Source organism: Oncorhynchus clarkii, chromosome 33, assembly GCF_045791955.1.
Source record: "Oncorhynchus clarkii lewisi isolate Uvic-CL-2024 chromosome 33, UVic_Ocla_1.0, whole genome shotgun sequence".
NCBI lineage: Eukaryota > Metazoa > Chordata > Actinopteri > Salmoniformes > Salmonidae > Oncorhynchus > Oncorhynchus clarkii.
In genome coordinates, this window is record NC_092179.1 from 31,514,317 (window position 1) to 31,650,922 (window position 136,606).

The 136,606-nt window shown below is 45.0% G+C and overlaps 5 protein-coding genes, 1 long non-coding RNA gene and 11 other non-coding genes across 17 annotated transcripts; all 17 read left to right on the top strand.

The window, feature by feature from the left end:
• The first annotated feature begins 26,582 nt into the window (after nucleotides 1-26,582).
• LOC139393138 (transmembrane protein 19-like) lies at nucleotides 26,583-57,450 on the top strand. Its single transcript, XM_071141504.1, has 8 exons — nucleotides 26,583-26,967; nucleotides 27,359-27,509; nucleotides 28,605-28,718; nucleotides 37,285-37,422; nucleotides 37,761-37,837; nucleotides 37,968-38,145; nucleotides 53,690-53,899; nucleotides 55,795-57,450. Exons 2-8 carry the CDS (start codon nucleotides 27,380-27,382, stop codon nucleotides 55,953-55,955), a joined length of 1,008 nt encoding a protein of 335 aa, XP_070997605.1. The 5' UTR covers nucleotides 26,583-26,967; nucleotides 27,359-27,379; the 3' UTR covers nucleotides 55,956-57,450.
• Nucleotides 29,517-30,751, top strand: LOC139393042 (12-(S)-hydroxy-5,8,10,14-eicosatetraenoic acid receptor-like). Its single transcript, XM_071141368.1, has one exon. It carries the CDS (start codon nucleotides 29,555-29,557, stop codon nucleotides 30,512-30,514), a length of 960 nt encoding a protein of 319 aa, XP_070997469.1. The 5' UTR covers nucleotides 29,517-29,554; the 3' UTR covers nucleotides 30,515-30,751.
• On the top strand, nucleotides 41,188-41,260 carry trnak-cuu (transfer RNA lysine (anticodon CUU)). The gene has a single exon. It is a non-coding gene; the product is annotated as a tRNA-Lys (tRNA).
• On the top strand, nucleotides 41,587-41,659 carry trnak-cuu (transfer RNA lysine (anticodon CUU)). The gene has a single exon. It is a non-coding gene; the product is annotated as a tRNA-Lys (tRNA).
• On the top strand, nucleotides 42,167-42,239 carry trnak-cuu (transfer RNA lysine (anticodon CUU)). Its single transcript has one exon. It is a non-coding gene; the product is annotated as a tRNA-Lys (tRNA).
• Nucleotides 43,625-43,697, top strand: trnak-cuu (transfer RNA lysine (anticodon CUU)). The gene has a single exon. It is a non-coding gene; the product is annotated as a tRNA-Lys (tRNA).
• Nucleotides 46,105-46,177, top strand: trnak-cuu (transfer RNA lysine (anticodon CUU)). The gene has a single exon. It is a non-coding gene; the product is annotated as a tRNA-Lys (tRNA).
• trnak-cuu (transfer RNA lysine (anticodon CUU)) lies at nucleotides 47,252-47,324 on the top strand. The gene has a single exon. It is a non-coding gene; the product is annotated as a tRNA-Lys (tRNA).
• Nucleotides 48,584-48,656, top strand: trnak-cuu (transfer RNA lysine (anticodon CUU)). The gene has a single exon. It is a non-coding gene; the product is annotated as a tRNA-Lys (tRNA).
• On the top strand, nucleotides 50,869-50,941 carry trnak-cuu (transfer RNA lysine (anticodon CUU)). Its single transcript has one exon. It is a non-coding gene; the product is annotated as a tRNA-Lys (tRNA).
• On the top strand, nucleotides 52,795-52,867 carry trnak-cuu (transfer RNA lysine (anticodon CUU)). The gene has a single exon. It is a non-coding gene; the product is annotated as a tRNA-Lys (tRNA).
• trnak-cuu (transfer RNA lysine (anticodon CUU)) lies at nucleotides 53,447-53,519 on the top strand. The gene has a single exon. It is a non-coding gene; the product is annotated as a tRNA-Lys (tRNA).
• A 273-nt stretch (nucleotides 57,451-57,723) lies between the features above and the next one.
• trnak-cuu (transfer RNA lysine (anticodon CUU)) lies at nucleotides 57,724-57,796 on the top strand. Its single transcript has one exon. It is a non-coding gene; the product is annotated as a tRNA-Lys (tRNA).
• An 844-nt stretch (nucleotides 57,797-58,640) lies between these two features.
• On the top strand, nucleotides 58,641-62,940 carry LOC139393289 (uncharacterized). Its single transcript, XR_011629764.1, has 3 exons — nucleotides 58,641-58,667; nucleotides 62,068-62,145; nucleotides 62,321-62,940. It is a non-coding gene; the product is annotated as an uncharacterized lncRNA (long non-coding RNA).
• Nucleotides 62,941-63,924: 984 nt separating this feature from the next.
• On the top strand, nucleotides 63,925-99,333 carry LOC139393243 (ras-related protein Rab-21). Its single transcript, XM_071141717.1, has 7 exons — nucleotides 63,925-64,296; nucleotides 90,110-90,169; nucleotides 92,635-92,742; nucleotides 93,054-93,117; nucleotides 97,922-97,976; nucleotides 98,275-98,363; nucleotides 98,835-99,333. Exons 1-7 carry the CDS (start codon nucleotides 64,156-64,158, stop codon nucleotides 98,975-98,977), a joined length of 660 nt encoding a protein of 219 aa, XP_070997818.1. The 5' UTR covers nucleotides 63,925-64,155; the 3' UTR covers nucleotides 98,978-99,333.
• A 6,023-nt stretch (nucleotides 99,334-105,356) lies between these two features.
• LOC139393047 (complement C1q-like protein 2) lies at nucleotides 105,357-106,513 on the top strand. Its single transcript, XM_071141376.1, has one exon. The coding sequence runs from the start codon at nucleotides 105,434-105,436 to the stop codon at nucleotides 106,070-106,072; it is 639 nt and encodes a 212-aa protein (XP_070997477.1). The 5' UTR covers nucleotides 105,357-105,433; the 3' UTR covers nucleotides 106,073-106,513.
• Nucleotides 106,514-114,964: 8,451 nt separating this feature from the next.
• LOC139393181 (TBC1 domain family member 15-like) lies at nucleotides 114,965-121,602 on the top strand. Its single transcript, XM_071141597.1, has 5 exons — nucleotides 114,965-115,030; nucleotides 115,700-115,798; nucleotides 115,893-115,964; nucleotides 119,183-119,342; nucleotides 121,231-121,602. Exons 1-5 carry the CDS (start codon nucleotides 115,007-115,009, stop codon nucleotides 121,530-121,532), a joined length of 657 nt encoding a protein of 218 aa, XP_070997698.1. The 5' UTR covers nucleotides 114,965-115,006; the 3' UTR covers nucleotides 121,533-121,602.
• Nucleotides 121,603-136,606: the final 15,004 nt, after the last annotated feature.

The window sequence follows — 136,606 nt, forward strand, 5'->3', positions numbered from 1 at the left end:
GATGGTAGAGACAGCTGACAACAGACAATAAACAGACACAAGCCTACAACTCAAACCCCAACGTCTGTACCATTAACAAATATGGGGTCCCATTCGGGTTTCCCTGATCTAGGATTTGCGCTTTCACCGAAGGACAGACTCCTGATCTTCAGACAGGAAGCCTTCATCACTTCAATAGTCTTCAATATAACGTGGACAGAGCAGGACAGCATGAAAGTGAAAAAGAAAAAAAAATGAACTAAGGTCGTGAGTAGAAGCTGGGATGCTCAAGGTTCAAAAAGGGTGTACGTTACATTTGGTAATCAATGTCTATCTTTAATACTCGCTGTGGCGAAACAGTGGTGTGGTTCTCCTGTCTCAGTTGAGAAGAGTGTGTTGAGGTCAGAAGGGGTTCAAATCCCAAGAAGGATCACAGACACTACAAAACATATTCAGTCTCTGAACTGGAAGTCATGTTGGATTAAGTAGCACACATTATGGTATTATCTTCCATACTCGCTAGAGGAAAACATTAAGGGGGCAGTCACTACTCTTTACAAAGATAATGGGACTTATCTTTACGGCCCCAGTGGTTAGCTTTCCTTTTGTTCACATGGGTTCTCAGAGAGCTGGGCGGCAGTGTCAGAGATGGAAGAGAGCCGGGACCTCTCCGTGTGTACAATGCATAGGGTTTATCATGCTGCACATCTGGAGAGCAGATGAGAAGAGGGAAAAGGAGAGAGAGAGAGGGGGAGGGAGGGAGGGGAGAAAAGAAGAAGGAGAGAGAGAGAGAGAGAGAGAGAGAGAGAGAGAGAGAGAGAGAGAGAGTGAGAGAGGCGGGGGAGAAAAGAAGGGGAGAGAGAGAGAGAGAAAGAGAGAGAGAGAGAGAAAAGGAGAGAAAAGGAGAGGAGAGAAAGGAGGTAAAGAAAGAGAGTGAGAATAAGAGAGAGAGAGAGAGATGACAGTCAAAGGGGGATCCATAGTGTTTAATTTGGTTCAGCCTGTGAAGCTGAGGAGGGCACATCAAACTTGGTTGACTGTCAACATTACAAAGTAGCCTGACCGCCCAAGGAGACAGGGACATCAATATTGTGTGAGAAGTTAACCGAGTAACACTTGAGCAAATCTGTGCGGTGAGCATGTGGGTAATCAGTGTGTGTGTGTGTAAAACCAGCCTTCTATCAACAATGAATCCTCTCCAAGGTCTTGTCAGATGGAACGTGAGCACTTTTCTATACAGAGAGACAGAGCTATCTGAAGAGACAAGAAACAAACAACAGACGGATTTGATTGGATTCAACAATTATATTTTTAAAATCGGATTACACAATTTCGAAGAAGGGACTGAAAAAGGCTCTTAATTAAAAAAATGCTGTGCTATCTTTTTCATTCTCCCCACTAGAACTGAGACGTAAATGTTTCAAGTCCTTGATTGTGCTTAGAGGTTAAACCCGTTTGTTAATACAGAGAGATAAATGTTGAGACATAGAAACCATAGATATGACTGAACTTGTCACGCCTGCTCCTGCTCTCCCTCTCTGGCGCTCGAGGGCCCTTCATTACGCACACCTGTCACCATCATTACACGCATCAGCGCTCATTGGACTCACCTGGACTCTTTCACATTTTCATTGCCTTCCCTATATCTGTCTGTTTCATCCCCGTCAGCAGGGTTGTCGTTTACGTTTCTCCTGTATTCTGTTCCTGTCTGTTTCTCCTGTCCAGACGCTGTCTGTATTCTGTTCCTGTCTGTTTCTCCTGTTCAGACGCTGTCTGTATTCTGTTCCTGTCTGTTTCTCCTGTCCAGACGCTGTCTGTATTCTGTTCCTGTCTGTTCCTGTCCAGACGCTGTCTGTATTCTGTTCCTGTCTGTTTCTCCTGTCCAGACGCTGTCTGTATTCTGTTCCTGTCTGTTCCTGTCCAGACGCTGTCTGTATTCTGTTCCTGTCTGTTTCTCCTGTCCAGACGCTGTCTGTATTCTGTTCCTGTCCGTTTCTCCTGTCCAGACGCTGTCTGTATTCTGTTCCTGTCCGTTTCTCCTGTCCAGACGCTGTCTGTATTCTGTTCCTGTCCGTTTCTCCTGTCCAGACGCTGTCTGTATTCTGTTCCTGTCTGTTTCTCCTGTCCAGACGCTGTCTGTATTCTGTTCCTGTCCGTTTCTCCTGTCCAGACGCTGTCCGTATTCTGTTCCTGTCCAGACGCTGTCTGTATTCTGTTCCTGTTCGTTTCTCCTGTCCAGACGCTGTCTGTATTCTGTTCCTGTCTGTATTCTGTCCCTGTCCAGACGCTGTCTGTATTCTGTTCCTGTCTGTTTCTCCTGTCCAGACGCTGTCTGTATTCTGTTCCTGTCTGTTTCTCTTGTCCAGACGCTGTCTGTATTCTGTTCCTGTCCGTTTCTCCTGTCCAGACGCTGTCTGTATTCTGTTCCTGTCCGTTTCTCCTGTCCAGACGCTGTCTGTATTCTGTTCCTGTCCGTTTCTCCTGTCCAGACACTGTCTGTATTATGTTCCTGTCTGTGTCCTCTGTCCAGACGCTGTCTGTATTCTGTTCCTGTCCGTTTCTCCTGTCCAGACGCTGTCTGTATTCTGTTCCTGTCCGTTTCTCCTGTCCAGACGCTGTCTGTATTCTGTTCCTGTCTGTTTCTCCTGTCCAGACGCTGTCTGTATTCTGTTCCTGTCTGTTTCTCCTGTCCAGACGCTGTCTGTATTCTGTTCCTGTCCATTTCTCCTGTCCAGACGCTGTCTGTATTCTGTTCCTGTCCGTTTCTCCTGTCCAGACGCTGTCTGTATTCTGTTCCTGTCCGTTTCTCCTGTCCAGACGCTGTCTGTATTCTGTTCCTGTCTGTGTCCTCTGTCCAGACGCTGTCTGTATTCTGTTCCTGTCCGTTTCTCCTGTCCAGACGCTGTCTGTATTCTGTTCCTGTCCGTTTCTCCTGTCCAGACGCTGTCTGTATTCTGTTCCTGTCTGTATTCTGTCCCTGTCCAGACGCTGTCTGTATTCTGTTCCTGTCCGTTTCTCCTGTCCAGACGCTGTCTGTATTCTGTTCCTGTCTGTTTCTCCTGTCCAGACGCTGTCTGTATTCTGTCCCTGTCTGTTTCTCCTGTCCAGACGCTGTCTGTATTCTGTCCCTGTCCATGTTTATTAAATGTTCCCTCCCTGTACCTGCTTCTCGTCTCCAGCGTCGATCCTTACAGAACTAAAGAAGTACTCCACCTAGACACCTCCATGTTTCCCTGCCCTAGGACAGAGATATGACTGAAGTAAAGACATACTCCTCCTTGACACCATGTTTCACTGCCCTAGGACAGAGATATGACTGAAGTAAAGAGATGCTCCTCCTAGCCACCTCCATGCTTCACTGCCCTAAGACAGAGATATGACTGAACTAAAGAGGAACAACAGCTCCTAGCCACCTCCACGCTTCACTGCCCTAAGACAGAGAGCTATGATAGAACTAAAGAGGAACACCAGCTCCTAGCCACCTCCACGCTTCACTGCCCTAAGACAGAGAGCTATGACAGAACTAAAGAGGAACACCAGCTCCTAGCCACCTCCACGCATCACTGCCCTAAGACAGAGAGCTATGATAGAACTAAAGAGGAACACCAGCTCCTAGCCACCTCCACGCTTCACTGCCCTAAGACAGAGATATGACTGAACTAAGGAGGAACAACAGCTCCTAGCCACCTCCACGCTTCACTGCCCTAAGACAGAGAGCTATGACAGAACTAAAGAGGAACACCAGCTCCTAGCCACCTCCACGCTTCACTGCCCTAAGACAGAGAGCTATGACAGAACTAAAGAGGAACACCAGCTCCTAGCCACCTCCATGCTTCACTGCCCTAAGACAGAGATGGTGCTAGAGCTGAGTTAGAGGTATCAGGTGTAGGGCTTAGTGTGGTGGACACAGCGGCTGCCTCCTTCAGTGTCAGTCTAAAGCAGTATCTGAGGCATCTGGGAGCAATGTTCCCCCCAACATTTTGGGTCTTGTGAGCGGAAACTTGAACATTGTGAGAATGTTCTGCATACTCCGGCGCGTTTACAGTGAACACTGAGGCTGTACGCTTACAGTTGTAGACAGTAGCCAATAGGCTATTGCGGCTATTTGAGCATAATGTTGGCCTACCAACAAAAGCAGTGGAGCAAATCCCATAAAATGCTCACATTGAAATAGCTTTTGATTTCTATGATATAGCCCACAGTAGTCTGTGTGTGGTGTTCAATGCAGGTCTACATTACATGAGACTTTAAAAACGTTTTTACATTATGAAGAGCTTGACGGTTCATTTGTGTTGTTTTACTTGGTCTGTAACACCATGGGCCAAATAGGTGACTGTACATCATTGCATTGTGTTGTATGATGCAAGAAACTACTTTACAAAATACTATGTATTATTATTACCATACAGAGACTTAGACAATGTAGGCTACCCCTCTGCATACTGGCTTATTTGCATATTCAAGACTGTCTCAAAATTCAACACTGCCCCTTTAATTAAGACATTTTTTTTACCTGACGGGGTTTTCAATGACAGCTTGAAATGTAACCTAACAGGTCTTGTAGGAAGCGGTAACTCCCCATTGCTGAGCTATACTTATCTATAACTGCGCTAATAACTTTCTAACTGGCAAAGAATATCACCCAATGTGCACACGTGCGGCACTGCGCATTGATCTGAAAAGCGCACTCACTCGCCAGTGATTGAAAGACCGCTCGTGGGCCCGAATTCTACTCGGTTGCGCTCTGGCTCTGACTACAACAAAATCACAGACTCAGTCTTGCAAAGTTAGATTTGTTTTGATATGTTGCATTGAAAAGGAGCTGATATAATTTTGATTCGATCACAGAAAAAACGTTGATCTAGATAGTGGAAACTAATTGGCGAACTCAGTGACGTTCAATCACTTGCATTTCTACTGCGTGGTAGTCCTGGAGGGAACATTGTCTGGGAGTGTCTCCTCCCTCCTGAGACATTATCACTCAGTGTGACCTCCCCTCATCTTCTCCCTCCTCAGACTATATAACTCAGTGTGGCTTCCTCTCATCTCCTCCCTGCTCAGACGTTATCACTCATCAGCTCCTCTTGCCACAGGGCACCATCTATCAGACTGTTCAGCCATCATTTATCTTCCTTCAGAGAGCTTACACCGCCTCATTGCTCCGCTACTCACCGCTGTGTGTGTGTGTGTGTGTGTGTGTGTGTGTGTGTGTGTGTGTGTGTGTATAGAAAACAGCATCAAGCTCTGAATGATCTGTTCAGACCCCAGTCCTCTGAATGATCTGTTCAGACCCCAGTCCTCTGAATGATCTGTTCAGACCCCAGTCCTCTGAATGATCTGTTCAGACCCCAGTCCTCTGAATGATCTGTTCAGACCCCAGTCCTCTGAATGATCTGTTCAGACCCCAGTCCTCTGAATGATCTGTTCAGACCCCAGTCCTATCTTCCTACAGGTTATGGAGAATGATCTCTTTTAGTATTTCTCCAGTAGGTTTCCTGAAGGACAAAGCCTCCACTTCTATGTTCAAGATAGTAAACACTACAGTAAATACTACAGTATACTACAGTCTGCAAAAACACTACAGTAAATACTACAGTATACTACAGTCTGCAAAAACACTACATTAATTACTATAGTATACTACAGTCTGCAAAAACACTACAGTAAATACTACAGTATACTACAGTCTGCAAAAACACTACAGTAAATACTACAGTATACTACAGTCTACAAAAACACTACAGTAAATACTACAGTATACTACAGTCTGCAAAAACACTACAGTAAATACTACAGTATACTACAGTCTGCAAAAACACTACAGTAAATACTACAGTATACTACAGTCTGCAAAAACACTACAGTAAATACTACAGTATACTACAGTCTGCAAAAACACTACAGTAAATACTACAGTATACTACAGTCTGCAAAAACACTACAGTAAATACTACAGTATACTACAGTCTGCAAAAACACTACAGTAAATACTACAGTATACTACAGTCTGCAAAAACACTACAGTAAATACTACAGTATACTACAGTCTGCAAAAACACTACAGTAAATACTACAGTATACTACAGTCTGCAAAAACACTACAGTAAATACTACAGTATACTACAGTCTGCAAAAACACTACAGTAAATACTACAGTATACTACAGTCTGCAAAAACACTACAGTAAATACTACAGTATACTACAGTCTGCAAAAACACTACAGTAAATACTACAGTATACTACAGTCTGCAAAAACACTACAGTAAATACTACAGTATACTACAGTCTGCAAAAACACTACATTAATTACTACAGTATACTACAATCTGCAAAAACACTACATTAATTACTATAGTATATGCTACAGTTTTCTTTTACTACAGTACTTATACTATAAACTGGAAATACTGCAGTATAATATAGTAAATACTACAGTGTAATATAGTAAATACTACAGTAAAAACTACAGTATAATACGGTATAATACAGTAAATACTACAATAAATACTATAGTATTCACTGTAGTGTTTTTACAGACTTTAGTCATTAAAGTCAGCAAAAACACTACAATGAATACTATAGTATTTATACCATAGTACTCAATAGTATGTTTTCATGTGGGTATTCAGCCCCACTCACATAAATCCCCTGTGGACGCCTCATGAAGAACCTTAGACAGATTATCATTAGTCTGTTTACGCTGACAACTGTTGGAGCTGCGTTCAAGTGGCCCGTCTGATCCATCACTAGAAAAGTCAGCTCGTTTGATAAATGCTCTTTGTTTCCAAAGCTAGACGGTCTTGTCTCTACGTCTCTGCGTTTCTGCGTTATTTAAAAATCTAATTGATTCCAAGGATTCCTTCCTGGCGAACAACAGAGTTTATTTAAGGAGGTGGACGCTAACGTGATTCACTCTGTAAGTGTCATCTAACGGTCGGAATATTGTTTTAACAACCCTGTTTTCCCCAAGCATTCATTCCTCCACGTTTTCCCCTCAACTGATTCAGCCTGACTTCACCTGACGAGTCAACGCCATGACTAACGCTATAATGAGCCATACATACAGCCATGACTAATGGTTTTCTTTCATCTTTCATTCCTCTAATCTAGGTAATGTTCCGTTGCCAGAGAAGGGGCTGTCTCCTCGGCAACCATCACTGATGGAACTCTCAACGATCTCTCAACACTCCGTGAGGAGGGCGAGCGTAAAGTTAGGAACGAGAAAACAGTCATTTAATAGGATTTCTATGAGAGAAGAGAACATTCTAGAACACAATAATGCCATTCTTCTTCATTATTGCTCAACTGCTTTTAACATTAGATGATGTCTTGATTGAGCGAGAAAATAAAAAAACTATTTCCAGAAAAGTAACAAACATCCTGGTCCTGTAGCCTTGTTGTCTAATGTGCTCTGGGTTATATATCCTGTGTGTGTGTGTGTGTGTGTGTGTGTGCGCGTGTGTGTGTACGTGTGAATGGAGTCATAGATTAGATACTAGGTTCAAGTGGTCAGAGGGCATCCGGGGTTTGAGTTGGTCACTACTCTGAGGTAATGGCTCAGTTTCGTGCCGGGGAAGTAGAAACCTGACCACAGTAACACACACAACAGAAACAGTTATTATCCCTCCCATGAAATCAACAGTCAACGTCATCGGTGAGATTTATTCACTCAATACCTTCTTTGTTCAAATCCAAGTCAAATTCGGAGGTAGGAACAATTTCTCGTAAAAAAAATTGAATGACTTAATATAGGTCGATAAAATATATTTCTAGGTCGATATGTTATAATACCTTTGGGTGGTCATAAAAGAGGGGGATGGTTAGGGGGGGATGACCTGAGGTTTGTCTCTGATTCCTCCAGTCTAGACATTCTACAGTGACTGCTGAGGATTGAAGAGCTTAGCATCAGAAACATACAGTACCTATAGAATCCAGGACGTCTGTGGAGATGAGGTGATCCCCATGTTCATAACCAGCTGTTATAGCGTAACCACTGACTGATCACTGCACAGTGGAAACCAAGCAGGCATGATGCCTTGACGGTGTGTTCACCATGCTGTGGCAGAGGGTGTGGCTTAACGCCATGTCACATCATTAATAACTCACAGATCTGACTAAGTAAATAACATTAGGGGAGAGTGGGGTAAATTGAGCCAAAGGGGTAAATTGAGCCAAAGGGGTAAATTGAGCCAAAGGGGTAAATTGAGCCAAAGGGGTAAATTGAGCCACCCTTGTTTCTAGGAAACCATACACACAATGTATAATTTGACCAAATATTTAAGAAGAGGTCATCATTTCATGGAGTCTGGGAAAGAAGAAACCACATTGTAAAAAATGGCAAGTAAGATAGGTCCAGAAAACAGATTTTTCCCCAAGTCAAACAAATGTATTGTAGTAGAGGTTTCATAATGCTGGTATCTAAAACAAAGTAGATCATTTTACGATTGTTCTATACATCAGTTGGGGTCTGTTACGCACGCCTCTATGAAGAGGGAACGCAACACCCTGCTACAACTAAACTCTCTGTGAAGTGAAAAAGGTATGGACTGTAGGTGCGAGTAAGGATGACAACAGGCAGAATGTGGTACCGTTTTACAAGGACTTTATTCCTGTACACGGTAATATGGGGAAAAGGGCTGGACGGAACCAAAGCAAAGAAAGTAAATCTCAAAGCCCCCCCCCTCTCCTATCTTACCTGCCTACCCACTACTTACCTAATTTAGCACCACCTGGTGCCCTAACCAAAATACAGGGAGTGGTCCACCCAGGTCTTACCTAGTGTGCCTAGACAGTGAATATACTACGGGTATATGTATGCCCGCGGGCCTCTTGCCTAAGCACTCCCAAGGTGCCTTCCCCTTCTCCCCTGGGAACAAATGAAACAGAATATTAAACAATTTTACAAACAAACTGAGAAACAGAGGACATCAAATAACCATCATATCTAATGTTGATGAAGTTCGCCCCTCATCATGAGCTGTGAGCTCTGAGCAACAAACTCACAGAACATACCCACTCTCAGCAATGAACTCCCAGCAAAATCAACCTCTAGCAAAAACTCTCTCAGCAATCCCTACCTCCAAAATCTCTCTCTCCTGAACAGAACACTCTTTTATATAGCTTCAGAATGAATGTAACTGGAGACAGCTGTGTCTTGACGAGGGGGCGGGGTCAGCTCTCCAATTAGCCCTGGAGTCGACCAATCAGCTGCTTGAGGGATTTCAGGAAGCCATTTCCTGAAATAAAACACATGAAAATACAAAAACTACAACACATAATCTGGGGAACGTAACAGGGTCTATATCAACTTCAACATGAGGTCCTAAACCTGACATGAAAGTGCATCCTTGTAGCTGTGTGGGTTAATATAGTCAAAATGTTTGCCTTGAGGTAAGTTGAGCCAATGACCTTGAGGTAAGTTGAGCCAATGGCCATGGGGTAAGTTGAGCCAATGGCCATGGGGTAAGTTGAGCCAATGACCTTGAGGTAAGTTGAGCCAATGGCCATGGGGTAAGTTGAGCCAATGGCCATGGGGTAAGTTGAGCCAATGGCCATGGGGTAAATTGAGCCAATGGCCATGGGGTAAGTTGAGCCAATGGCCATGGGGTAAGTTGAGCCAATGGTCATGGGGTAAGTTGAGCCAATGGCCATGGGGTAAGTTGAGCCAATGGCCATGGGGTAAGTTGAGCCAATGACCTTGAGGTAAGTTGAGCCAATGGTCATGGGGTAAGTTGAGCCAATGGCCATGGGGTAAGTTGAGCCAATGACCTTGAGGTAAGTTGAGCCAATGGCCATGGGGTAAGTTGAGCCAATGGCCATGGGGTAAGTTGAGCCAATGGCCATGGGGTAAATTGAGCCAATGGTCATGGGGTAAGTTGAGCCAATGGCCATGGGGTAAGTTGAGCCAATGGCCATGGGGTAAGTTGAGCCAATGGCCATGGGGTAAGTTGAGCCAATGGCCATGGGGTAAGTTGAGCCAATGGTCATGGGGTAAATTGAGCCGATGGCCATGGGGTAAGTTGAGCCGATGGTCATGGGGTAAGTTGAGCCAATGGCCATGGGGTAAGTTGAGCCAATGGTCATGGGGTAAGTTGAGCCAATGGCCATGGGGTAAGTTGAAACCAATGGTCATGGGGTAAGTTGAGCCAATGGCCATGGGGTAAGTTGAGCCAATGGTCATGGGGTAAGTTGAGCCAATGGCCATGGGGTAAGTTGAGCCAATGGTCATGGGGTAAGTTGAGCCAATGGCCATGGGGTAAATTGAGCCAATGGCCATGAGGTAAGTTGAGCCAATGGTCATGGGGTAAGTTGAGCCAATGGCCATGGGGTAAGTTGAGCCAATGGCCATGGGGTAAGTTGAGCCGATGGCCTTGAGGTAAGTTGAGCCAATGGTCATGGGGTAAATTGAGCCAATGGCCATGGGGTAAATTGTACCAATGGCCATGGGGTAAGTTGAGCCAATGGCCATGGGGTAAGTTGAGCCAATGGTCATGGGGTAAGTTGAGCCAATGGCCATGGGGTAAATTGAGCCAATGGTCATGGGGTAAATTGAGCCAATGGCCATGGGGTAAATTGAGCCAATGGCCATGGGGTAAGTTGAGCCAATGGTCATGGGGTAAGTTGAGCCAAATGGCCATGGGGTAAGTTGAGCCAATGGCCATGGGGTAAGTTGAGCCAATGGCCTTGAGGTAAGTTGAGCCAATGGTCATGGGGTAAATTGAGCCAATGGTCATGGGGTAAATTGAGCCAATGGCCATGGGGTAAATTGAGCCAATGGCCATGGGGTAAATTGAGCCAATGGCCATGGGGTAAGTTGAGCCAATGGTCATGGGGTAAGTTGAGCCAATGGCCATGGGGTAAGTTGAGCCAATGGTCATGGGGTAAGTTGAGCCAATGGCCATGGGGTAAGTTGAGCCAATGGCCATGGGGTAAGTTGAGCCAATGGCCATGGGGTAAGTTGAGCCAATGGCCATGGGGTAAGTTGAGCCAATGGCCATGGGGTAAGTTGAGCCAATGGCCATGGGGCAAGTTGAGCCAATGGCCATGGGGCAAGTTGAGCCAATGGCCATGGGGTAAGTTGAGCCAATGGCCATGGGGTAAGTTGAGCCAATGGCCATGGGGTAAGTTGAGCCAATGGTCATGGGGTAAATTGAGCCAATGGTCATGGGGTAAATTGAGCCAATGGCCATGGGGTAAATTGAGCCAATGGTCATGGGGTAAGTTGAGCCAATGGCCATGGGGTAAATTGAGCCAATGGCCATGGGGTAAGTTGAGCCAATGGCCATGGGGTAAATTGAGCCAATGGCCATGGGGTAAGTTGAGACAATGGTCATGGGGTAAATTGAGCCAATGGTCATGGGGTAAATTGAGCCAATGGCCATGGGGTAAATTGAGCCAATGGTCATGGGGTAAATTGAGCCAATGGCCATGGGGTAAGTTGAGCCAATGGCCATGGGGTAAGTTGAGCCAATGGCCATGGGGTAAGTTGAGCCAATGGCCATGGGGTAAATTGAGCCAATGGCCATGGGGTAAGTTGAGCCAATGGTCATGGGGTAAATTGAGCCAATGGTCATGGGGTAAATTGAGCCAATGGTCATGGGGTAAATTGAGCCAATGGCCATGGGGTAAATTGAGCCAATGGTCATGGGGTAAGTTGAGCCAATGGCCATGGGGTAAATTGAGCCAATGGTCATGGGGTAAGTTGAGCCAATGGCCATGGGGTAAATTGAGCCAATGGCCATGGGGTAAGTTGAGCCAATGGTCATGGGGTAAATTGAGCCAATGGTCATGGGGTAAATTGAGCCAATGGCCATGGGGTAAATTGAGCCAATGGTCATGGGGTAAATTGAGCCAATGGCCATGGGGTAAGTTGAGCCAATGGTCATGGGGTAAATTGAGCCAATGGTCATGGGGTAAATTGAGCCAATGGTCATGGGGTAAATTGAGCCAATGGCCATGGGGTAAATTGAGCCAATGGTCATGGGGTAAATTGAGCCAATGGCCATGGGGTAAATTGAGCCAATGGTCATGGGGTAAGTTGAGCCAATGGCCATGGGGTAAATTGAGCCAATGGCCATGGGGTAAATTGAACCAATGGCCATGGGGTAAGTTGAGCCAATGGCCGTGGGGTAAATTGAGCCAATGGCCGTCGTTCAAGTTGAGCAAATTGAAGGGTTTTCTTCCCAGGCGTAATGCAAGGCATTATCACCGGTTTATGAGGTAACAACAGGGCCTGTGTTAAAATCACAAAGGGTTTGTTAGGTGTTAAAAGATGCTTAAAAATACAAAAAAAAGTGATTGTGATGAATTGTGTTTGAGAAATAAAAATAGACATGATTTTAAAGACGTAGTGGTAATATTTCATTCAGTACAGACATTTGCAGGCGGCTTAACTTACCCTGTCCTGCAGACAAGCTACGTTTTCAAAGCTGTTGTGTTTACATGAATTCAGATTATTTCCAGGGATATAGAACATCTTGGAATATATGTAGAGATCTTTGTTAAAAATAATATTATATTCCCCTTTGACAGCGTGATGCTGATTGTAAAAAAAAGAGCTCAACTTACCCCACTCTCCCCTACCTCAACAAGGGGGGGAGATTCTAAAGATAGCCCAGTGACTGAATATATCCACGATCATTTCTTTGTCCCCGTGGTAGGTCATAAAGACAGACATTGTTGTTTCTGCTTTGAGGTTGAATGGGCATATATGATATATCCTTATCCGCTCTCCTATTGGCCTACATTCACTCGTTCATTCTGCAGAAGAAAAACAAACTGTGGTAATCGCATCCTCGGGAAGGCCATTGTTAACCTGATGACCTCATCCTGTGACCTCATAGCTCAGCTCAGAGTTCTAAAGGTTCTCTGAAGTCCTTGAATCCCAGGCATCACATCCCAAATGACACCCTGTTCCCTAAATAGTGGACTACTTTTGAACAGAGCCCTATGGGATTCTGTATGGGCCATGGTCAAAAGTAGTGCACTATGTAGGGAATAGGGTGCCTTTTGGGATGTACCCTGGATTTCCTTTCCTTTCCGACAGTAATGTGGCTCATTGTTGTTACGTTTGATAAATCACCCAGAGATCAGAGGACAGCTAATTGGGAGGTTTTCTGTGCCTGAAGGGGCGATTCTCTTAGGCCAGTTTTGAAGGAACGTTCCCTAGTTCTTCCATGTTGTTATATTGCTCATCTGTGTGTGTGTGTGTGTGTGTGTGTGTGTGTGTGTGTGTGTGTGTGTGTGCTTGCATGCGTGCGTGCGTGTGTTTGTGTGTGTGTGACCTCCGAGAGAGAGCAGCGCACCACCCTGCACCTCCACCCTTTGAACCTCTGCTCTGCCCTGGGTTGGGTTGCCTCTAAGTCCGGGCTCTGCTTCCGGGCCCCAGGGTGAAACTGAGGGATAGAGGGATAGATTGGGTTAACAAGGCCAGGCAATGTTTGTGTTTCTGTGCTCTATTCACCCATTGTGATTTCTGACTGAATGGACCAGAAGACCTGGACTTAAGTGGTGTGGTTGGGTAGTCTATCTCTTTCTCCTGCAGGGGTAGAGTTACCTCACTGAAATTGGAGGCCATTCAGAGTGTGAGACAGGAAGTGGTAGTGATATGCTTGTGTCATTCCTGCACACTGACAAACCTGTTCAAATGTCCCGGTGACCTTCTACCCTTCCAGTTGTGGAGAAGAGAGCTGGGAACTATAGCCTTCAGTCCTCCTACTGGACACAGGAAGTACTGTAGCCTTCAGTCCTCCTACTGGACACATGAAGTACTGTAGCCTTCAGTCCTCCTCCTGGACACATGAAGTACTGTAACCTTCAGTCCTCCTCCTGGACACATGAAGTACTGTAACCTTCAGTCCTCCTCCTGGACACATGAAGTACTGTAACCTTCAGTCCTCCTACTAGACACATGAAGTACTGTAGCCTTCAGTCCTCCTACTAGACACATGAAGTACTGTAACCTTCAGTCCTCCTCCTGGACACATGAAGTACTGTAACCTTCAGTCCTCCTACTAGACACATGAAGTACTGTAGTCTTCAGTCCTCCTACTAGACACATGAAGTACTGTAACCTTCAGTCCTCCTCCTGGACACATGAAGTACTGTAACCTTCAGTCCTCCTACTAAACACATTAAGTACTGTAACCTTCAGTCCTCCTCCTGGACACAGGAAGTACTGTAACCTTCAGTCCTCCTCCTGGACACATGAAGTACTGTAATCTTCAGTCCTCCTACTTAACACATTAAGTACTGTAACCTTCAGTCCTCCTCCTGGACACAGGAAGTACTGTAACCTTCAGTCCTCCTACTAGACACATGAAGTACTGTAGCCTTCAGTCCTCCTACTGGACACATGAAGTACTGTAACCTTCAGTCCTCCTACTAGACACATGAAGTACTGTAACCTTCAGTCCTCCTACTAGACACATGAAGTACTGTAGCCTTCAGTCCTCCTACTAGACACATGAAGTACTGTAACCTTCAGTCCTCCTACTGGACACATGAAGTACTGTAGCCTTCAGTCCTCCTCCTGGACACATGAAGTACTGTAACCTTCAATCCTCCTACTGGACACAGGAAGTACTGTAGCCTTCAGTCCTCCTACTGGACACAGGAAGTACTGTAACCTTCAATCCTCCTACTGGACACATGAAGTACTGTAGCCTTCAGTCCTCCTCCTAGACACATGAAGTACTGTAGTCTTCAGTCCTCCTACTAGACACATGAAGTACTGTAACCTTCAGTCCTCCTCCTGGACACATGAAGTACTGTAACCTTCAGTCCTCTCAGACTGTCTGGATTCTCAGGGTTTCTTCTCCCTCCAACTCAATCCCTTTACTCTACCTCTATCTCCTGCTCCCTATTTCTGTCACACACACACACACACACACACACACAAACACACAAACACACAAACACACACACACACACACACACACACACACACAAACACACACACACACACACACACACACACACACACACACACACACACACACACACACACACACAGACACAAACTGAGAGGTTACGATTTGGTTCCAAACTGAAAGCGTCTGTCATAAATCAGAGAGAGGCTCTTTACACCAAGCTGGCAGAGAAGAGGTGAACTTCTTGGGAAATCAATCAGTAATCAGTCCCAAATGGTACTGTGTTCCCTATATAGTCCATAAGGTTCTGGTCTAAAGTAGTGCACTATGTAGGGAATAGGGTGGACTCTGGTCTATAGTAGTGCACTATGTAGGGAATAGGGTGGACTCTGGTCTATAGTAGTGCACTATGTAGGGAATAGGGTGGACTCTGGTCTATAGTAGTGCACTATGTAGGGAATAGGGTGGACTCTGGTCTAAAGTAGTGCACTATGTAGGGAATAGGGTGGACTCTGGTCTATAGTAGTGCACTATGTAGGGAATAGGGTGGACTCTGGTCTATAGTAGTGCACTATGTAGGGAATAGGGTGGACTCTGGTCTAAAGTAGTGCACTATGTAGGGAATAGGGTGGACTCTGGTCTATAGTAGTGCACTATGTAGGGAATAGGGTGTCATTTGGGGAGCAGACAGACAGTGAACACACAACCATTGTCTTTAACTATCTGGCACAGAGACAACAGATCGCTTCGGCAAAATATAAATCAATAAAAGAAGGAGAGAGAAACCTTTAAGTTAATCAGTTCATCCTGGATTCAGACACAGAGTCTCTCTCTCTCTCTGTTTGCTGGAAGAAACAGAGGACAAGCTAAAACACGTAGCGTCTGAATGATCTTAACTATCCTCCTCCTGCAAGAACAGGAGTCACTGATCTGATCTGTCCTCCTGCTGCAAGAACAGGAGTCACTGATCTGATCTGTCCTCTTCCTGCAAGAACAGGAGTCACTGATCTTAACTGTCCTCCTCCTGCAAGAACAGGAGTCCCTGATCTGATCTGTCCTCCTCCTGCAAGAACAGGAGTCACTGATCTTAACTGTCCTCCTCCTGCAAGAACAGGAGTCCCTGATCTGATCTGTCCTCCTCCTGCAAGAACAGGAGTCACTGATCTTAACTGTCCTCCTCCTGCAAGAACAGGAGTCCCTGATCTGATCTGTCCTCTTCCTGCAAGAACAGGAGTCCCTGATCTGATCTGTCCTCCTCCTGCAAGAACAGGAGTCACTGATCTGATATGTCCTCCTCCTGCAAGAACAGGAGTCACTGATCTGATATGTCCTCCTCCTGTAAGAACACGAGTCACTGATCTGATCTGTCCTCCTCCTGCAAGAACAGGAGTCACTGATCTGATCTACCCTCCTCCTGAACGAGCAGGGGTCACTGAGCAGATACACACACACACACACACACACACACACACACACACACACACACACACACACACACACACACACACACACTGGAGAAAAGCCTTTAGATGATCCAATCACAGTCTCACAGGAGAACTGTTGAAGAAATATGTCTGTGAGTGAACACCGTTTGAAACAGGTATTTCTCTGGAGTGTAACAGTAAGCCGTGAGGCCACGCTACAGTATATGAAGTGTCAGTAAACATCCAATACCCACCTCCCTGGACCCCCTCCCCTCACTCAAGTCTCTCAGCACAATGTCAGGTAAAGGTTTTGATAGAAAAAGGTCAAAGTGGACTGTTTCCTGTATACTGTAATTCTATATAAAGGAGGGCTGTCAGACTTAACCAGGTTCACTTTTTGTCATTTCAGTGCACAATAAAAACGTTGTTAATCGCATTGTTTGACATTTTCATGTAGGAGTGATTGTGGGCCAGGCAGTGTCAACAGCACGGACGGACGGACGGACGGACGGACAGACGGACAGACGGACGGACAGACGGACGGACGGACGGACAGACGGACAGACGGACAGACGGACAGACGGACAGACGGACGGCCAGACAGACGGACGGACGGACGGACGGACGGACGGACGGACAGACAGACAGGGAAACATTGTGGTCTGTACACCACAAGAGCTTCTGCCACATTTGGTTTCTGAAAAGTAGTGTTAGAAATGCCAGCCTTGCTGGTGAAGAGCTGACAGACAGACGAGCCACGTGTCAGACCACAGGGAGACCAGTCTTTTTCTCTCTCTCCCTCTCTCTCTCTCTCTCTCCCTCTCTCTCTCTCCCTCTCTCTCTCTCTCTCTCTCTCCCTCTCTCTCCCCCCTCTCTCTCTCTCCCCCTATCTTCTAACTCCCTCTCTTTCTTTTTTATTGTTGTTTATTTTGTTGAATTTTACCCCGTTTTCTCCCCAATTTCGTGGTATCCAATTGTTTTTAGTAGCTACTATCTTCTCATCGCTACAACTCCCGTACGGGCTCGGGAGAGACGAAGGTTGAAAGTCATGCGTCCTCCGATACACAACCCAACCAAGCCGCACTGCTTCTTAACACAGCGCGCATCCAACCCGGAAGCCAGCCGCACCATTGTGTCGGAGGAAACACTGTGCACCTGGCAACCTTGGCTAGTGTGCACTGCGCCCCGCCCGCCACAGGAGTCGCTGGTGCGCGATGAGACAAGGTTATCCCTACTCTCTCTCCCTGTCTTCTACCTACCTCCCTCTCTGTCTGACTCTCCTTCTCTCTACCCCCCTCTCTCTCTTTACCCCCCGCTCTCTCTCTCTCTCTACACCCCCCGCTCTCTCTCTCTCTACACCCCTCCCCCCCTCTCTCTCGCTCTTCCCCCCCCTCTCTGTCTCTTTCTCTCTCTCTACACCCCCCCTCTCTCTCTCTCTACCCCCCCTCTCTCTCTCTCTCTCTACCCCCCCTCTCTCTCTCTCTCTCTCTACACCCCCCCCCCCCTCTCTCTCTCTACACCCCCATCTCTCTCTCTCTCTCTCTCTCCCTCTCTCTCTCTACACCCCCCCCTTCTCTCTCTCTACCCTACCTCTCTCTCTCTACACCCCCCCCCCCTCTCTCTTTCTCTCTACCTTCCCCCCTGTCTCTCTCTCTCTCTCTCTCTCTCTACACCCCCCATCTCTCTGAGACACGACCACATGATACAGCATCCAAGCTGGCAGCACTGCCAGGCCATCATCTCTCACATTGGGCACAGGGGGAAACAGAAAACTGGAGAGTTGGAGTTTCCATGCTTCCAATGTCTTTCCATGACTAACGTTCCAAATGGCACCCTATTCCCTATATAGAGCCCTATGAACCATGGTCGAAAGTAGTGCACTAAATAGTGAGTAGGGTGCAATTTGGGACATAAGCCCATGTTTTCGTTAAATTACTACAGTATCAGTCAACTGACCACTGTGAGGACGATCAGCTGTCCGTCCTGTCTCCCTGTAGCGCTGTCTTCGGCGTCTCACAGTACGGACATTGCAATTCATTGCCCTGGCCACATCTTCAGTCCTCATGCCTCCTTGCAGCATGCCTAAGGCACGTTCAGGCAGATGAGCAGGGACCCTGGGCATCTTTCTTTTGGTGTTTTTCAGAGTCAGTGGAAAGGCCTAAGTTTTCATAAGTTTTCATTTTGCCTACCGCCCGAAAGCTGTTGGTTTCTTAACGACCGTTCCACAGGTGCATGTTCATTCATTGTTTATGGTTCATTGAACAAGCAGGGAAACATTGTTTAAACCCTTTACAATAAAGATCTGTGAAGTTATTTGGATTTTTACGAATTATCTTTAAAAGACAGGGTCCTGATTAAGGGACGTTTCTATTTTGCTGAGTTTATGTGGCTCTTCTGAGTGGTTCTGTTCTCTTCTGGGTATTGGAAACACACCAATACCCATTGGGTTGATTGGTTGACTGGTTTATTCTGTTAATGTTCCAAGAACTGCCATAGGCTAAGCACAGGACCAAATATTTATTGACCATGGAATCCAAAAGATCCATCTCATGGTTGGTAAATTATGTCCTAGTTTTTCTGTGTATTTCATCTCTCTCTTCTTCTCTCCGTCTATCTTTGAAGTATGCATGCACACACCAACACACACACACACATGCACACACACACACACACACACACACACACACACACACACACACACACACACACACACACACACACACACACACACACACACACACACACACACACACACATGCACACACCAACACACACACATACACCACACATGCACACACACACACACACACACACACACACACACACACACACACACACACACACACACACACACACACATGCACACACCAACACACACACATACACCACACATACACACACCAACACACACACATACACTACACATACACACACACACATACACTACACATACACTACACATACACACACCAACACACACACATACACTACACATACACACACATAAACAAGCACTGCCGCCCCACCGTCCACACACAACTACTGGGAAGCAACAACAAAAAACTTGCTCCCCAAGAGAAGTGCATTATGGGCATGATGATCTGGGACAGTAAAGGGAATTACAGGCCATTCTTTCCCCAAGCAGGCTGAACATCATGACATCACCTAGTTCTGGGAACAGAGGTCTATGTATCCACCCATAGAGATGCAACTGTGTTCTATGTTATACAATCTAACTAGTGTTCTGTGTTCATTATGAATGACATGTCTTCATCCCTCCGTCCTCCACTATACCATGAGACAGACATGTCTTCATACCCCACCATACCATGAGACAGACATGTCTTCATACCCCACCATACCATGAGACAGACATGTCTTCATCACCTCATACCCCACTATACCATGAGACAGACTATCTTCATCACCTCATACCCCACTATACCATGAGACAGACATGTCTTCATCACCTCATACCCCACTATACCATGAGACAGACATGTCTTCATCCCTTCGTCCCCCACTATACCATGAGACAGACATGTCTTCATCACCTCATACACCACTATACCATGAGACAGACATGTTTTCATCACCTCATACCCCACTATACCATGAGACAGACATGTCTTCATCACCTCATACCCCACTATACCATGAGACAGACATGTCTTCATCACCTCATACCCCACTATACCATGAGACAGACATGTCTTCATCCCTTCGTCCCCCACTATACCATGAGACAGACATGTCTTCATCACCTCATACCCCACTATACCATGAGACAGACATGTCTTCATCACCTCATACACCACTATACCATGAGACAGACATGTCTTCATCACCTCATACCCCACTATACCATGAGACAGACATGTCTTCATCACCTCATACCCCACTATACCATGAGACAGACATGTCTTCATCACCTCATACCCCACTATACCATGAGACAGGCATGTCTTCATCCCTTCGTCCCCCACTATACCATGAGACAGACATGTCTTCATCCCTTCGTCCCCCACTATACCGTGAGACAGACATGTCTTCATCACCTCATACCCCACTATACCATGAGACAGACATGTCTTCATCCCTTCGTCCCCCACTATACCATGAGACAGACATGTCTTCATCACCTCATACCCCACTATACCATGAGACAGACATGTCTTCATCACCTCATACCCCACTATACCATGAGACAGACATGTCTTCATCCCTTCGTCCCCCACTATACCATGAGACAGACATCCCTTCGTCCCCCACTATACCATGAGACAGACATGTCTTCATCCCTTTGTCCCCCACTATACCATGAGACAGACATCCCTTCGTCCCCCACTATACCATGAGACAGACATGTCTTCATCACCTCATACCCCACTATACCATGAGACAGACATCCCTTCGTCCCCCACTATACCATGAGACAGACATGTCTTCATACCCCACTATACCATGAGACAGGCATGTCTTCATCACCTCATACCCCACTATACCATGAGACAGACATGTCTTCATACCCCACTATACCATGAGACAGACCTGTCTTCATCACCTCATACCCCACTATACCATGAGACAGACATGTCTTCATCACCTCATACCCCACTATACCATGAGACAGACATGTCTTCATACCCCACTATACCATGAGACAGACATGTCTTCATCACCTCATACCCCACTATACCATGAGACAGACATGTCTTCATCACCTCATACCCCACTATACCATGAGACAGACATGTCTTCATCCCTTCGTCCCCCACTATACCATGAGACAGACATGTCTTCATCACCTCATACCCCACTATACCATGAGACAGACATGTCTTCATCACCTCATACACCACTATACCATGAGACAGACATGTCTTCATCACCTCATACCCCACTATACCATGAGACAGACATGTCTTCATCACCTCATACCCCACTATACCATGAGACAGACATGTCTTCATCACCTCATACCCCACTATACCATGAGACAGGCATGTCTTCATCACCTCATACCCCACTATACCATGAGACAGGCATGTCTTCATCCCTTCGTCCCCCACTATACCGTGAGACAGACATGTCTTCATCCCTTCGTCCCCCACTATACCGTGAGACAGACATGTCTTCATCACCTCATACCCCACTATACCGTGAGACAGACATGTCTTCATCCCTTCGTCCCCCACTATACCATGAGACAGACATGTCTTCATCACCTCATACCCCACTATACCATGAGACAGACTATCTTCATCACCTCATACCCCACTATACCGTGAGACAGACATGTCTTCATCCCTTCGTCCCCCACTATACCGTGAGACAGACATGTCTTCATCTCTGGAAAAGAGAAACAGTTGAGTTTGATATCATTCAACCTCTCCAGGGTATGTGGGACGCTAGCGTCCCATCTGGCCAACATCCAGTCAGAATGGAGTCCTAAGTCAATGGATACTGTAATGGCATTGAATAGAAAACTACAAAACCTACAACAACAAAGAAGACTTCCTGAATGGATTTTTCTCCGGTTTGCGCCTGCCAAATCAGTTCTGTTATACTCACAGACGCTATTTTAACAGTTTTGGGAACGTTAGAGTGTTTTCTATCTAAAATCTACCAGTTATATGCATATCATATCTTCTGGGCCTGAGTAGCAGGCGGTTTAATTTGGGCATGCTTTTCATCCAAAATTCTGATTGCTGCCCCCCTACCCTAGAGAGAATAAAAGCTTACAAACAGGGTTGTCAAAGTTTTTTAAATCATTTGTTAAGATGTATTTTTTTATACATTAAACATCAATTATCTAAAACGTGTAAACTCAAAAAAAATATCAGAATCAGATATGTTGTAGCTTAGTCACTATTTTACATCATCTGAGGTTTTTGTGTTGGGCCCACCATCAGTTGAGACACAACATGCTCTTTGAATACAGGGTGGGTGTCATGTTTTGGCTGATAAATGTACTAAAATAGGAATCAAATTGAAATGTCAACTTTCAAATGGTACCACAAAGATGGTTGGAGGTCCCCACATAAGAGAATGGTACCACAAAGATGGTTGGAGGTCCACACATCAGAGAATGGTACCACAAAGATGGTTGGAGGTCCACACATCAGAGAATGGTACCACAAAGATGGTTGGAAGTCCACACATCAGAGAATGGTACCACAAAGATGGTTGGAGGTCCACACATCAGAGAATGGTACCACAAAGATGGTTGGAGGTCCACACATCAGAGAATGGTACCACAAAGATGGTTGGAGGTCCACACCAGAGAATGTTGACTCGGTGTCCACATCACTAAGGAATTATCATGGTCCACACACACCAACACAGTCGTGAAGAAGGAACGACAATATCTCTTATATCTCTTCTCTCAGCTACCTCACAGCAAGCGGTACCGATGCACCAAGCCTGGAACCAACAGGACCCTGAACAGCTTCTACCCCCCAAGCCATAAGGCTGATAAATAGCTAATTAAATAGTTAACCAAATAGCTACCTGGATGATCTGCATTGACCTCTTTTCACAGACACTGCTGTAACCATTTATTATCTTATTAAATGATTATTTTTTATTTTATGTATTTATTACATTGTGTATTTATTCCTTGTGTTATAATGTTTATATTATTTTTCCTCTGCATTGTTGAGAAAGGGCCTGTTAGTAAGCTCATCTGTCTACACCTGTTGTTTACGAAGCATGTGACCAATGACATTTGAGTTGACTTGGCAATGGACAAATGTATTCAAATGTATTGACCCTCCTGCAGTCCCTTCGCTGTGGATCAGGCATGTTCCCTCCTCTGCTTCCTGAAGTCAACAATCAACTATTTTGTTTTGCTGACATTGAGGGAGAGGTTGTTGTCCGGACACCACAATGCCAGTTCACTTACCTCCTCCGACGCTGACTCGTCGTTGTTGGTTCAGGCCTACATCAGGCCTACAACCGTGGTGTCGGCAGAAAACTTAATGATGGAATTGGTGTGGTGCAAAGCCACACAGTCGTGGGTGAACAGGGAGTACAGCAGAGGACTGAGGACACACCCCTGGGGTGTGGAGGATGACTTGTTGCCAATCCTCACAGCCTGTGGTCTGCCCGTCAGGAAGTCCAGGATCCAGTTGCAGAGGGTAGTGTCCTGACCCAGGGCTCTGAGCTTGGTGCCGAGCTTGGAGGAACAACAGTGTTGAGCGCTGAACTGTAGTCAATGAACAGCATTCTCACATAGGTGTTCCATCACAACACGTTATTTGGTTATTATACAACGGTTGGGTCTACGGTTGGGTCTAAATCCTGAATGCTGGATGTTAAAATGCCTATTTACTCTGTTCCATCTGACTGCGCGATCCACTGTCTCATCGGCCCAGCCAGGCAATTTATAAACTTGATCTCCACTATAAAAAAGCATCTAGACATTATTTCACATGTCTGTTAGACTAACATGTCGTTTTTAACAGCGTCGATTTGAATAAATCTCTCTGACATTTGCAACAAAAAGAAAATCTATATTCAAATTCGATCTCCACCAGTCCCATTGTAATGAACGTGTCGGGGACGAGAGACAGGCAGCGTTTCTCAGCCAGTCAAAATCATGAATCAGTTGGCATCGTTTTGATGGATTTAATATGCTAAAAAAAAAATGTACATTGAAAAAAGGTCAAACAAAACGAAGTGCCGCTAGTTTGCAGACTTTCCTCGACGAACTACCACCCCGGTGTCAATATATCCTCCAAACACCAGCTTCTCGGGCATTATCACCTAAATGCCAACTGCTTGAGAGTGCTTAGTCATTATGAGTATAATGTGTGTTAGACCGAATACATGGGTTAAAATCTGGTTTGAGTGGATTCATGGATCATGGATTGATGTGATTTAAAGTGGGGTGAGGTCCCCCTCTACTGGCCGGATATTGTAACTACAGGTCTACTCCTGAAATAGTCCTCTACTGTCTCGGCCCTGCCTGTGGTTTTGTTGGGTGTTTTGTAACTCTGATAGGCCTATTCATTAATCATTCTCGGTCCAGCCTTGGGGTTTATCGAGGGTTTTTGAAACTTTGATAGACCTATTACTTAATTAGTATGTCCAGCCTGGGGCTTTATCAGGGGGATTTGCAAACCTGATAGGCCTAATTCCTTAATTCATGCTTCTGAATGTTGCATGAATTTCCCCCACATATGTCCCATAGATCAGACGTGGTTATTACTCTGACGTAGATACGATCTAAACGACCCTGGGTTTATAAGCGCGGAAATCGATCCCGCTGCACGGGCATGCTTTTGCGGCACAGTCGATAGCGCGCCGGACCTCGGGCTCGATGGTCGAGGGTTCGAGACCTGCTCCCTGCCTGTTTCATTACAGTATATAAATATAACGTATGTCTTTCAGTTCGTCTTTCTAGAAGGCATTGAAAATAATAATTGGAACGAATAAATCTTTTTAACTACATACTTCTGAGATAATGTCCGTGTGGTTGAACTGTTGGAACCAACACACCACTGTGAAGCCGTGTTTCCTGATATTACAGGAAAACAGCTATTAAGTTTCCTGGTATTATCGGGCTCAATCAAAGAGTCCTCAGTCAGTGGCTGGGGCTTCTTGATATCACGTCATACTACAAATTATTTGACATGCTTTTTGATTCAGGGTGAATCCAAGTCCGCTTTAAAAAGTCACTATGACTGTTTGATTTCAGAAGGTAGTGATAGAGGATTTTCGACCAGCAGACAATTTCGTTATATTTGGGTAGGTAACAAGGGCTTTTAATCATAATGCTTTATAGTGTACACACTATTGTACTTTGATGGTAAACTATTGGTGGTGAGTTTGTTTGTAAAGAGTGTTATGTTTAGCTAATATTTTAACAGAAAACCACTCTGCTCCTCAGAACTTGATCGTTTTATGAAATTGCAGTGATAGCCAATGCCTGCTAATGACTACTCTTATATTGACACACAGGTGAATTAATTGTACATAAGTATATTAAACATGTAAATTAGCTAGTAGCTTAGCTAATACCACTTCCTCGGATTCGATCCACATCTGGCGCGAACTCGGGACCTCAGCCTTGTTCCATTAAAAGACGGTCATGTTACCTTGGGACAGCTAGCTAATGAGGCGATGCAGTGACACCTCGGCTAAGGAGTAAGTTTCACACATCTCCATGTGCTACGCTAGCCACTATAATAAAACACGCCAAGGCTTACACTCTTTATAAAATGTCAGGGGCCTCATTTATCAATATTGCTAGAAACTATTCTAAAATACTACGTATGAACGGAATGTAGAATGTTCCTACGCATAGAAAAAGTGTGATTTGTTACACTTTTTCTATTTAAAATAAATAAACAAATCACACTTTTTCTATGCGTAGGAACATTCTACATTCCGTTCATAAATAGTATTTTAGAATAGTTTCTAGCAATATTGATAAATGAGGCCTCCTATATATATATATATTATATTAATAAATTATTAATTATGTATTAATTAACCTTTATTTAACTAGGCAAGTCAGTTAAGAATAAATTATTTGGGGAACGATATCTGATAAACCAATCTGTACTTTCTGTAAAAAGTACCACCGGTCTCTAAAAACGCGCTCTGCGAAATGCAGTGTGCGCCAGATAATGTAACAGCCCATGATCAGCCATCTCTCATGTGATTTCCATTATCTCAGTCTTTTATAGTATTTCTACAATGGTTTAACTTTAACACTTGCCTCTAATTTAACAAATTACTGTACATTATATGGATTAGTATCAAAACAAATGCACTGATGTGGTCAAATTATATATAGCCTGTCAATATGTGTTGCATGAATTCACAATTGAAATACAATTCAATCGAAAAATTATTTAATTATTACTCGGAACAGTTTCACACATTTTCAACATATATTTTCCACACGCTTGACAAACAGTTCCCTTATTCCAACACTTGACACTGTGCCTACGCATGTTTATGGCTGTGCGTAAATTTACTCAGTCACGCTCAAGCAAACGTTCATATTGATTAATCTCACAATTTGCGTGGAATTTATCCCACGCGTGGTTTATGCACAGATTTGGTTGATACACGAGGCCCCTGAAATTAATGATGTTTAAATGTATGTAAGTAATACATGGATATCCTAATAGTGAAAAAAAATCACATAAACGCTGAATAATATATTTGCTTTTGTATTTATTACTCAAACGTATTGATGGATTTGTGTTTGGTGAAATATTTATTTTTGTGAAATATGAAGTTTTAATCTGACAGATTAGCGGAAGTACGCATGTATTTCTTTAAATCCACATCCGGTTCTCAGTCAACAATGAAAGTGAACTGCTGGGGAAATCATACGGGAATGTGGTATTTCATTATGTATTACGTTTTTTTAGGGAGTTGAGAAAATTGGTTAGGATTTCGACTTTCCCTGTCTTTGGTCCACACTCCAGTCCAGTTGGTGGCGGTAATGCACCTTAAAGTTGGTTTCCAACCGCCATATAAAATCCACAGAAGATGAACAACGAGTCCTATGTTTTGAAATCTGACTCCGCTACAGGACTGTGACAGCTGTGAATCGGTTCATCTCGCTAAGTTATCTTATAGGGAGGGACAAGTTACATTAGCTAGTTGTATTGGCACTTCCCCACAATGGAAGAAGCAGGATACAAAGCCATGGCTTCGGCTACTTCAGGTGCAACCTTTACCCTATTTTCTTTAGCCCACTTTCCGACTTATTAGCTTGCTAGCTAGCTGCTAGTTCCACACCAGTAGACAGCTAACGTTAGCTAGCTAGTTGACTAGCGACTTATGACGCTGTCCGGTCAGTCTTACGTTTTTAGGAGTAATGGCCTGGTCCTACCTAGCCTGGGCAGCTGTTAGTGGGTTTATGATAGAGATCCATAAAGCCCACCAGCCGCTGCCCAGACTAGCCTGGTCCGAGGTCTGCCTGGTGTGTCAATGTGCCCACAGGAGTTGGCAAGACAGTACAGACAGACCTTGGACCAGGCTACTAACTGTCCCCTGTAAGCCATCTGTCATAATAACTAAACAAGTGCTCAAGGTAACGTCGATGACTTCCACAGGTTCTATTCACTTCTTCCACAATGATTTTTGAGGATGAGATACAAATGAAAGAATACCTCAAGATGATGACTGATATGATCGTGTTGTGTGCCACCCTGGCCATCTCCCTCTTCTTCTGGATCATTTCCATCACAGCCAGCACATATTTTGGTAAGAGACACTTGCGTGCGTGGACATGCTCACACACACACACACACCTTGTCAGTTATGTCCAGTGTTTTCCCTACCGTTGTGGGTTATAAAAAGCTTGTTAACCCTTTAAAATAGTAATAAATGTTCTGCATAAATGTCATCAGATCTTCATCGAAGTCCTACTCCTAATAATAGATCAAGTTCATCTGATTTAAACGAATAACACAAAAACAACTGTACTTTTGAATTTCTTTATGGAGAAAATGGATCCAACATTACGTTTCTTTGTGGGGGAAAAAAGTGTGTGAATCTCTAGACGAATGAGCTCAAAGTGGATTAAAGTAGTCAAAAGTTTAGTATTTGGTCCCATATAGAAGATGTTTCAGAACACTTCTAAATTAATCTTGATAGTGCCATGATTAAGAAAAAAATACGAATGAATCATGAATACGGATGAGTGAGAGGTGTAGAGGCTGCAAAACATGCTCACATGCTCTCACCGTTACCCATAAGAGGGGAGAACATGTTTTGTTGCAGAAATAGAGACAATGCTAAAGGGTGCAAACTTTCTCTCAACACTATATAAGCAAGATAGGCCCCCCTTCCTAGCTCTGTTGCTCCCCCCCTTCCTAGCTCTGTTGCCCCCCCTTCCTAGCTCTGTTGCTCCCCCCTTCCTAGCTCTGTTGCTCCCCCCTCCTAGCTCTGTTGCTCCCCCCTCCTAGCTCTGTTGCTCCCCCCTCCTAGCTCTGTTGCTCCCCCCTTCCTAGCTCTGTTGCTCCCCCCTTCCTAGCTCTGTTGCTCCCCCTTCCTAGCTCTGTTGCTCCCCCCTTCCTAGCTCTGTTGCTCCCCCCTCCTAGCTCTGTTGCTCCCCCCTCCCTAGCTCTGTTGCTCCCCCCTCCCTAGCTCTGTTGCTCCCCCCTCCCTAGCTCTGTTGCTCCCCCCTTCCTAGCTCTGTTGCTCCCCCCTTCCTAGCTCTGTTGCTCCCCCCATTCCAGAATATAGACAAGGAGAGATGGTTTCAGTAGTAGATGTTTGTTAAAGAGGATGAAGCACGACTTGATGAAACACTGATTATTAGCTAGAGGTATAACCTAATTCAATGCGTCATTCCAGGCACTCTCCAGCCGGTGTCTCCGTGGCGATGGTTGTTCTCCATCCTGGTTCCTCTGACTCTCACCACACGGGCCCTGAAGAAGAGGAGTCTGGACCACAGCGGAGCCCTGGGAGGTAAACAAACAATAGAACATAAATCAATGAATCAAAATAAAACCTTCCTGCTCATGAGGTATTCTATGACTTTCAGCGGAAGAACTTCCCGTGTCTTCACCTTGTAGTTCTGTGTGTTTTAATCAATCAAAACGTGTTATGACAGCCTCACCTACATGTTAATTCCCACGGATGTGTTGTGCAACCAGAGGCACGCCCCTGCACTTACTTAGGCCTACTTCATGTAGGAATTCAGCAGGGAGAATATGTAGCGAATGAAAAAGATCACTTTTATAAACAGATATTTAAGTTAACCAGTCAGTTAATTCTTATTTACAATGACGGCCTACAGGGGAACAATGGGTTAACTGCCTTGTTCAAGGGCAGAACAACAGATTTTTACCTTGTCAGCTCGGGGATTCGATCCAGCAACCTTTCGGTTACTGGCCCAACGCTCTAACTACTAGGCTCCCTGCCGCCCCAATATGACAAATATGGGGGAAAAAATAGTTGTTGTGTGTTGATGCAATGTCTTCCACTATATTCTCAATCCCTCGTGGGACCAAATGCTTATCTATTGGTCCTGTGGTGACTCGCCTACTCAGGAATGGAAGGTGCTCAACCAACAAGTCTGAACGGTTTACAACGGCTGCCTGGGGGGGGGGGGGGGGGGGGGGGAATTACTTCCAGACTGAAGTACAGTCCTTCAGTGTAACCAGGTCTGCACACGGAATAGGAGCTTCCCTTAAACAGACTCACTTGGCGTTGAGGACTCTGGAGGACTGCTTTTCCTTAAGGATTCGGACAGGATCAGGCTTTGACTGTAAAAAGGGGGACAGGTTTTGCCAGTTCATATTATGGAAGAGGATCTTCTGAATGATAACTGCACAGCAGACAATCTGCCCTTGTATACATTCTACGCCTCTGTGATGATTGTGGAGTTCACCCTGGCTCTGCCTCTTAACCTCTCCGTGCTTTACCTCTTCATCTTCAAGCTGGAGTTCTGGAAACTGAACTCCAACAACCTTTTCCTGTTCAATCTGGTGTTGGCTGACCTTCTTCTGCTGGGCTGTTTGCCAGTGAACGCCTACAATTTTCTTCGCGGAGAGCGGCAGAGTGTGGACGGAAAGATCTGCAAAGCCATGCTCTTCATGCTGTTTCTGAACCGAGGCGCCAGTATCGGCTTCCTGGCTGTGATTTCACTCGATCGCTACTTCAACGTGGTTCATCCTGGGAACAAGGACTTTGTCCTGAAAAAGTCCCCTCATATATCTGTCGTCATCTGGCTAGTACTGCTCCCTTTGACTATCCCCACCATGCTGAAGTCCGGCTGCTGTGGCAGTCATGGGGACATCACTGACACTCTGAGAGAGGTTGTGTTTTTCACCCAGATTCTCATCCCTTTCTTTGTGTTGGTGTACTGCACGGTCCGCATTGTCAACAGACTCAACAAGAAGACAGTAGGTGACCGGACCAAGCTGCGTCGAGCAGTGTTTCTGGTCACCTCTGTCATACTGGTCTTTTCTTTCTGTTTCCTGCCTTGTACCATCGCTAGAATTGTTCTGTTGATTGTCAGAGCCATGGATTTAGAGAACGCTGAGAATATAGCTGTTCAGGTCTACGATGGTTTCATAGTTTTTTCCCACATGGACTGTCTAGTGGACCCAATTGTGTACTGTTTAAGCAGCACTAAGTTCAAACACCTCTACCTGACAACGTATTGCCCCTGTCTACTGAGAAACAACGCAGAAACGGTTGAAAGAACAAACCCGACACGAACCAACTTAAATCTAAAACGCAACAACAACACACTGTAGCTAGTAGTCTAAAACACAACAACAACACACTGTAGCTAGTAGTCTAAAACGCAACAACAACACACTGTAGCTAGTAGTCTAAAACGCAGCAACAACACACTGTAGCTAGTAGTCTAAAACGCAACAACACACTGTAGCTAGTAGGTAATGATACTTGTGGGTGTGGTTGTGGTTGTGGGTGTGGTTGTGGGCGTGGCCACAGTTTTTAAAGAGTTTCTTGCAGTTATACACTTTCATGGGGCTGAGAATGTTTTTTTTATTTTTTATTTTTTTATTTTAAAGATCATTTCCTGCAATTCTACACATTTTACCATGGCTTATGTCGTATAACTAAAACTTTGTTAAAACAAGTCTATGAGGCCCCATGCCAGGACATTTTTTAAAAACATTTTAGATTCTCTCTGTGTAGTTTTTTATTTTGGTGATGGTTAGTTCTCAAAGATGATCTTATTTAAAAAGATATCGCTCCATTTATCTTTTCTACATACTTTCTATCTGGTTTTAGTCGTTATAAAGTTCACACTGAAAACGTTTTCACCATGTTGATCTGTTTTGATGTGGCGGCCCGCCGCTGCTAAATGAATATAGGGGAAGCACTGGCATGTTCAGCTTTTGTTTGCCAAATCAGACTGTGATTCAATACTGGTTTCTGTTATGATCAGTCATCGGTTTCATTCACCTGTGATATCATCATGTTACACATATCATCATGATGCTGTTACTAATTGTCTGTGTCAAATAAATATTCTCCTCAAATGATGCTCCCATAAAAATGATTGTTACTACTACTACTACCAAGACAACAACAGCTGATAGGAGCTACCCCCTCCTCCCTTGGAGAGGTAAGACCACATTATATACTACTACTACTACTACTACTACTACTACTACTACTACTACTACTACTACTACTACTACTACTAGTACTACAACAGCTGATAGGAGCTCCTCCCTTGGAGAGGTAAGACCACATTATATACTACTACTACTACTACTACTACTACTACTACTACTACTACTACCAAGACAACAACAGCTGATAGGAGCTACCCCCTCCTCCCTTGGAGAGGTAAGATCACACTACTACTACTACTACTACTACTACTACTACTACTACTACTACTACTACTAGTACTACAACAGCTGATAGGAGCTCCTCCCTTGGAGAGGTAAGACCACATTATATACTACTACTACTACTACTACTACTACTACTACTACTACTACCAAGACAACAACAGCTGATAGGAGCTACCCCCTCCTCCCTTGGAGAGGTAAGACCACATTATATACTACTACTACTACTACTACTACTACTACTACTACTACTACTACTAGTACTACAACAGCTGATAGGAGCTCCTCCCTTGGAGAGGTAAGACCACATTATATACTACTACTACTACTACTACTACTACTACTACTACTACTACTACTACTACCAAGACAACAACAGCTGATAGGAGCTACCCCCTCCTCCCTTGGAGAGGTAAGATCACACTACTACTACTACTACTACTACTACTACTACTACTACTACTACTACTAGTACTACAACAGCTGATAGGAGCTCCTCCCTTGGAGAGGTAAGACCACATTATATACTACTACTACTACTACTACTACTACCACTACTACTACTACTACTACTACTACTACTACTACCAAGACAACAACAGCTGATAGGAGCTACCCCCTCCTCCCTTGGCGAGGTAAGACCACATTAAATACTACTACTACTACTACTACTACCAAGACAACAACAGCTGATAGGAGCTACCCCCTCCTCCCTTGGAGAGGTAAGATCACACTACTACTACTACTACTACTACTACTACTACTACTACTACTACTACTACTACTACTACTACTACTACTACCACTACTACTAGTACTACAACAGCTGATAGGAGCTACCCCTTCCTCCCTTGGAGAGGTAAGATCACACTACTACTACTACTACTACTACTACTACTACTACTACTATTACTACCACTACTACTAGTACTACAACAGCTGATAGGAGCTACCCCCTCCTCCCTTGGAGAGGTAAGACCACATTACAGTTGAAGTCAGAAGTTTACATACACTTAGGTTGGAGTCATTAAAACTCGTTTTTCAACCACTCCACACATTTCTTGTTAACAAACTATAGTTTTGGCAAGTCGGTTAGGACATCTACTTTGTACATGACACAAGTCATTTTTCCAATAATTGTTTACAGACCGATTATTTCACTTATAATTCACTGTATCACAATTCCAGTGGGTCAGAAGTTTACATACACTAAGTTGACTGTGCCTTTAAACAGCTTGGAAAATTCCAGAAAATTATGTCATGGCTTTAGAAGCTTCTGATAGGCTAATTGACGTCATTTGAGTCAATTGGAGGTGTACCTGTGGATGTATTTCAAGGCCTACCTTCAAACTCAGTGCCTCTTTGCTTGATATCATGGGAACAAGCCTGGTTCATCCTTGGGAGCAATTTACAAACGCCTGAAGGTACCACGTTCATCTGTACAAACAATAGTACACAAGTTTAAACACCATGGGACCACGCAGCCATCATACTGCTCAGGAAAGAGATGCGTTCTGTCTCCTAGAGATGAACGTACTTTGTTGCGAAACGTGCAAATCAATCCCAGAACAACAGCAAAGGACCTTGTGAAGATGCTGGAGGAAGCAGATACAAAAGTATCTATATCCACAGTAAAACGAGTCCTATATCGACGTAACCTGAAAGGTCGCTCAGCAAGGAAGAAGCCACTGCTCCAAAACCTCCATAAAAAAGCCAGACTACGGTTTGCAACTCCACATGGGGACAAAGATCATACTTTTTGGAGAAATGTCTTCTGGTCTGATGAAACGAAAATACAACTGTTTGGCCATAATGACTATTGTTATGTTATGAGGGAAAATGGGGATGCTTGCAAACCGAAGAACACCATCCCAACTGTGAAGCACGGGGGTGGCAGCATCATGTTGTGGGGGTGCTTTGTTGCAGGAGGGACTGGTGCACCTCACAAAATAGATGGCATCTTGAGGGAGGAAAATTATGTGGATATATTGAAGCAACATCTCAAGATATCAGTCAGGAAGTTAAAGCTTGGTAGCAAATGGGTCTTCCAAATAGACAATGACCCCAAGCAAACTTCAAAATTATTGTCAGGATTAAATGTCAGGAATTGTGAAAAACTGAGTTTAAATGTATTTGGCTAAGGTGTATGTAAACTTCTGACTTCAACTGTATTTACTACTAGCACTACAACTACTACTAGTACTACCACTACTACTACAACTACTACTAGTACTACTACTAATACTATAACTACTACTAGTACTACCACTACTACTACTAGTACTACCACTACTACTACTACTACTAGTACTACCACTACCACTACTACTACAACTACTACTAGTACTACCACTACCACTACTACTACTACTAGTACTACCACTACCACTACTACTACAACTACTACTAGTACTACCACTAATACTATAACTACAACAGCTGATAGGAGCTACCCCCTCCTCCCTTGGAGAAGTAAGACCACATTATATACTACTACTACTAGTACTACTCTTGATGAGGTCAATTAATGAATACTTTTTATATGGTGTGAGAGTATTTGTATTAAATTCAAATTATACATACTGTACATCTCATTTTATGATATCTATATGTACTGTCTGATAATATTCAGTATCTATATATCTACTGTATAATACTATTCAGTATCTACAGTGCATTCAGAAAGTATTCAGACCCCTTGATTTTTCCAAATTTTTGTTACTTTACAGCCTTATTCTAAAATTGGTTATATAGTTTTTTCCTCAATCTACAAACACAATACCCCATAATGACATCACAATACCACAGAACCTTTACTGAGTACTAAAGCTTTGGCAGCAATAACAGCCTGAAGATTTCTTGGGTATGATGGTCCGAGCTTGTTAAAACTTTGGCAGCGATAACAGCTTAAAGACTTCTTGGGTATGATGCTCCAAGCTTGGCACACCTGTATTTGAGGAGTTTCTCCCATTCTTCTTCTCTGCAAGTGTGCCTTGAATTCTAAATAAATCCCCAACAGTGTCACCAGCAACGCACCATCACACCAACACCTCCATGCATCACGTGGAAACGACACATGTGGAGATCATCTGTTCACCTCCTCTGCGTCTCATAAAGACACGCCGGTTGGAACCAAAAATCTCAAATTTGGACTCTTCGGACCGATTTCCACCGGTCTAATGTCCATTGCTCGTGTTTCTTGGCCCAAGAAAGTCTCTTCTTATTATTGGTGTCCTTTTAGTAGTGGTTTCTTTGCAGCAATTCGACCATGAAGGCCTGATTCACACTGTTGATGTGTCTTTTACTTAAACTCTGAAGCATTTATTTGGGATGCAATTTCTGAGGCTGGTAACTCTAATGAACTTATCCTCTGCAGCAGAGGTAACTCTGGGTCTTCCTTTCCTGTGGCGGTCCTCATGAGAGCCAGTTTCATCATAGCGATTGATGTTTTTTTTGACTGCGCAGATTGACTGACCTTCATGTCTTAAAGTAATGATGGACTGTCATTTGATTGGCTCAAAGGCATTAACAAGAAAATTAATTCCAAATATTAACTTTTAACAAGGTACACCTGTTAATTGAAATGGATTCCAGGTGACTACCTCATGAAGCTGGTTGAGAGAATGCCAAGAGTGTGCAAAGCTGTCATCAAAGCAAAGTGTGGCTACTTTGAAGAATCTCAAATATAAAAACGTATTTTGATTTAACACTTTTTTTGGTTACTACATGATTCCATATGTATTATTTCATCGTCTAAAACTTGTACTGCATAATACTGTTTTATACATGCTTTGTTTGTTGATGAAACAAACAGGACAATGTTCAATGTTTCCACATTTTAATTAGTTATTTTGAATATGAAATGCCAACCAAATAAAGATTGCCATTTCAAAAGCCAAGACTGATTTGATAAAGTGAATGATTTTGCTGCATGGAAACAAAGAAACAGCAAGCAGAAACTGAGCATAAATGTTTTAAAACATCCTTAAAAATATTTAATTTAATGTTTTATCTTCCTAATTAAAAAAAAAAATGTGTTTATATATATTGATCCATCAAATCTCAAACTCACCCAACAAATTATTAGGGGAAAAAACTATTAAAGAGGTACTTTGGGATTTTGGTAATGAGGCTCTTTGATCTACTTCCCCAGAGTCAGATGACCTCCTACCATTTTTATGTCTCCGTGTCCAGTATGAGGGAAGTTACATGTAGTTTCGTGAGCCAACGCTAACTAGCATCACCCATATACTTCAAAGCAATGTGCTATCTACATCTTAACTTCCTTTATACTGGACATAATGTTATCCGAGAGTTCATCGGACTCTGGGGAAGTACATAAAGGGCCTCATTGCCAAAATCCCAAGTATCAGTTTAATTAAGAGTTTCTGTTGGGTGTTTCAATGCTATTATTCATTCTAAGATGCATTCCACACAGTTCCAGCAGCCCCAGGCGTGTGCGTGTGAGAAGAGGGGTTGCCCCTGACGTCAGTCGCACGTTAGCCAGGCCATCAGCAGTCCTCGTGATCTGGATCTGAGAGGAATTAATTAGTCACCATTCTTTTAATCAGGGTCTGTGCTGAATCACATTATTCAACTGACTAAAGCAGTTTATTCATGTACTAATTGGTACATTCCACAGCAGAATAGCCCATAAATATTTTTTGGTATAGCGGATTGTTCTGGCAATTCTCACATAGAAACTGTGAGGAATGTTCTTTTGACATTTTGTATCCCAAACTATTTTTCAAGAAAATCATGAGGGAGGTGTTTAATTTGAGGCTCTTTTTAAACCTATCCATGCCTCCTGTAAGACCCTATGACCCTTGAACCGTACATGATACAGACAACATCTTGGAGTCAATATACTCATTATAGTGTCCTCTCAAATATGGAGTACATCTAGATTCAGAAATAAATGTTATCACATTTACTTTACCCAACATAACAAAAATATGAATATTAATTCAACAATATACTCCTCAAAGTGGGTTCTCTGGTATTTTAAGATATAAACCATTTTATACATAGAAATGTGCATTATAGGTAATTGACCAATGACATGATTGCACATTCAGCAAATCACCAGCAGGGGGAGTTTCAAGAAAACAACCGTTTTCCCTCCATTCACTGTGTTGGTGTTCATAAACTGTATCATAACTTAAATCAGCAGAGAGCTCTGGTAATGTGGTGTATTTGTAGAGTATATTGTTCCAAACAATGTCTTTTAAAATTAACTAAATCAAAAAAAAGTTACTTTTCAGATATCCATATGAATATTTAATGTTGAATAATAAATGAATGTAAAAATAATTATAAAAAATAAAAAATCAAGACATAGCCATATGGCACACTATAAGGAGTATATTGACAACAAGATGTCTGTATCGTGTACAGTTCACAGATCATAGGGTCTTACAGGAGGCATATATACAGTAGGTCTAAAAAGGGCATAAAATGGCCACTTTCATCATGATTTTCTCAAACATACCGAGAGAGTAGAGGTTCTGTAGTACTGTTCTGATAAGGTAGTTTAGACCTAGTTTGTAACCCGGTCCCAGATCTGTTAGAGCCGGCTCCCGTGGTCATAACAACGGCCGAAAAGAGTTGGCTATGAACAAGTACAAACAGATCTGGGATCAGGTAAGAGTGAGTTGTATTGTTTTCGTGCTTTTGTTCCCTGTCCCCTACAGCCCTGCTGGTCGGCTTCATCCTCACCATGGCCAACATGAGTTTCTTCTCTGCCCTGCTGGCTTTCTTCATCACTTCCTCCAAGCTGACACGCTGGAAAGAAGACGTCAAGAAGAAACTAGACTCTGACTATAAAGAAGGTAATGAGTTACAGCAGCTAGGCCAGCGGCTAGGCCAGCGGCTAGGCCAGCGGCTAGGCCAGCAGCTAGGCCAAATGACTCTCAAGAGATAGTCAGGCCACACTTCAGTAAGCAACAGCCTGCTACTGGATTGCATAGTCTACCTCAGTCAGTAATATCTGGTTTAAAAAAATAAAAAATAAAACACCTGCTTATGTCATTTGTCCTTAAAGGGATAGTTCACCTGTTTTGAAGTGTATCTTATTTAACAAGGAAACCCACCCCCGGGGAAGTCAAAAGGAAGTGAAACATTTTGGAGGTGAACTATCATTTTAATGTGTGTCCCCTTTGCCCTCCAGGTGGTCAGAGGAACTGGGTGCAGGTGTTCTGTAACGGTGGTGTCCCCACAGAGCTGGCGCTGCTATATATGATCGAGGTCAATCAATCAATCAATCAATGAATTATATATTTGAATACATATAACAGCTGCCTCAGCCAAGTGAGCCGACCACACATCTATCACTCATCTGAGGTTATTTCCTTTGTGTGGTCCTGGTTCTAATCAGGTGGGTCCAGGGGAGATGCCGGTGGACTTTGGGAAGCAGTACTCAGCCTCCTGGATGTGTCTGTCTCTGCTGGGGGCCTTGGCCTGCTCTACGGGGGACACCTGGGCTTCAGAGGTGGGGCCCGTCCTCAGTCAGACCAAACCCCGCCTCATCACCTCCTGGAGAGAGGTCCCTACAGGTACACACACACACACCTGGGCATCAGAGGTGAGGCCCGCCCTCAGTCAGACCAAACCCAGGCTCATCACCTACGTAAAGGGCCATAGAGAGAGTGTGTGTGTGTGTGTGTGTGTGTGTGTGTGTGTGTGTACACACTACCGTTGAAAAGTTGGGGTTCACTTAGAAATGTTGTTTGTGTGAAAATTGTTTTTTTAAATACATTTTTTGGTCCATTTAAAATAATATCAAATTGATCAGAAATACAATGTGTAGACAGTTAATGTTGTACATTACTATTGTAGCTGGAAACGGCTGATTTTATATAACAACAACAAAAGGGAATATCAACATAGGCCCATTATCAGCAACCATCACTCCTGTGTTCCAATGGCACGTTGTGTTAGCGAATCCAAGTTTATCATTTTAAAAGGCTAATTGATCATTAGAAAACACTTTTACAATTATGTTAGCACAGCTGAAAACTGTTGTGCTGATTTTAAAGAAGCAATACAACTGGCCTTCTTTAGATTAGTTGAGTATCTGGAGCATCAGCATTTGTGGATTCAATTACAGGCTCAAAATGGCCAGAAACAAAGACCTTTCTTCTGAAACTCTTCAGTCTATTCTTGTTCTGAGAAATTAAGGCTATTCCATGAGAGAAATTGCCAAGAAACTGAAGATCTCGTACAGCGCTGTGTACTACTCCCTTCACAGAACAGCGCAAACTGGCTCTAAACAGAATAGAAAGAGGAGTGGGAGGCCCCGGTGCACAACTGAGCAAGAGGACAAGTACATTAGTGTGTCTAGTTTAAGAAACAGACGCCTCACAAGTCCTCAACTGGCAGCTTCATTAAATAGTACCCGCAAAACACCAGTCTCAACGTCAACAGCGAAGAGGCGACTCCGGGATGCTGGCCTTCTAGACAGAGTTGCAAAGAAAAAGCCATATCTCAGAATGGCCAAAGAAATAAAAGATTAAGATTGTGTTATTTTGCCAATCTTAATCTTTTATTTATTTGGCCAGTCTGAGATATGCCTATGTAGATATTCAATTTTTAAAAATCAGCCGTTCCCAGCTACTATAGTCATTTACAACATTAACCATGTCTACACTGTATTTCTGATCAATTTGATGTTATTTTAATGGACAAAAAAAAAATGTGCTTTTCTTTCAAAAACAAGGCCCTTTTCTAAGTGACCCCAAACTGTTGAAAGGTAGTGTATTTATGTCATGTATGTCAGTATGAATGCCAGTCAAAAATGTGGACACCTACTCATTCCAAGATTTTCTTTATTTTCACTTATTCTACAATGTAGAAAACAGTAAAGACAAACTATGAAATAATACACATGGAGAATCATGTAGTGTTAAACAAATGAAAATATATTTGAGGTTCTTCAAAGTAGCCACACTTTGCTTTGATGACAGCTTTGCACACGCTTGGTATTCTCTCAACCAGCTTCATGAGGTAGTCACCTGGAATGCATTTCAATTAACAGGTGTGCCTTGTTCATTTGTGGAATTTCTTTTCTTCTTAATACGTTTGAGCCAATCGGTTGTGTTGTGAAAAGGAAGATAGCCCTAGTATACAGAAGACAGCCCTAGTATACAGAAGATAGCCCTAGTATACAGAAGATAGCCCTATTTGGTATAAGACGTAGTCCATATTATGGCAGGAACAGCTCAAACAAGCAAAGAGAAACAACAGTCCATCATGACTTTAAAACAGGAAGGTCAGTCAATCTGTAAAACATCATGAACTTGAAAAGTTTCTTCCTGTGCGGTCGCAAAAACCACCAAGCGCTACGATGAAACTGGCACTCATGAGGACCACCACAGGAAAGGAAGACCCAGAGTTACCTCTGCTGCAGAGGATCAGTTCATTAGAGTTAACTGTCTCTCATGAGGACCGCCACAGGAAAGGAAGACCCAGAGTTACCTCTGCTGCAGAGGATCAGTTCATTAGAGTTAACTGTCTCTCATGAGGACCGCCACAGGAAAGGAAGACCCAGAGTTACCTCTGCTGCAGAGGATAAGTTCATTAGAGTTAACTGCACTTCAGATTGCAGCCCAAATAACTCTGCTTCACAGAGTTCAAGTAACAGACACATCTCAACATCAACTGTTCAGAGGAGACTGTGTGAATCAGGCCTTCGTGGTCGAATTGCTGCAAAGAAACCACTACTAAAGCACACCAATAATAAGAAGAGGCTTGCTTGGGCCAAGAAATACGATCAATGGACATTAGACCGATGGAAATGTGTTCTTTGGTCTGAAGGGTCTAAATTTGAGATGTTTGGTTCCAACTTCTGTGTCTTTGTGAGACGCAGAGGAGGTGAACGGAAGATCTCTGCATCTGTGGTTCCCCCCGTGAAGCATGGAGGAGGCGATGTGATGGTGCTTTGCTGGTGACACTGTCAATGATTTATTTCGAATTCAAGGCACACTTAACCAGCATGGCAACCACAGCATTCTGCAGCGATACGCCATCCCATCTGGTTTGCGCTTAGTGGGACTAACATTTTGTTTTTCAACAGGACAATGACCCAAAACACCTCCAGGCTGTGTAAGAGCTATTTGACCAAAGAGAGTGATGGAGTGCTGCATCAGATGACCTGGCCTCCACAATCATTTGACCTCAAGCCAAATGAGATGGTTTGGGATGAGTTGGACCGCAGAGTGGAAAAGAAAGAGTGGAAAAGCAGCCAACAAGCGCTCAGCATATGTGGGAACTCCTTCAAGACTGTTGGAAAATCATTCCTCATGCAACTGGTTGAGAGAATGCCAAGAGTGTGCAAAGCTATCAAGGCAAATGGTAGCTGCTTTGAAGAATATACAATATATATACTACATGATTCCATATGTGTTATTTGATCATTTGTCTTAACTATTGTTTTACAATGTAGAACATTAAGAAAACCCCTGGAATGAGTACGTGTCAACTTTAGACTGTTATTGATATAGAGAGAGAGAGTTCAGACCCTGTTAGGTCTGTCAGTGGGCAGGGTTGGGTCACGCCCTGTGAGGTCTGTATGTGGGTGGTGTTATATAGTGAGGCAAGCCCGGCTAGCTCAGTCGGTAGAGCATGAGACTCTTAATCTCAGGGTCGTGGGTTCGAGCCCCACGTTGGGCGCTAAGCTTTTGATTCGAAAGCCTGTCTTCTGATAAATGCGAGCAAATCAGATGTGTTATTTACCAACCTGGTCTGACAGTTATTACATGTTGGTGTGTTATTTACCAACCTGGTCTGACAGTTATTACATGTTGGTGTGTTATTTACCAACCTGGTCTGACAGTTATTACATGTTGGTGTGTTATTTACCAACCTGGTCTGACAGTTATTACATGTTGGTGTGTTATTTACCAACCTGGTCTGACAGTTATTACATGTTGGTGTGTTATTGACCAACCTGGTCTGACAGTTGTGTTATTTTGGGATGTTGTGGGTTGTATCTCCAAGCCCGGCTAGCTCAGTCGGTAGAGCATGAGACTCTTAATCTCAGGGTCGTGGGTTCGAGCCCCACGTTGGGCGCTGACCTTTTGATTTGGATACCATTGATTTGGATACCATTGATCCTCAGACACAGATTATAGTCCTCCACTGAAAAGCACTACCTCTGAGCAATATCAAATGGACATGTTTTTTAGACTAGGACTTCATGGGTGTCTGGGAAACCAGCCTTAGAGGTATAGTGGTTAATACACATGCAACATAGATGACCAGTATTGGTTGACTGTGTTGCTTCATCACCCTAGGGGTAAGTACTAGGGTGATGAAATAGAGGACTGCTGAAATCCAAGAGGCAAGGTTGGTTCACACCCTGAGATCTGTCAGTGAGCAAGGTTGGTTCACGCCCTGTGAGATCAGTGGGCATGGTTGGTTCAGACCCTGTGAGGTCTGTCACTGAGCAGGGTTGGTTCAGACCCTGAGGTCTGTCACTGAGCAGGGTTGGTTCAGACCCTGTGAGGTCTGTCAAGGTGCAGGGTTTGTTCAGACGCAACGAGGTCTTTATGTGGGTGGTGTTATGTAGTGCTGCAAGCCCGGCTAGCTCAGTCGGTAGAGCATGAGACTCTTAATCTCAGGGTCGTGGGTTCGAGCCCCACGTTGGGCGCTAACCTTTTGATTTAAAAGCCTGTCTTCTGATGAATGCGAGCAAATCAGATTTTATTTGTGTTTGTGTGATATGATACACAGTACCAGTCAAACGTTGACTCACCTACTCATTCAAGGGTTTATTTTTAAGAAATTTGCAACAATTTCCCCATACCTGTTTTCGCGTTGTCATCATGGGGTATTATGTGTAGATTGCTGAGGATATTTTATCTAATCCATTTGAGAATAACGCTGTAAGGCAACACATTTGGGGGAAAACCAAGGGGTCTGAATACTTTTTGAAGGCACTTGGATATAAGCAATGAGTAATGACTAAACTAATGTTTATAATGGTGTTTTTATGCTTTGTCATGGCTTTGTCCTATCACAAGTGGAGGATCAGGGTATAGGACAGGATCAAAGGTCATGTCATGCTGCCATGAAGCTTGTTAACAGGAAGTTAAAGGATTTCTGCATATTCAGGCTACGTCTGGTAGGCTCTGTCTCAACAGGGGGGGAATCATGAGACATTTTTGACCATGGCTTTCAGCCCCACACTTTGTCTAAGTCCACAAATGGAGCAAATACCCTGGTCAAAAGTAGTGCACTATATAGGGAATAGGGTGCCATTTGAGTTGCAAGACTGTATGTAGAAAGAAGGTAATTACGTTTGAGAGTTGTTACTGTCTCTAGACTAGTCATTTCCCAACCTGGTCTGACAGTTATTACATGCTGGTGTGTTATTTACCAACCTGGTCTGACAGTTATTACATGTTGGGTTGGTGTGTTATTTACCAACCTGGTCTGACAGTTATTACATGTTGGTGTGTTATTTACCAACCTGGTCTGACAGTTATTACATGTTGGGTTGGTGTGTTATTTACCAACCTGGTCTGACAGTTATTACATGTTGGTGTGTTATTTACCAACCTGGTCTGTCAGTTATTACATGTTGGTGTGTTATTTACCAACCTGGTCTGACAGTTATTACATGTTGGTGTGTTATTTACCAACCTGGTCTGACAGTTATTACATGTTCGGCTGGTGTGTTATTTACCAACCTGGTCTGACAGTTACTACATGTTGGTGTGTTATTTACCAACCTGGTCTGACAGTTATTACATGTTGGTGTGTTATTTACCAACCTGGTCTGACAGTTATTACATGTTGGTGTGTTATTTACCAACCTGGTCTGACAGTTATTACATGTTGGTGTGTTATTTACCAACCTGGTCTGACAGTTATTACATGTTGGTGTGTTATTTACCAACCTAGTCTGACAGTTATTACATGTTGGTGTGTTATTTACCAACCTGGTCTGACAGTTATTACGTGTTGGTGTGTTATTTACCAACCTGGTATAACAGTTGTGTTATTTTAGGATGTTGTGGGTTGTATCTCCAAGCCCGGCTAGCTCAGTCGGTAGAGCATGAGACTCTTAATCTCAGGGTCGTGGGTTCGAGCCCCACGTTGGGCGCTAACCTTTTTGATTTGAAAGCCTGTCTTCTGATAAATGCGAGCAAATCAGATTTGATTTGTGTTTGTGTGATATGATACACAGGACCAGTCAAACGTTGACTCACCTACTCATTCAAGGGTTTATTTTTAATACATTTACAACTATTTCTACATACCTGTTTTCGCGTTGTCATTATGGGGTATTATGTGTAGATTGTTGAGGATGTTTTAGTTAATCCATTTGAGAATAACGCTGGAAGGTAACACATTTGGGGGAAAACCAAGGGGTCTGAATACTTTTTGAAGGCACTTGGATATAAGCAATGAGTAATGACTAAACTAATGTTTATAATGGTGTTTTTATGCTTTGTAATGGCTTTGTCCTATCACAAGTGGAGGATCAGGGTATAGGACAGGATCAAAGGTCATGTCATGCTGCCATGAAGCTTGTTAACAGGAAGTTAAAGGATTTCTGCATATTCAGGCTACGTCTGGTAGGCTCTGTCTCAACAGGGGGGGGATCATGAGACATTTTTGACCATGGCTTTCAGCCCCACACTTTGTCTAAGTCCACAAATGGAAGAAATACCCTGGTCAAAAGTAGTGCACTATATAGGGAATAGGGTGGCATTTGAGTTGCACGACTGTATGTAGAAAGAAGGTAATTACGTTTGAGAGTTGTTACTGTCACTAGACTAGTTATTTCCCAACCTGGTCTGACAGTTATTACATGTTGGTGTGTTATTTACCAACCTGGTCTGACAGTTATTACTTGTTGGTGTGTTATTTACCAACCTGGTCTGTCAGTTATTACATATTGGTGTGTTATTTACCAACCTGGTCTGACAGTTATTACATGTTGGTGTGTTATTTACCAACCTGGTCTGATAGTTATTACATGTTGGTGTGTTATTTACCAACCTGGTCTGACAGTTATTACATGTTGGTGTGTTATTTACCAACCTGGTCTGACAGTTATTACATGTTCGGCTGGTGTGTTATTTACCAACCTGGTCTGACAGTTACTACATGTTGGTGTGTTATTTACCAACCTGGTCTGACAGTTATTACATGTTGGTGCGTTATTTACCAACCTGGTCTGACAGTTATTACGTGTTGGTGTGTTATTTACCAACCTGGTCTGACAGTTATTACATGCAGGGCTGGTGTGTTATTTACCAACCTGGTCTGACAGTTATTACATGTTGGTGTGTTATTTACCAACCTGGTCTGACAGTTATTACATGTTGGTGTGTTATTTACCAACCTGGTCTGACAGTTATTACATGTTGGGCTGGTGTGTTATTTACCAACCTGGTCTGACAGTTATTACATGTTGGTGTGTTATTTACCAACCTGGTCTGACAGTTATTACATGTTGGTGTGTTATTTACCAACCTGGTATAACAGTTGTGTTATTTTAGGATGTTGTGGGTTGTATCTCCAAGCCCGGCAACTCAGTCGGTAGAGCATGAGACTCTTAATCTCAGGGTCGTGGGTTCTGTTTTTTTAGACTAGGACTTCATGGGTGTCTGGGAAACCAGCCTTCGAGGTATAGTGGTTAATACACATGCAACATAGATGACCAGTATTGGTTGACTGTGTTGCTTCATCACCCTAGGGGTAAGTACTAGGGTGATGAAATAGAGGACTGTTGAAATCCAAGAGGCAAGGTTGGTTCACACCCTGAGATCTGTCAGTGAGCAAGGTTGGTTCACGCCCTGTGAGGTCTGTCAGTGGGCAGGGTTGGTTCAGACCCTGTGAGGTCTGTCAGTGGGCAGGGTTGGTTCAGACCCTGTGAGGTCTGTCAGTGGGCATGGTTGGTTCAGAGCCTGTGAGGTCTGTCACTGAGCAGGGTTGGTTCAGACCCTGTGAGGTCTGTCACTGAGCAGGGTTGGTTCAGACCCTGAGGTCTGTCACTGAGCAGGGTTGGTTCAGACCCTGTGAGGTCTGTCAAGGTGCAGGGTTTGTTCAGACCCTGTGAGGTCTGTCACTGAGCAGGGTTGGTTCAGACCCTGCGAGGTCTGTCACTGAGCAGGGTTGGTTCAGACCCTGTGAGGTCTGTCACTGAGCAGGGTTGGTTCAGACCCTGTGAGGTCTGTCACTGAGCAGGGTTGGTTCAGACCCTGTGAGGTCTGTCAAGGTGCAGGGTTGGTTCAGACCCTGTGAGGTCTGTCAGTGGGCAGGGTTGGTTCAGACCCTGTGAGGTCTGTCAGTGTGCATGGTTGGTTCAGAACCTGTGAGGTCTGTCACTGAGCAGGGTTGGTTCAGACCCTGTGAGGTCTGTCACTGAGCAGGGTTGGTTCAGACCCTGTGAGGTCTGTCACTGAGCAGGGTTGGTTCAGACCCTGTGAGGTCTGTCAAGGTGCAGGGTTTGTTCAGACCCAACGAGGTCTTTATGTGGGTGGTGTTAAATAGTGATGCAAGCCCGGCTAGCTCAGTCGGTAGAGCATGAGACTCTTAATCTCAGGGTCGTGGGTTCGAGCCCCACGTTGGGCGCTGATCTTTTGATTTGGATACCATTGATCCTCAGAGGCTTGGGGCTCGTTTCCTGGACACAGATTATAGTCCTCCACTGAAAAGCACTACCTCTGAACAATATCAAATGGACATGTTTTTTTAGACTAGGACTTCATGGGTGTCTGGGAAACCAGCCTTCGAGGTATAGTGGTTAATACACATGCAACATAGATGACCAGTATTGGTTGACTGTGTTGCTTCATCACCCTAGGGGTAAGTACTAGGGTGATGAAATAGAGGACTGTTGAAATCCAAGAGGCAAGGTTGGTTCACACCCTGAGATCTGTCAGTGAGCAAGGTTGGTTCACGCCCTGTGAGGTCTGTCAGTGGGCAGGGTTGGTTCAGACCCTGTGAGGTCTGTCAATGGGCAGGGTTGGTTCAGACCCTGTGAGGTCTGTCAGTGGGCAGGGTTGGTTCAGACCCTGTGAGGTCTGTCAGTGGGCATGGTTGGTTCAGAGCCTGTGAGGTCTGTCACTGAGCAGGGTTGGTTCAGACCCTGTGAGGTCTGTCACTGAGCAGGGTTGGTTCAGACCCTGAGGTCTGTCACTGAGCAGGGTTGGTTCAGACCCTGTGAGGTCTGTCAAGGTGCAGGGTTTGTTCAGACCCTGTGAGGTCTGTCACTGAGCAGGGTTGGTTCAGACCCTGCGAGGTCTGTCACTGAGCAGGGTTGGTTCAGACCCTGTGAGGTCTGTCACTGAGCAGGGTTGGTTCAGACCCTGTGAGGTCTGTCACTGAGCAGGGTTGGTTCAGACCCTGTGAGGTCTGTCAAGGTGCAGGGTTGGTTCAGACCCTGTGAGGTCTGTCAGTGGGCAGGGTTGGTTCAGACCCTGTGAGGTCTGTCAGTGTGCATGGTTGGTTCAGAGCCTGTGAGGTCTGTCACTGAGCAGGGTTGGTTCAGACCCTGTGAGGTCTGTCACTGAGCAGGGTTGGTTCAGACCCTGTGAGGTCTGTCACTGAGCAGGGTTGGTTCAGACCCTGTGAGGTCTGTCAAGGTGCAGGGTTTGTTCAGACCCAACGAGGTCTTTATGTGGGTGGTGTTAAATAGTGATGCAAGCCCGGCTAGCTCAGTCGGTAGAGCATGAGACTCTTAATCTCAGGGTCGTGGGTTCGAGCCCCACGTTGGGCGCTGATCTTTTGATTTGGATACCATTGATCCTCAGAGGCTTGGGGCTCGTTTCCTGGACACAGATTATAGTCCTCCACTGAAAAGCACTACCTCTGAACAATATCAAATGGACATGTTTTTTTAGACTAGGACTTCATGGGTGTCTGGGAAACCAGCCTTCGAGGTATAGTGGTTAATACACATGCAACATAGATGACCAGTATTGGTTGACTGTGTTGCTTCATCACCCTAGGGGTAAGTACTAGGGTGATGAAATAGAGGACTGTTGAAATCCAAGAGGCAAGGTTGGTTCACACCCTGAGATCTGTCAGTGAGCAAGGTTGGTTCACGCCCTGTGAGGTCTGTCAGTGGGCAGGGTTGGTTCAGACCCTGTGAGGTCTGTCAATGGGCAGGGTTGGTTCAGACCCTGTGAGGTCTGTCAGTGGGCAGGGTTGGTTCAGACCCTGTGAGGTCTGTCAGTGGGCATGGTTGGTTCAGAGCCTGTGAGGTCTGTCACTGAGCAGGGTTGGTTCAGACCCTGTGAGGTCTGTCACTGAGCAGGGTTGGTTCAGACCCTGAGGTCTGTCACTGAGCAGGGTTGGTTCAGACCCTGTGAGGTCTGTCAAGGTGCAGGGTTTGTTCAGACCCTGTGAGGTCTGTCACTGAGCAGGGTTGGTTCAGACCCTGCGAGGTCTGTCACTGAGCAGGGTTGGTTCAGACCCTGTGAGGTCTGTCACTGAGCAGGGTTGGTTCAGACCCTGTGAGGTCTGTCACTGAGCAGGGTTGGTTCAGACCCTGTGAGGTCTGTCAAGGTGCAGGGTTGGTTCAGACCCTGTGAGGTCTGTCAGTGGGCAGGGTTGGTTCAGACCCTGTGAGGTCTGTCAGTGTGCATGGTTGGTTCAGAGCCTGTGAGGTCTGTCACTGAGCAGGGTTGGTTCAGACCCTGTGAGGTCTGTCACTGAGCAGGGTTGGTTCAGACCCTGTGAGGTCTGTCACTGAGCAGGGTTGGTTCAGACCCTGTGAGGTCTGTCACTGAGCAGGGTTGGTTCAGACCCTGTGAGGTCTGTCAAGGTGCAGGGTTGGTTCAGACCCTGTGAGGTCTGTCACTGAGCAGGGTTGGTTCAGACCCTGTGAGGTCTGTCACTGAGCAGGGTTGGTTCAGACCCTGTGAGGTCTGTCAAGGTGCAGGGTTGGTTCAGACCCTGTGAGGTCTGTCAAGGTGCAGGGTTTGTTCAGACCCAACGAGGTCTTTATGTGGGTGGTGTTAAATAGTGATGCAAGCCCGGCTAGCTCAGTCGGTAGAGCATGAGACTCTTAATCTCAGGGTCGTGGGTTCGAGCCCCACGTTGGGCGCTAACCTTTTTGATTTGAAAGCCTGTCTTCTGATAAATGCGAGCAAATCAGATTTGATTTGTGTTTGTGTGATATGATACACAGTACCAGTCAAACGTTGACTCACCTACTCATTCAAGGGTTTATTTTTAATACATTTACTACATACCTGTTTTCGCGTTGTCATTATGGGGTATTATGTGTAGATTTCTGAGGATGTTTTATCTAATCCATTTGAGAATAACGCTGTAAGGTAACACATTTGGGGGAAAACCAAGGGGTCTGAATACTTTTTGAAGGCACTTGGATATAAGCAATGAGTAATGACTAAACTAATGTTTATAATGGTGTTTTTATGCTTTGTAATGGCTTTGTCCTATCACAAGTGGAGGATCAGGGTATAGGACAGGATCAAAGGTCATGTCAGGCTGCCATGAAGCTTGTTAACAGGAAGTTAAAGGATTTCTGCATATTCAGGCTGCGTCTGGTAGGCTCTGTCTCTCAACAGGGGGGATCATGAGACATTTTGGACCGTGGCTTTCAGCCCCACACTTTGTCTAAGTCCCAATGGAACAAATACCCTGGTCAAAAGTAGTGCCCTATATAGGGAATAGGGTGCCATTTGAGTTGCACGACTGTATGTAGAAAGAAGGTAATTACGTTTGAGAGTTGTTACTGTCTCTAGACTAGTCATTTCCCAACCTGGTCTGACAGTTATTACATGTTGGTGTGTTATTTACCAACCTGGTCTGACAGTTATTACATGCTGGTGTGTTATTTACCAACCTGGTCTGACAGTTATTACATGTTGGTGTGTTATTTACCAACCTGGTCTGACAGTTATTACATGTTGGTGTGTTATTTACCAACCTGGTCTGACAGTTATTACATGTTGGTGTGTTATTTACCAACCTGGTCTGACAGTTATTACATGTTGGTGTGTTATTTACCAACCTGGTCTGACAGTTATTACATGTTCGGCTGGTGTGTTATTTACCAACCTGGTCTGACAGTTATTACATGTTTGTGTGTTATTTACCAACCTGGTCTGATAGTTATTACATGTTGGTGTGTTATTTACCAACCTGGTCTGACAGTTATTACATGTTGGGCTGTGGTTATTTACCAACCTGGTCTGACAGTTATTACATGTTGGGCTGGGGTTATTTACCAACCTGGTCTGACAGTTCTTACATGTTGGGCTGGTGTGTTATTTACCAACCTGGTCTGACAGTTATTACATGTTGGGCTGGGGTTATTTACCAACCTGGTCTGACAGTTCTTACATGTTGGGCTGGTGTGTTATTTACCAACCTGGTCTGATAGTTATTACATGTTGGTGTGTTATTTACCAACCTGGTCTGACAGTTATTACATGTTTGTGTGTTATTTACCAACCTGGTCTGACAGTTATTACATGTTTGTGTGTTATTTACCAACCTGGTCTGATAGTTATTACATGTTGGTGTGTTATTTACCAACCTGGTCTGACAGTTATTACATGTTGGGCTGTGGTTATTTACCAACCTGGTCTGACAGTTATTACATGTTGGGCTGGGGTTATTTACCAACCTGGTCTGACAGTTCTTACATGTTGGGCTGGTGTGTTATTTACCAACCTGGTCTGACAGTTATTACATGTTGGGCTGGTGTGTTATTTACCAACCTGGTCTGACAGTTATTACATGTTGGTGTGTTATTTACCAACCTGGTCTGACAGTTATTACATGTTGGTGTGTTATTTACCAACCTGGTCTGACAGTTATTACATGTTGGTGTGTTATTTACCAACCTGGTCTGACAGTTATTACATGTTGGGCTGTGGTTATTTACCAACCTGGTCTGACAGTTATTACATGTTGGGCTGGGGTTATTTACCAACCTGGTCTGACAGTTATTACATGTTGGGCTGGTGTGTTATTTACCAACCTGGTCTGACAGTTATTACATGTTGGTGTGTTATTTACCAACCTGGTCTGACAGTTATTACATGTTGGTGTGTTATTTACCAACCTGGTCTGACAGTTATTACATGCTGGTGTGTTATTTACCAACCTGGTCTGACAGTTATTACATGTTGGGCTGGTGTTATTTACCAACCTGGTCTGACAGTTATTACATGTTGGTGTGTTATTTACCAACCTGGTCTGACAGTTATTACATGTTGGTGTGTTATTTACCAACCTGGTCTGACAGTTGTGTTATTTTAGGTTGTTGTAGGTTGTATCTCCAAGCCCGGCTAGCTCAGTCGGTAGAGCATGAGACTCTTAATCTCAGGGTCGTGGGTTCGAGCCCCACGTTGGGCGCTGACCTTTTGATTTGGATACCATTGATCCTCAGAGGCTTGGGGCTCGTTTCCTGGACACAGATTATAGTCCTCCACTGAAAAGCACTACCTCTGAACAATATCAAATCGACATGTTTTCTAGACTAGGACTTCATGGGTGTCTGGGAAACCAGCCTTAGAGGTATAGTGGTTAATACACATGCAACATAGATGACCAGTATTGGTTGACTGTGTAGCTTCATCACCCTAGGGATAAGTACATGGGTGATGAAATAGAGGACTGCTGAAATCCAAGAGGCAAGGTTGGTTCACACCCTGAGATCTGTCAATGGGCAGGGTTGGTTCATACCCTGAGATCTGTCAGTGGGCAGGGTTAGTTCATACCCTGTGAGGTCTGTCAATGGGCAGGGTTGGTTCATACCCTGAGTTCTGTCAATGGGCAGGGTTGATTCATACCCTGAGATCTGTCAATGGGCAGGGTTGGTTCATACCCTGAGATTTGTCAATGGGCAGGGTTGGTTCATACCCTGAGATCTGTCAATGGGCAGGGTTGGTTCATACCCTGAGATCTGTCAGTGGGCAGGGTTGGTTCATACCCTGTGAGGTCTGTCAATGGGCAGGGTTGGTTCATACCCTGAGTTCTGTCAATGGGCAGGGTTGATTCATACCCTGAGATCTGTCAATGGGCAGGGTTGGTTCATACCCTGAGATTTGTCAATGGGCAGGGTTGGTTCATACCCTGTGAGGTCTGTCAATGGGCAGAGTTGATTCATACCCTGAGATCTGTCAATGGGCAGGGTTGGTTCATACCCTGAGATCTGTCAGTGCACGCCCTGTGAGGTCTGTCAATGGGCAGGGTTGGTTCATACCCTGAGATCTGTCAGTGGGCAGGGTTGGTTCATACCCTGAGATCTGTCAGTGGGCAGGGTTGGTTCATACCCTGAGATCTGTCAGTGGGCAGGGTTGGTTCATACCCTGATATCTGTCAGTGGGCAGGGTTGGTTCATACCCTGAGATCTGTCAGTGGGCAGGGTTGGTTCATACCCTGAGATCTGTCAGTGGGCAGGGTTGGTTCATACCCTGAGATCTGTCAGTGGGCAGGGTTGGTTCATACCCTGTGAGGTCTGTCAATGGGCAGGGTTGGTTCATACCCTGAGAGGTCTGTCAATTGGCAGGGTTGGTTCATACCCTGTGAGGTCTGTCAATGGGCAGGGTTGGTTCATACCCTGAGAGGTCTGTCAATGGGCAGGGTTGGTTCATAGATTGTTGAGGTTGTTTTATCTAATCCATTTGAGAATAACGCTGGAAGGTAACACATTTGGGGGAAAACCAAGGGGTCTGAATACTTTTAGAAGGCACTTGGATATTCAGTGAGGGGGAAAAAAGTATTTGATCCCCTGCTGATTTTGTACGTTTTGCCCACTGACAAAGAAATTATCCGTCTATAATTTTAATGGTAGATTTATTTGAACAGTGAGAGACAGAATAACAACAACAAAATCCATAAAAACGCATGTCAAAAATGTTATAAATTGATTTGCATTTTAATGAGGGAAATATGTATTTGTCCCCTCTGCAAAACATGATTTAGTACTTGGTGGCAAAACCCGTGTTGGTAATCACAGAGGTCAGACGTTTCTTGTAGTTGGCCACCAGGTTTGCACACATCTCAGGAGGGATTTTGTCCCACTCCTCTTTGCAGATCTTCTCCAAATCATTAAGGTTTCGAGGTTGACGTTTGGCAACTCGAACCTTCAGCTCCCTCCACAGATTTTCTATGGGATTAAGGTCTGGAGACTGGCTAGGCCAATGGGCAGCGTTGGTTCACGCCCTGTGAGATCTGAATGTGGGTGGTGTTAAATAGTGATGCAGGCCCGGCTAGCTCAGTCGGTAGAGCATGAGACTCTTAATCTCAGGGTCGTGGGTTCGAGCCCCACGTTGGGCGCTAAGCTTTTGATTCGAAAGCCTTTCTTCTGATAAATGCGAGCAAATCAAATGTTATTTCTCACATGCTCCGATTACAACAGATAGACCTTACATTGAAATGCTTCCTGACAAGGTCTTAATTAACCAACAATGCAGGTCAACAAATAGAGTTAAGAAAATATGAACTAAATAAAACGAAAGTAAAAAAGGAAATTAAATGTAACCTTAAAGAACAGTAACGAGGCTGTATACAGGGGCACCGGTTCGTCAGACTCCAGAGGCTTGGTTGCAAAGAAAGTCACTGACTGTTCAGTCAACAACTTTTCACATTGAGTTAGAGAATAAAAGACTGTGGGTGAAATGCAGAAGGGGACATGGTTGGAGTCAGACTAGATTAACTTAAATTTCTTTACATTACATTTCAATGAACTATCTATTGACAGTGCGTCTCCACTAACAACTATTCACAGTGTTGTGTAAAAAGAGCCTAACAGTAACTGACTGTGGCAGGTGATGTGAAAGCTTGAAGGGGGGGGGGGGCGGGGTTCCTGACTCATTTTGACATTCCTATGTGCTGGGGAATTCCAGCTACCCTCAGGCCCGGCTAGCTCAGTCGGTAGAGCATGAGACTCTTAATCTCAGGGTCGTGGGTTCGAGCCCCACGTTGGGCGGTTGTCTTTTGTGTTGAGTGCTAGACTCTGAGACAGACTTTGACGCATTTTCAAAGTAGATCCATTAATCACTTCCTGTAAATAGTGTAGACTTGTTGCATCCTGTTCCTAACAATGCTCCTCCCCATGAGACTAGTGAAACTATATGGTGTTAACTGTTCTTTTCACAGGGACCAATGGAGGAGTGACCCCAGTGGGTCTACTGGCTAGCTTCCTGGGGGGCCTGGCAGTGGGCGTGGCTTACTATATCTCTCAGATCCTATTGGTCCGTGACCTGCACCTGGCTGATCCCCAGTGGCCAATCATAATCTATGGAGCCATGGCTGGCCTAATGGGGTCCATGTTGGACTCTGTCCTGGGAGCACACTGGCAGTACTCAGGTGGGTCTGTCAACGATGAGTTATTCACGTTATTATCAGGGATTAGATAATTACGTTATCATCAGGGATTAGTTATGTTATTATCAGGGATTAGATAATTACGTTATCATCAGGAATTAGTTATGTTATTATCAGGGATTAGATAATCACGTTATCATCAGGGATTAGATAATCACGTTATCATCAGGGATTAGATAATCACGTTATCATCAGGGATTAGTTATTCACATTATCATCAGGGATTAGTTATTCACGTTATTATCAAGGATTAGATAATCACGTTATCATCAGGGATTAGATATTCACGTTATCATCAGGGATTAGTTATTCACATTATCATCAGGGATTAGTTATTCACGTTATTATCAAGGATTAGATAATCACGTTATCATCAGGGATTAGATATTCACGTTATCATCAGGGATTAGATATTCACGTTATCATCAGGGATTAGATATTCATGTTATCATCAGGGATTAGATATTCATGTTATTATCAGGGAAAAGTATAAATAACTAACTACAGATATAGAATATATATACAGTGCATTCAGACCCCTTGTCTTTTTTCACATTTTGTTATGTTACAGCCTTATTCTAAAAAAAAAATTTAAGTCAATCTACACACGATGCCCCATAATGACAAATCAAAAACTGTTTTGTAGAAATTTGAGCAAATATATACAAATATATATATATATATATATATAATTTACATAAATATTCAGACCCTTTACTCAGTACTTTGTTGAAGCACCTTTGGCAGCGATTACAGCCTAGATTCTTCTGGGGTATGACGCTACAAGCTTGGCACACCTGTATTTGGGGAGTTTCTCCCATTATTCTCTGCAGATCCTCTCAAGTTGGATGGGGAGCGTCACTGCACAGCTATTTTTTAAGTCTCCAGAGATGTTCGATCAGGTTCAAGTCCAGGCTCTGGCTGGGCCACTAAAGGACATTCAGAGACTTTTCCCGAAGCCATGTTGTCTTGGCTATGTGCTTAGGGTCATTGTCCTATTGGAATGTGAAATTTGGCCCCAGTCTGAGGTCCTGAGTGCTCTGGAGCAGGTTTTCATCAAGGATCTCTCTGTACTTTGCTCTGTTCATCTTTCCCTCGATCCGGACTAGTCTCCCAGTCCCTGTCGCTGAAAAACATCTCCACATCATGATGCTGCCACCACCATGCTTCATTGTCGGGATGGTGCCAGGTTTCCTCCAGACGTGACGCTTGGCATTCAGGCCAAAGAGTTCAATCTTGGTTTCATCAGACCAGAGAATCTGGTTTCTCATGGTACCCTTCCCCAGATCTGTGCCTTGACACAATCCTGTCTCTGAGCTCTACGGACAGTTACCATGACCGTGCGGCTTGGTTTTTGCTCTGACATGCATTGTTAACTGTGGAACCTTTTTATATAGACAGGTGTGTTCCTTTTCAAATCATGTCCAATCAATTGAATTTACCAGATGTGGACTCCAAGTTGTAGAAACATGTCAAGGATGATTAATGGAAACAGGATTAATCTGAGCTCAATTTCGAGTCTCATAGCAAATTAGGTATCTGTTTATTTTTTTATACATTTGCAAAAATGTCTAAAAACCTGTTTTCACTTTGTCGTTATGGGGTATTGTGTGTAGATATATATTTTTATTCTTAATTTAATACATTTTAGAATATGGCTGAAACAAAATGTGGAAAAAAGTCAAGGGGTCTGAATAATTTCTGAATGCACTGTATATGTTATTCATTTATTTGGATAAAAATGATTGATAGATGTTTGATATCCAAGTATTAGCAGGTGCTTGAAGTGTCTTTCTTGAATTTAAAACATTGCAGTCATTTAAAAAATAAAATGTCTTCTCCACTCTCACGGCTGTATGATGTCCTTTCTTCTTCAGGTTATGACGTAAACCTCGGAAAGGTTGTCAACTATGCGTCTGTGACAACTAAGAGGATATGTGGGAAGCCTATCCTGGACAACAATGGCGTTAACCTCTTCTCTTCCATCATTGTAGCTCTGGTACTTCCTGGTGTTGCGTGGAGCTTCTGGCCTCACTAGGGAAGGAACTCTTGTGCGCTTCCCTGATTTTGTATTTTGTTAAAAAAAAAAATCATGTTTTGCTTGTTGTATTGAAGTCTAGTGTTTTATACTTTACCTAGTATGGTGTAGCTTGCTGTCGAAAGAAAATAGAGTTGCCATGCTACAACTAACCTTTACAACTCTGTGTTTGCCTTTATGGTCATACATTTGTTGATCTTAGTTTAATCATCGAGATTTCAGTTGTTTCCTAAAATGCATTAAGTGCATGGACTATAGGAGAGTCATTTTTTGTTGGTTTGATTGATTGAATCTTTTGCTAAACTTGTTGTAATACTCTTGAATAGGCCTACACCTTACACTAGAGAAGGGGTGAGAGAAGCCTACACTAGAGAAGGGGTGAGAGAAGCCTACACTAGAGAAGGGGTGAGAGAAGCCTACACTAGAGAAGGGGTGAGAGAAGCCTACACCCTACACTAGAGAAGGGGTGAGAGAAGCCTACACCTTACACTAGAGAAGGGGTGAGAGAAGCCTACACCCTACACTAGAGAAGGGATGGGGTGAGAGATGCCTACACCTTACACTAGAGAAGGGATGAGAGAAGCCTACACCCTACACTAGAGAAGGGGTGAGAGAAGCCTACACCCTACACTAGAGAAGGGGTGAGAGAACCCTACACTAGAGAAGGGGTGAGAGAAGCCTACACTAGAGAAGGGGTGAGAGAAGCCTACACCCTACACTAGAGAAGGGGTGAGAGAAGCCTACACCTTACACTAGAGAAGGGGTGAGAGAAGCCTACACCCTACACTAGAGAAGGGATGGGGTGAGAGATGCCTACACCTTACACTAGAGAAGGGATGAGAGAAGCCTACACCCTACACTAGAGAAGGGATGGGGTGAGAGAAGCCTACACCCTACACTAGAGAAGGGGTGAGAGAAGCCTACACCCTACACTAGAGAAGGGATGGGGTGAGAGAAGCCTACACCCTACACTAGAGAAGGGGTGAGAGAAGCCTACACCCTACACTAGAGAAGGGATGGGGTGAGAGAAGCCTACACCCTACACTAGAGAAGGGGTGAGAGAAGCCTACACCCTACACTAGAGAAGGGGTGAGAGAAACCTACACCCTACACTAGAGAAGGGGTGAGAGAAACCTACACCCTACACTAGAGAAGGGGTGAGAGAAGCCTACACCCTACACTAGAGAAGGGGTGAGAGAAACCTACACCCTACACTAGAGAAGGGGTGAGAGAAGCCTACACCCTACACTAGAGAAGGGGTGAGAGAAGCCTACACCCTACACTAGAGAAGGGATGGGGTAGGGGTGAGTGTTATGGCGCCAGCCCCCCAAACATAACACTGTCCTATAATATAACCGGATGAACTCCTTTATGATTGTGCTTTGTAATGGTTGTTTTGATCAAGTGTCTGGCAATCCTGTGGTAAGTGATTCATTGATGCTGTAAAGCAATTAGCATTGGAATAAATACTGGAATAAATACTGGGTGGATCTTTTGCCTTATTGCATCATATGAATGTTGAGAGGGCAACATTACCAGTGATGATTTACCCTTTCTATAACCATGACCATAAGTACATATTACACCAGCAGCTTATCTAGAATCAGTGTCTGTATTCACAAAACCTTTTAGAGTAACAGTGCTGATCTATGATCAGTTTTACGTTTAGATTTACATTGAATAAGATGACATGGACAGGAAGGAACCTGTTTCGAGAGCGAGAGCGAGCTCTTGGTTTGTAAAGGGGGAGTTTCCTGATGTTACGCAAGCCCGGCTAGCTCAGTCGGTAGAGCATGAGACTCTTAATCTCAGGGTCGTGGGTTCGAGCCCCACGTTGGGCGCATATCTTTTGAAAGATCGCTTTAAAAACCTTCTCAATATATAATATACGAAGTTTGAGCAAAACATTTGATATTCTCTGTACACTTGAAGTCTGGTGCTGTGGGTTTAATATATAGAAAAAGTGCCTGTTCCTCCTGCACATAAAATGTAATGAATGTAAATTAATTTAAATAAATGCCCAAAACATTCTTGTGAACTCAATGCACCCGCAAGGTATGTTTGCGTTAAAGCAGAAAAGGGCTTTTAATGTGTTTTACAATAATTAAAAGTATTCGACTTGGAGTTTATTTTCCCCCCCAAAATCACAACGTACTCTGAGAAAATAAATGATGAGGTATGTCAAAATATTTTCTGAGAGGGTGGGGTTTGTTATGCTTGTTCCGTGGCCACTACCAATGAGAGGAGCGTATTTGAAATACGTCACGGAGCACCACTTTCGAAATGTTCTATTTGACACGACCTCAGCTGATCGTTACTAAACTAACTGGATCTCAAGCCTTGTCTACTTTTTCCTACTTGTTACACGACTGTGGCTAATAAGATTTTTTTTTAAAGAAGGTGGGTTCTTAACTGCTACAATGAAAATCTACTTGGTATAATCAATTACATAATTTCAACGATTAACAGTTCGTATTGGTAACCATGTTACATGCAGCAACGCCACAGCGTACGTTATTGTATGCAAGTTACAACAATGTTTACCTAATTAGTTATGGATACAATGTATAAAAACACTAAACTGTCGCTAATGTCATGAAGGCTTTCTGCAGAGAAAATGAGCTCTGGAAAAGCACTACAGTCAGTGTCTCCTCACAACAATCAACCGCCGCCGACACCAAGCTTGGCGAAAAGAAAGAAGATTCAAGAGAAGTAAGTTATGAAAGTAGGAATGATTGTTAGATTAATGCATGTTAAACCAACAGTTGTTTTTATACAGTATTACAATAGTGGCTTGTCGCCTTCCTTCCCGCCTGAGAGCCCCTCAGTGGAGGTGTCATAATACCCATAAAACCTAGCGGTCAAGCAGGGAAATGGTTCCAATCATTTTTCCCATAAGGGATTTGTCTTGGACATTACCTCTAGCTTGAAACCTTTGCAAACAGGTACATTTCAAGAAATTTAGCCAATTTTATAAATTACTACATTTAGTCAACATTAGATGGTTAATCCAGAGATTCTTACCTTTGCCTCGATTCGGCAGTCTCGTCCAGAACATGGCATTTGTAGTTCTTTATGATAGCCACATTAGCAGCTAACTAGCATTTAATTTGTTGGAAGCAAATGTATTGATGAAAGTCACCTTGTCCCGAGAGACTTGTTATCAAAACGTCAAGCCAGGGTAAAGCCTACATGAAACACAGCCCTTATTGTAAGTGTTTCTAAAATCCCCTACGAGGAGAAATTAATGGTGGAAAACCATTTGGAACCATTTCCCTGTTTGACCGCTAGGTAATTATGACTCATACTGACATGAGCATCTCCTCCATTATATACAGATTTGCCTCTCCTCAACTCAATTTAGAGAGGAAGAGAGGCCCCACTCAGTAGAAAATCATCAGGTGGTGTTTTTTTCCCCACCCACCAAGCAAGGAGTTTGTATGGAGTGTTGAATTTGTTCAACCAAAAAATAAATCCAACATTTCAAAGAAAGGATAGGCGGGAGCTAGACAGTCCGCCGTGCCGCTTTGTAGACAACAACTCCCGTTTAGAGCGGTGAGACGTGCATCTTGCCAGTATATTCATTATCTTTGATTCAATTCACCCACTGAGGTATAATAAGCTCTCACCTTTGCAAATAGTTCCGGTTACCATGTGAGAGATGACCTATAACCCACGGGAGAGTGCCCCTAGTCAGGGTCATGGCTAGAAGGGACTCCGCTTTACTCAAATTAATAGAAAAGTATATAAAGGAGGAATGTTGGTGTGCTGCCTGTAAAATAGTTGTATGTTATATATTTAATTTTTTAAGGGGGTAGATCAGCTTTATTTAGTATTGCAGATTGTAGCTTCCATCAATGTAATTGTCTGCATCATTTCCAATCCCCCATATATTTTTTGTAAATATAAATACACATGCATATATATATATATATATATATATATATATATATATATATATATATATATATATATATATATATATATATATATATATATATATACACACCTACACACACCTACACACACACACATACACACACACACCAGTCTAAAGTTTGGACTCATTCCAGGGTTCTTCTTTATTTTTCTATCTTCTACATTGTAGAAAAACTATGAAATAACACGCATGGTATCATGTAGTAACCAAGAAAAGAGTTAAACAAATCAAAATATATCTGAGATTCTTCAAAGTAGCCATCCTTTGCCTTGTTCTTTCCAGTTTCCACTTTCCTCTTCCATTTTTTGCGGTAATGCTGCAATTAGTTGGTTGTAATTGTGGGTAGAGCAGACATTTTCCACGCGTTAGCTGCATGTGTGACAACTCCACCCGTCCTATTTATTATATCATTTATAAAGATATATTTTTATTTTTATAAACAATTATTATCATTTTTTTTAAATCAATTACTATATTTGAGTTTAACCACTTTGTTGTACTATTTGAGTATAACGTTTGTATGACTGTGAGCAGTGTAATGCTTTAATATGGAATAATTTCTGCCCTCCAACGAGATGGGATACCACCACAAAGTGAAGCTGGCACTAAGATCGCTCTCAACCAACTGAGGCCATAAGCAAAGAAGAAAATGCTCACCCAGAAGCGGCACCCCTAGTGGTCGGGGACTTTAATGCAGGCTAACTTAAATCAGTTTTTTCAAATTCTTACCAGCATGTCACATGTGCAACCAGGGGGGGAAAAAATCCTAGCCCACCTTTACTCCACACACAGAGATGCATACAAAGCTCTCCACCACCCTCAATTTGGCAAGTCTGACCATAATGATATCCTCCTGATTCCTGCTTACAAGCAAAAACTAAAGCTAGAAGTACCAGTGACTCGCTCAACACAGAAGTGGTCAGATGACGTGGATGCTACGCTACAGGACTGTTTTGAATCCTACTACACCGGCTCTGATGCCCGTCGAATGTGGCAGGGCTTAAACTATTACGGACTACCAAAGGGAAACCCAGACGCAAGCTACCCAGTGACGCGAGCCTACCAGACGAGCTAAATGCCTTTTATGCTCGCTTCGAGGCAAGAAACACTGAAGCATGCACGAGAGCATCAGCTGTTCTGGATGACTGTGTGATAACGCTCTTGGTAGCTGATGTGAGCAGGTGTGTCCCGTTTCGCTGACAACCCTCCCGACTCCGCCCACCGACATCCTATTAAGGAAAACCTGAGCAGAGAGAATTCGGCAGATCGAGTGGTCTGGATTTCTAAACCATTACTATTAATGTTGGATCTGATTTTTAACAACTAACATTTCGATGGCAATAATAAATAGATATGCCGATAGTGGACAACCTTGTTTTACTCCTAGATAGTTTAAAACTTTCTGAGATGTAGCCATTATTTACTATTTTACACCTAGGGTTACTATACATAACCTTAACCCATTTTAGAAACGATTCTCAAAAATGGAAATATTCCAGGCATTTATATATAAACTTCAGTCCTACTTTTATTAAAGGCCTTTTCAAAGTCGGCTATGAAAACCAGGCCTGGTTTCACAGATTTTTCATAGCGTTCTATTGTTTCCAGTACTTCCAGTGTTATATTATCTCCAATGTATCGTCCATGTAAAAAAAACCTGTCTGATTAGGATGAATAATATCTGGTAACACCTTTTTTAATTAATTCTATGCGCTAAAGCATTTTGCTTGAATTTTTGCATCACAACACTGAAGTGTAACTGAACTCCAATTATTTTTTTTAATAGACTGGATCCTTTAGATTTACCACATGGCTCCTGTTTCAGTAATAATGAAATCAGACCTTGTTGAGTATCTGATAATCTACTGTGTGTGTGTGTGTGTGTGTGTGTGTGTGTGTGTGTGTGTGTGTGTATAGGAGTGGTTAAAACGTGCTAATAATGGTCCTCTGAGTATATCAAAAGGTTTGGTATACCTCCACTGGTATGCCATCCAGCCCTGGAGTTTTCCCGGACTTAAAGGCTTTAATTGCATCAAGAAGTACCTCCTCTGTAATTTGGCATTCACTTGTTGGCTGATTGCTTGATATATTCTCTTGCTCTCTTCTCTCACTCGCTCTCTTTCTTGCTCTACTCTCTTCTCTCTCTCTCTACTGCCTTGTGTGGCAATGTAGGTCTGCAATAAGGAGTCCAACAGACAATGTGATGTCCCCATGTACAAGACAGCTCATGAAGAAAGCTATCAAGGACATGTAAGTATAATTAAAATGTCTCTGTCAGACAAATGTTATTTGTTTTGTTTTTGTCATTTGACTTGACATTTGGAGTATGTGGATTTGACTAAATTAAGTTTATCCCCGTTCTGTATCTGGAGTAGGCTGTGTCGTCTAAATGCCATTTTTAAAATGTGTTTATTCTTGATTCCAGACCGTCATCTCCCAGACCCAGACGGGAAGCGAAAGAGAACACTGCAAATAAATGAATGACCTTTTTATGTACAGTGTGATGTCTTTACGGTATTCCTCTCTCTGCTAAGATGGTCAGATCAATCAATCATTGACACTTTCCTGACATTATACCGTCTTTTTAAGATGTTCTTACTAACCAAGCTGCTCACACTTTATTGATCCATTATGCAATATGGGGGGGAGGGGGTTATATTCTTCATCAATATGGTGTATATGGTGGAGGGGGTTATATTCTTCATCTATATGGGGGGAGGGGGGGGGGTGTATATTCTTCATCTAAATTGCACTGTTCGGGTTTATTGTTATTCTTGTGAATGTATAATGCTATTTGCACTTTAGAGGACATATGCTGTTCATTGTACACTGCTTTAAGTGGTGGGGGTGTTATCTCAAACAAGTGTTCTGTATGTGTGCCCTTTGCACAGGTAGCCTTCCATGGTTTAAGAAAATAAAACAAAAAGTAGACTACTTTATATTCTGTTTGTACATTGGCTTTATGTTGCTCAGTTTTAAATATGTAACTAGCAAAAAAAGGACTTAGCTCACTGCTTTCAATAAACATATTTGATATGGAAGAGATCACCTGTGTCTCTGAGTCATCAGGCATGTATGAAAATTCCTGTCTTACGTTTTGTTTGTTTCCATTGAAAGTGATATTCAAGAGGTTTGTTGTGACCGTAACTAGTGTTGGATAAGGCTGTAGTGAAGTTCTTTGTTTGGTTTGATATGTCCTAGAGATCATTTCAATACCAATTTGACCAGAAGTCCCCACCAGCGCGTTGCGACTCACGCGCCACCCTAAAGAAGGCCGGTGAGCCGCTCGTCGTTCGTGCGCTCACATTTTTTTGCTATGCGATAGCTGCTAAAATAAAGGCTTTAACTTTTCCACAACAGTGCCTTGGATTTTTTTGAAGTATGATCGTTATCTAGTTAAGATTAGGGTAGACATTCAGAAAATTACCCCTTAAGTCTCTAGTAGAAATAGAAATAGGTCAAGTTTGAACAAAACAAGCGTACATCTTTCTGAAACGAAGATTCAAGGAAATCACTTAGTCTTCGCTCACTGTGTGCATGTTCAGCATGGGGGATTTCCACATCGTGTTCTGGGAGCCTTCCAAGAATTATGATCTTTTGATGTGAAAATAAGCAGATTTGTCAGAAATGCATAAATAAAATAGCACTGCCGTATGGCTCAGAGGAGAAATAGATTCCTCATGATTTTTGTGTGACAAATTATTCACACTCGGGAGGGTCTTGCAGTGATAATGATCCTGGGTAAACCAACCAACCACAATAATGATAACCTATCATAATACGGTCAAAACAATATTCTGTTTTTAGGAGTTATACTGACTTCTGGGCTTCTTACTTTTCGTCTTTCAAACTGTCTTATTTTGTTTGTTTTTTATAAAATGTCCCAGTTTTTGTATTCTTTACTCTAACATATATTATGATTGATGATCCATTGGGAAAATAGACTGAGCTTCTCTGTTCAGCTCCAGCACTTTCGATTGTTGCTGTCCAGTTGATCATATGATCCCAGAGCATGACGCAGAAAGCGACGCCATTAGGAGGGGGGGTTGAGAGGGGAGAGCAGAGCGAACCAGCCAGCTGAGGGTGGGGGAAATCAGTTGGGTCTACAAAGAGCTGGGCGAGTGAAAATTGGTTCCTATTCTGATTCGCCAGGAGGATTCGTGTCCTCGACTTATTGATTTCGATTTGACACATCTCATGTGATTAGAGGGACATACATTCGACTGGGCTACTTATATTCCTAATCGTATTTATTTCACCATGGCGGCTGGCGGCGGAGCGGGTAACAAAACCTACTCTTTCAAGGTGGTTTTGTTGGGAGAGGGTTGTGTCGGCAAGACCTCGCTCGTGTTGCGGTATTGTGAAAATAAATTCAACGACAAACACATCACCACACTTCAGGTACGTTGATTACGTGGCTAGCTGGATGTGTGATTCACTCTTGTCCGGACGACAAAGGGTTAAATGTGCTGTATGTAGAAAACAGAAAAAGGTGAGCTAGCTAACGTTAGCCTAGCTGCTAGTGATAGCCTGTCACTAACTCACAGCAACAGCCATTCATCTGTGTCGCAGCTAGCTAGCTAGCTAGTTTAGGGCAGTCCACCCACAACAAGTCACTGCAACCTGTTCAACATGGTTATTTAGGGTGTTTACCAAGATGGCTAGCTAGCAAGCAATTCTGATAACGATTAGTTAGCCAACTAAATTAACAAACGCCTGCTAGCTACTGTAGCTAGCTAGTTTTCCTAGTAGCCAACTGTCACAGCTGTAAAAATAAGCGAGCTAAAAGCTTTATCTCAACTATACATTGGTGCTATCCAACATGAAACAAGTGTTCTTCAACGTGAATGTGGTAGAGGTGAATTTGCCCCAATGAACAGGAAGTAGCCCACTCAGAGTAACCAAATCAACAACAACCAGCCAGGTTTAACTTCCTGTCCAGTGGTCAGAAAGCTTCACTAGTTGCCCCAAACGTGGCCCTGCAGGACAGTTGACTGAACTGAACTAGGATTGAACTACTATGACATAGCATTTATGCAGAGTAGAGAAAGGTCACGTTTACTCCACACCTAAAATCGCATTGAGATGGACAACACAGACTAGATCTGTCAGTAAGCTCAGGGCTTCTCATAGCAGTAGGTTGCACAATATGTGGTTTTGCAATGCCGGACGTGATAAGGTTTCTAGGTGTTTGTAGTAGGCCTTTACAGTGCTGTTGCTAAACTTATCATCTTCTATGAATCAATACGATTGTGCTGCCACATAATCACACATTACTAGGGTATCAAATTCAAGCCTATACGATCACAGTTGCTGTCAAGCAGTCTAACTAGTGTACTAAGCAATTTGTTTGTACTTTGCATTACTGCAAACAGTTAAACCTGTTGCTGACTCTCTGGAAACTGTAGTAACTGTAGCAAAGTTGGCTTTACCGATAGGTTAGTTATGAACTTAGAATGGCCTGTGTTTATTGCTCTCCTGAAAGAGACATCACAAGAGGGTGTTTATTACTCAAGGCAATGATGAGAGGAGCTGAATGGGAAGGTGGTTAAATGCTGCACTGCCAGTGGGCCTCGAGTCTTGGAGACTAGAGAAGTGGTCTTCTCGGGTCCTGAAAATGATCTCTCAAACTGAATTGGATCTGTGAAATTCCCACCCGAGAAAGACAGGACCCAGTCATTTTTTTTCTTCTTCAAAATCAATATTGGATCTGAGATGGGCCAGGGTCTGTATCAGATCCAAAAGATTAAAAATGCTGTTTTATTTACACAAAAGCAAGCGAAATATACTGAAAAATATAAAACGCAACAACTTCAAAGATTTGAACGAGTTAAAGTTAATATAAGTAATTGATTAGGTCGTTATCTATGGATTTCACATGACTGGGAATGAAATAATGCAACATATTTGGTGGACGTTCCTGCATGCAAGTAGCACATAACCTCAACTTGAGACATCTGTGGCATTGTTGTGTGACATAACTACATACATTTTAGTGGCCTTTTATTGTCCACAGCACAAGGTGAACTTGTGTAATGGTCGTGTTTAATCAGCTTCTTGATATGCCACACCTGTTAGGTGGATGGGTTATTTTGGCAAAGAAGAAATGCTCACTATCAGGGATGGAAACACATTTTGAGGATCGTTTTGTGTGTGTGGACATTTTCAGGGACATTTTATTTCAACACTTTACATATTTGAGTTGTGTAGTTTTGACTTGTCTGGCAGTAAATGTTAATGTTGCACATGTGTTTTAAAGATGTATTTAAAATAATTGATTTGTTGTTTTAGTATTTTCATAAGTGGCATTCAGAATTTAAAATGTTGAGAAGGGATAGGGTGTGTGGCTGAGATGCATTGGCGTGTCTCTCTACAGAATGCGCTCTGTCTCCTGCTAATTCGTGCACATTCATTATTTAATTGTTTGCGTTTTACGCTTTTCTAATGTTTATTTGCTTTAATATATTTTGCTTGAGCACACATGAAGTACCTGGCCTGTGTGTAGATGTAGGCCTGTAGGTCTACAAGTTTCCATTTGGTCATGTCTGATAGTATTTCTCAGTAACTCACCATCACTTGAGCTGTGCAGCTTCTGAGTATTTTTTGCATCACATTACGTCAATGCATCCATTGCAAATAGTTCCTTACTGTATTCAAAACATCTTTTCAACACTCCTTGATAGGCGTAACCATCGTGCCTCGGTGTGAATTAGCATCATATTTCTGAAACCCATATCTCCACTAGAAACTGGTCATAAGATGGGCTACCTTAACACTTATACCTTGCACAAATTCAACTGTCTGTCCTGAGCACATCATTGGCATGGGAGACGGTGAGGGCCCAAGCGGCCCAGTTGAAACAAGTTCCCTGTAGGGAGAGCTGCTCAAGCCAGACCGAGACAGGCGGAGGATAGAGATTCATATATTGAAAGAACCTGAACCAACTGCCATGCGCAGCCAAAGTGATTTTAATCTGGATATTTTCTTCAAATATAATTTCAGATTTAGTCGGCATTTCACATATTTTCACACAGATCAGTTCCTTCTCGGGGTAGTAGGTTTCGGGTATATTTGTGAAGCCCTCTAGACTAGAGTTTGCTCTCTACTGCACTGCCAGTGAGCCTTGAGTCTTAAAGCTCAGACACTCGGGTAGGATTGTCAAATGTTTCCTGGAGACAGTACTTGGCAGCTCTGACTGTCGACACTCAATCTCTTTTGTGTTCACACAGCAAAGACCTTGGAAGTCGTCAGCCACTCAGCCTTGTTAAAATACTCCAAACCGGAAGGTAGCAGTAGTGTTGTTTGGCATTGCATATCCGTGCGTATTGCTTGTGGTCTAGATTCCAAGTTGTCTGCGCTGATGTTGCCATTTTTTTTGTAGAAAGCCCTTGTTTATACTAGCCAGATGGCCACAGCTAGATAACTACCTAGCAAGATGACAATTAAACATTTTAATTCACTCTCCATAGCATACTCCATAGCATATTCGCTAGCTGGCACAACATTGCTAGCATGCTATGGACACTGCACTAACTCGGCAGCTGTTTCATGGAAACTAGCTAGTCCATTGTGATTTAATTATGTCAACTAGCTACAGTGGTTAGCTGGCTTGGAGGAAGTATTTAGTGTTGTGTGCACTTAGGCTGTGTGATGGTAGCTAGTTATGTAGCATATTTTATTTATTTCACCTTTATTTAACCAGGTAGACAAGTTGTGAACACGTTCTCATTTACAATTGCGACCTGGCCAAGATAAAGCAACGCAGTTCGACACATACAACAACACAGAGTTACACATGGAGTAAAAACAAACATACAGCCAATAATACAGTAGAAAAATAAGTCTGTATACAATGTGAGATGAGGGAGGTGAGGGCAAAGAAAGGTCATGGTGACGAAGTAAATACAATATAGCAAGTAAAACACTGGAATGGTAGATTTGCAGTGGAATAATGTGCAAAGTAGAGAGAGAAATAATGGGGTGCAAAATAAATAAATATAGTAGGGGGAGAGGTAGTTGTTTGGGCTGAATTATAGATGGGCTATGTACAGGTGCAGTAATCTGTGAGCTGCTCTGACAGCTGGTGCTAGAAGTGTGATTGGTGTGATATGAAGTGTGATTGGCTCATCTGTGGATGTACGGAGAAAATGGTCTCTTTTTAAGTTAACTTTTACATTTTACATGCTCTCTGATTGGCTCAAAGTCAACTTGTTGGCCACTGACGAGCATTGCGATCGGTTGGTCGGCACGCCGCAGCTACCGTTTTTGTTCTAGCAGGAGAAGGAACAGCCTCCCACTGTAATGAGTACCTATCAGCAGTTCCCGTGTATCTAACAGTTGTTTCAAGGCCTATTGCAATTAGGCCTAGTTGTCAGGTGACCATTTTCTCCTGTCAGTAGTACTGGTATTGTTTTGTTTACAGTAGTAGGCCTACTTTAGTAGTAGTGCCAGCTCATACACTGGATAGTAGTTAGTGAATACTTACTAGGGCCTACGTTGACAGCAGTAGGGTAGGCTACAGTCGGTCTCCTCATGACGATGGTGCTCTTCATCTCACGCCCACTAAGCAAGGTAATTGTGGTCAAAAGGGTAGCTGTGATGCCAACAGGCTGGTGTCACACCCGTATTACTAATACCAATATAATCTCTCCGGGAGCTTGCCCTCGCTTGTGGACTCTCTCACAGGTGACTCGTAGGTCTCTCTCGTCAGTGCAGTGCAAAGGGAATATTAGGATTTCTTTGCTGTCAATCCTTTGGGGTCAAAGTAAAAATGTGTTAAACCTGTCTTGAATGGCCAACTTGAAACTGCTATTTCCCAGCAAACATTGTTTTGAATATTTGGAACCCCCCCCCTCCCTTTGAAACTACACGCTCAGGCAGAAACCAGTTGTGAAACTGCTTGTGTGTGAACTAACTACAATTTCCACCGTGGTCCGACTTTATTTCCTGTTCAACTTGTGGTCATTGCACCGTTTCCTGAGATACAATAGGCAGCAAGAGACTGTTATTCATTTATTAGACATTTTGCAGGATAAAATCTTTTCCGATGCATATTCTCATTTTCAAGAGTCCACATTCTCATTTACAGGGGCGTAGTTACAGGGCAGAGGAGGGGGGGGATGAATGAGCCAATTGGAAGTTGGGGATGATTAGGGGCCCATGATGGTATGAAGGCCAGATTTTTAGCTAGGACACCGGGGGGTCAACACCCCTAATCTTACGATAAGTGCCATGGGATCTTTAGTGATGAGATAGTCAGGACACCAGTTTAACGTCCCATCTGAAAGACTACACCCTTCACAGGGCAATGTCCCCAATCACTGCCCCCTGAACAAGGCAGTTAACCCACTGTTCCTAGGCCGTCATTGAAAATAAGAATTTGTTCTTAATTAACTGACTTGCCTAGTTAAATAAAGATAAAAATAAGTTTGTTAGGTAATGGCTTGTTTGTGTTTGTGTGATCAGTGTAAAACAAAGTTCAATGGATAGATAGTGATGGCCTCTATAATGACCGGTGTTGTGAATAACCTTATGTAATCAGATTACTTTTATCACTAATGGAGTAAGGTAACGTGTTACTTTTTCAATTAGAGGTAGTTTTTATTACAGTTACTTTGTCAAACAACGCGTGCATTACTTTCAGAATCATGTCTCTACCGGGCGCATGTTACCATGATCCGATCTCCTCTTGTTTCCTCATTTCGTTCTCAAGCAGGTGGAGAAAGGCTGTTTTGAAGAAATGTCATGACAGCTGCTGTCCATCGAAATGCGCACTTTTGATCTTTGCCGTTGATCGCTTGTGATGGCAAAGCCCATAGTGGGCTTTCCTGTCTGGTGGCAAGTGTGCCCTCTATACGTCTCTATGGGTCCGTGTTGGCAAGTGTGCCCTCTATACGTCTCTATGGGTCCGTGTTGGCAAGTGTGCCCTCTATACGTCTCTATGGGTCCGTGTTGGCAAGTGTGCCCTCTATACGTCTCTATGGGTCCGTGTTGGCAAGTGTGCCCTCTATACGTCTCTATGGGTCCGTGTTTGCAACTGTGCCCTCTATACGTCTCTATGGGTCCGTGTTGGCAACTGTGCCCTCTATACGTCTCTATGGGTCCGTGTTGGCAAGTGTGCCCTCTATACGTCTCTATGGGTCCGTGTTGGCAACTGTGCCCTCTATACGTCTCTATGGGTCCGTGTTGGCAAGTGTGCCCTCGATACGTCTCTATGGGTCCGTGTTGGCAAGTGTGCCCTCTATACGTCTCTATGGGTCCGTGTTGGCAAGTGTGGCCTCTATACGTCTCTATGGGTCCGTGTACATGCGGTCCATAATCATAACTGACAGCTGGACGGAGAGATTTTAAAGATATGGAAATCTGTAGAGATGTTGTGCCTTCAGAAAGTATTCAGACCCCTTGACGGAAACATCACATTTACATTTACATATTCCACCCTGTACTCAGTACTTTGTTGAAGCACCGAAGGCTCTGTACGTGGCTAATTCAGCAGCCCATATGATGGGGCAGAACTTGTAGACTAGAACAGAAAGCAGCAGCAGCACAGATCAAAGGAGGATCTAGTGATCAAACCTGGGTTAGTAAGTCGCCTGTCTTTGGTCGAGCGAGAGCGGTTCTCCTTGCTCCCTCCCACAATCAAAGGTGAGGTTTCTTTTCTTCGCGAAAGCAACAGGAATATAACACATTACTTTCCACACAAAGTCATATTTTAAAGTAATGCATTACATTTAAATGTAACAAGTTAATGACTTTTTCTTATCCCAACACTGATTATGACTGTCATAAACTGTTGTTTACAATCTATTTACCTAGTTTAGTAGGCCACTTCAGTGTCCAAATACTATGGTAGTCTGAACAGGCCCAGTAAACACACAGGTCTAGTGTTTCATCTTTTATTAATGATCATCTGTCCCCATGCTGACGTACCCTAGGCTAGACCAAATGTCAACATCCCTTGATGCCGTGGAAACATCAGCCGAAATGACAACACAAGAAGATTTGCCTGTACAGCCCCTAGCAGATGTTACGCCATGTTTGCTCTTCCCTCTGAAATGAGCCATGAAATGAGCCACTCAGAGACCACTACAGGCTATTACAGACTAGACGATGAGTGAACTTTGGCACAAGCCCATAATTCTACTGTCATGTAAGCTAGTTGTAGTGTAGTAGTCATGCCAACCTTGAGCTGTGCTGAACCCTGTCTTCAGGCCACCCTAGGCCTCTCAGACCCTTTTCACACACTGAGCCAAGCTGTTCTTGTCTTCAGGCCACCCTAGGCCTCTCAGACCCTTTTCACACACTGAGCCATGCTGTTCTGAACCCTGTCTTCAGGCCACCCTAGGCCTCTCAGACCCTTTTCACAATACTGAGCCAAGCTGTTCTTGTCTTCAGGCCACCCTAGGCCTCACAGACCCTTTTCACACTACTGAGCCAAGCTGTTCTTGTCTTCAGGCCACCCTAGGCCTCACAGACCCTTTTCACACTACTGAGCCAAGCTGTTCTTGTCTTCAGGCCACCCTAGGCATCTCAGAACCTTTTCACACTACTGAGCCAAGCTGTTCTTGTCTTCAGGCCACCCTAGGCCTCTCAGAACCTTTTCACACTACTGAGCCAAGCTGTTCTTGTCTTCAGGCCACCCTAGACCTCTCAGAACCTTTTCACACTACTGAGCTGTTCTAAACCCTGTCTTCAGGCCACCCTAGGCCTCTCAGACCCTTTCCACACTACTGAGCCGAGCTGTTCTGTTCTGGCCTGGTTACGCATCCACCATAGTCACTGGCACTGTTCTGGAAAGGACGATGTGAAAAGAAATGATCTGAGCCAGCGCAGACCGGTTAGGGTCGGCTTTATGGTGTGTGTCAGTTTATTACAGGCATCTCAAACCACTACCTGCAGTATAGGCTACAATTTCATGTTCATTCCATTTATTTAGTATTTTGCTCTTTGGCTACTGTCTTGTCATTCTTGCCTCTATTTCATGACGTGTAGCCTAACAGGTATGCAACGATGTGCCAAATCGTAATTTGTAGGGTAAGCATTAGAATAAGCCGCTTCAGTATTTGCAGCCACAGGTGACAATATTTCTCTAGCTGATCCATTGTCAGTATTGTGGAATAATTATAATGTTCAGGTAAAATTTGAATGGAGAAAGCTGGTCCGAGAGCAGCAGTACCTTTTTGTCTTTCCATCCTATCAGTATTGACAAACGCCTCAACGACGTGACCGTTCCCTCTGCGTGCTGTTTAGGGAAACACGTTACAACTTCGGCCGTCGTAGGAAAGATGATCCATAAAACACCCAGAAGCCTAAATTCCATCGCTGTCTGGAAACTGGGCCCAGGTTGTTAGCTTAGCCTACATGCGCTCAGGTTGTTAGCTTAGCCTAGACTTGCTCAGGTTGTTTAGCTTAGCCTACACGCGCTCAGGTTGTTAGCCTAGTCTAGATGCGCTCAGGTTGTTAGCCTAGTCTAGATGCGCTCAGGTTGTTAGTTTAGTCTAGACGCGCTCAGGTTGTTAGCTTAGTCTAGACGCACTCAGGTTGTTAGCTTAGCCTAGGTGCGCTCAGGTTGTTAGCCTGGCCTAGATGCGCTCCGCTTGTTAGCCTGGCCTAGATGCGCTCCGCTTGTTAGCCTGGCCTAGACGCGCTCCGCTTGTTAGCCTGGCCTAGACGCGCTCCGCTTGTTAGCCTGGCCTAGACGCGCTCCGCTTGTTAGCCTGGCCTAGACGCGCTCCGCTTGTTAGCCTGGCCTAGACGCGCTCCGCTTGTTAGCCTGGCCTAGACGCGCTCCGCTTGTTAGCCTGGCCTAGACGCGCTCCGCTTGTTAGCCTGGCCTAGACGCGCTCCGCTTGTTAGCCTGGCCTAGACGCGCTCCGCTTGTTAGCCTGGCCTAGACGCGCTCCGCTTGTTAGCCTGGCCTAGACGCGCTCCGCTTGTTAGCCTGGCCTAGACGCGCTCCGCTTGTTAGCCTGGCCTAGACGCGCTCCGCTTGTTAGCCTGGCCTAGACGCGCTCCGCTTGTTAGCCTGGCCTAGTCGCGCTCCGCTTGTTAGCCTGGCCTAGACGCGCTCCGCTTGTTAGCCTGGCCTAGTTGCGCTCCGCTTGTTAGCCTGGCCTAGACGCGCTCCTCCGCTTGTTAGCCTGGCCTAGACGCGCTCCGCTTGTTAGCCTGGCCTAGACGCGCTCCCGTTGTCCAGAGGTCAGCAAGGGTCAGGTTTAGAGAAAGTGTCCTGAACTGACTTGGCCTACCACCACAGCCGTTTAACCTCCACAGTAATGGCTGCTGTGAAGTGTAGATAAAATATAGCCTTTTCTTTTCTTCTTGCATGTAAACAGTGAGGCCTCGATATCACGCGTGTTTACGTATGGTTAACCTAATCAACCGTCCATTTTTAGAAGGCACCAAAGGTTTCGTCTCCTAACTCTGAATTGTAATCAGTAGCTCTTCACAGGCTTTGTGCTGTCAGTGTTCTGAACTCTTTAACAAACCCTCCCACACAGGCTCCTGGTTTCTACATGTCAGAAAAGGAAAGGAAAGTGGCTGTGTTCTAGCACAGCTACCTCAGAGCCAAGTTGCTTTTGTTTCTAGTGAAAGCGCTGCCTTGGCTGTAACCTGACCCTCCCACAAGTAGAGAGGAAGGAAGGAGTACGAACTAGGGTCGTATTCATTAGGACACACAGACGAAAACAAATGTGAGTGTTTTCTTATTGGACTCCAGGTAGTAGTCCGTCCCCTCGTTTCCGTTCTGTTTCTTCCGTTTGTTGCCTAATGAACACAACCCAGGCCTATTGTTTTGGGTAACTGGGTCTTTTAGGTTCACACACTCCTCAGCTGAACAGTAAAGGAGAAACTGGGGGGTGGGGGGGGGTTGAGAATAACTTGCAGTTCGTAAGCTGGAGAGGATTCAGGTTTAGTTAATCATGACTGACTCTCATTTAAATACTCGTCCAAACTGTCAGCTCGATTAGGCAATGTTTGGACATAGTCCCATGATGACTAAGAAGTATCCCAAATGGCACCCTATTTGCTATTTAGTGCACTACTTCTGACCAGGGCCCTATGGTCAAAGGTAGTGCACTATATAGGGAATAGGGTGCCATTTGGGATGCAAATCTGTAATCCAGCTTTGTTTCATCACACTCTAATATGAATATAAGTTTTAGAATATTAACCTTTTAAACTACAGAACCAAGGTAATATAATTCAATCATGGTTGGTGAGTTGTGTGAATAACAGTCTGTGTTCCCCTGGTCCAGTAGACTGACTACATGCTGGTGTTGTGTGAATAACAGTCTGTGTTCCTCTGGTCCAGTAGACTGATGACATGCTGGTGTTGTGTGAATAACAGTCTGTGTTCCCCTGGTCCAGTAGACTGACTACATGCTGGTGTTGTGTGAATAACAGTCTGTGTTCCTCTGCTCCAGTAGACGACATGCTGGTGTTGTGTGTTCCTCTGGTCCAGTAGACGACATGCTGGTGTTGTGTGTTCCTCTGGTCCAGTAGATGACATGCTGGTGTTGTGTGTTCCTCTGGTCCAGTAGACGACATGCTGGTGTTGTGTGTTCCTCTGGTCCAGTAGACGACATGCTGGTGTTGTGTGTTCCTCTGGTCCAGTAGACGACATGCTGGTGTTGTGTGTTCCTCTGGTCCAGTAGACTGACTACATGCTGGTGTTGTGTGAATAACAGTCTGTGTTCCTCTGGTCCAGTAGACTACATGCTGGACTGGAGCTTCTGCAGTGTTACAAAACCCAAACACACATAACAATCATCCTATTGTTGTGGGTCCCTGGGAAGTCATTGAAATGACCAGTTAACCACTGCGCCACCCGGGAGGCCGTTAAGGGAGCTGTACTGCAGCGCCAGCTGTGCCACCAGCGACTCTGGGTTCGGGCCCAGGCTCTGTCGTAACCGGTCGCGACCGGGAGGTCTGTGGGGCGACGCACAATTGGCCTAGCGTCGTCCGGGTTAGGGAGGGGTTGGCCGGTAGGGATCTCCTTGTCTCATCGCGCACCAGCGACTTCTGTGGCGGGCCGGGCGCAGTGCGCGCTAACCAAGGTTACCAGGTGCACGGTGTTTCCTCTGACACATTCGTGTGGCTGGCTTCCGGGTTGGATGGGCGCTGTGTTAAGAAGCAGTGGTTGGGTTGTTTATCGGAGGACGCATGACTTTCAACCTTCGTCTCTCCCGAGCCCATACGGGAGTTGTAGCGATGAGACAAGATAGTAGCTACTAAAAACCATTGGATACTACGAAATTGGGGAGAAAAAGGGGTAAAAAAAAAAAAGGTCGGTTAATGATTCTATTCTTGAGGGAATATTCTTATTAGGTCACTATTATATAATATAAATTTTTATTATTTTTTTCCCCCATTTGCAATACAGCTGAATTGAGTTGTTTTAGAAATATTGTTCCTTTCAATAGATTCAATGATTCACATGCAAATGAGGCCTAACTGCCATGTATAATGACATCACCACGTAAGATTTGATACAGGAGCAGGTGTTTTGAGTGATAAGCCTTCATTGAAAGCCAACGCCATAACCTCTCCAGCGGCCAGCATTTTCCCTTAAATGTCCCGGGGGGAGGCAGCCGTGCCCTGGGCTGTCCTGGGGGGGAGGCAGCCGTGCCCTGGGCTGTCCTGGGGGCGAGGCAGCCGTGCCCTGGGCTGTCCTGGGGGCGAGGCAGCCGTGCCCTGGGCTGTCCCCGGGGGCGAGGCAGCCGTGCCCTGGGCTGTCCCCGGGGGCGAGGCAGCCGTGCCCTGGGCTGTCCCCGGGGGCGAGGCAGCCGTGCCCTGGGCTGTCCCCGGGGGCGAGGCAGCCGTGCCCTGGGCTGTCCCCGGGGGCGAGGCAGCCGTGCCCTGGGCTGTCCCCGGGGGCGAGGCAGCCGTGCCCTGGGCTGTCCCCGGGGGCGAGGCAGCCGTGCCCTGGGCTGTCCCCGGGGGCGAGGCAGCCGTGCCCTGGGCTGTCCCCGGGGGCGAGGCAGCCGTGCCCTGGGCTGTCTTCGGGGGGAGGCCACAACCACGTGACGCATGGCAGATCAGGCATGGTCAGTGGAAAGGCCTTCGCAGCCAGCCAGAGATTTGTAATGATGTAAGTCTAGGTCTAAGGATCATCATCTAGCCCAGCTCACGTGAGAGGGGTCCGCTTCTGTGCTGCTAATAGCCTAATCTGCATGTTTCACATTCCCCCATGTTAAGCGTTATGGATCAGGATTGGAGGTGGATGCTGTAGGCCTATTTTAGTATATTTTTCCATGCAGGTTGGAGTTAACCTTGTTCCTGGATCTGTTTTGTGCTCTCTTGCCAACTCTTATGGTTGAAATGAACACAGGGTTGGTTGGCCTGGCAAGACAGCACAAACAGATCCAGGATCAGGCTGACCAGGACCAGTAAATCTGAATAGTGGGTTATTTTGGCTGGCAATTAGAGGTTCTGGGCCCTGCTATCTGGGCCCAGCCCCGGGTCCTCTGCTGTACTATCTGGGCCCAGCCCCTGGTCCTCTGCTGTACTGTACTATCTGGGCCCAGCCCCTGGTCCTCTGCTGTACTGTACTATCTGGGCCCAGCCCCTGGTCCTCTGCTGTACTGTACTATCTGGGCCCAGCCCCTGATCCTCTGCTGTACTGTACTATCTGGGCCCAGTCCCTGGTCCTCTGCTGTACTATCTGGGCCCAGCCCCTGGTCCTCTCCTGTACTATCTGGGCCCAGCCCCAAGCAGAGGGACCTAGCCTAATTATAGTGTCATGTTTATTGGACAACCTGTTGATATGACAACTTAACAGAACCATACCGAGACAAAGTGTTGATGACCGTTTACATGGAAAGAAATAGCCTAAATAATGTCAGATTGACAGGCCCTCATGATGTAATGGGAGGTATTAATGTCAGATTGACAGGCCCTCATGATGTAATGGGAGGTATTAATGTCAGGTTGACAGGCCCTCATGATGTAATGGGAGGTATTAATGTCAGATTGACAGGCCCTCATGATGTAATGGGAGGTTTTAATGTCAGGTTGACAGGCCCTCATGATGTAATGGGAGGTATTAATGTCAGGTTGACAGGCCCTCATGATGTAATGGGAGGTATTAATGTCAGATTGACAGGCCCTCATGATGTAATGGGAGGTATTAATGTCAGGTTGACAGGCCCTCATGATGTTATGGGAGGTATTAATGTCAGGTTGACAGGCCCTCATGATGTAATGGGAGGTATTAATGTCAGGTTGACAGGCTCTCATGATGTAATGTCAGGTTGACAGGCCCTCATGATGTAATGGGAGGTATTAATGTCAGATTGACAGGCCCTCATGATGTAATGGGAGGTTTTAATGTCAGGTTGACAGGCCCTCATGATGTAATGGGAGGTATTAATGTCAGATTGACAGGCCCTCATGATGTAATGGGAGGTTTTAATGTCAGGTTGACAGGCCCTCATGATGTAATGGGAGGTATTAATGTCAGGTTGACAGGCCCTCATGATGTAATGGGAGGTATTAATGTCAGATTGACAGGCCCTCATGATGTAATGGGAGGTATTAATGTCAGGTTGACAGGCCCTCATGATGTTATGGGAGGTATTAATGTCAGGTTGACAGGCCCTCATGATGTAATGGGAGGTATTAATGTCAGGTTGACAGGCTCTCATGATGTAATGTCAGGTTGACAGGCCCTCATGATGTAATGGGAGGTATTAATGTCAGATTGACAGGCCCTCATGATGTAATGGGAGGTTTTAATGTCAGGTTGACAGGCCCTCATGATGTAATGGGAGGTATTAATGTCAGATTGACAGGCCCTCATGATGTAATGGGAGGTTTTAATGTCAGGTTGACAGGCCCTCATGATGTAATGGGAGGTATTAATGTCAGGTTGACAGGCCCTCATGATGTAATGGGAGGTATTAATGTCAGATTGACAGGCCCTCATGATGTAATGGGAGGTATTAATGTCAGGTTGACAGGCCCTCATGATGTTATGGGAGGTATTAATGTCAGGTTGACAGGCCCTCATGATGTAATGGGAGGTATTAATGTCAGGTTGACAGGCTCTCATGATGTAATGTCAGGTTGACAGGCCCTCATGATGTAATGGGAGGTATTAATGTCAGATTGACAGGCCCTCATGATGTAATGGGAGGTTTTAATGTCAGGTTGACAGGCCCTCATGATGTAATGGGAGGTATTAATGTCAGATTGACAGGCCCTCATGATGTAATGGGAGGTTTTAATGTCAGGTTGACAGGCCCTCATGATGTAATGGGAGGTATTAATGTCAGGTTGACAGGCCCTCATGATGTAATGGGAGGTATTAATGTCAGATTGACAGGCCCTCATGATGTAATGGGAGGTTTTAATGTCAGGTTGACAGGCCCTCATGATGTAATGGGAGGTATTAATGTCAGGTTGACAGGCCCTCATGATGTAATGGGAGGTATTAATGTCAGGTTGACAGGCCCTCATGATGTAATGGGAGGTTGACAGGCCCTCATGATGTAATGTCAGGTTGACAGGCTCTCATGATGTAATGGGAGGTTGACAGGCCCTCATGATGTAATGGGAGGTATTAATGTCAGGTTGACAGGCCCTCATGATGTAATGGGAGATTAACAGGCCCTCATGATGTAATGGGAGGTATTAATGTCAGGTTGACAGGCCCTCATGATGTAATGGGAGGTATTAATGTCAGGTTAACAGGCCATCATGATGTAATGGGAGGTTTTAATGTCAGGTTGACAGGCCCCCATGATGTAATGGGAGGTTGACAGGCCCTCATGATGTAATGGGAGGTTGACAGGCCCTCATGATGTAATGGGAGGTTTTAATGTCAGGTTGACAGGCCCCCATGATGTAATGTCAGGTTGACAGGCCCTCATGATGTAATGGGAGGTATTAATGTCAGGTTGACAGGCCCTCGTGATGTAATGGGAGGTGTTAATGTCAGGTTGACAGGCCCTCGTGATGTAATGGGAGGTGTTAATGTCAGGTTGACAGGCCCTCATGATGTAATGGGAGGTATTAATGTCAGGTTGACAGGCCATCATGATGTAATGTCAGGTTGACAGGCTCTCATGATGTAATGGGAGGTATTAATGTCAGGTTAACAGGCCATCATGATGTAATGTAAGGTTAACAGGCTCTCATGATGTAATGGGAGGTATTAATGTCAGGTTAACAGGCCATCATGATGTAATGGGAGGTGTTAATGTCAGGTTGACAGGCCCTCGTGATGTAATGGGAGGTGTTAATGTCAGGTTGACAGGCCCTCATGATGTAATGGGAGGTATTAATGTCAGGTTGACAGGCCATCATGATGTAATGTCAGGTTGACAGGCTCTCATGATGTAATGGGAGGTATTAATGTCAGGTTAACAGGCCATCATGATGTAATGTCAGGTTAACAGGCTCTCATGATGTAATGGGAGGTATTAATGTCAGGTTAACAGGCCATCATGATGTAATGTCAGGTTAACAGGCCCTCATGATGTAATGGGAGGTATTAATGTCAGGTTAACAGGCCCTCATGATGTAATGGGAGGTATTAATGTCAGGTTGATAGGCCCTCATGATGTAATGGGAGGTTGACAGGCCCTCATGATGTAATGGGAGGTTTTAATGTCAGGTTGACAGGCCCTCATGATGTAATGGGAGGTTTTAATATCAGGTTGACAGGCCCTCATGATGTAATGGGAGGTATTAATGTCAGGTTGACAGGCTCTCATGATGTAATGTCAGGTTGACAGGCCCTCATGATGTAATGGGAGGTATTAATGTCAGGTTGACAGGCCCTCATGATGTAATGGGAGGTATTAATGTCAGGTTGACAGGCCCTCATGATGTAATGGGAGGTTGACAGGCCCTCATGATGTAATGTCAGGTTGACATGCTCTCATGTTGTAATGGGAGGTTGACAGGCCCTCATGATGTAATGGGAGGTATTAATGTCAGGTTGACAGGCCCTCATGATGTAATGGGAGGTTTTAATGTCAGGTTGACAGGCCCTCATGATGTAATGGGAGGTTAACAGGCCCTCATGATGTAATGGGAGGTATTAATGTCAGGTTGACAGGCCCTCATGATGTAATGGGAGGTATTAATGTCAGGTTAACAGGCCATCATGATGTAATGGGAGGTTTTAATGTCAGGTTGACAGGCCCTCATGATGTAATGGGAGGTTTTAATGTCAGGTTGACAGGCCCTCATGATGTAATGGGAGGTATTAATGTCAGATTGACAGGCCCTCATGATGTAATGGGAGGTTTTAATGTCAGGTTGACAGGCCCTCATGATGTAATGGGAGGTATTAATGTCAGGTTGACAGGCCCTCATGATGTAATGGGAGGTATTAATGTCAGATTGACAGGCCCTCATGATGTAATGGGAGGTATTAATGTCAGGTTGACAGGCCCTCATGATGTTATGGGAGGTATTAATGTCAGGTTGACAGGCCCTCATGATGTAATGGGAGGTATTAATGTCAGGTTGACAGGCTCTCATGATGTAATGTCAGGTTGACAGGCCCTCATGATGTAATGGGAGGTATTAATGTCAGATTGACAGGCCCTCATGATGTAATGGGAGGTTTTAATGTCAGGTTGACAGGCCCTCATGATGTAATGGGAGGTATTAATGTCAGATTGACAGGCCCTCATGATGTAATGGGAGGTTTTAATGTCAGGTTGACAGGCCCTCATGATGTAATGGGAGGTATTAATGTCAGGTTGACAGGCCCTCATGATGTAATGGGAGGTATTAATGTCAGATTGACAGGCCCTCATGATGTAATGGGAGGTATTAATGTCAGGTTGACAGGCCCTCATGATGTTATGGGAGGTATTAATGTCAGGTTGACAGGCCCTCATGATGTAATGGGAGGTATTAATGTCAGGTTGACAGGCTCTCATGATGTAATGTCAGTTTGACAGGCCCTCATGATGTAATGGGAGGTATTAATGTCAGATTGACAGGCCCTCATGATGTAATGGGAGGTTTTAATGTCAGGTTGACAGGCCCTCATGATGTAATGGGAGGTATTAATGTCAGATTGACAGGCCCTCATGATGTAATGGGAGGTATTAATGTCAGATTGACAGGCCCTCATGATGTAATGGGAGGTATTAATGTCAGGTTGACAGGCCCTCATGATGTAATGGGAGGTATTAATGTCAGATTGACAGGCCCTCATGATGTAATGGGAGGTTTTAATGTCAGGTTGACAGGCCCTCATGATGTAATGGGAGGTATTAATGTCAGGTTGACAGGCCCTCATGATGTAATGGGAGGTATTAATGTCAGATTGACAGGCCCTCATGATGTAATGGGAGGTTGACAGGCCCTCATGATGTAATGTCAGGTTGACAGGCTCTCATGATGTAATGGGAGGTTGACAGGCCCTCATGATGTAATGGGAGGTATTAATGTCAGGTTGACAGGCCCTCATGATGTAATGGGAGATTAACAGGCCCTCATGATGTAATGGGAGGTATTAATGTCAGGTTGACAGGCCCTCATGATGTAATGGGAGGTATTAATGTCAGGTTAACAGGCCATCATGATGTAATGGGAGGTTTTAATGTCAGGTTGACAGGCCCCCATGATGTAATGGGAGGTTGACAGGCCCTCATGATGTAATGGGAGGTTGACAGGCCCTCATGATGTAATGGGAGGTTTTAATGTCAGGTTGACAGGCCCCCATGATGTAATGTCAGGTTGACAGGCCCTCATGATGTAATGGGAGGTATTAATGTCAGGTTGACAGGCCCTCGTGATGTAATGGGAGGTGTTAATGTCAGGTTGACAGGCCCTCGTGATGTAATGGGAGGTGTTAATGTCAGGTTGACAGGCCCTCATGATGTAATGGGAGGTATTAATGTCAGGTTGACAGGCCATCATGATGTAATGTCAGGTTGACAGGCTCTCATGATGTAATGGGAGGTATTAATGTCAGGTTAACAGGCCATCATGATGTAATGTAAGGTTAACAGGCTCTCATGATGTAATGGGAGGTATTAATGTCAGGTTAACAGGCCATCATGATGTAATGGGAGGTGTTAATGTCAGGTTGACAGGCCCTCGTGATGTAATGGGAGGTGTTAATGTCAGGTTGACAGGCCCTCATGATGTAATGGGAGGTATTAATGTCAGGTTGACAGGCCATCATGATGTAATGTCAGGTTGACAGGCTCTCATGATGTAATGGGAGGTATTAATGTCAGGTTAACAGGCCATCATGATGTAATGTCAGGTTAACAGGCTCTCATGATGTAATGGGAGGTATTAATGTCAGGTTAACAGGCCATCATGATGTAATGTCAGGTTAACAGGCCCTCATGATGTAATGGGAGGTATTAATGTCAGGTTAACAGGCCCTCATGATGTAATGGGAGGTATTAATGTCAGGTTGACAGGCCCTCATGATGTAATGGGAGGTTGACAGGCCCTCATGATGTAATGGGAGGTTTTAATGTCAGGTTGACAGGCCCTCATGATGTAATGGGAGGTTTTAATATCAGGTTGACAGGCCCTCATGATGTAATGGGAGGTATTAATGTCAGGTTGACAGGCTCTCATGATGTAATGTCAGGTTGACAGGCCCTCATGATGTAATGGGAGGTATTAATGTCAGGTTGACAGGCCCTCATGATGTAATGGGAGGTATTAATGTCAGGTTGACAGGCCCTCATGATGTAATGGGAGGTTGACAGGCCCTCATGATGTAATGTCAGGTTGACATGCTCTCATGTTGTAATGGGAGGTTGACAGGCCCTCATGATGTAATGGGAGGTATTAATGTCAGGTTGACAGGCCCTCATGATGTAATGGGAGGTTTTAATGTCAGGTTGACAGGCCCTCATGATGTAATGGGAGGTTAACAGGCCCTCATGATGTAATGGGAGGTATTAATGTCAGGTTGACAGGCCCTCATGATGTAATGGGAGGTATTAATGTCAGGTTAACAGGCCATCATGATGTAATGGGAGGTTTTAATGTCAGGTTGACAGGCCCTCATGATGTAATGGGAGGTTTTAATGTCAGGTTGACAGGCCCTCATGCTGTAATGGGAGGTATTAATGTCAGGTTAACAGGCCCTCATGATGTAATGTCAGGTTGACAGGCCCCCATGATGTAATGGGAGGTTGACAGGCCCTCATGATGTAATGGGAGGTTGACAGGCCCTCATGATGTAATGGGAGGTTGACAGGCCCTCATGATGTAATGGGAGGTTGACAGGCCCTCATGATGTAATGGGAGGTATTAATGTCAGGTTGACAGGCCCTCATGCTGTAATGGGAGGTTTTAGGTGTCTGTTTACAGGCCTTTTACTTGGTGACTTCAAGTTGGTCAGTCAATAATGACCTCCGTAGAGAATGACTGCTAAGTGTGTTTTTATTGATCTGAGAGAGAGGCTGTGCCTCGGTACTGTACAGTCTATAGGTCTAATGGGCTGGGAAATGAAGATCAATCCTGACTGGAAATGAAGCTTTCATGTCCTGCTTTTCCATACGCGTCTATGTCTTCCACTCCATTGCGTGTTACATGAGGAACAGAGCCATAATATCCATCTGATGAGGAAGAGCTGTGGTAAGGAAACAGTTCAAGGGGATTGGATCAGATTGTTGTAGGAGGTTAAACATCGCTGTGGGAGGTTAAACATCGCTGTGGGAGGTTAAACATCGCTGTGGGAGGTTAAACATCGCTGTGGGATTTTAAACATCGCTGTGGGAGGTTAAACATCGCTGTGGGAGGTTAAACATCGCTGTAGGAAGCTTGAACGTTGACCTGAGCTGACCCTGGGGATTGGATCAGATTGTTGTAGGAGGTTAAACATCACTGTAGGAGGTTAAACATCGCTGTGGGAGGTTAAACATCGCTGTGGGAGGTTAAACATCGCTGTGGGAGGTTAAACATCGCTGTGGGAGGCTAAACATCGCTGTAGGAGGTTAAACATCGCTGTAGGAACCTTGGACGTTGACCTGAGCTGACCCTGTAGACTCCAGCTGCTGCGTGTACAGTAAAATAAGCAGACATGAGAGTTGGAGGCCCACAGCCTGGCCATCTGCCAACAGATCCACAGGCCCACAGCCTGGCCATCTGCCAACAGATCCACAGGCCCACAGCCTGGCCATCTGCCGACAGATCCACAGACTCATGAATGTGTTAAACCATCAATTTGGCAGAGAGTTGAGGTCTGGTTCTGCTCCCTTGGAGAACAACTGTTTCTTTGGGTTGCTGTAGTCATTATATCTGCTGTCTGAAAGGTCTCTGACTCACTTCCTCACCTCCCCCCTCTCCTTGCCTAGTTTGCTATAGGAGACCAATGCAAATTAAAGTCTGCCTGGAAGTTATTTATTTTCTATCTAGTTGTTAATAATATAACTAGGCAAGTCAGTTAAGAACAAATTGTTATTTACGATGACTACCTACACCGGCTGTGTCTCAACAAAGTACTGAGTAAAGGGTCTGAATACTTATGGAAATGTGATATATATATTTTTTTAATATAAATTAGCAAAAAAAAAAACTGTTTTTGCTTTGTCATTATGGGGTATTGTGTGTAGATTGATGAGGGGGGGAAAAAAACAATTTAATCAATTTTAGAATAAGTCTGTAACCCAACAGTATGGAAAAAGTCAAGCGGTCTGAATGCGCTGTATGTGATAGGACTACCAGTTGTAAAACACAACAAGAAGACTGTGGTCCCGTACAGCACAACAAGAAGACTGTGGTCCCGTACAGCACAACAAGAAGACTGTGGTCCCGTACAGCACAACAAGAAGACTGTGGTCCCGTACAGCACAACAAGAAGACTGTGGTCCCGTACAGCACAACAAGAAGACTGTGGTCCCGTACAGCACAACAAGAAGACTGTGGTCCCGTACAGCACAACAAGAAGACTGTGGTCCCGTACAGCACAACAAGAAGACTGTGGTCCCGTACAGCACAACAAGAAGACTGTGGTCCCGTACAGCACAACAAGAAGACTGTGGTCCCGTACAGCACAACAAGAAGACTGTGGTCCCGTACAGCACAACAAGAAGACTGTGGTCCCGTACAGCACAACAAGAAGACTGTGGTCCCGTACAGCACAACAAGAAGACTGTGGTCCCGTACAGCACAACAAGAAGACTGTGGTCCCGTACAGCACAACAAGAAGACTGTGGTCCCGTACAGCACAACAAGAAGACTGTGGTCCCGTACAGCACAACAAGAAGACTGTGGTCCCGTACAGCACAACAAGAAGACTGTGGTCCCGTACAGCACAACAAGAAGACTGTGGTCCCGTACAGCACAACAAGAAGACTGTGGTCCCGTACAGCACAACAAGAAGACTGTGGTCCCGTACAGCACAACAAGAAGACTGTGGTCCCGTACAGCACAACAAGAAGACTGTGGTCCCGTACAGCACAACAAGAAGACTGTGGTCCCGTACAGCACAACAAGAAGACTGTGGTCCCGTACAGCACAACAAGAAGACTGTGGTCCCGTACAGCACAACAAGAAGACTGTGGTCCCGTACAGCACAACAAGAAGACTGTGGTCCCGTACAGCACAACAAGAAGACTGTGGTCCCGTACAGCACAACAAGAAGACTGTGGTCCCGTACAGCACAACAAGAAGACTGTGGTCCCGTACAGCACAACAAGAAGACTGTGGTCCCGTACAGCACAACAAGAAGACTGTGGTCCCGTACAGCACAACAAGAAGACTGTGGTCCCGTACAGCACAACAAAAAGACTGGTCCCGTACAGCACAACAAGAAGACTGTGGTCCCGTACAGCACAACAAGAAGACTGTGGTCCCGTACAGCACAACAAGAAGACTGTGGTCCCGTACAGCACAACAAAAAGACTGGTCCCGTACAGCACAACAAAAAGACTGTGGTCCCGTACAGCACAACAAGAAGACTGTGGTCCCGTACAGCACAACAAAAAGACTGTGGTCCCGTACAGCACAACAAGAAGACTGTGGTCCCGTACAGCACAACAAGAAGACTGTGGTCCCGTACAGCACAACAAGAAGACTGTGGTCCCGTACAGCACAACAAGAAGACTGTGGTCCCGTACAGCACAACAAAAAGACTGTGGTCCCGTACAGCACAACAAAAAGACTGTGGTCCCGTACAGCACAACAAGAAGACTGTGGTCCCGTACAGCACAACAAGAAGACTGTGGTCCCGTACAGCACAACAAAAAGACTGTGGTCCCGTACAGCACAACAAAAAGACTGGTCCCGTACAGCACAACAAGAAGACTGTGGTCCCGTACAGCACAACAAGAAGACTGTGGTCCCGTACAGCACAACAAAAAGACTGTGGTCCCGTACAGCACAACAAAAAGACTGGTCCCGTACAGCACAACAAGAAGACTGTGGTCCCGTACAGCACAACAAGAAGACTGTGGTCCCGTACAGCACAACAAGAAGACTGTGGTCCCGTACAGCACAACAAAAAGACTGTGGTCCCGTACAGCACAACAAAAAGACTGGTCCCGTACAGCACAACAAGAAGACTGTGGTCCCGTACAGCACAACAAAAAGACTGTGGTCCCGTACAGCACAACAAGAAGACTGTGGTCCCGTACAGCACAACAAAAAGACTGTGGTCCCGTACAGCACAACAAAAAGCCTGTGGTCCCGTACAGCACAACAAGAAGACTGTGGTCCCGTACAGCACAACAAGAAGACTGTGGTCCCGTACAGCACAACAAAAAGACCTGTGCTTACTGGGGTGTAACCATGTCGGCCTAACCGATGTGAAACGGCTAGCTAGTTAGCGGTGGTGCGCGTTAATAGCGTTTCAATCGGTGACGTCACTCGCTCTGAGACCAGGAAGTAGTTGTTCCCCTTGCTCTGCAAGGGCCGCGGCTTTTGTGGAGCGATGGGTAACGATGCTTCGAGGGTGGCTGTTGTCTATGTGTGCAGAGGGTCCCTGGTTCGAGCCCAGGTAGGGGCGAGGAGTGGGACAGAACATATACTGTGACATCGGCCCTCAATGGAATGTTATGAATGCCCATCCGTGTGTGAATGCTCATCCGTAGGCCCAGCCGTGTGTAAAAACAGGTCGTTGCATTGGCTTTATTAGTCCTGATTCCTGTGACTAATCAATCTGGCTTTTTAAACTCTGAATATCAGCTACCTGACTTTATCAGGAGGAGATATATCCTGAGTCTGTTTGTAATGTTGTTTACACAGCGAGAAATGCAGAAGGATTTTCTTTACAAAACTTGAAACCACTGATTTCTAAAAGTTTCAGTCTCGTTACTTTGTGGTCCATTTTTATCTCCAGCCTGAAGGCTCCAGAAAATGCCACATACTCTTTCTACCGTATCCTATATCTGCTACATGATTGATGTTAGATTAGTTTGTTTTTTGTCGTGGTGTTGGTGGAAAGCTGCAGCGACCGATCTCTCCAACAGCACGCTGGGAATGGACAAGATTATATATTTTATGCCCCTGCCTTTGACAAAGTGGGCACTTCTTATCACCGGGCGACATCAGCGCTCACCTAAAAAAGCCAATATGCCACTGGTTGAGAGAAATTGTCGTTGTTTTTGGGCAGAATTATGTGAGGTTTTATGTGTTGTTGGGGGATGCGTCTTGGTCAGTTGAGCTCAGAAAATGTCGCCCTTGTCAACCTGCCTAATCTTGCCTGATGAGAGGTCCGACCCTGGTCTCACCTCATCCCTATCTCTCTCTCTCTGTCAGAGCTCTTTGTGTCTCTCCCTCAGACCCCAATTCTCCTCAGGGCACTTTATTTATTCCTCTGTTAGTCTCCACCTCTTCAGAGCAGACAAAAGCTTTTTATTGGTCAGTCAATGGGCTGGTCCTGGCTGAGAGACCGAGGCTCCAGGCAGGCAGCCAGGCCATTAGCTCTGCCCAGAGCCGACTATAGATCCTGGTCAGCTCTAGAAGCTAATGAGAGGATGCTGGGTAAAAATACCTTCCTGCTGGAGGAAGGCTGTCTGTGCTTGTGATGTGGTATGTTGTCTGAGTTCACACCCTTTTTTAACTTTCGTTGTTAGTTTCTGTCTTGGAGGAGAACGAGATGCTTTGGAGGTAACTGGTTTAGTTGTGGGGCAGGGAGTCTGTCTTTATGCCCTCCTCCACCAAGGCACATTTTGAACATGTCTCTAGCCTAACTGGGCATCTTGGATGCCTGGGTGAAGCGTGTGGAAATGGCCTGGTCTGTGTTGTCTCGTCTTACAGCTACAGAAAGAAGAACCATGGCGACAGGTCAACATTTGAGAGGTGTTGCGTCATGTATGAACTGAACACTAATTGACCCTGGCTGTCATACCTCACACAGTAGGCTTCATCTTCAGACTACTTTCCCTGACATTCATTAGTTAGGAATCTGTATCCACATAAAAACTACATCTAAATGCTCCCCAATCTATTTTTAATTCAATTTTTATTTTTTACCCCTTTTTCTCCCCAATTTCGGGGTATCCAATTTAACCAGGGCCCGTGCCAATTGGTAGTTAGTCTTGTCCCATTGCTGCAACTCCCGTACGGACTCGGGAGAGGCGAAGGTCAAGAGCCGCGGGGCTTCCGAAACACGACCCCGCCAAGCCACACTTCTTCTTGACACAATGTTCGCTTAACCCCGAAGCCAGCCGCACCACTGTGTCGGAGGAAACACCGTACAGCTGACAACCATGCATCTCGCTCAGCCCTCCACGAGGAGCGTGATGGGACGAGGACATCCCATGTGACCAAACCCTCCCCTAATCCGGATGACGCTGGGCCAGTTGTGTGCCGCCTCATGCGTCTCCCGGGTCGCGGTCGGCTGCGACACAGCCTGGAATCGAACCGGGGTCTGTAGTGACGCAGCTAGCATCACTGTTCCCCAGTGTTTTAACAAGACCCAGTAATCCCATCAGTATCCTCAGGTTTTCCTGGATTAGACTACGCGACTGAGCTGTTCTGCTGTACTATCTGGTTACCGTGGATACAGGGGACTGAGTGGAATTCTAGAACCCTGCTGAGCAACACCTGATTGTGATCATGTGCTTGTGGACTGAGAGTGGTGATGCAATGTGTCCTCAGATAGCCTAGGAAATCTGGCTGGGCCTTAATGACATTAGCAGACGTTGTTGTATCTTCATGCTGTTTTGAGCTATTTTAAAACTCATTATCTGTTTCTCACTATTTCTCTCACTCTCTCCAACTGTCAGTTCTTGTAAAAATCTAAAGCTCAGAGGCAGGCAGATGCTGAGATGTCAGTCTGAGAAAGAAATTAGGATCTCCTTTCTGGTAATCTTTCCTCTGACGGTCGGGTGAATTCTAAAGTTACTGCCTAGCCTTTCCTGAGTAGAACACCCATTCAACTGTCTTCCTATTCCGCCTTCATTTCTCATCAGAGCTCTTTTCATTATGGAATCTCTTTATGTCTTAATGAGGAAGAGAATGGAGAGATGATGACGATGTTACCGCAACAGAGATACTTAGAACCAGATCATTACTGTGGATGAGAACAGAATGACTTAACTTACTAAAGTTGTCAAAGTATATGGTGTAGTTCTTACATTACATTAAGAAGGAACATGTTTTTCCAGGTAGATAACTGGGCTAAAAGGGGATGGTTTTCCAGGTAGATAACTGGGCAAAAAGGGGATGGGTTTTCCAGGTAGATAACTGGGCAAAAAGGGGATGGGTTTTCCAGGTAGATAACTGGGCAAAAAGGGGATGGGTTTTCCAGGTAGATAACTGGGCAAAAAGGGGATGGGTTTTCCAGGTAGATAACTGGGCAAAAAGGGGATGGGTTTTCCAGGTAGATAACTGGGCTAAAAGGGGATGGGTTTTCCAGGTAGATAACTGGGCTAAAAGGGGATGGGTTTTCCAGGTAGATAACTGGGCTAAAAGGGGATGGGTTTTCCAGGTAGATAACTGGGCTAAAAGGGGATGGGTTTCCAAATGACACATTCACTGCCAGGTAAGACTTGGCAAGGGGGAGTCTGTCTCTGTTCACCAGGGCCCGTGTCTCAGCTGACGTCTGTCCCTGTTCACCAGGGCCCGTGTCTCAGCTGACGTCTGTCCCTGTTCACCAGGGCCCGTGCCTCAGCTGACGTCTGTCCCTGTTCCTCCCTGAGTCGTATGTGTTTCTTCACAGCACTTTGTTGATAGGAGCTGAATCTAGTTAATACTGTCAGTTAAAACAGGGCCTGTTACTGTGTGTGTTTCTCCAGACACAAGACTTAATGTGTTTTGTCTCTTCCAGGCGTCCTTCCTCACCAAGAAGCTCAACATCACAGGGAAGAGGGTGAACCTGGCCATATGGGTAAGCCCTGCTCTCTCTCTCTCTCTCAGCGTGTCGGACACTTCTGAGTGCCAAATGGCATCCTGTTCCCTACATGGTGCACTGCTTTTGACCTGGGCTCATATGGGGAACAGGATGTAGATCCCTTCATCTGCTTTGACTTCCTGTTCCTCCTCGAAGAAATGATATGGTCCTGCAGTGATCTCTCTCTGTCCTATAACATATGGTCCTGCAGTGATCTCTCTCTGTCCTGTAACATATGGTCCTGCAGTGATCTCTCTCTGTCCTATAACATATGGTCCTGCAGTGATCTCTCCCTGTCCTGTAACATATGGTCCTGCAGTGATCTCTCTCTGTCCTGTAACATATGGTCCTGCAGTGATCTCTCTCTGTCCTATAACATATGGTCCTGCAGTGATCTCTCCCTGTCCTGTAACATATGGTCCTGCAGTGATCTCTCTCTGTCCTATAACATATGGTCCTGCAGTGATCTCTCTCTGTCCTATAACATATGGTCCTGCAGTGATCTCTCTCTCTCTGTCCTATAACATATGGTCCTGCAGTGATCTCTCTCTGTTCTATAACATATGGTCCTGCAGTGATCTCTCTCTCTCTCCCTGTCCTATAACATATGGTCCTGCAGTGATCTCCCTGTCCTGTAACATATGGTCCTGCAGTGATCTCTCCCTGTCCTGTAACATATGGTCCTGCAGTGATCTCTCCCTGTCCTGTAACATATGGTCCTGCAGTGATCTCTCTCTGTCCTGTAACATATGGTCCTGCAGTGATCTCTCTCTGTCCTATAACATATGGTCCTGCAGTGATCTCTCCCTGTCCTGTAACATATGGTCCTGCAGTGATCTCTCTCTGTCCTATAACATATGGTCCTGCAGTGATCTCTCTCTGTCCTATAACATATGGTCCTGCAGTGATCTCTCTCTCTCTGTCCTATAACATATGGTCCTGCAGTGATCTCTCTCTGTTCTATAACATATGGTCCTGCAGTGATCTCTCTCTCTCTCCCTGTCCTATAACATATGGTCCTGCAGTGATCTCCCTGTCCTGTAACATATGGTCCTGCAGTGATCTCTCCCTGTCCTGTAACATATGGTCCTGCAGTGATCTCTCCCTGTCCTGTAACATATGGTCCTGCAGTGATCTCTCCCTGTCCTATAACATATGGTCCTGCAGTGATCTCTCCCTGTCCTGTAACATATGGTCCTGCAGTGATCTCTCTCTGTCCTGTAACATATGGTCCTGCAGTGATCTCTCTCTGTCCTATAACATATGGTCCTGCAGTGATCTCTCCCTGTCCTGTAACATATGGTCCTGCAGTGATCTCTCTCTGTCCTATAACATATGGTCCTGCAGTGATCTCTCTCTGTCCTATAACATATGGTCCTGCAGTGATCTCTCTCTCTCTGTCCTATAACATATGGTCCTGCAGTGATCTCTCTCTGTTCTATAACATATGGTCCTGCAGTGATCTCTCTCCCTGTCCTATAACATATGGTCCTGCAGTGATCTCCCTGTCCTGTAACATATGGTCCTGCAGTGATCTCTCCCTGTCCTGTAACATATGGTCCTGCAGTGATCTCTCCCTGTCCTGTAACATATGGTCCTGCAGTGATCTCTCTCTGTCCTATAACATATGGTCCTGCAGTGATCTCTCTCTCTCTCTCCCTGTCCTATAACATATGGTCCTGCAGTGATCTCTCCCTGTCCTGTAACATATGGTCCTGCTGTGATCTCCCTGTCCTGTAACATATGGTCCTGCAGTGATCTCTCTCTCTCTCTCCCTGTCCTATAACATATGGTCCTGCAGTGATCTCTCCCTGTCCTGTAACATATGGTCCTGCTGTGATCTCCCTGTCCTGTAACATATGGTCCTGCAGTGATCTCTCCCTGTCCTGTAACATATGGTCCTGCAGTGATCCCCCTGTCCTGTAACATATGGTCCTGCAGTGATCCCCCTGTCCTGTAACATATGGTCCTGCAGTGATCCCCCTGTCCTGTAACATATGGTCCTGCAGTGATCTCTCTCTGTCCTATAACATATGGTCCTGCAGTGATCCCCCTGTCCTATAACATATGGTCCTGCAGTGATCTCCCTGTCCTGTAACATATGGTCCTGCAGTGATCTCTCTCTGTCCTATAACATATGGTCCTGCAGTGATCTCCCTGTCCTGTAACATATGGTCCTGCAGTGATCTCCCTGTCCTGTAACATATGGTCCTGCCTCATTTGATACAATAGGAACAGGAATTCGGCATCCATTCTGATTCGAGTCAGTCTGTTGCAGGCAGGGAGAGATGCATAGTTTACATTATTTGGCTGAATCAGTCTGGCTTGCGGGTGTTTCTTCCTGGTGTGTAATGTTGTTCTCGCCACCAATCTGTAGCCAGTCACTGTTCCATGTCAAACAGTCTTTTTCCAGAGGCTTGAACAGTGGACTCTCTCTCTCTCTCTCTCTCTCTCCACCCCAGGATACAGCAGGTCAGGAGCGGTTCCACGCGCTAGGTCCCATCTACTACAGAGACTCCAACGGAGCCATATTGGTCTATGACATCACAGATGAGGACTCATTCCAGAAGGTAGCTATGATCTCCTCAGAGAGAACAGCGGAGAGCCGTGTCCCAAAGAGCACCCTATTCCCTATACGGTGCACTACATTTGACCAGGGCCCCATAGGGAAACGGGGTGCTATTAGGAACACAACCTCTGGAGAGAAGAACATTTAAAAAATGAGTTACATAGAAATGTCAAGGTGTATTATTATGGAAAATGGTGTCTTTTGATTTACATATTCATATTTAATTTGCATCGGTGTCTCTGTGTTCTAATGGTGAAATGTTGTTTTCTTGAACTGTAAATCGATGTGAAATGTAATGTTTTTGCTTTGTAGGTGAAAAACTGGGTGAAAGAATTGAGGAAAATGTTGGGGAATGAGATTTGTTTATGTATAGTAGGTAAGTTATTGCAGACCATAGCTAACGTTTCACTTTTCAACACTTGTTTTATTGTTTGTCTCATTTCACCCTGTAAATGGATCCATCTTGGGCAGGGTAGCCTAGTGGTTAGAGGCATGGTGGCCTAGTGGTTAGAGGCAGGGTGGCCTAGTGGTTAGAGGCAGGGTGGCCTAGTGGTTAGAGGCAGGGTGGCCTAGTGGTTAGAGGCAGGGTGGCCTAGTGGTTAGAGGCAGGGTGGCCTAGTGGTTAGAGGCAGGGTGGCCTAGTGGTTAGAGGCAGGGTGGCCTAGTGGTTAGAGGCGGGGTGGCCTAGTGGTTAGAGGCGGGGTGGCCTAGTGGTTAGAGGTAGGGGTAGCCTAGTGGTTAGAGGCGGGGTGGCCTAGTGGTTAGAGGCGGGGTGGCCTAGTGGTTAGAGGCGGGGTGGCCTAGTGGTTAGAGGCGGGGTGGCCTAGTGGTTAGAGGTAGGGGTAGCCTAGTGGTTAGAGGTAGGGGTAGCCTAGTGGTTAGAGGCATGGTGGCCTAGTGGTTAGAGGCGGGGTGGCCTAGTGGTTAGAGGCGGGGTGGCCTAGTGGTTAGAGGCGGGGTGGCCTAGTGGTTAGAGGCGGGGTGGCCTAGTGGTTAGAGGCGGGGTGGTTAGAGGCGGGGTGGCCTAGTGGTTAGAGGCGGGGTGGCCTAGTGGTTAGAGGCGGGGTGGCCTAGTGGTTAGAGGCGGGGTGGCCTAGTGGTTAGAGGCGGGGTGGCCTAGTGGTTAGAGGCGGGGTGGCCTAGTGGTTAGAGGCGGGGTGGCCTAGTGGTTAGAGGTAGGGGTGGCCTAGTGGTTAGAGGCGGGGTGGCCTAGTGGTTAGAGGCGGGGTGGCCTAGTGGTTAGAGGCGGGGTGGCCTAGTGGTTAGAGGCGGGGTGGCCTAGTGGTTAGAGGCGGGGTGGCCTAGTGGTTAGAGGTAGGGGTGGCCTAGTGGTTAGAGGTAGGGGTGGCCTAGTGGTTAGAGGTAGGGGTGGCCTAGTGGTTAGAGGTAGGGGTGGCCTAGTGGTTAGAGGTAGGGGTGGCCTAGTGGTTAGAGGTAGGGGTGGCCTAGTGGTTAGAGGTAGGGGTGGCCTAGTGGTTAGAGGTAGGGGTAGCCTAGTGGTTAGAGGCAGGGTGGCCTAGTGGTTAGAGGCAGGGTGGCCTAGTGGTTAGAGGCAGGGTGGCCTAGTGGTTAGAGGCAGGGTAGCCTAGTGGTTAGAGGTAGGGGTGGCCTAGTGGTTAGAGGCATGGTGGCCTAGTGGTTAGAGGCGGGGTGGCCTAGTGGTTAGAGGCGGGGTGGCCTAGTGGTTAGAGGCGGGGTGGCCTAGTGGTTAGAGGCGGGGTGGCCTAGTGGTTAGAGGCGGGGTGGCCTAGTGGTTAGAGGCGGGGTGGCCTAGCGGTTAGAGGCGGGGTGGCCTAGCGGTTAGAGGCGGGGTGGCCTAGCGGTTAGAGGCGGGGTGGCCTAGCGGTTAGAGGCGGGGTGGCCTAGCGGTTAGAGGCGGGGTGGCCTAGCGGCTAGAGGCGGGGTGGCCTAGCGGCTAGAGGCGGGGGTGGCCTAGAGGCGGGGGTGGCCTAGAGGCGGGGGTGGCCTAGTAACCGAAAGGTTGCAAGTTCGAATCCCCGAGCTGACAAGGTACAAATCTGTCGTTCTGCCCCTGAACAGGCAGTTAACCCACTGTTCCTAGGCCGTCATTGAAAATAAGAATTTGTTCTTAACTTACTTGCCTAGTTAAATAAAGCTAAAAAATAATAATTTTAAAGTGGCGCGGAGAATTTAGTTTAGTTACGGGGCCCTGCAATTAAATAGAAATCCTAATAATTTCATTATAATGTTGCCAGGATGGAGGGAGTCTAGAATATACACTGCTCAAAAAAATAAAGGGAACACTTAAACAACACAATGTAACTCCAAGTCAATCACACTTCTGTGAAATCAAACTGTCCACTTAGGAAGCAACACTGATTGACAATACATTTCACATGCTGTTGTGCAAATGGAATAGACAACAGGTAGAAATTATAGGCAATTAGCAAGACACCCCCAATAAAGGAGTGGTTCTGCAGGTGGTGACCACAGACCACTTCTTAGTTCCTATGCTTCCTGGCTGATGTTTTGGTCACTTTTGAATGCTGTCGGTGCTTTCACTCTAGTGGTAGCATGAGACGGAGTCTACGACCCACACAGGTGGCTCAGGTAGTGTAGCTCATCCAGGATGGGACATCATTGCGAGCTGTGGCAAGAAGGTTTGCTGTGTCTGTCAGATTAGTGTCCAGAGCATGGAGGCGCTACCAGGAGACAGGCCAGTACATCAGGAGACGTGGAGAAAGCCGTAGGAGGGCAACAACCCAGCAGCAGGACCGCTACCTCCGCCTTTGTGCAAGGAGGAGCAGGAGGAGCACTGCCAGAGCCCTGCAAAATGACCTCCAGCAGGACACAAATGTGCATGTGTCTGCTCAAACGGTCAGAAACAGACTCCATGAGGGTGGTATGATGGCCCGACGTCCACAGCACAACACCGTGCAGGACGTTTGGCATTTGCCAGAGAACACCAAGATTGGCAAATTCGCCACTGGCGCCCTGTGCTCTTCACACATGAAAGCAGGTTCACACTGAGCACATATGACAGATGTGACAGAGTCTGGAGACGCCGTGGAGAACGTTCTGATGCCTGCAACATCCTCCAGCATGACCTGTTTGGTGGGTCAATCATGGTGTGGGGTGGCATTTATTTGGGGGGCCGCACAGCCCTCCATGTGCTCGCCAGAGGTAGCCTGACTGCCATTCGGTACCGAGATGAGATCATAAGACCCCTTGTGAGACCACATGCTGGTGCGGTTTGCCCTGGGTTCCTCCTAATGCAAGACATGTGGCTGGAGTGTGTCAGCAGTTCTTGCAAGAGGAAGGCATTGATGCTATGAACTGGCCCGCCCGTTCCCCAGACCTGAATCCAATTGAGCAGATCTGGGATCATGTTTCGCTCCATCCACCAACGCCACGTTGCACCACTGACTGTCCAGGAGTTGGCGGATGCTTTAGTCCAGGTCTGGGAGGAGATCCCTCAGAATGTGTTATTTTAGTGTTCCCTTTATTTTTTTTGAGCAGTGTACTTTGTTTGTCTCTGATATTCTCTTGCCTCCAAATTTCAGTCACAGAAGACCAGCTGTCGGACAGCTAAATGTGCTTCAGACACATCCCGTTGCTCTATCCCTCTGAAATGTCAAAGTCTACAACTTTCAACCCTGACGTTCAGTCTTCTCCGACCAGCAGCTAGGGAACCTTTTCAAATGCAGGACGAGTTGCACGGAGTAGATCATTGTTGACATTGTTGTGGTGACATCCTCCTCAATATTTATGTGATATCTTAACTAGAGCCCGACACCCGTATGGGATTTGTGGTTCCGACACTGATTTTAGGGAGGCAAAAGTCACCGATTTTGATATTGGTTTTTAGATGTGGCATGAAAAACACACCTTTTCTCACAAATTGTGTTCTAAAGGTTTAACAGATTCTCAAAATTATGATTTCTTAACGAAAAATTTAAAATAACGCATAATTTAAGAACCTAGAGAGGAACCAGGCTCTGATGGGTGGCCAGTCCTCTTCTGGCTGTACCGGGTAGAGAGGAACCAGGCTCTGATGGGTGGCCAGTCCTCTTCTGGCTGTGCCGGGTGGAGAGGAACCAGGCTCTGATGGGTGGCCAGTCCTCTTCTGGCTGTGCCGGGTGGAGATTATAACAGAACATGGCCAAGATGTTCAAATGTTCATAGATGACCTGCAGGGTCAGATAATAATAATCACATATTGGTCAACCGATTTTATGGGATCTCATCTTAACTAGACTAACTGCTGTGGGAAAGTTATTTTAATAGTTTGTTTTCTCACAAAAATGAGGGGGGGGGGGGGGATGACCCTGTACTGAACAAAAATATTAACGCAACGATTTCAACGATTTTACTGAGTTACAGTTCATATAAGGAATTCGGTCAATTAAATGCATTAGTCCCTAATCTATGGATTTCACATGACTGGGCAGGGGTGCAGCCATAGGTTGACCTGGGAGGGCGTAGGCCCACCCACTTGGGAGCCGGGCCCATCCACTGAGCAATCAGAATATTTTTTTTCCCCCAAAAGGGCTTTATTACAGACAGAAATTATGGTAGAGAAATTAACATTCAATCCCCTGGCAATGGCTTTGGTGCCAATTGCACGCTCCCTCAAAACTTAACTTCTGTAGCATTGTGTTGTGTGACAACTGCAATTCTTTTTAGTGGCCCTTTATTGTCCCCAGTACAAGGTGCACCTATGTAATGATCATGGCGTTTAATCGGCTTCTTGATATGCCACACCTGTCAGGTGGATGGATTATCTTGGAAAAGGAGAAATGTTCACTAACAGGAATGTAAAATACATTTGTGCACAACATTTGAGAGAAATAAACTTTTTTGTCAGTATGGAACATTTCTGCATTATTTTATTTCAGCTGTTGAGACATGGGACCAACACTTTACATGTTGCATTTTATGTTTTTGTTCAGTGTGTGTACACACACACACACACACACACACACACACACACACATATGTGTGTGTGCAATTTGGTGTAATTGTGTGTGGTGGTCATTGACTTCATTGACACGAGTTAAACCAACGCTGTCACATGAGAGGGTTCTAACCTCCATGGTCTCTTCCTGGTTAAATAAAGTGTGCCTTCAATCTACTAGACGTACAGTTGGTGGTGCTAATGTTTTAAATATACAGTATGTGGTCTCTAAACTAATACATCCTCTTTGTTCTTCTCTTAGGTAATAAAGTAGATCTGGAGAAGGAGAGACATGTATCGGTTGAAGAGGCAGAAGGGTTCGTTTTGTCACTCTTCTCCTGTAACTGTACCGTAGAGAGACCTTGTACAGCAGGCGGTGTTCAGTCTTATCAGCTTATGGTGCTGTACTGCTGTTGCAGTACCTTTTTCATAACGGTGTCTAAACATGAAGTCCACAGCCTTCTTTTTCTACGTGAACGTTGATGTAATTGAACGGTGATTTGGTCGGAATATTGATAACTAAACACACATTTTGTCTGTGAGTGTTGACAATTGAATGGTGATTGGTTGTAACGGATCGGTCTGTGTTTCTCTGTGGATTCCTCTCCTCCACAGGTATGCAGAGTCGGTGGGGGCAAAACACTATCACACATCAGCCAAACTAAACAAGGGGATAGAAGAACTCTTCCTTGACTTGTGTAAAAGTAAGCAGCCGTTCTGTTACGGAATAGTGATGATGAATGTGATGGGACAAAAATAAAATACTTGAAACGATTATATTATAATGGACCAACTGGTAGGACTTTGATTTTTGTCGGTGGTACTTCTGAATTTTGTAGATTGGATTTATAAAGCTTTTTGTTTGTAGGATGTTTGGCTTTTCTTGGTTGTAAGGACTTTCAGCTTTTGTTGGTAGGACTTTGTCTCCCCACAGTACTGACTCTCCCTCTCGTCTCCCTTTTGTTGGTAGGACTTTGTCTCCCCACAGTACTGACTCTCCCTCTCGTCTCCCTTTTGTTGGTAGGACTTTGTCTCCCCACAGTACTGACTCTCCCTCTCGTCTCCCTTTTGTTGGTAGGACTTTGTCTCCCCACAGTACTGACTCTCCCTCTCGTCTCCCTTTTGTTGGTAGGACTTTGTCTCCCCGCAGTACTGACTCTCCCTCTCGTTGACAGGAATGATGGAGACGGCCCAAGCAGAGGAGAGGGCGAAGGGTAACGGAGCCAGCCAGTCAACGACATCACGAAGGGGGGTACAGATCGTGGACGATGACCCTCAAGCCGCCACGGCCGCGGGGGGCTGCTGCTCATCCGCTTAACCCCCCACCCCCTAACTTACCCCTCCACGTCCCAACTTACCCCATCCTCCCCCTTTCCCCCCCATAAGCAACCAGGACTGTTGCCTCATCTCCCTCCTTATGACATGAAGACTGCTGTTCTCCCTTTGAGTCATCATCCACTTTACTCACTACACTTCTCCCTCTATGGAACAATGTGCTTATATACCATTCTTTACACTGTAATATTCATTCATTGGCCCCCCCTCCTGACACCCCCTCCTGACCCATCCATATGAGACCTCTGACCCCCTCCTGACCCATCCATATGAGACCTCTGACCCCCTCCTGACCCATCCATATGAGACCTCTGACACCCCCTCCTGACCCATCCATATGAGACCTCTGACCCCCTCCTGACCCATCCATATGAGACCTCTGACCCCCCCCCCCCCCCCCCTCCTGACCCATCCATATGAGACCTTTGAGTGATGAAGAGAACATGGAAGGAATGAATCTGCCTCTCCTCTGTCTTTCTACAAACTAGCAGATGGACTTCTAACACACTAGTGTGAAATACACACTCACACACTGTCCCCACCTCTCTCAAATGAACACAAACCAACAGACCGTACTAAATTATAAATCATAAACACTCATACCCCAGATTTTTTTTGACTTTTTTTTTTGCGAGGATAATGTGCATGATGGGGTGATCCGTCTCTGAAGGCTTCATTTTGTTTCACTTTAGAGAGAGAAGAAATGAAAAACCTGATCTTTCTTTATTGTTGATAAACTAAAGTACATGTTGTATGGACATGTGTCCAAGCCCTTGGTACTGCTTCTTCTTCTGTGGTGGTGAAGTGGTGAAAGCCCTCTGATTCCATCATCTAGCTCTCTTCTTGGCCTGTGTTCTTTAAGCTTCTCGGTAGGAGTCCCACCTGTGGTCTTTAAGCTTCTCGGTAGGAGTCCCACCTGTGTTCATAAAGCTTCTCGGTAGGAGTCCCACCTGTGGTCTTTAAGCTTCTCGGTAGGAGTCCCACCTGTGGTCTTTAAGCTTCTCGGTAGGAGTCCCACCTGTGGTCTTTAAGCTTCTCGGTAGGAGTCCCACCTGTGGTCTTTAAGCTTCTCGGTAGGAGTCCCACCTGTGGTCTTTAAGCTTCTCGGTAGGAGTCCCACCTGTGGTCTTTAAGCTTCTCGGTAGGAGTCCCACCTGTGGTCTTAAAGCCTCTCGGTAGGAGTCCCACCTGTGGTCTTAAAGCCTCTCGGTAGGAGTCCCACCTGTGTTCATAAAGCCTCTCGGTAGGAGTCCCACCTGTGTTCATAAAGCCTCTCGGTAGGAGTCCCACCTGTGGTCTTGAAGCCTCTCGGTAGGAGTCCCACCTGTGTTCTCTAAGCCTCTCGGTAGGAGTCCCACCTGTGTTCTCTAAGCCTCTCGGTAGGAGTCCCACCTGTGTTCTCTAAGCCTCTCGGTAGGAGTCCCACCTGTGTTCTCTAAGCCTCTCGGTAGGAGTCCCACCTGTGTTCTCTAAGCCTCTCGGTAGGAGTCCCACCTGTGTTCTCTAAGCCTCTCGGTAGGAGTCCCACCTGTGGTCTTGAAGCCTCTCGGTAGGAGTCCCACCTGTGTTCTCTAAGCCTCTCGGTAGGAGTCCCACCTGTGTTCATAAAGCTTCTCGGTAGGAGTCCCACCTGTGGTCTTGAAGCCTCTCGGTAGGAGTCCCACCTGTGTTCTCTAAGCCTCTCGGTAGGAGTCCCACCTGTGTTCATAAAGCTTCTCTGTAGGAGTCCCACCTGTGTTCATAAAGCTTCTCTGTAGGAGTCCCACCTGTGGTCTTGAAGCCTCTCGGTAGAAGTCCCACCTGTGTTCTCTAAGCCTCTCGGTAGGAGTCCCACCTGTGTTCTCTAAGCTTCTCGGTAGGAGTCCCACCTGTGTTCATAAAGCCTCTCGGTAGGAGTCCCACCTGTGTTCTCTAAGCCTCTCGGTAGGAGTCCCACCTGTGTTCTCTAAGCCTCTCGGTAGGAGTCCCACCTGTCTCTGTAACCTTGTTGATTTAAGTTCTAAAAGACTAAACTGATCCTAGATCAGCATTTCTACTCTGAGACCCTTTATGAATACAGGCATTGTGCTTTTTCAACAACAACAACAACAGAAAAATGGCAGTTGTCTCTTCCCCCTCCTCTCTCTTGATCTTTCTCTCTGATTTAAAATGCAGGTGTTTTGCACTGACCCGTCACTACCAATGCTTTTGTTCCACTGCGTTTTCTTCCTGTTTGCCGAGTTGCTCTGTGAAAAATGTAAATGACACAAAAATATACATTGTTAAAAAAACAACCAAAAAAAAACGTATGAACAACGTTGGATGTTTTATCTGCTTTTTACAAGCTTTGGGGAAACGATACGCAGGTGTAGAAAAGTGTACAATAGTCTTGTTTAATGATTGTAAAATGAAATAACAATTGTGGATGAAAGCACACTTTCTGGAATTGTAATTTTTTTAAACTGCTGGTGTCGTGTGTTTTGTAATAGAACAATTCTAACTATTTACAACACATAGGTGTCAAATACATTGTCATTTCTTTTTAATGAAACAAATTGAAGCTTCGCTTCACATCCTCCAACCGTTTTGAACTTAGACTCAAACATATTCAGAATACATACGGTTCGGTCGTCACGTACTGCTTCTGATTGGAGGAGGACATGTTCTACTGCTTCTGATTGGAGGAGGACATGTTCTACTGCTTCTGATTGGAGGAGGACATGTTCTACTGCTTCTGATTGGAGGAGGACATGTTCTACTGCTTCTGATTGGAGGAGGACATGTTCTACTGCTTCTGATTGGAGGAGGACATGTTCTACTGCTTCTGATTGGAGGAGGACATGTTCTACTGCTTCTGATTGGAGGAGGACATGTTCTACTGCTTCTGATTGGAGGAGGACATGTTCTACTGCTTCTGATTGGAGGAGGACATGTTCTACTGCTTCTGATTGGAGGAGGACATGTTCTACTGCTTCTGATTGGAGGAGGACATGTTCTACTGCTTCTGATTGGAGGAGGACATGTTCTACTGCTTCTGATTGGAGGAGGACATGTTCTACTGCTTCTGATTGGAGGAGGACATGTTCTACTGCTTCTGATTGGAGGAGGACATGTTGTAAAAGTGTAACTTCTTGAGTCGATACCAACGGCGCCGGCTCCACCAAGAGGAGGCCTACGGGGAGGGAGACTTCATTCCAGATCTCATGTTATTTAATTACACGTCTATGGTGGATTTCTGCAGGGAAACGGGGAGAGATTCATGATTGGTCTCTACTCTACAGACCTGGGTTCAAAGACTATTCAACAATGTTTGCTTGTGCCAGATAGTCAGGGTTTACACTTTTAGTTCCAAACTCAGTCACAGCTGAAGTATTGGTAATGATATGGAATAGTGTTGGTAATGATATCGTATAGTGTTTGAACCCAGATGTGCTACTCTGCCCTGGTTTATTCTGCATCAGGATGAAAAGCTTCATTTCATTTGCTGACTGGTTAAACCCAGTCACTACAGCCTCTGGTCTCCGTAAGAATTAACCACACGGTGCTGACTGGTTAAACCCAGTCACTACAGCCTCTAATCTCCATAGGACTTAATACAGTGACCAGGTAGACCTACATACTGTATCCACACCGTGATAAAGAGAGATCCCCCTACACCAGGACTCTCCAAACCCTGTTCCTGGAGATCTACTGTCCTGTAGGTTTTCACTCCAACCCTGTTCCTGGAGATCTACTGTCCTGTAGATTTTCACTCCAACCCTGTTCCTGGAGATCTACTGTCCTGTAGGTTTTCACTCCAACCCTGTTCCTGGAGATCTACTGTCCTGTAGGTTTTCACTCCAAACCCTGTTCCTGGAGATCTACTGTCCTGTAGGTTTTCTCCAACCATAATCTAGCACACCTGATTATAATAAGTAGCTGGTTGATAAACTGAATCAGGTTAGTTACAACTGGGGTTGAAAGGAAAGCCTACAGGAGGGTAGGTCTCCGGGAACAGGGTTGGAGTGAAAACCTACAGGAGGGTAGGTCTCCGGGAACAGGGTTGGAGTGAACCTACAGGAGGGTAGGTCTACAATTGGCCCAGCGTCGTCCGGGTTTGGCCAGGGTAGGGCCGTCATTGTAAATAAGAATTTGTTCTCAACTGACTTGCCTAGTTAAATAAAGGTTAAATAAAAAATGCAATAAATGTGGAAGTCTACCTAAATATCAATTTACACCACTCAGATATTACCCATGTTATTTAAACCATACGAATGGGCGATTCTGCTGACTATTGAGATACTTGTGTGTATATAGTGAATCCCCTTAAAATGAGTGGATTCGGCTATTTCAGCCCCACCTGTTGCTGACAGGTGTATAACACCGAGCACACAGCCATGTAATCTCATTGGCAGTAGAAGGGCCTTACCGAAGAGCTCAGTGACTTTCAACTTGGCACAGTCACAGGATGCCACTTTTCCAACAAGTCAGTTCGTCAAATGTATGCCCTGCTAGAGCTGCCCCCGCTCAAATGTAAGTGCTGTTATTGTGAAGTGGAAACGTATAGGAGCAACAACGGCTTAGCCGCGAAGTGGTAGGCCACACAAGCTCACAGAACGGGACCGCTGAGTGCTGAAGCACGTCACGCGTAAACATTGTCTGTCCTCGGTTGCAACACTCACTACCGAGTTCCAAAGTGCTTCTGGAAGCAACGTCAGCACAATAACTGTTTGTCAGGAGCTTCATGAAATGGGTTTCCATGGCCGAGCAGCCACACACAAGCATAAGATCACCATTCTCAATGCCAAGCGTTGGCTGGAGAGGTGTAAAGCTCGCCGCCATTGGACTCTGGAGCAGTTGAAATATGTTCTTTGGAGCGATGAATCACGCGTGGTTCACCATCTGGCAGTTCAAGGGACGAATCTGTTTGGTGGATGCCAGGAGAACGCTACCTGTCTCTATGAATAATGCCAACTGTAAGATTTGGTGGTCTGGTGTAGTTTTTCATGGTTCGGGCTAGGCCCCTTAGTTCCAGTATAGCGAAATCTATATTCTACAGCATACAAATGACATTCTAGTTTGTTCTGTGCTTCCAACTACGATCACCACTTTATTTTAAGAATGTGCGATGCCAGAATAATATTAGAGAGAATGATTTATTTCAGCTTTTATTTCTTGCATCACATTCCCAGTTGGTCAGAAGTTTACATGCTACCAAATACTAATTGAGTATATTGCCATTCAATTGTTTAACTTGGGTCAAATGTTTCGGGTAGCCTTCCACACGCTTCTCACAATAAGTCTCTAAGAACGAGTCTCCTTCCTGAGCAGTATGATGGCTGGGTGGTCCCATGGTGTTTATACTTGCGTACTATTGTTTGTACAGATGAACGTGGTACCTTCAGGCGTTTGGAAATTGCTCCCAAGGATGAACCAGACTTGTGGAGGTCTACAATTTGTTTTTGGAGGTCTTGGCTGATTTATTTTGATTTTCCCATGATGTTAATCAAAGAGGCACTGAGTTTGAAGGTAGACCTTGAAATACATCCACAGGTACACCTCCAATTGACTTAAATGATGTCAATCAGAAGCTTCTAATGTCATGACATTTTTGGGTATTTTCCAAGCTGTTTAAAGGCACAGTCAACTTAGTGTATGTAAACTTCTGACCCACTGAAATTGCGATACAGTGAATTATAAGTGAAATAATCTGTCTGTAAACAATTGTTGGGAAAATTACTTGTTTCATGCATAAAGTAGATGTCCTAACCGACTTGCCAAAACTATAGTTTGTGAATAAGAAAAGTGTGGAGTGGTTAAAAAACGACTTTTAATGACTCCAACTGTATGTGCACCACGTCATTGATCTCTCTCTCTCTCTGCTGTGTCCACTGAGTCCTGCAAACCCATTGGGTAACGCTGGGCAGGCCTCTTCCTAGCTGTCACTCAAATGCAGGAGGTTGGCGCTCATTGGCTATAACTTGAATTGCTAGGGGGCTGGCCCACGTTGGTGGAAATGTAGAGAAAATGGCTTTAAAAACCAGTTGCTTTTAAACTAGGGAGTTGATTGAGGTAAAGTAATTCTGCTCATAGTTTAAGCATGTATGACCTATACATGGACACATCCAGCCCAAAGAGGGAGGTTTTTAAAAAAAAACTTTCTTTATTTGCCAAAGTACTGTCTGTAACTGGCTTTCTGCACTCTACATCGTATATCTTTTTATAAGACATAAGTTAATTTCATTCTCTTAATATAAAGAATTCTGTCAACACAGCAAGTGTTTCAGAGAGTGTTAACTGTTTGCCTTTGGATAAATAAAAACTTTGAACTTAAACATCAGAACATTGCCACATCGGCACCTATCCAAGGACAGGTAAGTATTAACAATGAATGACTGAGTAAATGGTTCACTATTCATCTGTATAGAACTCTTGAGTTTAGGCGTTTTGATACCAAAGGATCCCAGAGTTGATCTGAAAGATGAGGACCTTCGTCGCTCTACTGTTTGTTCTCTGCAGCTGTCTCTCTGAGCTGCAGGTTTTTCAAAGTAGCGACATTGACAAGAAGCTAATCTTTATGGAAACCACAGGGAGGACCAGCGAGAGCCAGTTGGAGGAACAGAGAGTCCTACTCCAGGAGCTGAGAGCCATTGTGGCTCAACAGAGCACCAAACTGAATGAGATGGGAGCCACCGTGGAGGAACTGAAGAGAGAGAACGGAGAGAGACCGAAGGTGGCCTTCTCAGCCTCGCTGTCTGAATCCAAAGGACCAAATAGTGATGATGTCATCCTGGCCTACAAACATGTCTTCAACAATATTGGTGAGGCTTACAGTCCGGTGACGGGTATCTTCAGAGCACCGGTTAATGGAGTCTACTACTTCACATACACCGCCTTTACAACCTCCAGCAAGGGGAGAAGAGTGTCGCTGTATAAAAATGGACTTGTAATGGTGACTGTGACCGACGATGTTTCAGACTCGGAGGACGGTGGAACCAACGGTGTCACACTGCAGTTGGATGCAGGAGACGAGGTCTACACTCGACTGATGGAAGGATTTAACATCTTTGATGACAATAATCACCACAGCACCTTTACTGGCTTTCTGCTCTTCACTTAGAAAACAGTTTATTCTATCGCTGAATCCTACTGCTTTATAAGGATTTTATGACCTATGATTTATGACTAGGACAAAAACATTTTTTTGATTTTTTTGTGTGTGAACTAAGCATTGATAACAAGGTGATAAACAAACAATCGCGTGTCTTCATCATTTAACCCAACGCATCTGAATCAGAACCAACCAGTCCAGCGGGATATATTAACAAGCTCAAGTTATTTTTCTGTTATTTTTGTACGTCCTGATCGGGTGACGCGATCTTTGTGCTGCTTTGTGGCAGAATGAAAGTGTAGACCTGATTCTCTTTTCAATAACTGACTAGTGAATGATTTTTATAAATCATTTGTTTGATCAATGAGACAGAATGGGAAGTTGGAAACGGGCCTCCATGTCTAATGCATAAATAAATGTTCTTCTCCAGTTAAGAAAGACAACGACTAAGTAATGTTTCAGATAAATGATTTCTTTATTATTTTGGGAGGTAGAGTAGGGCATAAATAACTGGTAATCGTTTACACTGTTTTGGTTTCACTCTTAGAAGCCAGATGGCACGTTGAGAAACAACTGATCTAATATTAAATACATTCATCGAAACAATAAGTGAAGAACATCTATCGGTAAGTAATAATATAATGATGTCCTCTTCTTCTTCTTTTTAAATACCATAAACCAAACAAGACACACCACAAAATTACAAACAGAAAAAAAGGCAATTTACATCATTTGAAAAAGAAATCTGACTTCAACATCCATCATGTTGTAAGAAGCATAACATGTTACGGGCATGATCCTAACATGTTACAGGCATGATCCTAACATGTTACGGGCATGATCTTAACATGTTACAGACATGATCCTAACATGTTACGGGCATGATCCTAACATGTTACGGGCATGATCCTAACATGTTACGGGCATGATCCTAACATGTTACGGGCATGATCCTAACATGTTACGGGCATGATCCTAACATGTTACGGGCAGGATCCTAACATGTTACGGGCAGGATCCTAACATGATACGGGCAAGATCCTAACATGATACGGGCATGATCCTAACATGATACGGGCATGATCCTAACATGTTACGGGCATGATCCTAACATGTTACGGGCATGATCCTAACATGTTACGGGCATGATCCTAACATGTTACGGGCAGGATCATAACATGTTACGGGCAGGATCCTAACATGTTACGGGCATGATCCTAACATGTTACGGGCATGATCCTAACATGTTACGGGCATGATCCTAACATGTTACGGGCATGATCCTAACATGTTACGGGCATGATCCTAACATGTTACGGGCATGATCCTAACATGTTACAGGCATGATCCTAACATGTTTATATATATATATATACTGAACTAAAGTAGAAATGCAACATGCAACTATTTCAACTATTTTACTGAGCTGCTGCTCATTTAAGGAAATCAGTCAATTTAAATAAATTCATTAGGCCCTGATCTATGTATTTCACATGACTAGGCAGGGGCACAGATGGGGGGCCAGGCCCAGCCAATCAGAATGAGTTTTTCCCCACAAAAGGGCTTTCTTACAGACATAAATACTCCTCAGTTTCATCAGCTGTCCAGGTGGCTGGTCTCAGATGATCCCACAGGTGAAGATGTCGAATGTGGAGGTCCTGGGCTGGGCAGAAAACACTGAGCTAGGCTGAAACATCTGCATGTTGGAGCTGCCTTACTCAAGAAAGCAATGAGACCATGGTTGTATGCGGCTTCATTACCTCAATTATCTTTTTTTTTGTAAACTCATATGTGACACGTATTAATGACATAATAACATGCAAAGCAGGTGGGGCTATTTTTTTTATTATACAGAGATTGGAGCAGAGGGCAGCCCTGTATATACAGAGATATGAGCAGAGGGCAGCCCTGTATATACAGAGATTGGAACAGAGGGCAGCCCTATAAATATAGAGATTGGAGCAGAGGGCAGCCCTATACATACAGAGATTGGAACACAGGGCAGCCCTATAAATATAGAGATTAGAGCAGAGGGCAGCCCTATATATACAGAGATTGGAGCAGAGGGCAGCCCTATACATAGAGAGATTGGAACACAGGGCAGCCCTATAAATATAGAGATTAGAGCAGAGGGCAGCCCTATACATACAGAGATTGGAGAGATTGGAGCAGAGGGCAGCCCTATAAATACAGAGATTGGAGAGATTGGAGTAGAGGGCAGCCCTATATATACAGAGATTGGAGCAGAGGGCAGCCCTATATATACAGAGATTAGAGCAGAGGGCAGCCCTATATATACAGAGATTGGAGCAGAGGGCAGCCCTATAAATATAAAGATTAGAGCAGAGGGCAGCCCTATATATACAGAGATTAGAGCAGAGGGCAGCCCTATATATACAGAGATTGGAGCAGAGGGCAGCCCTATATATACAGAGATTGGAGCAGAGGGCAGCCCTATATATACAGAGATTAGAGCAGAGGGCAGCCCTATATATACAGAGATTGGAGCAGAGGGCAGCCCTATAAATATAGAGATTAGAGCAGAGGGCAGCCCTATATATACAGAGATTAGAGCAGAGGGCAGCCCTATATATACAGAAATTGGAGCAGAGGGCAGCCCTATATATACAGAGATTGGAGCAGAGGGCAGCCCTGTACATACAGAGATTGGAACACAGGGCAGCCCTATATATACAAAGATTGGAACACAGGGCAGCCCTATATATACAGAGATTGGAACACAGGGCAGCCCTATACATACAGAGATTGGAACACAGGGCAGCCCTATATATACAAAGATTGGAACACAGGGCAGCCCTATACATACAGAGATTGGAACACAGGGCAGCCCTATATATACAGAGATTGGAGAGATTGGAACACAGGGCAGCCCTATATATACAGAGATTGGAACACAGGGCAGCCCTATACATACAGAGATTGGAACACAGGGCAGCCCTATACATACAGAGATTGGAACACAGGGCAGCCCTATACATACAGAGATTGGAACACAGGGCAGCCCTATACATACAGAGATTGGAGCTACGGCAGCGCTACTGCTGCATCCGTTGAGCATTTTAGGAGTTAATTGCCTTGCTCAAAGGCACAACGGCAGGTGATTGCATCTAGGTTACTGATACTCTCAGTATCTCTGTTGTTGTTCTGGTGTATCATTGTGTTGTTGTCATGGTGTATCATTGTATTGTTGTTCTGGTGTATCATTGTGTTGTTGTTCTGGTGTATCATTGTGTTGTTGTTCTGGTGTATCATTGTGTTGTTGTTCTGGTGTATCATTGTGTTGTTCTGGTGTATCATTGTGTTGTTCTGGTGTATCATTGTGTTGTTCTGGTGTATCATTGTGTTGTTGTTCTGGTGTATCATTGTGTTGTTGTTCTGGTGTATCATTGTGTTGTTGTTCTGGTGTATCATTGTGTTGTTGTTCTGGTGTATCATTGTGTTGTTGTTCTGGTGTATCATTGTGTTGTTGTCAGTGTGTATCATTGTGTTGTTGTCAGTGTGTATCATTGTGTTGTTGTTCTGGTGTATCATTGTGTTGTTGTTCTGGTGTATCATTGTGTTGTTGTTCTGGTGTATCATTGTGTTGTTGTTCTGGTGTATCATTGTGTTGTTGTTCTGGTGTATCATTGTGTTGTTGTTCTGGTGTATCATTGTGTTGTTGTTTCTAGTGTATCATTGTGTTGTTCTGGTGTATCATTGTGTTGTTGTTCTGGTGTATCATTGTGTTGTTGTCATGGTGTATCATTGTGTTGTTCTGGTGTATCATTGTGTTGTTGTTCTGGTGTATCATTGTGTTGTTGTTCTGGTGTATCATTGTGTTGTTCTGGTGTATCATTGTGTTGTTGTTCTGGTGTATCATTGTGTTGTTGTTCTGGTGTATCATTGTGTTGTTGTTCTGGTGTATCATTGTGTTGTTGTCATGGTGTATCATTGTGTTGTTGTTCTGGTGTACCATTGTGTTGTTGTTCTGGTGTATCATTGTGTTGTTGTCATGGTGTATCATTGTGTTGTTGTCATGGTGTATCATTGTGTTGTCATGGTGTATCATTGTGTTGTTGTCATGGTGTATCATTGTGTTGTTGTTCTGGTGTACCATTGTGATCTACGTGGATTTTACATGTTTTTTTACGTCTCATCCTTACCTGCTGCAAAACCAATTGCCCTCTGGGACAAATCAAATTCCATCCATAAATCCCTTTCTATATCATCAGTCACAAAGTGCTTTTACGGTAAGCCGGCCTAGATCCCTATGCAAGCAGCAGTATAGTGACAAGTAAACATCTCCTTAGAAGGAACAAACCTTGAGAGAAACAAGAGTCAGGGAGAAACTTAATTTCTCCTCGGCTCCTTCTCAAAACCCACTGGAGGAGAAGATCAGAGGGGAAAGACCTCTAGCTTTTTTCCAATGTGTTTTTGAGAAGGAGACGAGGAGAGAGAGGACGCGAGGAGTATGCATTTGAGATTCTCCCTCAGATGAGAGGAGGCCCATCCTCCTCTAGGTTGACGTTTATTGTCATTAATCTTGCCCTGGAGGCAGAACTGTGTGATTTTCATTACATGGGCCAGCTGCAAAGTCAAAATAGGCTGTATTGTAAAAATTCATGAAAACAAACATTTGCTTTTTGGTCTACATTTAAGTTTGGGATTAGTCATTAGGGTTAGCAGTGTGGTTAAGTTTAGGTTAAATGGTATATTTTATGACTTTGTGGCTGTGCCAGCTAGTGACCACTCTGCAGGCTGCCTCTAGGGCAAGATTCATGACAATAAATGCCAAACTGCGTCCTCCTCTTGCTGTACTGGTTAGAAGCTAATAATACACAAGACCACTAGGTGGCGACATCCCACCAGGAAAACTAGTGGGAACCGTGAACACAGACCAAGGTGGTGACATCACACCAGGAAAACTAATGGGAACCGTGAACACAGACCAAGGTGGTGACATCACACCAGGAAAACGAATGGGAACCGTGAACACAGACCAAGGTGATGACATCACACCAGGAAAACGAATGGGAACCGTGAACACAGACCAAGGTGGTGACATCACATCAGGAAAACTAATGGGAACCGTGAACACAGACCAAGGTGGTGACATCACACCAGGAAAACTAATGGGAACCGTGAACACAGACCAAGGTGGTGACATCACACCAGGAAAACTAATGGGAACCGTGAACACAGACCAAGGTGATGACATCACACCAGGAAAACTAATGGGAACCGTGAACACAGACCAAGGTGGTGACATCACACCAGGGAAACTACATGCCAGGTTTCCTGGAGAAGTTCACTGACACTTTTTACAGAATGACATCAATAACCTCATGAAAACAGTGACCTGTGTTTTTAAAGACGTTAGTCGGTGTGTGTGTGTGTGTATATATTTGTGCTCGTGCGTGCTCGTGCGTGTGTAGGAGGGCACCATGGAGAGAATATTCATTTTTAGTCATACACAAAACTGCACTCGCACTCTGTCTAACTGTGGGAGTCATCATCATGTTTGTGGTTGAGTGAACCAGAGACCAAGCGGTTCTTCAGAGTGTGTGTACTTGAACTTAGAGCATTATCACTGACTGCTGTAGCCTCCAGTGGGAACAGACTGAGTGGTGAGTTAGAACAGTTTATGAGAAAGTGATACACACTTCCCTTCAGACTCATCCAGTCCCAGATACCCCTTCTCCTTCTCTCCTGAAATATTAGCCTCATCCATCCCAGAGACACCTTCTGTCTCTCCTGGAATATTAGCCTCATCCATCCCAGAGACACCTTCTGTCTCCTGAAATATTAGCCTCATCCATCCCAGAGACACCTTCTGTCTCTCCTGAAATATTAGCCTCATCCATCCCAGAGACACCTTCTGTCTCTCCTGGAATATTAGCCTCATCCATCCCAGATACCCTTTCTGTCTCCTGAAATATTAGCCTCATCCATCCCAGATACCCCTTCTCCTTCTCTCCTGAAATATTAGCCTCATCCATCCCAGAGACACCTTCTGTCTCTCCTGAAATATTAGCCTCATCCATCCCAGAGACACCTTCTGTCTCTCCTGGAATATTAGCCTCATCCATCCCAGATACCCTTCTGTCTCTCCTGGAATATTAGCCTCATCCATCCCAGATACCCTTTCTGTCTCCTGAAATATTAGCCTCATCCATCCCAGATACCCCTTCTCCTTCTCTCCTGAAATATTAGCCTCATCCATCCCAGAGACTCCTTCTCCTCCTGTCTCTCCTGAAATATTAGCCTCATCCATCCCAGAGACACCTTCTGTCTCTCCTGAAATATTAGCCTCATCCATCCCAGAGACACCTTCTGTCTCTCCTGAAATATTAGCCTCATCCATCCCAGATACCCCTTCTGTCTCCTGAAATATTAGCCTCATCCATCCCAGAGACACCTTCTGTCTCTCCTGGAATATTAGCCTCATCCATCCCAGATACCCCTTCTGTCTCCTGAAATATTAGCCTCATCCATCCCAGAGACACCTTCTCCTTCTCTCTCTCTCTCTCTGTGTGTCTCTCTGTCTCTCTTTGTCTCTCTCTCTAACTCTCACACTATTTCTCCCTCTTCTCTCTCTCTTCTGTGAAGACAAAGAGGTCTTACAGGAGCCAGAAGAGGTACATGTGTGAGCTGGTCTGTAAATGGAGCAATTCCAGCTTTAATTTGCTATTAAGTGAGAACAAGATGCACTAAATTATACATTAGAAAGAGAGAGAGAGGAGAAAGAGAAAACCCACTGACACCCCTATCAGATCACAGCAAAATCACATTCTATTTGAACAGAGCAATATTCAATCATGAGGCATCAAGCTGAATAAACTGCATACATTTTAGAAATGTTACAGATGAAAGGAAAGTAGTGTAGAAACCTACCAGAAAGTAATTAATCACAACAAATTCAATCCCTTCTAGACAACTTTCTGGACAAAACGTTTCACTGCAGTAGCGAAGGTGTAAACTTGGCAGTAGAAAGCCTAAATAGCTTCACTATCAAATCTAAACCAGACAACCTAAGAATATGAACAACAATGACAAAGGGTTTGATGAAAAGTGCAAAATCCTAAGAAATAAATTGAGGAACATATCTAACCAAAAACACAGAGACCCAGAAAACCTGAGTCTACGCCTTCACTATAGTGAATCACTAAAACAATACAGAAATACACTACGGAGAAAGAAGGAACAGCATGTCAGAAATCAGCTCAATGTAATTGAAGAATCCATAGACTCTAACCACTTCTGGGAAAATTGGAAAACACAAATTGTTATCTATCAAAATGGAGATGTATGGGTAAACCACTTCAAAACATATATTTATTTTATAACAAAGAACAAACAGCAAAAACACATACATGAACAATAGAAAATATTAGTCAGCTATTAAAGACTAGCAGAACCCACTGAATTCTCCAATTACATTGAATGAACTACAGGACACAATACAACCCTCCAACCCTAACAGGCCTGTGGTGTTGATGGTATAATACATTCAATTATTAATTATACAGACAACAAATTTCACTTCGCTATATTTAAACTCTTTAACATCATCCTCAGCTCTGGCATCTTCCCTAAAACTTGGAACCGAGGACTGATCACCCCAATCCACAAAAGTGGAGACAAATCCGACCCCAATAACTACCTATATGTGTCAACAGGAACCTTGGGAAAATTCTCTGCATTATCATTAACAGCAGACTCCTACATTTCCTCAGTGAAAACAATGAACTGAGCAAATGTCAAATTGGCTTTTTACCAAATTACCGTACGACAGGCCACATATTCAAATCAAATCAAATGTATTTATATAGCCCTTCGTACATCAGCTGATATCTCAAAGTGCTGTACAGAAACCCAGCCTTTAACTATTTGCACATCGTTACAACACTGTATATATACATAATATGACATTTGAAATGTCTCTAATTCCTTTTAAACTTTTGTTGTTTATTATTGTCTATTTCACTTTTGTTTATTATCTATTTCACTTGCTTTGACAATGTAAACATGCTTCCCATGCCAATGAAGCCCTTTGAATTGAAGAGAGAGAGAGTTGATTTTATCACCTGCTCGCTTAAGGTATGCCACCAGTCTTTGACCGGTACCCCCTGTACATAGCCTCGCTAGTTATCTTATTGTTGCTCTTTAATCATTTGTTATTTTTCTATTTTCTTATTTATTTATTTTTTTACTTCAGTTAATTAATTTTAGTAAGAAATTCTTAACACTTATTTTTCATGAAACTGCATTGTTTGTTAAGGGCTTGTAAAATAAGCATTTCACTGTAAGGTCTACTTCACCTGTTGTACTCGGTACATGTGACAAATACAATTTGATTTGATGATTTTTTTATATTTATTTTTATTTAACCTTTATTTAACTAGGCAAGTCAGTTAAGAACAAATTCTTATTTGACTGAATATGTACAGGGTTTTACAACCTTTGTCTGGAATAAAAGCCGCAAATTAAACACTAAACAACAAAGTCCAAAGGTGCCACCTCCCACTCCTACTGCTGGGTGTAATCATTAGTCCAAACAGTTCCAAAAAAAACGAGAGATTCTATTGGACAGATTAAGGTAGGTCCCGCCCCGTTTCGTTCCGTTTACGAAACGTTTTGCAACAGAATCGGGATAATGACTACACCCCTGTTAACGCCAATGTTCCCTGGCGAATGTTTGCGGAAGTGGAAGCTTGAACAAATAACAGTTCAATTAATAATCTCTGTTGTATGCGAGATACACTCAACTTTTTCAATGATCTCGTTATTTGCGTCGTTGGTTTACAATGAATGTGTCACAAATCAAGGGATTCAGCAACACCCATTGACGAGTATTTAGTTATTTGTTCTGCCCTCCCCTCCCAAAACAACTGGAAACGCGTGAGCTGTCCTACTACGTCGTCGTCAGCTGAGACAGGCGACATGGCGACTTCAGCGGGCTACAAGGTGCTGAGAAAACAGATTTGTGGCATTTAGTTAAAATATATATATATACATATGCTTTGTTTTGTTCGCATTGTCAACGGATCATGTTGTCTGTGAGGTTTTGTAAATAGTTGAACCGAAAACAGTTGGCTAGAAGTTGAACAAAAACATTGTCGACACTTGACAGCTAACATAACGTTAGTTAGTAGAAGTCGCCTGTCCAGTTGGCAGAGTAGTGCAGATTCAGGTGAAACAAAGTGGTTTTCGGTCATAAGAAGTTACTTGTAAAATGTTGAACCTGTCGACTTCCAGAATACCAACAGGCTCATGTTGTTAGCTTTCATAGTGACAAGTCGAGCTAACTTGTTGTAACGTTACTAACAACCAACAACACAAACATGCAAAACAGTTTACAAGTTGTCAGGAAGTTGGTTGAGCCAGCTACCTAGTTAGCCACAACATCACATTTCTGAAAAGGTAGAAAGAATGTGAAATTGGTCAATGTTCAAAGAGCAAAATTATAAACAATGCAGCAAATGTACCCCATTACATTATCACATGGAAATAGCACTTGATTTGGATGAAGTTAGCTAGCTAGGTACATTAGGCCTATTTGTTTACCAAGTCTCCAACAACAACATAACATGAGTTGTATTCATCTCTGAATGCGTTTCCCTCTTTCTCTCTCAGGTTCTATATGAGCATGATGGAGTTTTTATACACACCAACTCAGAAAGGAGTGAGGAGCAGGACTCTCTGACTTCGGGATCCCTGCGTGTCCTGGACCAGGTATGTCAATATGGAACAACAGAATGAGATGTATCCTTCCCTGTTATGATGTCCACAGATCAGACTGAACATTCCTTCTCGTCATTTCTACCAGGATGGAGACATAGTGCTGGAATATAAACCCGTGGAAGATGTTGACCACTCTGCCATGCTGTGTGCTGCCAAGGTTAGACTTTATTTACATATCTTTTTGATGTAATATTCCATGTTTCAGGTCATCATAAACAAAGTGTACACATGTGCGTATATTAAAATACTAACAAGATTACTCTTATCAATCTTACTGGTAGATTCATATAGAAAAACTGCTAATTGGCGTTTGGCCACAACTGTTGTCTGGTGCTGATAATACAGACAGACAGTGCAATTTGTTTAACATGGAAATAGCTGTTCTATCAGTCAGCCTACAGTAGCAGCCAATGTGTGGTGTTCAGTGTAGACCTACATTTCATGAGACCTTTGGGGAGAAAAAAACACACGCAGCACGGTGTCCGCGCAGCTTAAAGGGAACATTTAGTCAGCATTATGATGACAACACTCCACATTTTTACATGTCGGCTTGGCTGTATCCATGGTGACACATCGGTTGTCTTGAGAGCTGGACGATGACTGTCAAACCACAGTCTGGCTCCAATCACCTTGGTCATGTGACAGCAGCATCGCTTCATGTTTCCTGTCTCTGTTTCTCTGCTGCACTAGAGTGCAGATGTTCTAGTGATCTCTGACTGAAATAAAAACCCTTGAGAGCGGAGATGCAACAGGAAACCGAAGCCCAGAAGTATATCCTGATTCCTGAATCTAAAATGGTTCATCCCGGTCGTGATGAAAACACATAGCTAGCTCATCTCTTCATGGAAACTAACTCTCCTCTCTCTACCAGCCACTCAGGACAGATGTCTGTCAGTTTGGTTCTCTGTGGTTCTCATCCCGGTTTAATTTGAATAGTCTCTCTCATAGTATTTCCAGCCTTTTCTGTATTTATCTGTACCACTACCTACCCAGCCAGCCAGCCACCTACACAGCCAGCCAGCCACCTACCCAGCCAGCCACCTAGCCAGCCAGCCACCTACCCAGCCAGAACTATGTACTGTAAATAGATAGTACAACATTTTGGGGTCACTTAGACATTTCTGAAAAACAGCAGATTTTTAATGGAATATCTACATAGGCGTACAGAGGAGCATTATCAGCAACCATTACTCCTGTGTTCCAATGGCACAATATGTAGCTAATCCAAGTTTATACTTTTAAAAGGCTAATTGATCATTAGAAAACCCCTTTCACAGAACAGTGCAAATGGAGGCCCCGGTGCACAACTGAGCAAAAGGGCAAGTACATTTGTGTGTGTAGTTTGAGAAACAGATGCCTCACAAGTCCTCAACTGGCAGCTTCATTAAATAGTTACTGCAAAACACTAGTCTCAACGTCAACAGTGAAGAGGCGACTCCGGGATGCTGGCCTTCTAGGCAGAGTTGCGAAAAAGAAAGCCATATCTCAGACTGGCCAATTTAAAAAGAAAAGATCAAGATGGGCAAAAGAACACAGCCACTGGACAGATGAAGATTTGGAGAGAAAAAAAGTGTTATGGACAGGCGAATCTGAGTTTGAGGTGTCACAAAGAAGAACATTCATGAGATGCAGAAAAGATGCTGGGAGGAGTGCTTGACGCCATCTGTCAAACATGGTGGAGGCAATGTGATGGTCTGGGGGTGTTTTGGTGGTGGTAAAGTGGGAGATTTGTACAGGGTAAAAGGAGATGGTCTGGGGGTGTTTTGGTGGTGGTAAAGTGGGAGATTTGTACAGGGTAAAAGGAGATGGTCTGGGGGTGTTTTGGTGGTGGTAAAGTGGGAGATTTGTACAGGGTAAAAGGAGATGGTCTGGGGGTGTTTTGGTGGTGGTAAAGTGGGAGATTTGTACAGGGTAAAAGGAGATGGTCTGGGGGTGCGTTGGTGGTGGTAATGTGGGGGATTTGTACAGGGTAAAAGGAGATGGTCTGGGGGTGCGTTGGTGGTGGTAATGTGTGAGATTTGTACAGGGTAAAAGGAGATGGTCTGGGGGTGTTTTGGTGGTGGTAAAGTGGGAGATTTGTACAGGGTAAAAGGAGATGGCATGGGGGTGTTTTGGTGGTGGTAAAGTGGTAGATTTGTACAGGGTAAAAGGAGATGGTCTGGGGGTGTTTTGGTGGTGGTAATGTGGGAGATTTGTACAGGGTAAAAGGAGATGGTCTGGGGGTGTTTTGGTGGTGGTAATGTGGGGGATTTATACAGGGTAAAAGGAGATGGTCTGGGGGTGCGTTGGTGGTGGTAATGTGTGAGATTTGTACAGGGTAAAAGGAGATGGTCTGGGGGTGTTTTGGTGGTGGTAAAGTGGTAGATTTGTACAGGGTAAAAGGAGATGGTATGGGGGTGTTTTGGTGGTGGTAAAGTGGGAGATTTGTACAGGGTAAAAGGAGATGGTCTGGGGGTGTTTTGGTGGTGGTAAAGTGGGGGATTTGTACAGGGTAAAAGGAGATGGTCTGGGGGTGTTTTGGTGGTGGTAAAGTGGGAGATTTGTACAGGGTAAAAGGAGATGGTCTGGGGGTGCGTTGGTGGTGGTAATGTGTGAGATTTGTACAGGGTAAAAGGAGATGGTCTGGGGGTGTTTTGGTGGTGGTAAAGTGGTAGATTTGTACAGGGTAAAAGGAGATGGTCTGGGGGTGTTTTGGTGGTGGTAATGTAGGAGATTTGTACAGGGTAAAAGGGATCTTGAAGAAGGAAGGCTATCACTCCATTTTGCAACGCCATGTCATACCCTGTGGATGGATGTTAATTGGAGCCAATTTCCTCCTACAACAGGACAATGACCCAAAGCACAGCTCCAAACTATGCAATAACTATTTAGGGAAGGAGCAGTTCGCTGGTGTTCTGTCTATAATGGAGAGGCCAGCACAGTCACTGGATCTCAACCCTATTGATCTGTTGTGGGAGCAGCTTGACCGTAAGAAGTGCCCATCAAGCCAATCCAACTTGTGGGAGGTGCTTCAGGAAGCATGGGGTGAAATCTCTTCAGATTACCTCAACAAATTGACAACTAGAATGCCAAAGGTTTGCAAGGCTGTGATTGCTGCAAATGGAGGATTCTTTGACAAAAGCAGAGTTTGAAGGACACAATTATTATTTAAATTAAAAATCATTATTTATAACCTTGTCAATGTCTTGACTATATTTCCAATTCAATTTGCAACTAATTTCAGGTATGTTTTCATGGAAAACAAGGACATTTCTACATGACCCCAAACTTTTGAACAGTACTGTGGATAGTACAGCATATGGGTAGGTGTGTGTACTGTATATAGATAGTACAGTATATGGGTGGGTCTGAGTATACCTGTATTCTCTCTCCCAGGAGTCTAGCTCTGTGTTTGAATGGGGCCAGCGGCACCAGGGTTCGAGCCAAGACCCAGGAGACAAGCCTACCAGGCAGGTGGAGCACCATCTGGGCTATGAGACAGAATGGGACATGGTTCACACTGTTCAGTTCAGGAAGAAACCCAGCAACAATGAAGGTGAGTGGAAGAGAACACCCTAGAACACAGCAGAACACCTTAGAACACAGCAGAACACCCTAGAGCACAGCAGAACACCCTAGAGCACAGCAGAACACCCTAGAGCACAGCAGAACACCCTAGAGCACAGTAGAACACCCTAGAGCACAGCAGAACACCTTAGAACACAGCAGAACACCCTAGAGCACAGCAGAACACCCTAGAGCACAGCAGAACACCCTAGAGCACAGCAGAACACCCTAGAGCACAGCAGAACACCCTAGAGCACAGCAGAACACCCTAGAGCACAGCAGAACACCCTAGAGCACAGCAGAACACCCTAGAGCACAAGCAGAACACCCTAGAGCACAGCAGAACACCCTAGAGCACCAGCAGAACACCCGTAGAACACCCGTAGAACACCCTAGAACACAGCAGAACAGATTTGACCTTTTTATTTAGTCAGGGAAAGTCATGGAGAACATATCAATGTTTTAGCGTCATCGTGCTTCCTCTATGGAGAGACAAATGTCACTATTCCTTACCTGTCCAGCTGATATATTGTCATTACCTGGAGCCTACTGCAATGAGATATGTCCGGTTTCTTTGAACTGTCAAAGTCTTGTACTGGAACCACAATGTCTAGTACGGGAACCGCAATGTCTAGTACGGGAACCGCAATGTCTAGTACTGGAACCACAATGTCTAGCACTGGAACCACAATGTCTAGTACTGGAACCACAATGTCTAGCACTGGAACCACAATGTCTGGTACTGGAACCACAATGTCTGGTACTGGAACCGCAATGTCTGGTACTGGAACCGCAATGTCTAGTACTGGAACCACAATGTCTAGCACTGGAACCACAATGTCTGGTACTGGAACCGCAATGTCTGGTACTGGAACCGCAATGTCTGGTACTGGAACCGCAATGTCTAGTACTGGAACCACAATGTCTAGTACTGGAACCACAATGTCTAGCACTGGAACCACAATGTCTAGTACTGAAACCACAATGTCTAGTACTGGAACCACAATGTCTGGTACTGGAACCACAATGTCTGGTACTGGAACCACAATGTCTAGTACTGGAACCACAATGTCTGGTACTGGAACCACAATGTCTGGCACTGGAACCACAATGTCTAGTACTGGAACCACAATGTCTGGCACTGGAACCACAATGTCTGGCACTGGAACCACAATGCAACATAATTGTTGTTCTTGGCCTTGCCGTTCTGTGGTTCTTCCTGTCAAGACTTAACCTTGTTAAGCGTGCAGCGGTCTCTCTCATATATACAGTATATTTCCCTCCTCTCTGGCTGGAATTCCAAAACACCTCCCCTCTTTACGTCCAGAAGCTGCTTTAGCAGAGCGACCATGATTAAGTTGGTTGGAGGAGAGGAGACTAATTGCTTCACTTTTCCCACAGTACGATCAATCTTCTCCAGCAGGCCCTTGGGGGATTAATCAGGCCTCCTGCTACTTCCTGCTCTGCAGACATTTAAATGTCAAGCGAGTCAAATTAAAAAGCATTACACATGGATCTATACAACTATAGATGAAGTGTGGCATGAACGTTGTGCTGCTTGTCTCTCTGCATTAGGAAAACCCCTATCGAGAATACACACACATACTCTAATTTGTGTGTGAGTAAATGTGTAGTGTTGTGTATCTAAACCCCCCCCTCTCTCTCACCCCTACCTCATTGTGTGAGTACATGTGTTGTGTATCTAAACCCCCCACCCCCCCCTCTCTCTCCATCTCTCCCCCCCTCTCTCTTCCCCACCTCATTGTGTGAGGACATATGTAGTGTTGTGTATCTAAAACCTCCCCCTCCACCTCCCACACCTCATTGTGTGTTTCTGTGTATATCCTGTCTCTAAACCCCTCTCCCTCTCTCTCCAGGTGCTCCTCCTCAACCCGCTCCCATCCCAGAGAAGAGTAAGGGTTCCCGGCTGTTCTTCCGTCTCAGTGACCTGGCCTCGGTCAGGGTGAAGGAGGAGGGCTGGTCCTACCTGGTGTTCACCCTCAGAGACTGCAACATGGGGGTTGAGCTGCCTGCCCTACACTTTCACCAGGGAGGTAGTGAAGTCTTCCTGGACTGTCTCAGGAAATACCTGCTGCTGACAGAGTACGTAGACCAGACAGTACATATACATGCTGCTGACAGAGTACGTAGACCAGACAGTACATGTACATGCTGCTGACAGAGTACGTAGACCAGACAGTACATATATATGCTGCTGACAGAGTACGTAGACCAGACAGTACATATACATGTTGAGATACATGCTGCTGACAGAGTACGTAGACCAGACAGTACTAGGCGAGGGAGCGGGGCTAGGCGAGGGAGCGGGGCTAGGCGAGGGAGTTGGGGCTAGGTGAGGGAGTTGGGGCTAGGTGAGGGAGTTGGGCTAGGTGAGGGAGTTGGGCTAGGTGAGGGAGTTGGGCTAGGTGAGGGAGTTGGGGCTAGGTGAGGGAGCGGGCTAGGCGAGGGAGTGGGGCTAGGTGAGGGAGTTGGGGCTAGGTGAGGGAGTTGGGGCTAGGCGAGGGAGCGGGGGCTAGGTGATGGAGCGGGGCTAGGCGAGGGAGTTGGGGCTAGGCGAGGGAGCGGGGCTAGGCGAGGGAGCGGGGCTAGGCGAGGGAGTTGGGGCTAGGCGAGGGAGTTGGGGCTAGGCGAGGGAGCGGGGCTAGGCGAGGGAGCGGGGCTAGGCGAGGGAGCGGGGCTAGGCGAGGGAGCGGGGGCTAGGCGAGGGAGCGGGGGCTAGGCGAGGGAGCGGGGGCTAGGCGAGGGAGCGGGGGCTAGGCGAGGGAGCGGGGGCTAGGCGAGGGAGCGGGGGCTAGGCGAGGGAGCGGGGGCTAGGCGAGGGAGCTGGGGCTAGGCGAGGGAGCTGGGGCTAGGCGAGGGAGCGGGGCTAGGCGAGGGAGTTGGGGCTAGGCGAGGGAGCGGGGCTAGGCGAGGGAGTTGGGGCTAGGCGAGGGAGCGGGGCTAGGTGAGGGAGCGGGGCTAGGTGAGGGAGCGGGGCTAGGCGAGGGAGCGGGGCTAGGTGAGGGAGTTGGGCTAGGTGAGTGAGTTGGGCTAGGCCAGGGAGCGGGGCTAGGCGAGGGAGCGGGGCTAGAAAGTTGGGCTAGGCGAGGGAGCGGGGGCTAGGCGAGGGAGCGGGGGCTAGGTGAGGGGGTGGGGCTAGGTGAGGGAGTTGGGGCTAGGTGAGGGAGCGGGGCTAGGCGAGGGAGTTGGGGCTAGGTGAGGGAGCGGGGCTAGGCGAGGGAGGCGGGGCTAGGCGAGGGAGCGTGGCTAGGCGAGGGAGTTGGGGCTAGGTGAGGGAGCGGGGCTAGGCGAGGGAGTTGGGGCTAGGCGAGTGAGCGGGGCTAGGCGAGGGAGTTGGGGCTAGGCGAGGGAGCGGGGCTAGGCGAGGGAGTTGGGGCTAGGTGAGGGAGCTAGGCGAGGGAGTTGGGGCTAGGCGAGGGAGCTGGGGCTAGGTGAGGGAGCGGGGCTAGGCGAGGGAGCGGGGCTAGGCGAGGGAGCGGGGCTAGGCGAGGGAGCGGGGCTAGGTGAGGGAGCGGGGCTAGGTGAGGGAGCGGGGCTAGGTGAGGGAGCGGGGCTAGGTGAGGGAGCGGGGCTAGGTGAGGGAGCGGGGCTAGGTGAGGGAGCGGGGCTAGGTGAGGGAGCGGGGCTAGGTGAGGGAGCGGGGCTAGGTGAGGGAGCGGGGCTAGGCGAGGGAGTTGGGGCTAGGCGAGGGAGCGGGGCTAGGCGAGGGAGCGGGGCTAGGCGAGGGAGTTGGGGCTAGGCGAGGGAGTTGGGGCTAGGCGAGGGAGTTGGGGCTAGGCGAGGGAGTTGGGGCTAGGCGAGGGAGTTGGGGCTAGGCGAGGGAGTTGGGGCTAGGCGAGGGAGTTGGGGCTACGTGAGGGAGCGGGGCTAGGCGAGGGAGTTGGGGCTAGGCGAGGGAGCGGGGCTAGGCGAGGGAGCGGGGCTAGGCGAGGGAGTGGGGGCTAGGCGAGGGAGCGGGGCTAGGCGAGGGAGTGGGGGCTAGGCGAGGGAGTGGGGGCTAGGCGAGGGAGCGGGGCTAGGCGAGGGAGTTGGGGCTAGGCGAGGGAGTGGGGGCTAGGCGAGGGAGTTGGGGCTAGGCGAGGGAGTTGGGGCTAGGCGAGGGAGTTGGGGCTAGGCGAGGGAGTTGGGGCTAGGCGAGGGAGTTGGGGCTAGGCGAGGGAGTTGGGACTAGGCGAGTCTAATACAACTTATTGCACTTAATTCAAATGTTCAAAAATAGTAAAAAAAAACAAAAACAACTTTAGCAATGAAATAGCCAAGGAATAGTGTTGTATGTATTGCCTCTGGTAACACTGGGTATGTGGTGATCTGTGTGTTCCTCAAAGGGCCACTATCCTATGTCAGCCAAGGCCCAAGCCCAGTCCCACGGTGAACACAATTACAGGTTAAACAGACAGTCACTAGTGGACCGAGCAGAGCAATCACGCCCTGGACAGACACACTCCAGAACACACTGCGCTCTAGAATTGAAAGTCAAGTCTTTCCCAGTGCTGGAGACGATTGCTTTCAGGAAAGTATGACCCCCCCCACCCCCCCCCAGCCAGATGCTTTGGTAAACAACAGGCAGGTTTAGACGAGCTTTAAAATGCTTACTTTAAGGCTTCCCTTTTCCAGCAATGTAGAGAGAGATACAACTCTTCGCTGCTATCCCCCCTGTGGGTTCCTCCTATCCCCCCTGTGGGTTCCTCCTATCCCCCCTGTGGGTTCCTCCTATCCCCCCTGTGGGTTCCTCCTATCCCCCCTGTGGGTTCCTCCTATCCCCCCTGTGGGTTCCTCCTATCCCCCCCTGTGGGTTCCTCCTATCCCCCCCCCTGTGGGTTCCTCCTATCCCCCCCTGTGGGTTCCTCCTATCCCCCCCTGTGGGTTCCTCCTATCCCCCCCTGTGGGTTCCTCCTATCCCCCCCCTGTGGGTTCCTCTCTGCACCTTTGTTAGCAGATATAATGGCCAGAAAGAGAGGTTAAACTGTTGCGTTTGATGGTCAATTAAGTGGGTGTCAGTGTAATTCCTAAATTCACCACTAGAGGGCTTCAGGTTCTATGGAAGTCAGTCCATTCAGTTGCAGTCAAATATATTAATATCATTACACAATTCACTATTTCTTCTAACATGTGTCAAAATTCACCAATCGAATGGTGTTCACACATTTATTTGTTGGATTTACAACTGGCACAGGACCCCCAAAAAATGTGACCTAAACTGAAATTCGGGGCTCCCGAACGGTGCAGCGGTCTAAGGTACTGCATCTCAGTGCAAGAGGTGTCACTACATTCCCTGGTTCGAAATCCAGGTTGTATAACATCCGTTTGTGATTTGGGAGTCCCATAGGGCGGCGCACAATTGGCCCAGCGTCGTCCGTGTTTGGCTGGGGTAGGCCGTCATGGTAAAAAAAAAACATTTTATGAAGATTTTTCACTTCCAACTAAAAAATGGTCTGGACCAAATTATTCCAAATTCTAATTACTTTGGTTGGAGGCAAGTAATTCTCAGCAAGTGTAATTTATCCTACTTGTAGTAAGTTGCAGGTGCCTACAGGGTAATTTATCCTACTTGTTGTAAGTTGCAGGTGCCTACGGTGTAATTTATCCTACTTGTTGTAAGTTGCAGGTGCCTACAGTGTAATTTATCCTACTTGTTGTAAGTTGCAGGTGCCTACAGTGTAATTTATCCTACTTGTTGTAAGTTGCAGGTGCCTACAGGGTAATTTATCCTACTTGTTGTAAGTTGCAGGTGCCTACGGTGTAATTTATCCTACTTGTTGTAAGTTGCAGGTGCCTACGGTGTAATTTATCCTACTTGTTGTAAGTTGCAGGTGCCTACAGTGTAATTTATCCTACTTGTTGTAAGTTGCAGGTGCCTACAGTGTAATTTATCCTACTTGTTGTAAGTTGCAGGTGCCTACAGTGTAATTTATCCTACTTGTTGTAAGTTGCAGGTGCCTACAGTGTAATTATCCTACTTGTAGTAAGTTGCAGGTGCCTACAGGGTAAAAATGGCCGTTCAACCAGTTTTGAAAAGCATCTGTAGTACTTCATCACCTCAAATCAAATGTAATTTGTCACATGCTTCGTAAACAACAGGTGTAGACTAACAGTGAAATGCTTCCAGACGGGCCCTTTACCAACAACGCAGAGTTAAACATACATGTAGACCGTGACACGAGGCAAAAATACACAGTGAGTAAAGATACCATGGCTATATACAGGAAGTGCCAGGTAATAACATGGCTATATACAGGAAGTACCAGGTAATAACATGGCTATATACAGGAAGTACCAGGTAATAACATGGCTATATACAGGAAGTACCAGGTAATAACATGGCTATATACAGGAAGTGCCAGGTAATAACACGGCTATATACAGGAAGTACCAGGTAATAACACGGCTATATACAGGAAGTACCAGGTAATAACACGGCTGTATACAGGAAGTACCAGGTAATAACACGGCTGTATACAGGAAGTACCAGGTAATAACACGGCTGTATACAGGAAGTACCAGGTAATAACACGGCTGTATACAGGAAGTACCAGGTAATAACACGGCTGTATACAGGAAGTACCAGGTAATAACACGGCTGTATACAGGAAGTACCAGGTAATAACACGGCTGTATACAGGAAGTATCAGGTAATAACACGGCTGTATACAGGAAGTACCAGGTAATAACACGGCTGTATACAGGAAGTACCAGGTAATAACATGGCTGTATACAGGAAGTACCAGTACTGAGTTGATGTGCAGAGGTATGAGGTAGATATGAACATTTAGATAGGGGCAAAATGACTAGGCAAAACAGGATAGATAATAGACGGTGGTAGCAGCATATGTGGTGAAAGTGTGTGTTGAGGTGTGAGCTGTGTGTGTGAGCATGTGGGTAGAGTCCAGTGTGTGTGTGTGTGAGTCTTGTTTAGCAGTCTTATGGTTTGGGGATAGAAGCTGTTCAGAGTCCTGTTGCTTCCAGACATTGGTACCGTTTGCCGTGTGGTAGCAGAGAGAACAGTCTACGACTTGGGTGACCTTCCTCTGACACCGCCTGGTTTTCAGGTCCTGGATGGCAGGAAGCTCCGCCCCAGTGATGTCATCACGTGAACAGAGACGCCTTCCTTCTTGGTTGTCTGTAGGCTACTAGAAGATGGAGTATTGTTGTGTTTCACTTCATCATTTCGGCATCCTGTATAATAACTCATCAACTGTGACTGTATCCAGTTAGTATTCTGATAGTATACGTACGGAGCATTCAGAAAGTATTCAGACCCTTTGACTATTTCCACATTTTGTTACGTTACAGACTTATTCTAATATAGATTCACTTTTTTTTTCTCTCTCCCTCATCAATCTACACACAATACCCCATAATGACATCACAATACCCCATAATGACATCACAATACCGCATAATGACATCACAATACCCCATAATGACATCACAATAACCCATAATGACATCACAATACCCCATAATGACAAAGCAATAACATTTTTTTTAGATGTATTTTTTCACATTTTTCAAACATGTGCGATGTTTCCTCCAGACGTGACACTTGGCATTCAGGCCAAGGAGTTCAATCTCGGTTTCCTCAGACCAGAGAATCTTGTTTGAGAGTCCTTTAGGTGCCTTTTGGCGAACTCCAAGCGGGCTGTCTTGTGCCTTTTACTGAGGAATGGATTCCGTCTGGCCTGATTGGTGGAGCGCTGCAGAGATAGTTGTCCTTCTGGAAGGTTCTCCCAACTCGATAGAGAAACTCTGGAGCTCTGTCAGAGTGGCCATCGGGTTCTTGGTCACCTCCCTGACCAAGGTCCTTCTCCCCCGATTGCTCAGTTTGGCCGGTTGGCCAGCTCTAGGAAGAGTGTTGGTGGTTAAAAAATTATTGGGAACCTTCAATGCTGCGGAAATGTTTTGGTACCCTTCCCCCAGATTTGTACCTCGACACAATCCTGTCCCGGAGCTCTACGGACAGTTCCTTCGACCTCATTGCTTGATTTGACATGCACTGTCATATGTGGGACTCTATATATACAGGTGTGTGCCTTTTTCAAATGTCCAATCAATTGAATTTATCACCGGTGGACTCCAATCAAGTTGTAGAAACATCTCAAGGGTGATCAATGGAAACAGGATTAATCCGAGCTCAATTTCGAGTCTCATAGCAAAGGGTCTGAATACCTATATAAATAAGCTATTTCAGTTTATTTATTTTTAAGACCTTTGCAAACATTTCTAAAAACCTTTGCTTTGTCATAATGGGGTTGTGTGTTTATATTAGTGAGTATTTTTGGCTTATTTAATACATTTTAGAATAAGGCTTTAATAAGGCTTTAATAAGGCTTTAATAAGGCTTTAATAAGGCATTTTATAAGGCTTTAATGTAACAGAATGTGGAGAGAAAAAAAATCAAGGGGTCTGAATACTTTCCAAATGCACTGTATGTCCCTTATGAGTACCGGTAAGCCTCATTTAATTCATATGATTATTATTGGCAATCTCATCAACTTGGTGTTAGTGCTGATGTTGTTTACAACGTATTATGTTTCATGAAGGCGGGACTGTATCCATCACAATATTGATGTGAACTTGTGTCTTGTTGGCCAGCGCTCAGTCTACACTGTTTGGTTCAGTAACCAGGACTGTGTTGACTCGGGAATAGAGGTTTTAACACAGACTACAGTACCTGACATCTATGAACGGACACTACAGCGGCGCTGCGAGAACAGGGCCCCCCCCCCCCCCCACTCAGCGGCGCTGCGAGAACAGGGCCCCCCCCCCCCCCCCACTCAGCGGCGCTGCGAGAACAGGGCCCCCCCCCCCCCCCTCAGCGGCGCTGCGAGAACAGGGCCCCCCCCCCCACTCAGCGGCGCTGCGAGAACAGGGCCCCCCCCCCCACTCAGCGGCGCTGCGAGAACAGGGCCCCCCCCTCCCCCCAGCGGCGCTGCGAGAACAGGGCCCCCCCCCCCCCCAGCGGCGCTGCGAGAACAGGCCCCCCCCCCCAGCGGCGCTGTGAGAACAGGGCCCCCCCCTCCCCCCAGCGGCGCTGCGAGAACAGGCCCCCCCCCCCCCCCCAGCGGCGCTGTGAGAACAGGGCCCCCCCCCCCCCCAGCGGCGCTGCGAGAACAGGCCCCCCCCCCCAGCGGCGCTGTGAGAACAGGGCCCCCCCCTCCCCCCAGCGGCGCTGCGAGAACAGGCCCCCCCCCCCCCCAGCGGCGCTGTGAGAACAGGGCCCCCAGTTGAGCGGACCGGTGTTTGTACGGTCGGTGTTACTTAACATGAATGTCATTTACAGGAGGCTTCATTGCTCATCCAGCAGTGATTTATGTTGTTTCTGCTGCGCTGCTACAGAACCTGGGAGGAGAGATACTCACTTACTCACTCACATAGGCTCTGGTCTAATGTAGTAAACAGGGAATTAGGGCTCTGGTCTAATGTAGTAAACAGGGAATAGGGCTCTAGTCTAATGTAGTGTAGTAAACAGGGAATTAGGGTTCTGGTCTAATGTAGTAAACAGGGAATAGGGCTCTAGTCTAATGTAGTGCAGTAAACAGGGAATAGGGCTCTGGTCTAATGTAGTAAACAGGGAATAGGGCTCTAGTCTAATGTAGTGCAGTAAACAGGGAATAGGGCTCTGGTCTAATGTAGTAAACAGGGAATTAGGGCTCTGGTCTAATGTAGTAAACAGGGAATTAGGGCTCTGGTCTAATGTAGTAAACAGGGAATTAGGGTTCTGGTCTAATGTAGTAAACAGGGAATAGGGCTCTAGTCTAATGTAGTGTAGTAAACAGGGAATAGGGCTCTGGTCTAATGTAGTAAACAGGGAATAGGGCTCTAGTCTAGTGTAGTAAACAGGGAATAGGGCTCTAGTCTAATGTAGTGTAGTAAACAGGGAATAGGGCTCTAGTCTAGTGTAGTAAACAGGGAATAGGGCTCTAGACTAATGTAGTGTAGTAAACAGGGAATATGGCTCTAGTCTAGTGTAGTAAACAGGGAATAGGGCTCTAGTCTAATGTAGTGTAGTAAACAGGGAATATGGCTCTAGTCTAGTGTAGTAAACAGGGAATAGGGCTCTAGTCTAATGTAGTGTAGTAAACAGGGAATAGGGCTCTGGTCTAATGTAGTAAACAGGGAATAGGGCTCTGGTCTAATGTAGTGCAGTAAACAGGGAATAGGGCTCTGGTCTAATGTAGTAAACAGGGAATATGGCTCTAGTCTAATGTACTGTAGTAAACAGGGAATAGGGCTCAGGTCTAATGTAGTGCAGTAAACAGGGAATAGGGCTCTAGTCTAGTGTAGTAAACAGGGAATTAGGGCTCTGGTCTAATGTAGTAAACAGGGAATAGGGCTCTGGTCTAATGTACTGTAGTAAACAGGGAATAGGGCTCTGGTCTAATGTACTGTAGTAAACAGGGAATAGGGTTCTGGTCTAATGTAGTAAACAGGGAATAGGGCTCTAGTCTAATGTAGTGTAGTAAACAGGGAATAGGGTTCTAGTCTAATGTAGTAAACAGGGAATTAGGGTTCTGGTCTAATGTAGTAAACATGGAATAGGGCTCTAGTCTAATGTAGTGCAGTAAACAGGGAATAGGGCTCTGGTCTAATGTAGTAAACAGGGAATAGGGTTCTAGTCTAATGTAGTGTAGTAAACAGGGAATAGGGCTCTAGTCTAATGTAGTAAACAGGGAATAGGGCTCTAGTCTAATGTAGTAAACAGGGAATAGGGCTCTGGTCTAATGTAGTGTAGTAAACAGGGAATAGGGTACCATTTGAGAGACAGCCCAGTCTCAGCCCTATATGTGTCCAACAGAATCACATAACTGTCTGTTCATCTATCAGGTGTTTTGTAACAGTTTCTCAGTGGCCTTTAGCAACGCTTTCCCCTCTCTAGTAGTAATAATACCCGCTGTCACACCGTGCCTGTGTCCCAAACACCACACTATCCCCTGTATAGAGGGTCTCTGGTAGGAGTTTAGTGCTCTATATATGGGATCGGGTGCCATTTGGGACGAAGGCTGTGGGATGTATTTGCGTGCGGGGAGCTGCTATTGCAGTTTATCCCTTCTTTTTTTCTTCTAGATGCTGCCGTGCTGTGATTGGTTATTAAAGGCTTCTCTTCCCTTCAATGGATCGGACGGTTTTAACATGTTGTGTTTCTACACCATTTCTATGCTAATGCTGTGGGGTGGTGAGTTGCAGTGTGTTCTGTGTGTGTCTGGCTACATTGTGTTGGTGTGGCCTTCTCTTACCTTCCGTCTGCTGTGTCAGGCTAACAGTCTACTGGTCTCTTAGGACCAATTGTGAAGGGGGGGGAGGGGGGTGGCGCGCGAGAGAGAGAGACTGTCAATTCTAATAACCCCTCTTAGCCCTCCCCTAGTTTTCGAGTGTCCCTCGGTGTGGGAGTGTCCCTCAGACGGCGCATTTAGTCGTAGGGAGAGATAAATATCCCTATGGAATGGGACATCACTCATGCACAGCAGAAGCCGCCAAAGCACTGCTCACCTCGCAGTTCACTGAAGACGAGCCTCGTGTTTTTCACAATGCCAGTACTGACGGCAGTAATAGCATTCCTTATGATGTATTTCTCATGCAACAACACGTACTTACCATATGAGAAACAAATGGGAACCGCAAAACAATAATGAGGTGGTAATGTACGCATCCGCTGGCTGTGGTTCAATGTGGAGTAGTAATGTAGCTGTCCTCTGGCTGTGGTTCAATGTGGAGTGGTAATGTAGCTGTCCACTGGCTGTGGTTCAATGTGGAGTGGTAATGTACGCATCCGCTGGCTGTGGTTCAATGTGGAGTGGTAATGTAGCTGTCCTCTGGCTGTGGTTCAATGTGGAGTGGTAATGTACGCATCCGCTGGCTGTGGTTCAATGTGGAGTAGTAATGTAGCTGTCCGCTGGCTGTGGTTCAATGTGGAGTGGTAATGTAGCTGTCCTCTGGCTGTGGTTCAATGTGGTAGGGTAATGTAGCTGTCCTCTGGCTGTGGTTCAATGTGGTAGGGTGATGTAGCTGTCCTCTGGCTGTGGTTCAATGTGGAGTGGTAATGTTGCCGTCCTCTGGCTGTGGTTTAATGTAGAGCAGTAATGTAGCTGTCCGCTGGCTGTGGTTCAATGTGGAGTGGTAATGTAGCTGTCCTCTGGCTGTGGTTCAATGTGGTAGGGTAATGTAGCTGTCCTCTGGCTGTGGTTCAATGTGGTAGGGTAATGTAGCTGTCCTCTGGCTGTGGTTCAATGTGGTAGGGTAATGTAGCTGTCGTCTGGCTGTGGTTCAATGTGGTAGGGTAATGTTGCCGTCCTCTGGCTGTGGTTTAATGTGGAAGTAGTAATGTAGCTGTCCTCTGGCTGTGGTTCAATGTGGAGTGGTAATGTAGCTGTCCTCTGGCTGTGGTTCAATGTAGAGTGGTAATGTAGCTGTCCTCTGGCTGTGGTTCAATGTGGTAGGGTAATGTAGCTGTCCTCTGGCTGTGGTTCAATGTAGAGTGGTAATGTAGCTGTCCTCTGGCTGTGGTTCAATGTAGAGTAGTGATGTAGCTGTCCTCTGGCTGTGGTTCAATGTGGAGTGGTAATGTAGCTGTCCTCTGGCTGTGGTTCAATGTGGAGTGGTAATGTAGCTGTCCTCTGGCTGTGGTTCAATGTGGTAGGGTAATGTAGCTGTCCTCTGGCTGTGGTTCAATGTAGAGTGGTAATGTAGCTGTCCTCTGGCTGTGGTTCAATGTAGAGTAGTGATGTAGCTGTCCTCTGGCTGTGGTTCAATGTGGAGTGGTAATGTAGCTGTCCTCTGGCTGTGGTTCAATGTGGAGTGGTAATGTTGCCGTCCTCTGGCTGTGGTTCAATGTAGAGTTGTACTGAAGAAGGACTTTGATTTCATAATAGCAGTTTGACAGTCGCATTTCCTTCACTCTGTAATTTTCTGCAATTTCTTGGGGATTAATGATGAACCAGTGGAAGCAATTAAAACCAGTGTTCTGAACTATTATTTATACCAAACGTTTTAGGGTCCATTCAGATGGCCACACAGCTCCGTAGGCATTACAGCTCTTCATCATCAACTACACAGCTCCTCTAGGCATTACAGCTCTTCATCATCAACTACACAGCTCCGTAGGCATTACAGCTCTTCATCATCAACTGCACAGCTCCATAGGCATTACAGCTCTTCATCATCAACTACACAGCTCCATAGGCATTACAGCTCTTCATCATCAACTACACAGCTCCGTAGGCATTACAGCTCTTCATCATCAACTACACAGCTCCATAGGCATTACAGCTCTTCATCATCAACTACACAGCTCCATAGGCATTACAGCTCTTCATCATCAACTACACAGCTCCATAGGCATTACAGCTCTTCATCATCAACTACACAGCTCCGTAGGCATTACAGCTCTTCATCATCAACTACACAGCTCCGTAGGCATTACAGCTCTTCATCATCAACTACACAGCTCCATAGGCATTACAGCTCTTCATCATCAACTACACAGCTCCGTAGGCATTACAGCTCTTCATCATCAACTACACAGCTCCATAGGCATTACCGCTCTTCATCATCAACTACACAATAAGCTAGAAAATAGTTAGCTACGTTACAAACATCGTCAATCTCTCTAACGTTACTACAATATTTACGTCAGCTACGCTACAAACATCTTTAATCTCCAATGTTACCACAATATTTACGTCAGCTACGTTACAAACATCGTCAATCTCTCTAACGTTACTACAATATTTACGTCAGCTACGCTACCAACATCTTTAATCTCCAATGTTACCACAATATTTACGTCAGCCAAGTTACAAACATCTTTAATCTCCAATGTTACCACAATATTTACATCAGCTACGTTACAAACATCTTTAATCTCCAATGTTACCACAATATTTACGTCAGCTACGCTACCAACATCTTTAATCTCCAATGTTACCACAATATTTACGTCAGCTACGTTACAAACATCTTTAATCTCCAATGTTACCACAATAAAAAAACAATGACTAGTGTTTGACTTTGAACCGTGTTTTAATGAACATCAAGGCAAGTTTACAACATTGTTCATTCAATTTGTAGTAAATGCTTTATCTAGACTCTTTACATCCACTGGTTCACAAGATGACAGCTTGGTTTGCTGGTTTATTGGAGGACCATACTATAATTTCCATTTAAAATGGACAGAAATAAAAATTTCTCAGGCAAGAATTTTGCGAAGACTGTCTGCGAGTGATCTAAGTAAGGAGAGGAGAACTAGCTTTTATTGGCAGAGAGGTTTGGAACTCTTTTTGTTATTGGTCCAATTTACCGCATTGTGATGTCACCATGGAAAGCCGAAACTCCCGCCCATGCCAACCTGCTAATTAGAAGGTCCTGTGGATATCATTTTGTTTTTCAACTAGTAACTATCAGGAAATAAAACGGATAAAATGTTTTCACTCTTTAACAGTGTTTAGTTTCATCAACTGTTGGACAATATGATATAAAAACACTGAATTTGGACCACACTGGGCCTTTAAACAACACAAATGCCAATTAATTAAAACGTCAACACTCCATATAGCAAGCTTAATGTATAGCTAGCTAGCTAATGTTAGCTAGTCGGATAGCTTGTTAATGAGTGATTTTCGTAAATTAATGACAAAAAAAAAATGCATTAATCGTTTGTCAAAATATTAACATATTCCTGGTAAATGTACATCATTATTTGCATGATTTGTTATGAAGACTTATATTTGCTTCCATCCTAGTATAGGAATACTCATCCACAGATAAAAGCCAATCACAATCAGCTTTCATTTGTAATCAACCTTTTTCCCAAATATCAATACGGAATGTTTCAGTGTCACTGAATTGGCACCAGGAGTCTGGAGGAGTTACAGAATGACCCTCCTATTGTTCTTCACTTTGTCATCCTCGACCCCGCCTGTCTCTTTCCTCATTTCCTCTCCTGGCCGGAGTGGGAATAGGCCTCCCGTTATACCCCTATAAATGGCACCTTATTCCCTATTAGTTAGTGCACTACTTTCTAAAGTACTTTATAGGGAAGCGGGGTGTCGTTTGGGACGGAGCCACACTCTCTCCTCTGTTTTTAAATGAGCCAAACTGAGCACAGTGGAGTTTATTTGAAATAGCTCTGAATATTAAAATCACAGAGTATATTACAGCTGGCAGAGGTTTTTAATGAGTTGCAAAGCCTTTAACAACTGCTGTGTTGGTTTTCTGGGGCTGCAGGACTATTCAAACAGGCTAATTATCTTTACATCACACTACTGTCCCAAATGTGACCCTATTTATTCCCTATATAGGGCACCTCCTTTAGAAGTAGTGCACTATAAAGGGAATAGGCTGCCATTTTGCCAGATGGCGTTTTTTATTTGTTTATTTTTCATTAGCATCATCGCTAACGGCTACAGAAAGGGGTAGACAAACGGGCGCACACAGACAGGGGCATTCTTGGGATCTGGCCTCTTCGAATCAAAGTTTATTTGTCACTTGTGCCGAATACAACAGGTACATTACATTGAAATGCTTACTTACAGTCTCTAACCAACAGTGCAACAAGTTAACCTATGTGAAATATAAACAACTGTGAAAAATAACAGTAGCGAGGCTATATACAGTAGAGGCTATATACAGTAGAGGCTATATACAGTAGAGGCTATATACAGTAGAGGCTATATACAGTAGAGGCTATATACAGTAGAGAGGTTATATACAGTAGAGAGGCTATATACAGTAGAGAGGCTATATACAGTAGAGAGGTTATATACAGTAGGGAGGTTATATACAGTAGAGAGGCTATATACAGGAGAGGGGTTATATACAGGAGAGAGGTTATATACAGTAGAGAGGTTATATACAGTAGGGAGGTTATATACAGTAGAGAGGCTATATACAGTAGAGAGGCTATATACAGGAGAGAGGCTATATACAGGAGAGGCTATATACAGTAGAGAGGCTATATACAGTAGAGAGGCTATATACAGTAGAGAGGTTATATACAGTAGAGAGGTTATATACAGTAGAGGCTATATACAGTAGAGAGGCTATATACAGGAGAGAGGCTATATACAGGAGAGAGGCTATATACAGGAGAGAGGTTATATACAGTAGAGAGGCTATATACAGTAGAGAGGTTATATACAGTAGAGGTTATATACAGTAGAGAGGCTATATACAGTAGAGAGGCTATATACAGTAGAGAGGCTATATACAGTAGAGAGGCTATATACAGTAGAGAGGTTATATACAGTAGAGAGGTTATATACAGTAGAGGTTATATACAGTAGAGAGGTTATATACAGTAGAGAGGTTATATACAGTAGAGAGGCTATATACAGTAGAGGCTATATACAGTAGAGGCTATATACAGTAGCGAGGTTATATACAGTAGAGAGGCTCTATACAGTAGAGAGGCTCTATACAGTAGAGAGGCTCTATACAGTAGAGAGGCTATATACAGTAGAGAGGCTATATACAGTAGAGAGGCTATATACAGTAGAGAGGCTCTATATAGTAGAGGTTCTATACATTAGAGAGGCTATATACAGTAGAGGCTATATACAGCAGAGGTTATATACAGCAGAGAGGCTATATACAGTAGAGAGGCTATATACAGTAGAGAGGCTATATACAGTAGAGAGGCTATATACAGTAGAGAGGCTATATACAGTAGAGAGGCTATATACAGTAGAGAGGCTATATACAGTAGAGAGGCTATATACAGTAGAGGCTATATACAGTAGAGAGGCTATATACAGTAGAGAGACTATATACAGTAGAGAGGCTATATACAGTAGAGAGGCTATATACAGTAGAGAGGCTATATACAGTAGAGAGGTTATATATACAGTAGAGAGGCTATATACAGTAGAGAGGCTCTATACAGTAGAGAGGCTCTATACAGTAGAGAGGCTCTATACAGTAGAGAGGCTATATACAGTAGAGAGGCTATATACAGTAGAGAGGCTCTATATAGTAGAGGTTCTATACATTAGAGAGGCTATATACAGTAGAGGCTATATACAGCAGAGGTTATATACAGCAGAGAGGCTATATACAGTAGAGAGGCTATATACAGTAGAGAGGCTATATACAGTAGAGAGGCTATATACAGTAGAGAGGCTATATACAGTAGAGAGGCTCTATACAGTAGAGAGGCTATATACAGTAGAGAGGCTATATACAGTAGAGAGACTATATACAGTAGAGAGGCTATATACAGTAGAGAGGCTCTATACAGCA

Coding starts and splice junctions, on each gene's coding strand:
- LOC139393243 (XM_071141717.1), top strand. CDS start 64,156: ATGGCGGCTGGCGGCGGAGCGGGTAACAAAACCTACTCTTTCAAGGTG. Junction 64,297..90,109: donor AACACATCACCACACTTCAG/GTACGTTGATTA, acceptor TGTCTCTTCCAG/GCGTCCTTCCTCACCAAGAA. Junction 97,977..98,274: donor TCGGTTGAAGAGGCAGAAGG/GTTCGTTTTGTC, acceptor TCTCCTCCACAG/GTATGCAGAGTCGGTGGGGG.
- LOC139393138 (XM_071141504.1), top strand. CDS start 27,380: ATGATTTTTGAGGATGAGATACAAATGAAAGAATACCTCAAGATGATG. Junction 37,423..37,760: donor AGACTCTGACTATAAAGAAG/GTAATGAGTTAC, acceptor TTTGCCCTCCAG/GTGGTCAGAGGAACTGGGTG. Junction 53,900..55,794: donor AGCACACTGGCAGTACTCAG/GTGGGTCTGTCA, acceptor TTTCTTCTTCAG/GTTATGACGTAAACCTCGGA.
- LOC139393047 (XM_071141376.1), top strand. CDS start 105,434: ATGAGGACCTTCGTCGCTCTACTGTTTGTTCTCTGCAGCTGTCTCTCT.
- LOC139393181 (XM_071141597.1), top strand. CDS start 115,007: ATGGCGACTTCAGCGGGCTACAAG. Junction 115,031..115,699: donor CGACTTCAGCGGGCTACAAG/GTGCTGAGAAAA, acceptor TTTCTCTCTCAG/GTTCTATATGAGCATGATGG. Junction 115,799..115,892: donor CCCTGCGTGTCCTGGACCAG/GTATGTCAATAT, acceptor CATTTCTACCAG/GATGGAGACATAGTGCTGGA.
- LOC139393042 (XM_071141368.1), top strand. CDS start 29,555: ATGGAAGAGGATCTTCTGAATGATAACTGCACAGCAGACAATCTGCCC.